At 37.7% G+C, this 143,295-nt stretch overlaps 2 protein-coding genes across 13 annotated transcripts; one reads left to right on the top strand and one right to left on the bottom strand.

Annotated features, from left to right (window-relative positions):
• Nucleotides 1-37,449: 37,449 nt before the first annotated feature.
• Nucleotides 37,450-41,873, top strand: SFR1 (SWI5 dependent homologous recombination repair protein 1). Of its 3 annotated transcripts, none has more exons than XM_010970954.3 (4): nucleotides 37,450-38,316; nucleotides 39,044-39,159; nucleotides 39,756-40,166; nucleotides 41,196-41,873. In XM_010970954.3, exons 1-4 carry the CDS (start codon nucleotides 38,304-38,306, stop codon nucleotides 41,385-41,387), a joined length of 732 nt encoding a protein of 243 aa, XP_010969256.1. In that variant the 5' UTR covers nucleotides 37,450-38,303; the 3' UTR covers nucleotides 41,388-41,873. The 3 variants fall into 3 exon arrangements, with proteins under 3 accessions (XP_010969256.1, XP_045363414.1, XP_045363416.1); XM_045507458.1 differs by lacking the exon at nucleotides 37,450-38,316 and adding an exon at nucleotides 38,323-38,686; XM_045507460.1 differs by lacking the exon at nucleotides 37,450-38,316 and adding an exon at nucleotides 38,323-38,884.
• A 5,273-nt stretch (nucleotides 41,874-47,146) lies between these two features.
• On the bottom strand, nucleotides 47,147-137,247 carry CFAP43 (cilia and flagella associated protein 43). 10 transcript variants are annotated; one of them, XM_074373676.1, is made up of 39 exons: nucleotides 137,034-137,151; nucleotides 136,492-136,523; nucleotides 135,275-135,528; nucleotides 129,011-129,107; nucleotides 123,559-123,726; nucleotides 120,111-120,261; nucleotides 114,482-114,641; nucleotides 111,262-111,329; nucleotides 109,306-109,437; nucleotides 105,325-105,441; nucleotides 101,804-101,884; nucleotides 100,034-100,182; nucleotides 98,210-98,313; nucleotides 94,833-94,973; nucleotides 93,773-93,945; nucleotides 92,655-92,804; nucleotides 90,479-90,609; nucleotides 88,410-88,557; nucleotides 86,601-86,687; nucleotides 85,635-85,712; nucleotides 77,563-77,688; nucleotides 73,973-74,077; nucleotides 72,794-72,910; nucleotides 71,693-71,917; nucleotides 69,963-70,169; nucleotides 68,942-69,031; nucleotides 68,568-68,648; nucleotides 67,813-67,938; nucleotides 64,373-64,492; nucleotides 61,440-61,547; nucleotides 60,089-60,175; nucleotides 59,251-59,339; nucleotides 57,404-57,617; nucleotides 56,268-56,380; nucleotides 54,886-55,045; nucleotides 50,221-50,385; nucleotides 48,503-48,583; nucleotides 47,702-47,855; nucleotides 47,147-47,522 (listed from the first exon to the last, which is right to left on the bottom strand). In XM_074373676.1, exons 3-39 carry the CDS (start codon nucleotides 135,402-135,404, stop codon nucleotides 47,356-47,358), a joined length of 4,800 nt encoding a protein of 1,599 aa, XP_074229777.1. In that variant the 5' UTR covers nucleotides 135,405-135,528; nucleotides 136,492-136,523; nucleotides 137,034-137,151; the 3' UTR covers nucleotides 47,147-47,355. The 10 variants fall into 10 exon arrangements, 6 of the variants coding, with proteins under 6 accessions (XP_074229777.1, XP_010969253.1, XP_045363393.1 ...); XM_010970951.3 differs by lacking the exon at nucleotides 136,492-136,523 and having other exon boundaries at nucleotides 137,034-137,241; XM_045507437.2 differs by lacking the exons at nucleotides 72,794-72,910; nucleotides 136,492-136,523 and having other exon boundaries at nucleotides 137,034-137,241.
• Between the last annotated feature and the right edge of the window lie 6,048 nt (nucleotides 137,248-143,295).

Raw genomic sequence — 143,295 nt, 5'->3', positions numbered from 1 at the left:
CTGGAAAGCATCTGGCTTTCTAGGACCCATAAAGACTAACTTAAGATTCTTGGTGTTGGTAATGTGGGAAGTCTGACCCTGGAACTCACTCAGGTGGTTCTCTGGAGCCATAGCATCTTCTCGGGACCCAATGCCAGGTTTGGATTCCCAGTTCTGAGGCACCATTCCAAGATCCCTGGAAGGGAGCTGTGGGATTCCTGTAGCATAGTGCCCAGGCTTGTCTGTACCTTGCTATTGTGGGCACTCACTGCACAGAAGGGTAGCAGACCACTAAGCACCTCCTGTGGGGTTCTCACTCCTAAGCTCCCAATATTTCTGCATTGAAGTCACAATTGCAGAACCCTTTCAATAGTCTAGAAGGTGACACTCTTGAGTTCTTGTTTTCAGGGATGTTCTTACACTCAACATGTCTGCTGTCAACCTCACAGAAGAGCACTGAAGAATCTGGAAGATAGAGAGCTTTCAGCATGAAACTGACATGACCCTGCCCCATTCACTCACTTATTCATTAATTCATGGATTAAACAAAGAAGTATTGGCTCTTGCTTGAAACCAGACACTCAACTGAGAATTCAGTAGTGAAATACAGACATATTCTCAGTCCTTAAGGAGTTCAGAGTAGAATGGAGAAAGATAGGCTTTAAATGATGTATTTGTCTACTAGGGCTGCCATAACAAAAATAACAAAATACTGCTGGCTTTGTTAAAACAAAACAAGCCCAAAATGGAGTCATTTGCCCCCAGCAACAGCAAACTGAGACTGAATTGCAGTTTCAACCTCTTCCAGGAATGGAAACTTGAAACAGACAATCTGAATTTCCTGATCAGTACTTAGTGAGGTATATACTACATAAGACCCCTGCCGATCCCTTCTCCCGAGAAATGATGACCTTGCTTGAAACAATTCTTTCTTCCCTTTTGCTAATAACATTCTTGCCCCATCCTCCTCCTGCCTGTAAAAAATCTTCCATTCTGTACAGCCCCCAGGAGAGCCCTTCTATCTATTGGATGGTATGCTGCCTGATTCATGAATCATTGAATAAAGCCAATTAGGCCTTCAAATTTACTTCATCAAACTTTATTCTTTTTAACAGATTTGTGGCAGCAGTGGGATCCAAAGTAAACTTCTGATGACTTTGAGGGACAACAAGAGGCACAGGCATGGAAACCTGTGAACGATTTTGAGTTCACTGTCTTGTCATTTTTGAGGGTTGTTGGTGAGTTCCTCTCTGTTGGGCTCTGGGTTTTTTTTTGCATTCATGCTCCTGATCTAACAGGCTTTCCTCTATAGGACAGGTCAGCTTGAGCTTGTAGATGATTCTACCCAGAGTGCAACTGAACTGGCAGATGGTTCTTCCTGGAGCCCAGCCCCTAACCTTTCAGACCACAGTTTTGTGGGTGGAAAGCCCAGCCCTTACCTCTGTCCCCGGATTCCACATTGGACACTGCTGACAGTTTGGTCTGCAGGTCTCTATTTGTTTGGAATCCTTCCCCAGGTTCCATGTTGGGACTTGCTGCTGGCAGCCAGAGCTCTTCATTTGTGGAACCATACCACAGTCCTCATTCCTTGGGATTTGCTGGTCCAATCCTTCCCCCACTCCAAGGTTCTGTGGGAACTGGTGGTGGAGCACACAGGGCCTTCTTGTGGCCAGGACACGGTAACATCCTTTAGTTACTGCCAGTACATCAAGGTGTACATGTTTGTCTTGTTTTGTACAGATAAAGACTGTTGCTAAGTGAGTACCTGGGAAACCCAAAAGAATCCCCAGCCCTTTGGGGTTTTGTCCCCAGATCCCATATTGGGACCTGCTGGGTACAGCTGTAGTTCTCCATTTATTTGGAATCATTCTGCAGCCCTTTCTCTACTCCCCAGATTACTGCTGTGGCTCAAGACACCCAAAGGCTTAGCTTAAAGTCATGGGATCCTTTCTATCCAAACAGTTGAGTGTGGAAGGTGGCACATTTGCTTATTTTTTGTTTAACAACTGTAGTCTCAGAAGTTGAAGATCTCTCACAAGGTGGCAAGATTTTACTAAAAACAATCCAGAATTATAATGGCCATTATGAGGAACATTCCAAATAGATAAGATCATTTAAAAAGTGCACTGAAAAGCAAGCACTCCCAAATCAAACAGAAAGGAGTACCTATTTTAATTAGCACGCTGAAGGCTCAGAAAGGTTTTGAAATTCCAAAATAGTTTTATTGAAAATTTTCTTGTAAAAGGCTAATGAAAAATAAAAGACACTAAAGGTGTTTAAAACAACACCTAGGCCTCCCCATTACACCCTCCTAGGAGTTAGTCAAAAACACTGGCCCAGGAATTGATGTCTCATTTGTAATCAACTGAAAGAAATCCTGGAAAAAAGGCTGTCCTCAAAGGCCCTGTGCAAATTCTTCAACGTCGACTTAAATGCTGTATATAGGCCCCTCCCAGAGTTGACAAAAATGAAGAGTTTTTGGGTAAACTGCTACATTATTACCTTAAACAGCCATGGAGAAACTATTAAGTTAAAATTTATGGGGTTGTTCAATACTGCCAGAAATATTCACTCTTCATCCCAGCTGAAACTTGACAAAATATTTGAAAGGATTTAATAAATTTATGATCAGAAATAAGACCAAATTGGAAGCTGATATTCAGGGCCTTTTAGGATTTTTTCTTTTTTTTTTTTTTTTTTAGGGCTTCACTCCTAAGCTAACTGTACCCAGAGGAAAAGGGACATTTCAACAATGGGTGGATGGTGCTTCAGTCCATTTTGTCAATTCCCAAAACTCTTCTATTCATCTAAAAATACTTGTAGATATTGGGATATTAGAAACAGAATTGTCTTGCAAATATTCCCCCCAAACTCCATCTGGGAGAAAACTTGTAGACCTCTCTGTCTCTGTGATGTAGATTTTCTGCCCTCATCTTCTCTAGGACCTAAGAACCATTCTTTGATATGCAAATATTTCTCATCAGATAAAAAAAAGGGGGGTGGTGGAGAAGAAATATTTGCAAATTGGACAGATAAAAAAAAAGGTTGTGTCTTTTCCACAAATATTAGTAGTAAAAGTTCTCTGTTTTCATCTGTCTTTGTGTGTCTATATATGCATGTTGTAGATGTATGATATTTTCTGCCGCTGGATGGTATTGTTAAAATTAATTTGTATAAGAGCTGCATTTAATTGGGTTAAAGATCAAGTGCTTACATAAATTAAGGGTTGAAATTCAGAGCAACTTTTATTTCAGGCTAAGAGAAAATCTCACAACCCTTGGCTTGAACAGACACATGCAACAGTTCTTACGAATGAATCTATTTAACAGTGCCACCTTAGTGGAAGTAGTCTGTGACCCAGCAGGATTTATCTTTGTCTGTGGTGGTTATCATTCTCCTTGGGCCTATGAATGCCTAGATGGCTGGTGCATGGCTGAGCAATGCCTCCTAGTTATCTAACTGTACCCCTAGCTATTCTAGAAAGAACTACTGGGAGTTTTTCATGAATCAGGGTTCAGTGCCTTTGGCAGGGCCCTAATTCCCTGATCAGGAGTAGATGTAAATGAGACTATGACCAGAAACCTCTCCCTAACTCTTTTTCCTTTCTTCCAGAGTTACTGAGATACAGTTGACATACAGCACTAAGTTCAAGATGCACAGCATAATGATTTGACTTACATGCATCATGCAATGATCACCGCAATAACTTTAGTGAACACCCATCATCTCATATAGATACAAAATTAAAGAAACAAAAAAATATTTTTTCCTTGTAATGAGAACTCCTAGGATTTACTCTCTTCACTTTCATATACGACATACAGCAATGTTAATTATATTTATCTTGTACATTTTATCACTAGTCCTTATGTATCTGGAAATTTGTGCCTTTGACTACCTTCATTCATTTCCCCCTCCCCTCACCCCTCACCTCTGGTAACCACAAATCTGATCTCTTTTTCTACAAGTTTGTTTTTGGAGTATAATTGACTGACAACACTATGTTAGTTCTTGGTACACAACATAGTGATTCAATATTTCTATACATTTCAAAATAATCACCACTATAAGTCTAGTTACAATATGTCACCAACAAAGATATTATATAGTTATTGGCTATATTCCCCACACTGTACATTCCATACTTGTGATTTGTTTATTTTGTAACTAGAAGTTCGTACAGCTTAATCTCCCTCACCTATTTCACTCCTCCTTCCACCGTCCTGAAACCTCTCCTTAACTCTTGATGATACTGCAGATTCTGATGCTAAACCATTAGTTGCCCAGCAAAAATCTTTGGACTCTCTGGCCAAGGTTCTTCTTGATAATAGGATAGTCCTTGATCATCTTTTAGCTGAACAAGGGGGTCTGTGCTATGGCCAACACTACCTGTTGTACCTGAGTTAACACTTTAAGGGAAGTTGAAACTCAGTTACATAATAAGATCACTGAGCAAGCCACTTGGCTTAAGAAGATGACTCCTTCGATGGGCTCTTTTTGGACTTATTTGATTTTGATTGGTTTGGGTCTTGGGGAATCATGGCTCCAAACATTGGGAACTGACCTTCTTATAGTTATCATAAAAAATCCCCGGGTGTCATATCCTCTCAAAAGTTCTAAATACATGTTCACAGCCACTAACTGCCAAGCAAATGATCTCCCTAAGACTGGAATGTCAGAAAAGGAACGAGAGAATGACAGTTTAAGGACTATGAATGCGCCTGAGACTGTGATCTGTGACTGTCACAGGCATTAACCAATACCTGACCTCTGGTCATGACCTTTGGGTGCCACATCAAGTTTCCACAGAGCTGCAAGAACTACAGAGTGGTAGCCAAGTGTGGAGCTAGTACCTTAAATTTTGATCACGATTTTCAGTTAGGCTGGGAGTTTATCACAAGGGGAATTGTTTAAAAGAAATAACAAACCCCCAATAGAGTCATTTGCCCCAACACCACCAAACTAAGACTTAATTACAGTTTGAACCTCTCCCAGGAATGTGACCTTTAAACAGATAATCTGAAATTTCCTGATCAGCGCTAGTGAGGTAATCTGCACACTCAGACCCCTGCCGTTCCTTTCCCCCCAAAACATGACCTGGCCTGAAACAATTCTTTTTTTTCAAGCTAATAACATCCTTGTCCCACCCTCTTCCTGCCTATAAAAATCCTCCCTTTTGTACAACTCCTAGGGAGAGCCCTGTTTACTGGATGGGATGCTGCCCAATTCATCGTTGAATAAAGCCAGTTAGATCTTCAAATTTACTCGGTGGAATTTTGTCTTTTAACAGCCTAACAACACAAATTCATTGCCTCACAATTCTGGAGTGCAAGATCAAGGTGTTGGCAGGTGTGGTTTATCCTGCAGCCTCTTTCCTTGGCTTGCAGATGGTTTTCTTCTTGCTGTCTTTGCATGGCCTCTCTGTGCATATGCATCCCTGGTGTCTCTGCATTCTAATCTCTTCCTACAGTTGGATTGGATTCGGGCTTACCTTACAGCCTCATTTTAACTTAATGACTTCTTCTAAGGCCGTATCTCCAAATACTATCACATTCTAATGTACTGGGGTTAGCCTTCAACATCTGAATTTTGAGGACATTTATGTACGTAACAAATTATGTACATAACAAACAAATGAACATGTACCAATGTACAATTAAAAATGTGATTATAAAGAAGCTCTTATAAAGAAAGATTTTGGATACCATGGGAGAGCAGAAGAGGAGACCGAGTCTTGAGGAAGGATTAAGAGAAAGTGCTGCTAAGAAAGTGGCATTTAAACTGATGAAGATAGAATAGAGATTACACAGGTGAAGGGAGTGATCGAGAGTGTTCTAGAATCCAGACGATGGAAAGAGAAGGCACTGAAGTGGAAGAAGCATGGTGATGAAGGGGGATGAGGCCAATATAGTTCAGTGCATCAGTCGAAGGGAGGGTGGCAGTGGAAGAGAAGCTGGAGAGATAGGCAGGGGCTAGATCACACAAGGCCTCAGAAGCCATGGTAGGGAGGTGTTTTTTGGTGCTTGGCAAGTTTCCTTATGCTGACATTAGAGAGCGACTCTATGCAGGCTGTATGAGTGTTTGGATTATTAAGAAAGAAGAGAGTGGTACTGAAATTTTCTAAGATCTATTATGTGTCAGACATTTTACATATTTTATCTTATCTAATTCCTACAGTAACTCTGAGAAGTGTGTACTACTAGCTTCATTTTATATCTGAGAAAAGTGAAATTCAGAAAGGTTGAGTAACTGGCCAAAGATCTTACACATTTTAAGTGGCTCCAGAGAGGGGTGAGGAGCTAGAAACGGAGTTAATGACTGATTATGCCTACATGATGAAGCCAACATAAAAATCCCCATAGTATGGGATTCAGAGAGCTTCCAGGTTGGTGAACACATCCATATACTGGGAGGGTGACACACCCCAACTCCTTAGGGACAGAAGTTCCTGTTCTCAGGACCCTCCCAGACCTTGTCCTATGCATCTCTTTATATAGCTGTTCATCTGTAACCTTTATTATATTTTTAAATAAATTGGTAAGTGTAAGTAAGTATTTCCCCAAGTTCTGTGATCTCTTCTAGCAAATAATCAAATCCAAGGAGGAGAGGTTAATGGGAGCCTCCAATTTGTAGCCAAGTTGGACAAAAGTTGTGGGTAACCTGGGGACCTACTACTTGCAGTTGGCATCTGAAGTGGGGTGATGGGCAGTCTTGTGGGACTGAGCCCTTCACCTGTGGGATCTGATGCTATCCCCAGGTGGAAAGAGTCAGAACTGATTAAACTGTAGGACACCTGGCTGGTTTATCAGAATTGGTTGGTTTGGGAACCCCCCCCCCAAGTCTGGCATCAGAAGTGTTGGTGTAGTAGTGGTGTGAGAGTATCGAAAAACAGGAGGAGGACGGCGAGGTTTCTATACGATGGTAGAGCCTATACTCCACTCGACTTTTGAACCCTTGTTTCCCACTGCCTTGTGTATTATTAAAATGTTTAAGTATGCCCATAGCTTTGAATTGAAAGAAAATAGGCGATATTAGAAAGATCAGGCTGTGGGCAAATGACAACTTAAATAAGAACTAAAACCACTGGAACAGTGAGGATATTTTCAGTCAACAGCATTACGGTGCTGATATATTTCATTGATGACTTTAGATAAAAATTGGCCTGATAGGACTTGGCATCCATAGAATCAATTATTCAACTATAACTACTATATAAAACCAAACATGCTAACCAGCCACTGGAATCAGCATGACTGGTTTTTCCTTCCCTTGGGTTCCTGTACTAATATTGGTATCCTCCAGGGACAATGGAAAAGTCAGATCCAAAATAGATAAACCTCAAAGTAATTCATCCAGGAACTCAATAGCTAATAAGCCTATGTGTGTGTGTGCGTGCGCATGTGTGTGCGCGGGTGTGTGTGTGTGTGTATGCACTCCCATGTGTTCATATATGCATGTGTGCATACAGTTTACAGAGTCCTGTATGAAGTACTTTGGGGGAGAAGAAAATTAAAAGAATTCAAGTGCTTATATTCTAGTTACTCATGTCACATAGTTTATCATGCTTGGCAAAATCATTTAATAAGATTTAGTATCTTGGTACATGGAGTGAAAGAAACCTTATGTTCATTCAACATTCATATATGAAACTCCTACCATATGTTTGGTACTAAAACAGTTGTCTTTTAAATGTTTTGAGTTAACCAGAAAGCTAAAATGAAGGAACAAGATTTAGGAGATAGCAGTGACTAAGACACCGGAAAGGTGTTTCTTGTTCCCTGCTCCATTTGGAGCTGTCTTAATGAGTCATATTTAATCAATTCTTGATGAATCAGAAAAGAAAACTTCCTTAAGAGGCAACTGGAAAAAATATTCTCCCTCCCCAAATTACCTACTGACTTTTAAATAGGCTGGGGAGAAAAAATATCTGTTCACATGTAGCCCAGATTGGCAACTGGTGACCAGACTATCCCTGGCTAGGCACCAGGAATACAGGTAGTCTCCTTTTAAATGGCTGATGAGTTCCTGAAAAGCGATGTGTAAATCCAGTTTTTGGTGATCAGGGTGAGTATTTTTGTCAAATGGCTAGTCACGACCTCATCAATCTTTGTGAACATAGATTGCTCTTTATTTGTTTGATATAAGGGAGTGCACCCTACAGATGGATTTCTACCTATTCTTGGACCTTCCTCCCATGAAACAGCATCACATGACAGTGATATGGTGTTCTTAGGACACTTTCATCTAGGGACCCCAAAGCTTTGGGACACATTTGCCTTGTTCCTGAGAAACAATATGAAGGGAAGTTCACTGAGGAGGTGAGAGAAGAAAATTTTCTATGTAGTAAGATAATACTAGTATCTGTAAGCATTAATTCAGCTCTCTTGTGGACAGTAAATCCACTGATATTTTAAAAAAATGAATTCCTATATATTAAAATAAAAATGATACAATAATAATTTGTTGCAGTTTGCTGCTGCCTTTCTAAGGCTAGAAGATGATCTTTCCTCCCAGCTTTCTTTGGTTAGCAGGTGCTCCCGGATAATAAGTCTTCCTTGTAAACAATTATGACAACAGCATATGTCACAGTTTGTGGAGAGGTTTGGCTTTTGGAAGGATGCAGCTGAAAAACAGTACTAACTCTTGCCCTTCACATGTGGGCTTAATGTCTCCATCTGCTTTTCTTGTCTATAATGGTTCATCTATAATGGTTCTTGAATTGTCCCCAAACTGTGTTCCTTGCTGCGTTTATTACAACAAAGGACCCTGGTTTCCTTCCTTCCATTTCCAATTTCAGATCTATTCATTCATTTATCCATTCAAAACTCACACGCTTGCTAAATGACTTAACAAGTACCTACTGCGAATCTACCATGAGCAAGGCATTGGGTGTATGGAGACAATTGAGGATGACATGCCTTCGAGGAACTGACAGTGTAAAAAAAAGGATATATGGTTATATTCACCACATATACAAACAATTACAATACAAGGAAGAACTGGTAAACCATAAGAAAATTAAGAACTATGAAAATTCACTTCCAGCTGTGAGCATCAGCCAGTGCTTCATGAAAGAGGTATCATTTGAGCTGGACTTTAAAGGATTAGGCATTAAGAAGCTGAGAGTGGAGCTGGAATTTCAAGCACAGAGTCCAGCATAAGCGGTGAAGACATAGGTAAGAGCAATGCTTGAGTGAAAAAAGAGGAGATGGGAAGAGGCTGGAAGTACAGGGTGTGCCAGTTGAATCATGGGGACTCTGAAATGCCATGAAATGTCTGAGGAAGGTCTATATTGTTCCGTGGGTAAAGGGGAGTTGTGGGAAGTCAAAAAAGGAAATGATGAGAACTGCACCAAACAAGAATTAGTTTGGTGACAATGTAGAGTGGACCAGAAAAGCAGAGAGGAGACATTGGGACTTATCAGAACACCATGGTGGCAATAGCTTAGGTGAAAGATAATAAGGGCCTGAAGATTAGCAAGGCAAAAGGAAAGGAACCTGGGACAAGACAAGGCATTTAGCAATTGCTGGGGAGGGAGAGAGGAAGGGAGGGAGAGAGAGCACGCGAAAGAGCGCGCGAGAGCGAGCCAGCAGGGTTTAGGATGATGCCAGGATTTTTCCAAGCCAACCCCTGGCCACAGCACCTTCTGCCGTCCTCCCTGCCAAGTTACCTTCCTCAGAAATCCACCTGGTAGAGCTTACATTTCAATGGAGGATATGGGGGAAAAAAGGTTATTCTCCGTGGTTTGGATTCTTCCCTGCCCCCATTTTGTCCTGTGTTCATGATCTAACACATTATGAATAGGAGGTTTAAAAATGATTTACTTTTCTGGCTTGAAGTATTTAGATATTAAGACAATAGGATAATATTAGAATTGATCACCTATAAGTAATACATTTAAGACCACCGTGTGTTATTTCTAACACGTGCCCTACTAAATTATCTGTAACTTGTTTCTAATAATTCAACATTTATAGATTAGTTTTATCAAAAGAAAGCAATAAGCCAAAGAAAAATATGTGAAGTGTTGGGTTAGCAGATGCCACCCTTTCATAATCAGAGAAAAAAAAAAACATGCTTGTATTCCAAAAGTTTCCCTCATTCATGAAAGAAATGAAAATCCTCCTGTCTGAGCAGGAAGTCATTTCTAGTTTTATGTTTGGCAGTGTTGACCTACCCACCCCAGTGGTGTTAAGCCTCTCTAAGAACTGGGGCAACCCAAGTTATTTGCACTTTATTTGCTCAGAAATGACATGGGATGTATGTCAGAAGCATAAAGGAGATGAAAAGTTCAATACTGCTCATGGACAAAGGTGTGCTCTCAAAAGTGATTTAATATAAATAGGCTAGTTGTTTCAAATTTGTATTAGACTTGACCCCTATTGGGAAGCAAGGAAAAACAATTTAACAAAACAGCAGGAAGCCACCTGTCTGAGAGATTTATCACTGGGTTTTACTGGCTTTTAGCTGAAAGATCTGCAAAGTCTGTCAGGTGATGAGCGTTCTTTTGTACTGTAGGCCATGATTCAGAAACAGGTGTGGTTCTCACAAAACAAGTCCACGCAAGGACTATCTTCATTAAGATGAAGACCGCACCCTACTATCTGGTTTGCAGTTACCAGCATTTTCCTAGTACTTAGTCTCACACTGAAAATCAGGTCTCCTTGCCTGACATACTCATTGACTCATTGACTTATTCCACTGATTATAACACACATCTAAAAGTTTCTGAATTATTGTTACACCAGTGGTTCCCAACCTGTGTTTTGGAGGACCTGGTGTTTTAGCCATTTGCCAGAATCAGATGTAAATCAGATTAAGTTCAGTAAAATTTGCCTTTCATAGTGTCCTGTGAGTTTTGACAAATGCATATAGTTGTGTAACCAACATCACATTCAAGACATAGAACAATTCCATCATACCCTCAAAATCCCTTGTGCCCACTGTAATCTATCCCCATTTCCATCTCCTGGCACCTATAGTTTTGCCTTTTCCAGAATGTCATATAACGGAATCATACAGAAGATAGCCTTTGAGCCTGATTTTGACTTAGCACCTGAGATGCATCCATGTCATTATGTGCATGATTACTCTTTTTATTACTGAGTAATAGTCCATTGTTAGGATATACAATTTTTATACATTCATATGTTGATGGATATTTGGATTGTGTCCAATTTTTGTCATTATGCTATTATTTTAATAAATAATATAAAATATTGCTACTATAATAAATATGCTATTATAATAAAAAGCATAACATTGCAATTATGCTTAATGCCATTGCTATTTACATCATGTACAGATTTTGTATGGATGTAAGTTTCCATTCATTTTGAGTAAATGTCTAGTAGTGGAATGCTGGCCTAGATAAATATATATTATTAAGAAACTGGAAAAATTATTTTTAAAAAATGTTTGTACCATTTTGCATTCCCATCAGCAATGGATGAGAATTCTTATTGTTCTGCATCCTTGTCAGCATTTAGTATTGTCCATTTGTTTCATTTTAGCCATTCTAATAAGTGTGGAGTGGCACCTCTTTATGGTTTTAATTTGCCTTTCTCTGGTGACTGATGATGTGGATTGTTTTTTCATGTGTTTATTTGCCATTCATGTATCTTCTTTGGTGAAGTGTCTGTTCCAATCTTTGCCCATTTTAAAATTGTGTTGGTTTTTTATTATGGAAGTTTGATAATTTTTTATATATTCTGAATTCAAGTTCTTCATTGGATAGGTCTATTTCCAAGTATTTTATCCCAGTCTGTGGCTAGACATTTTCTTAACAGGGTTTTCTGAAGAGGAAGTCTTAATTTTTTCTATGGTGAATCGTATTATTGGGACCATGTGTAAGAATCTTTACCTAATCCAAGTTCACAAGGATTTTCCCATATATTTTCTAGAAGCTTTATTATTTTCAGTTTTACATTTACACCTATGAATCATTTCAAGCTAATTTTGTATCAGATGAAAGGTATGGATTAAGGATCATTTTTTAAAAAATAAGAATGTCCAGTATTTCTAACACTACTTGTTGAAAATTATCCTTTCTCCATTGAATTACCTTTGCAAATTTGTCAAAAATCAATTACTCATGTAAATATGGGTCTATTTTTCTAAGCTCTCTATTCTGAGCTCTCTAGTATATTCCATTGTTCTATGAGTCTGCATCTACTGATATAGTCAGGCAATCTTTTTGTTTTTTAGCTTGCTGAAGTGATGGATTACTTTAATTGATTTTTGAATGTTGAACTAAGCTTCCATATCTGGGATAAATCCGACTTACGATCCTTTTTATACATTGTTGAATTAGGTAATATTTTGTTGAGGATTTTTCATCTACTTTTATGAGAAATGTTGGTCTGTAGTTTTCTTGCAATGTCTTATCTGGGTTTTGTATTAGGGTAATGCTGCCCTCATAAAATGAATTAGGGGAGAAAATTTGAATACTTTCTTCCATAAATGTTTGGTAAAATTCACCAGTGAACCCATCTGGGCCTGATGGGTTTTTTTGAAAGATTACTAATTATTGATTCAATTTCTTTAATAGATATACATGTATTCAGACTGTCTTTTTCTTCTTGTATAAGTTTTGGCAATCATTTATTTCAAGATATTAGTCTATTTTCATCTAAGTTATCAAATTTGTGGTCATAGAATTTTTAATAGTATTTATTATCCTTTTAATGTCAATAGGACTGTAGTAATGCCCCCTCTTTTCATTTCTGATACTAGTAATTTGTGTCCTCTCTCTTTCTTAGTTAGCCTGACTAGAGGCTGATCAATTTTACTGATCTTTTCAAGGAACCAACTTCTGGTTTCTTGATTTTCTCTATTGATTTCCTATTTTCAATTACATTGATTTCTGCTATAATTCTTATTCTTTTCTGCTTATTTTGGATTTGATTTGCTCTTCTTTTTCTAGTTCCTAAGATGGAAACTTAGCTGATTGATTTTAGCTCTTTCTTCTTTTCTAATTATGCATTCAATTCTATAAATTTCTCTCAAATACTGCTTTTGGTGTATATCACAAATTTTGATAAGTTGTGTTTTCATTTTCATCTAGTTTAAATATTTAAAAATGTACTTGAGATTTCTCCTTTGACTCATGTGTTATTTAGAAGAATGTCATTTAATTTCCATGTATTTTGGAATTTTTCAGTTCTTTATTATTAATTTATAGTTTAAATAGTTATCATTGAGAGCAGACATTGTATGATTTCTCTGTTAAACTTGTTAAGGTGTGTCTATGTCCCACAATGTATTCTACCTTGGTGAGTGTTCCTCATGAGCTTCAGGAAAATGTGTATTTTGTTGTTTTTAGATGAAGTAATCTATAGATGTCAATTATATCCAGCTGATTGATGGTATTGTTGAGTTCAGTTTTGTCCTTTCTGATTTTCTACCTGCTGGATCTGTCCATTTCTGATAGAGGAGTGTTGAAGTCACCAGCTATGATAGTTGATTCATCTATTTCTCTTTGCAGTTCTGTTGTTTGCTTCATGTAGTTTGGTGCTCAAAATTATGGTCATTTTTTTTCTAGAATTGATGTCTTCATCATTATGTAATGTTCTTCTTTATCCCTGATAATTTTCCTTGCTTTGAAGTCTGCTCTGTCTGAAATGAATATAGCTATCCCAGCTTTCTTTACTGTTAGCATGGTATATTTTCTTCATCATTTTATTTTTCATCTACACTTTTAATCTATATGCACCTTTATATTGAAAGTAGGTTGCTTGTAGACAACATACAATTGGTCTTGTGTTTTGATCCATTCTGACAACCTCTGTCTTTTAATTGGTGCATTTAGACCATTGACATTCAAAATGATTATTGATGTAGTTGAATTAATATCTATCATATTTGTTACTACTTTCTATTTGTTACCCTTATTCTTTGTTTCTTTTTTGTCTTCCACTCTTTTTCTGCTCTTTGTATTTTAACTGAGTATTTTATGATTCCAGTTTCTCTCCTTTCTTAGCATTATTGTTTATATATATATATTTTTTTACTTTATTTATTGGTTGCTCTAGCATTTGCCGTATACATATACAATTGAAGTCCACTTTCAGATAACACTATACCACTTCATGGGAAGTTTGAATACCTTATATAGCAAAATAACCCTAACTCCTCCTTCCTGTCCCTTGTATCATTGCTGTCTTTCATGTCTTTCAGTTCACTTATATAAGCATACATAAGTATATGTGTGTGTGTGTATATATATACATAATATATACAATACATAAGCATACATAATTGAATACATGGTTGGTATTATTTTGAACAAACTTATTAAATCAGTTAAGAATAAGAAAGACAGTTTTTTGGTAAGAAAACTTTTGCATTTTTTAATATCTCAAAGTATACTTCAAGACCATGAGAAATACTAGATATAAAGGAGGCCACTTCAAGGAAACCTTCTTACACTGGTGGGAATGTAAACTGGTGCAGCAACTATGGAAAACAGTATGGAGTTTCCTTAAAAAAACTAAAAATAGAGCTACCATGTGATCCAGCAATCCCACTCCTGGGCATATATCTGGAGAAAACTCTAACTCGAAAAGATACATGCACCCCAATATTCATAGCAGCACTATTTAAAATAGCCAAGACATGGAAACAACCTAAATATCCATCAACAGATGAATGGATAAAGAAGATGTGGTGTATATATATACAATGGAATATTACTTGGTGATTAAAAAAGAATGAAATAATGCCATTTGCAGCAACATGGATGGACCTAGAGCTCAGCATACTAAGTGAAGCAAGTCAGACAGAGAAAGACAAATGTCGTGTGATATCACTTATATGTGGAATCTAAAAAAATGATACAAATGAATTTGCTGACAAAACAAAAACAGACTCACATACATAGAAAATAAACTTACGGTTACCAAAGGGGAAAGGTGGGGGGAGGAATAATTTAGGAGTTTGGGATTAGCAGATACAAACTACTATATATAAAATAAATAACAAGGTCCTACTGTATAGCACAGGGAGCTATATTCAGTATCTTGTTATAAACTATAATGAAAAAGAATCTGAAAAATTTTATAGATCTGAATCACTTTGCTGTACACCAGAAACTAATACAACATTGTAAGTCAACTATGCTTCAATAAGAAAGAAAAAGGCTGGGAAAAAAAATAAGGAGGTCACTTCAGAATGAAAAAACTGGTCAACTACTTAAGAAGTTAGGAAAAACAAAATATGTATGCAATTAATAGAGTTTCAAAATAAATTTAAAAATCAGGTTAAGGAGATGTAAACCCATAACCATAGTTATTTTAATAATTCTCTTTCAATAATTGATAGAACAAGAAACAAATAGTCTATAGGGATATGGAATATTTGAAAAACACTATTAACCAACTTGACTTAATTAACATTTATAGAACACTACAGCTAACAGTAACAGAAAACACACTTCATTTAAGTATACAAAGAACTTTCATCAAAAGAAACCATCTGCTAAGCCATAAATTTCAAATTTCAAACCACACTGAAATAAGAACTGAAATCATACAGAAGATGTTCTCTGACCACAGCAGTGTTAAATTAATCAGTATCTAATAGAGAACAAGCTAGTGGTTACCAGTAGGGAGAGGGAAGCGAGTAGGGGCAAGATAGGGGTAGGAGATTAAGAGGTACCAACTACTATGTATAAAATAAGCTACAAGGATATATTGTACAACACAAGAAATATAGCCAATATTTTATCATAATTTAAAGTGGAGTATAACCTTTAAAAATTGTGAATCACTATGTTGCACTCTGTAACCTAACATTGTTATCAACTATACCTCAAAAAATGATATTAAAAACAGAAAAAAAAAGAATCAGCATCTAAAAGGTGAAAATCTCCAAGTGTTTGGAAATTATACTACACAACTTTAAATAATATAAAAATAAGTAAAACTTCACAAAGTAAGTTAAGAAAATTTGGAACTAAATGAAAATAAAAACATAATAAATGAAAATTTGAGTTTACGCTGTATTATTCTAAAGAGGGAAACTGAGAGCTTTATAGGCTTATATGAGATGGGTGCATTCGTTTCTTAGGGCTACTTTAACAAAGTACCTCAAACTTGGTGACTTAAAACAACACACATTTATTCTCTTACAGTTCTGGAGATCAGAAGCTCAAAATCTGTTTCACTGGCCAGAAATCACAATGTCAGCTGGGCTGCTCTTCCTCTGAAGGCTTGAGGGCAGAATTCATTTCCTTGCTTTTTCCAGTTACTAGCGGTTTATTACTTGCACCACTTGGTTCCTGGTTGTTCTTCCATCTTTAAAGCCAGAAGCAAAACATTTCACCTCAGTCACCATGTTGCCTTCCATCTCTGTAGTAGTAGCAGTAATACCACCCCCTGCCTCCCTCTTATAAGGATGCTTGTGATCAAATCATTGGACCCACCTGGATAATCTAGGATCCTCTTCCCATCTTAAAAATCCTTAACTCCATTACATCTATAGAGCCTTTTTTTGCCATGTAAGATAACATATTCACAGGGTCCAGGAGGTAGTACCCAGATGTCTTAGGGGGCCATTATTCAACCTGTAGTTTAAAAAGTTGTAAAAGGTTATTCACACACCACGGTGGACTATGAGTCATTTCAATAGAAGGGCATCAGGTGAGGCATTCTATAGGGTTTGGGTTTGTGCTCAGTGGTTTTGGATAAGACTCAAAGAAGTAAGGGTTCCTCTGGATTGAGGTGTCAGAAAGTTCCAGGAGTTTTTATTCTATCTTCTGTATTCCTTTTTGATGCTCTTTCTTACTTTATGTAGACCTGAGTTTTTTTTTAACCTGTATCACTTTCCATTTCTCTAAAAGAACTACTTCTAACATTCCTTGGAAGGCAGGTCTATTGGCAACTCAGTCCCTCAATTTTTATTTGTCTGAGAAAGTCTTTATTTATCCTTCACTTTTGAAGGATAATTTCACAAGGCACAAAAACTGGCAGTTTTCTTCCCTCTCAACACTTTAAATATTCTGTCCTGTGGTTCCTGAGAAGTCAGATACAATTCTTATCTTTGTTCCTCTACAGGTCAGGTGTTTTTTTTTTGTTTGTTTTGTTTTTTTTTTTTACCTCAGACTTCTTTCTGGATTTTTTTCTTTATTTTTACTTTCTGTAGTTAAAAAATGATATGCCTGTGTGTAGTTTTTTGGCATTTATCCTGCTTGGTGATCTCTGAGCCTCCTGGATCTGTGGTTTGTTTGGTGTTTAATATGAATTTGGGGAAATTTTCAGCCACTATTGCTTTATATATTTTTTCTGCTTCTTTCCCTCTTTACTTTCTTTGGGTATCCCCCAGATGTATGTTACACCTTTTGTAATTGTCTTACAGACCTGTATTTTTCAGTCTTTGTTCTCTTTGCTTTTCTGTTTTTGAGAAGTCTATTGATATGTCCTCTAGCTCAAGAGATCCTTTCCTCAGCTGTGTCTAGACTACTAATAAGCCCATCAAGGCATTCTTTATTTCCCTTACGGTCTATGTGGGTTTTGGGGTTTTTTTTAATCTCTAGGATTTCTTTTTGGTTCTTTCTTAGGATTTCCATCTCTCTGCCTCCATTGCCCATCTGTTCTTGTATACTGTCTACTTTGTGAATTCAAGTCCGTAGCATGTTAATCCTAGTATTTTAAATTCCCCATTTAATAATTCCAATATCCCTGCCATGTCTGGTTCTAATGCTTGTCTGATTCATCAGATTGTGTTTTGGCCTTTTGGTATGCCTTGTAATTTTTTCTTGATAGCTGGACATGATGTACCAGGTAAGAGGAACTCCTGTATATAGGCCTTTTGCAACGTGGTGGTGAGGTGTCGGGGAGGGGGAGCATGCTACAGTCCTATGATTAGGTCTCAATCTTAGTAAGCTTATGTCTCTGGACTGTAAACTTTATAAATGTTTCTGTTTTTTTTTTTCCCTCCCCATTTAGGTGGGACAGAACAGCTAGAGTTAACTGGAGTTGGGTATTTCCCTTCCCCAGGTCATTAGGCTTGTAATAATTCTCCAGTAGGTTAGACTCCAGTTAACTAGTTTTCCCTGAGGATAAGCCTTGGTAAGAGTGCCCCTGTGTATTTCAACATGGTTCGTTTTCTCCTCCTGCCAGAAGAAAGAGGAGATTTTTCTCCAATGTTTACTGTGGGAATGTCATCAAGCCCCTGGAGCTTAATCTCACAATATTGTGGGGACTCTATGACTGGGTCCCCCTGGAGTTTTTGACTCTCAGAGTTGCCCACACCAAGTCTCTAGCAGTTTGTTGGTTACAGTTCAAGTTTTCCTACCCCCGCACTGGTTCCTGGGATGGATTCTGCTCAGGAGTCTCTGCCCTAGTAAGCCCTGACTCCCTGGGTTCACCTGTCTCTCTCTCAGTCTTGGGGATAGTGGTTTCCCTTGTGTCCTCTGCTCTCTTAGGAATCCAAGAAGCATTGATTTTTTTTTCAGTTTGTTCAGATTTTTACTTGTTAGACAGAATGGTGACTCCTTACATGCAGAACTGGAAACCAGAAGCCTCTATTTTTTTATGTTCTCAATTTCATTGATTTCTGCTCTTAGTTTGATTATTTCCTCCCATCTGCCTGATTCTACTTTTGTTTATTGTTTCTTAAGATGGAAGCTGAGATAATTGATTTGAGCTCTTTTTTCTCATCTAATATAAACCTTACTGCTAAATATTCTAAGGATGTGCTGCATCCCACAAATTTTGAAATGCTGTTTGCATTTCATTTGATTTAAGATATCTTTTAATTTCCCCTGTGACTTCCTTTTTGACATATGAGGATGCCATTTAATTTCAAAATATTTGGGGAAATTTTCCAAATATTTTCTGTTATTAATTTTGAGTTTATGTTGTGTTCAGAGAACATACTTGGTATGATTGCAATTCCTTTAAATTTGTTGAGATTTGTTTTATGTCCTGGAAAGAGTCTTACTTCAGGATTGTTTCATATATACTTGAAAGAAGACTTGCAAAATTGGTTAAAGCTTTTATCTGAATTTTTCTTACCTCCCTGTAAGGTGACTAGGGTCTTTCCTTTGTGTCCTGCTCCAGGTGACCAGTACTTGTGTTCTGTCTCCTGGGAAAAAGGCCTGCTTTTCCTTAATTTCAGGCTGCTTAATTGCCCTGCAGACTCAGCACTCTGATGGGTTCAAGGGAATTTATGATTTTATATTCCTTCTGGATTTTTGTTGTTGCTAGTGTGGGAGCAATGCTCATTTCAACTCTGTACATTCCAAGTATATGTGGAAATCCTAAAATTAAAAAAAAATAGAATGGGAATTTTAGGACACCAAGAGACTTAGGCAATGAAAGGATTATTCCATTGTTCCTTTATTATCTTCCCAATACAATATTTCAAATTGTTCAAATTTTTCCTCATATGTGTTTCAGCCCTTGGCTAGTGAGAATTCTTCTTTTTAAATTTTTTGGGGAAGGGAGGTAATTAGGTTTATTTATTTGTTCTTTTCAGTGGAGGTACTGGGGATTGAACCCAGGACCAGCATGCATTCTACTACTGAGCTATCCCTTCCCCCAAGATTTCTTCTTCTTTGACCCAGCTGTTCTGGAATCCCCACCACTTGACTGGGAGCAGATACATTGGGTTTTGCCTGCCATCAGGTGACTGGTTCAAAAAAACATATGTTCTGACCTCTTGTATTACTACTCTTGTGGCAGAAATGATTCCCAGTGATGACATCTAACCATAACCTCTGTGATCTCATTTGAGACTTGGTTCAGTGGGCAGATTTCTGGGGGTTTTTTTTCAGTAGCAACATTAAATAGTAAGAAAGCAGTACGTGTTCTATTTGTTGCAATATCTGAGATTTGTCCCTTAGGAAAGATGCACACACAAGTTAGGGTAATTTTCTGCAGAACTATTCATTTCATTTTTTTCCCCCATAGAAGAATACAAATCATCAGTAGTGTGGTGAGTGTTGATGGACTTTGGTCTTACAGAGAGGAATTGACCGAGGATTTCCAGAAGTGTGCAGTACATGTAGAGTTATTACCACAGGTCTGTGCACAGCACACCGTGTAGCCTGGGAATGCATTCATTTATCTGTTATGGTGGTCGTGGTGGTTGCCTCCTTATTTCTCTCCCAAACTGTTATTCTTAATCCATTGCCTTTGTTAGTGATGGATTTATTAAAGGAAATATGACCCATTCCTGGCCATTGGTACGTGAAGAAAACCTGTCCAGGGACTTTTAAGAAAGGTTTATGGCTTCTAAGGAGACAAAAAAGAGACAGCCCTTTTCTTTTTTAGGACATTGTTATCCGGCTTTGATGTGGAACTGCTAAAGCACTACAGCCACCGGGCAAAACCCCACAGTGAGGTGATGGGAATTGGAAACATCCTTGCTCCTCAATGCAACACTGAGCATCTGAATAAACAGTCACAGAGTCACTCTACTTTGGGTCCCTTGTATGTGAGAACAAAAACTTACTTATCATTTAAGCCAATTTGAGTTGGTTATTGAAGTTGAAAGCATCCTCACTCACACCTAATAATAAATAATAGTTTTCTCCAAATACAGATATATAATAATAAGTAATAGTATTCATTAAATATATGTAGATGCTGCTGTGAATAATAAAATACAAATTCATTTTTACTGTTAATAGAGTCAAAGTAGCCCTCTGGCATTGCCCACTTTTTCAATTGATTCCAAAAGTACAAGCATCATCATTTGGAACTCTACAGAATATTTTGGCCTTAAGAAGAAATATTTACATTTACAAAGGTTGAGAGTGATTCACTCAAATGTAAAGACTCAAATGTCGCTCCCTCATTGTGAAGACCACATAGACACCCACTTTTGACAAGTACCATGAAGAGATTAAATATTCTCAGAAGATGCTAGACTCTTTGAGACTAATTTTAGTTAAAAATGGGCATTAATTCTAATATTAACATAAAATCTTGGAGCTCAAAGAGGCCTTAGAGATCAACTAATGATGATGCAAGTGAGAAAATTGAGACCCAAATAAACTAAATAAGTTGGTGAAAGTAGTTAATGGTAGAGTCAGGACTAGGATATAGGTTTTTTGTTTGCATCTTATTGCTATGGCATTTGGGAAAATTGTTCAAGATCCTCTTAAGTATTCTAAATGCCAAGGAACTTTAAAAATTACCAAAAATTTGTGGCTCAAATCTATGCCATTAAAATTCTGTGCAAGTTTTAACAATTCTTAATTATGAACTTACACAGAATAACCCTGAAAATTGATGATTTTTACTACCACTCTTTTCTCTTGGAAAAAGAACACTCAGCTATCTGACATACTAACAGGATATTTGAAAGGGCAGGATAGTTAGTGTGGCATTAAGTCAGTTATGTTTTAAAGGTAGTTTTTTGTCACCTACCTTATGTTTATCAGATTGTGTTCATTTCATTCATATTAAATAGAACTTCCACAGCAGGGAGAGCACCTGAAATGGAGTACTAAAATTTAATCATTTCAATCATTTCTGATTATCTCTAATACTTCACCTCTTTGGCCTGTAGTTTGAGAATTTAATTAAAATTTTAAATGGCCCCCCAAAAAGATAAAGATCCAATAAGAGGTCCTCCTTTTCCCCTCTGAACTAACAAGAAGCAACTTTTAAGTATTTCATAATAATCCTATGTAGCTTGCAAGAGTATCTTAAGGTTCAAGAAGTGATTAATTAATAATGTATTACTATAGTTTAAATAACATTTTATTAGGTAGTTTTGGAAGGAAGTTGACAATCTAAATTGAAAACCTGGGAAAACAAACCCAGACTGAGAATAAATACCCAAGTTGACGGCAGCCATATTGATTTCCTATATATAGAAGCTCTGCCAATATTCAAGGCTGCCTGTTTTCTTAGGGATTAACTTGTGGGTAGAGAGCAAATTTCTTGGCACAGGAAAAGCACTAAAGGGTACTTTCCCTTTAAAGGGATAAAAATGCTGCAGGTATGTGGCCTTTGGATTTCCGTTTTTGGTTTGTCTGGGTTAACTCAGGCATCTGAGAAAGGACTTGGCGACTTAAGTTATTTATGTAAACCTTAACTTATTTAATCAGCCACTGACGATTTTTTTAGGTTAGGAGAGAAATACACAAATGGGAGACTGATGAAAGATGGGAGAGTTTCCTCTGATGCTCAGACAAATGGGGCTGGGGTAGGGTGCGAGGGGATCTCCATTAGTTCCATGATCTGATAAGTTAATAGTCAAAGGAGATTTCATCACAAAAGCTGGAAAATGTTTCTGAAATAGACAGTTAATTTCATCTGATCTCACACAACAGAAAATCCCCACAGTTATGACCTACTTGTGCTCGCAAGAAGTTCTTGCAGCCCATTAGACTGCCAGCTTTATCACTCCAGAACACCCTCAGGCTTGTTTTAGGGCCCAGGAAATTCACGGGAAGAAGTGTAAGAAATCATTGGATCGGCTATCTTGCAAAATCAGCATGGTGTTAAGTCTGGCGATGAAGCTAAAAAGTTCAGGATTCTTGCGAAAATTTGGGAAGGAAGCCTTACAGGTAGCCATGGACTTCCCCTCCCCACGTAAAGATGGAGACCGTTCTACTACTGTGAGATCAGTACCCAGTTAGAGAACAATGAACGCAAGCAGAAAAGCTAACACCCCATGGGTGAGACAGGCTGGAATGATTCGGTATCAATAGAGCTTCAAAGGCCAAGCCCAAATTCAATGTCTATGGACACCATCCTGGCTGGTCTGCTTAATGAAATTGAGGGTCTGACATTTCCCCATTCCCCAACCTGGGGTACATCCTCTAACCACTTGAGCTCTGTATGTCCTCAGCACATGCTCATACTTTTCTCTCTGCACCTCTAACATTTGAATTTTCTTGAAACACTTTAACCAGTTTTTTTTTTTTCTTCTTTTTAAAGTCCCTGGAGAAACGGGCTGGGTTTTATCTTTTCAGTGTACTCCCAACACCAAACACAGTGCCTATGGTGTAACAGGCATTCAATAAAACTTCTCTCTTCCAAGGTCCTGACTAGTATTCTCAACTACTACTGTCTACCTCCATGAACGTCCCGCTGGCTCGTCAAACTCAACGTGATAAAAGCCAGACCTGTTACTCCCCCTACCTCCACCCTCAGTCATGGCCCTGGTGTGGTAGTCATCTTAGTGTCTGCAGGGCGGGTCTGAATACTGTATCAGCCTGTATCATGCTCTCTGTAAGAATCCAGAATGTATTCAAAGTGGAATGAGGAGAGAAGTGGGGAAAAAGAGAACCGAAAAGAAGTATGAGGGAAAAATAGTAAAATAAGGGAATCATGAAGGTAACAAAGAGGAAAGAGGGAAGAGGAGAGGAGGACGGTGGATGGGATGGTGAGAAGGAATTTTGGACTGGATCCCTCCCAGTTAGGAGGGATAGAATACATATCGAGCCCTCTACGGAAGAGCTAGAATGCTTTTCCAATGTATTCCTTTTCCCTTCCAGCTTGTATTAGCTGCTTCCAATTTGGGTTTGACTCTCCTTGTTTTGTGAGCATAATGAGAGAAGGGGCTAATGGGCATGTTTCCACCTTTCCAGCCATTCCCACACATGCAGATAATAGGAGTAGCTGGGCTATTTTCCACTACGGAGCATGATTCTGTGTACCAGCTGGCAAAAATACAGATGTGATGAGACGCTTGTTCCCAGCCTCATAATTCTCAACACGAGGCTCTGAAACAGAGATCTGGGGTTGAGATGCATTTGTTTTTCCCGTGGGGAATGTTTCCCTCTTTTGCCTGAGGTAGCTGAAAGGACAAGATCTTACTTGCTCTTCTGGTCCTAGAGTTTTTACAGTCTTGTAACTTTTTGTATGTTTTCTTTTTGGGTTCTGTTGCCAGCTTATTTTAAATCTGATGCGCTAATCTCTTTAAGTGATGATATGTCATAACTGTACCCCCAAGACATTTTCAGGTAAAGGCAAGATGCAGACACTCCTTGATTTTATTTGTGGGAGGTATGTTCTAGCCTACAGGGAAATGTGTTAGAATTACTCCGTCATTGTAAGGGGCTTGGTAAAAATCATGCTGACATCTGGTAATTTTGAAGGGTGTTTAGATCAATGAAAAGAGCATTTTCCAGAGAATTATTTTTTTCAACACTTGTTCCAAAAAAAGGCTTAAAGGACTCCAGTGAAAGCACCTGCTATTCCCAAGGCACCTGCCCTCTGTGCTGAATATTAGTCTATATACCCCAGATTCCTGGCACGCCTGGGAGAGGTTTTTCTATTGAAATGTAGAATTTTACTGAAATATAAATGAGCAAGCATTTGTGAACTAACCCCCTCAGTCTGCATGTGAGGCAGGATGTGAAAACCAGCAACAGAAGATTCCCTTCCAGCTGAAATCTCTGAAGCAGAGACTTGAAATATTCTTCTGTGCAATCTTTTAAACAAAACAGTACAAGCACTGATACATGCTTATTCACCCAGTGCAAACTGCACTGAGAGTCTTCTGTAGGTTTCTAGTATCAGTGAATATTGAAAACACAATTCAGGTTGTTGCCTTCAGGCATGGTGCTCACAAGGCAATTAGGCAACAGTACATATTAGGGCTCAGAACAACCCCATACAACTCCGAAGACTGTCCTAAAAAATTGGAGTTCAGAGACAAGAATCATTTTCACATGAGAAGAACAACACATTCATTCTTAATAAAGCAAATGAAATGAGCAGACAGCTAATTTTTAGATGAATCCTGATATTCCACAAATCACTGCCTCCACGGATGCACCCTGCATTCTGTTACCAGTGTTTATATCTGTGCAGCTCTATTTACCTAAACACATCTGAGAACCTTGCACTTCAGGAAGCAGCTATTGGCGTTCATCAGAGGACAGATTTGGCCTCAGAGTGGAGAAGCTTGTCAGTATCTCAGAGACCTTCTCAGCCACATCTGAACCAACAGGTCATGATGTATTCTTATCAGGGAAGAATGTTTTCAGAAAAGAAGTCTATATATTTGCTGTTTCTAAACAAGATTTATGATCTGGTGGATGGAGACAACAAAGATGGGTGATAGAGGGAAAAAATATAATTCAGGATACTTTGAGAACTCCCTGGATCGTGTTTATATGACAGGGCTTTTGGTCATTCTGAACACCTTTGAGTGTATCTGCTTTCTCTTCTTCTAACATATAATTGACACTCCGAGTATGTTGTTCAATGACTAGAAAGTGGATTTTTCTCTAATCCAGTGTTTATAATTACACATCCAACAAAGTTCACTCTAAGACCAAAATGCAGTCATTAGATTTTCCCCGTTAGTCCCATATACTTACTAGAAGTCACCACTGCCTGCTGCTTCTTTGTAAACAAAGGCAGGTGAGAACAGTTATCTTCCTTTCCTGTCATAACGTTAGTCATTTCTGAGGTGCTGCCCCGAGAAATGCAGAGGGAGAAGCGGAGAAGAAATCTGTTGTCCAGACCCTCTCCAGGTGGAGTATGATTGATATTCGTGTGGTAGGGTGTACTAAGCCTTTTGAGATGACTGTTCCAGGAGTAAGAACTTGCACATCCTGTCCTGAACCTTGTGTTGATTCAGAGTGACTCAGTGCTCCTCACTGTGGGGGCTGAGGGTAGAATGGCCCACAGCAGTCTTCCCTGAAACATAATAGAATCTTTCACCAGAATGTTGATGCATCTTCTAGCTGCCAAAGATAAGTGGACAGTAGGCAATCCTTAAAATTTTAGGCTGGGGAAGCAACTTCTTTTGCCCAAATACTTGGCCCTAAATCCTTAACTTGATGTTATTTGATTCAAAACGTTGGCTAATGGCATTAAAGGAAATTTACATCATAACTGGGAAGTAGCTGTAATTGTAAAGAAGACAAAATCAATCAGTAATGGGAAAGAAATATCATGGAAACTGCATGAAGCTAAGAAACCAAATAACAAATTAAACTAAAAATAAATTTAAAAATCCATTCAAATGTAGTGGTGGATATATGTCATTATATATTTGTCAAAATCCATAGAATGTACATGGACTTTAGTTAATAATAATGTACCAATACTGATTCATCAACTGTAACAAATGTACCACACTAATGACACAAATGCTAATAATGGAGGAGACTGTGTGGTTGGTGGGAAGAGGAAATGAGGAGGTGTATGGGAGCTCTTTGTAATTCCTGTTCAATATTTCTGTAAACCTAAAAGTGCTCTAAGAATAGCTCTATTCCTACAAGGATTTTTAAAAAAATTATATATACATATACATATACATGTATGTATGGCTAATACGTAGAAATGCTTATTGTTACCTTAAAACTAGGGCTAACCATCAAGCTTTTCTTATAAATCAAACTGTGGTCTGGGTTACAGAAGCCTTTAGAAGAGAGATTGCTCCTCCTAATTGTTTTTAGCATTTCAGATTCCGCTTCACAGCAGTGAAACAAGCACTTGGGATAAGCAACTAGTACAAATACAAATAATTAAAATTATGACTATGACAGGTGCTTGAATGTGAAGCGTGACTTGCAACAATGAAACTTGAACTGAAGTGTTCATCCAGGCCTTCAACACTAGGAGACTACCTGGAGAAACCTAGACTTGGGTTCCAAAATTCATGCCATATTCTTTGAGCTATTTTGTGTCTGGATAATGAAATTTCCAAATCCTTTTCTTCCATGCCTCTAAATAAACATGGAAAACTTAGTAGGATAAACATGGAAGAAGTAACACGGCAGCCACACCATGAGGTGAGGGCTGCCCAAGGCTACTCAGCGGATTGGTTTCCTGTAGTCCTCAGAGATCAGTCATGACAGTCAATACCTAGAAATGTGCTAACTCACCTACTTGTCAAGAACAAGCAATAGACAAGTTACTCTGAGCCTCAGAGGAGTTCTGAGACAGAGATGAGTCAAGATCTAATCATCTGTGTTTTCCAAAATTTGAATAGCTACCTTGTTCATTGCTGAAGCTATGAGCTTCACCAATGTGTCTCCTTGAGGATGACTGGTGACGAGCACAGGATAAAGCAGGACATGTTTCCTCCACATTTCCCATTTCTTACTCCCACTCTTTGGGCTATCCTCATATACAGTGACTCCAGGAGGTACAGATGCACTCATTCATAGTATATATCATAAATAACAGAAATGTATAGCAACTGAGATTTTTAAAGATACATTCTGTATTTGTAAGGCACTGCTCCTCTAATATAAGAGGAGTTAGGAGATGAAGAGTTGGGCTCTGTATGGATACTTCAGTAAAATCTTAAGGGTGCCCTAAAAACCAGGACTCTCAAGCTTCAGAAGATGGGGTTCTAGCACTAACAGACCATGTGCTTCTGCAAGTGCTGGAGCATGGAGATGATATGGTGCTCTTTGCAGAACAGCATGAAACAAAGCCACATTTAATTTTGTCACTGGGAGCAAGAATGTTAGCAAGAAAAGTGACCAACCTACATGTTTACAAGTCTATACACATACACAAAAAAGAAAACCTTTCATAAAACAAATATTTGTTGAAAGTTGAATAAACATTTCAAATATATCAGTTTATCAATGTTTCCTCTTAATATTTATTTCTACCTTTTCATTCTGTTATCTGTCATCCATTAGCAGACACTAAAGTTTTCAGAAGAGTATATAGAAAAAAATTATAATTGGAAGCATTCTACTTCTTATTTACATTTTCCTACACATTTAGAAAATATCACCCTAATCTGATTTTTATCTGTGGCTCACAGAATACCATTGTAATATTAAAGCACAATTTGAGAAATTTTGGCTAAATGAAAGAGAGGAGAAGAGTTCTTTCATCAAGTAGCTCTCTTGTCCTGTGCCTGCCACGTGCCTCTATCCTCAGCTTAAGGTAATCACCACCTTCACCACCATTATGTTGAGTGTTGCTACCTGCTGAGTTCCATATGGAGCACATTATCTGCTTCATTACATTTAATGGAGTAGATATTATTACCCCATTTTAGATAGTATAAGGAAACAATTTAAGTGATGCCACCACTGATACGGCTTATAAAGACAGGGCTGAGATTTAAACCCAGGTATGTCTGACTCCACTGTCCATTCTCTTAACTGCTACCTATACTTCCTTCTTTATGACCTAATGTACAGCAACAAGAGTGGAAAATAACAACTCATTGTATTTTGCAAACCTGTCCCTAGGTCCTTTAATCAGGTGTTTAAAAACTTCTCAGTCGTAAATCTATCATTGTATTACCCAAGGAGTATCTCTGTCCTGTAATTAGGTCTATATACTTACAGAATATATTTTTTTTTTACAGAATTAGTTGTTAAAAAAAAAAAGATGTTGATCAAAAAGGAAGAAGGAAGAGTCTATTTGGATTGTTGTGAAGGCAATAAAATATAGCTCTAATATAGCTTTTTTCCCCATGAAGCTTTCCTAGGCTTCTGGGGACTCTGTAAGCACTTTCCCTGTACTGTTGGCACTTTATCTCCCAACTGAATCCCCCAAATCTGCTAAGCCTTTTGTGCAGATGCTGGGGACACAGAGATCAAAGACACAGTCCTTGCTCTCAAACAGCCCATGGCAAAGTATGTATTATGATACTCACAAGGTGCTTTAGAAAAGGAAAATCATTTAACTGTAGCTAGAAGACGCAAAGGAGGGAAATAAAAGCGTTCTTTAAATGTAGCCCAACATATACTCACTTCTTGTTTAACTACTTGATTTGTTTCCCTGAAGCTGAAGTTATGGTTGGATTTCCATGGACCTGATTTAACCTTTACTCTCTTCCCTGGCCACATAGACTGAAAATTATGCTGTCTTTCACACGAGGATTGGGTAAAGGACAAAAAAGACAAACCTGTTAAAACCTAACCCATCGTGAACAAAGCAACTCAAAAGTACCACTTCCAGAGGGCTGGTGGCATCAACCAGAATGGCAGACCATCTTAGTGCTTGTTTCCACCACGGTGAAAGTAGCCTTTTTCGGTCCAATGACAGAAGCAACCATAAGAAATCATACGACATGCAGTTGAAAGCTTTAGATTTGAGTTTTCCCGAAAGAGACACTGTTCAATATGGATATTAGTTATGCCAGAGAATATTCTTCTCTGGAGATTTTTTTTGAGATTGTGGTAAAATATACATAAAATAAAATTTACCATCTTCACCATTTTTAAGTGTATTTTCTGTAACATTAAGTACATTCACATTGTTGTGCAACTATCACCACACCCATCCATCTCCAGAACTTTTTTTATCATCCCAAACCGAAACTCTGTCCCCATTGAACAAAAACTCTCTATTCTCCTCTCCCCCCAGCACCTGGTAACCACTATTCCACCTTCTGTCTCTATGAATTTGACTCTCCTAGGTATCTCATATAAATAGATTTATATAAGTTGCCCTTTTGTGTCTGCCTTATTTCACTTAGCATAATGTTTTCAAGGTTCATCATGTTGCTAAATATATTGGAATTTCATTCCTTTATAAAGTTGAGTAATACATGTATGTATATACCACATTTTGTTTAATACATTCATCTGCTGACGGGCATTTGGGTTGTTTCCACCTTTTGTTTATTTGTGAATAATGTTGCTATGAACATTGGTGTACAAATATGTTCAAGTCCTTCTTTCAGTTCTTTTGGGTTTATACCAAGAAATGGAATTGCTGGATCATATGTGTTTTAGGAAAAAAAATCCAACCTTTCTGCCTGTGTCTCTCCTTACTCTCACACGTTACCGTGCACACAATACTTTCAGTCACTAAACAGTGGGTTTTTTCCCCCACACCAAGTAGTTCTCAGTGACAGCAGCTGGGTGTCCTATGATTTAACTCTATTCTGACACTGTCTACCTGGACATAACATCAGATTCCACAGTTTAAGGGCTCAGTCCCACCAGACTGTTCCCCCACCTCAGATGCCAATTGCTATTAGTAGGCCCCCAGGTTACCTACAACTTCTGACACATTTGGCTACAAATTGGAGGTTCTCATGTCCTCTTTCCTCTTGGATTTGATTATTTGCTGGAGTAGCTCACAGAACTTAGGGAAACACTTAAGTTTACCAGCTTATTAAAGGATATGATAAAGGACACAGATGAACAGCCAGATGAAGAGATGCATAGGGTGAGATCTGGGAGGGTCCTGAGCACAGGAGCTTCTGTCCCTGTGGAGTTGGGGTGTGTCACCCTCCTGGTATGTGGATGTGTTCATAAACCTGAAAGCTTTATGAACCCCCTATTAATTGGGATTTTATGGAGCTTTCTTATGTAGGCTTGATCAGTTACTAACACCATTTCCAGTTCCTCTCCTCTCTAGAGAAATGAGGGTCTGGGGGTGCGCAGAGACCAACATACATTTTTTTCTATTGTCTCACAATATGGTAATTCCATGCTTAGTGTTTTGAAGAACTACCACACTGTTTTCCACAGTGGCTGTACCATTTTACATTCCCACCACCAATGCAAGATCTTTTTAAAAATACAGGATTTTGCCTGGGGGGTTTACAACTGCTTTTCCCAAAACTCAGTCTTCATTCACCATGTCATTAAAGTCACTAGGCATTTCACTTGTATTGACCGTATTTAGTTTATCATCATTTATCTTTTTAAAGAGGGATACATTGAATAATTTGTCAGTAATTTGAAGGGCACAATAAAAGGTCTGACACCTGTTAATACTCCTTCTGTCCCTCCCTGTATTAGACTGCTACATTGTCACTCTTCTTATCTTGTTTGGAATTCTCACCTTTTGGGTTACTAATTAAATAATTAACCCATTCACCCTTACATTTATCCATTAAAAACACATTTGTTGAGTATCTACAGGTAAGCATCAAATGTTAATAAAGGCAAGGGCTTGAGTTCCAGAAGATGACAGTAAAAGCAAGCAGAGTAAAGCAGGAGTGTGTCCTGCAATGGCAAGTGGTGGGTCAGGGGAGTGAGCCTACCCTGGGCTTGGGAGAGTGAGACTCAGCTGATGTGGGAGGGCTGCTAAGAGGAAGGAAAGGTCATTGAAGAAAAAAGTCCTCCATGTAACAATTTTCCCCAGGGTTGGCACTGATTGAATTTACGTGTCCTTGGATTTTGTAAACTCCTAAAAATATATATTTACTTTTCCATCTTCAGCACCAGTACATCTTCCACAGTATCATCATAACGGTAGTTTTGATAAGGTCATAAATGAGAAAAATGAGGCCATAGAATTTAACTGAACCTGCCAGTCACATAGCTCGATAATTGTCAGTGGTAGGGTCAATAAAGAACTCGCTGCTCTGATTCAGTCTGAACCCCTGCTGCAGCCATAATTTCCATTGAAATGGGTGAATCAGAGAAAAAGAGTTGTAAACATCAATGTGGGTCATTTGTATTCACCAAACTTGTATTCAAATAAAAATCCCAAATGGCTTCCCCATTTTCCCCAATTTAAACTAACCCGTGATTATGTCATGTTTAGTACAGATTTAAGCAACCTCACCTTCACAATTTGTGACCACAGCCCATTTCATTCTCAACTCACTGCATACGGCAACAAAAATCAGCAAAGAAAAGGTTTGGAAGGCCAAAGAAAGATCAAGTGAGTGAGGTCTGTGGCTTTACAGCCTTACTCATTTAAAACTTCACCAACTGTAAAATGTGGCTTATCTCACTTACAAAATATAATCAAATTTAACCTGATTATTACAATACTCTATCAGTCCTAAGAAAGTATACCTATGTCTATCATGCATGTTTACATCTTCATTAATCATAAAATCTCGAACTTCCATAATCCTTTGTAGTCGATTCTATCAAAGGGTCTTAAGAATATGAAGAATGCATTTCTTGTTAAGAAATCATGATATGCTCAGAATTCAACCCCAGTTAAATGGGCTCAGTTTTTGTGGTGTTTGATCTGCTATTTAGACCTCAAAACCCAGGTTAAACCTGTAGGATAATTTGTGGTATGGAGTAAACAAGCCTATAATCAGAAATCTCATTATAAAAAATAGTGCTTTAAAATACAAGTTTTGTTTTGCTTTTTTAAGGGAAAGACACATACAGTAAAGATGTCTCCCTCCCTTCCCTTACTCTCCTACATAATTCTTGGCTGTGAATTTTGAGCTCTTGAGGACAGCTTCAGCTACAAATGCAGTGGTCCAGGAAAGCTTCCTGTAATCTTAGCTTCAGCTACAAACGCAGTGGTCCAGGAAAGCTTCCTGTAATCTTAGCTTCAGCAGTTATTGATTGAAAGGTGATGGGCTTGGAAGGCTTGCCTTGAGAGCTGCTAATTAGTGTGTAAATGTCCAATTTCAGCCTCATAGGTATTCTCAATAGTCTACATAATTCTCACCTGCAGTCTTTCAAATCTGTGATAACATGCTATTTTTCACTCTTTAAAATCAAGTCACTTCAGGTACTGGCTCACTGCATCTACTGTTTGATATCTATGGATTTCTTTTTCTGAAATGAATTCTCTTTCTAGAGTTTAATTTGGGGACTTAATCCCATTCTGAGTACAGAAGAATTCTATCCAGATTGAGGGGAGCAGTAAGCCTGATTCTTTCAAACTATAAAAATGGAAAATATTCATAGCAGACAGGGTTGTAGTGCTGGGTGAAACTGGTTGATTGATTTATCCTAAAAACAAATTGCTTGGGGGAGGGGGCTGTAGCTCAGTGGTAGAGTGTTAGCCTAGTATGCATGAGGTCCTGGGTCAATACCCAGTACCTTCACGATTATTGGAATGAAACAAGGTCAGCTTTACATACTTTCAAAACCTGAATAAAACAGCTCTAAGTGAAAATAGTATGTACTGGGAAACTGCTTTTTTAAAAAGAGGAACATCTTGCCAAAGATTCAAACTCATTCCTTTTGGGGCAGCTTAATTGCACAAGCTTTATGCTAATTATTGTTATATTAAAGATTTGGCAGCTTTACAAAAATCTTAAACTTGTACATGCAGGTTCAAAATACCCTATTTCAATGGCCTAGTGTTAGGCTAGGAAAGCATTTCAGATATTGCCAACCTGTAGTAATGCTTGTTTTTTTTTTCAAATGTATGGGTGGTTTATAATTTATAGTTTCATAGAAATTTGCTTAACAAATGTGGATGTGATTAGTTGCCTGCCACCAAAACCCAAATCTGTGTTCTTTGCTATCTGCCAAGTGACAGGCTTTCAAAATTCAAGACCATCTTTGCTGCTAAATGTTATCCCTGCACTTGGTATGAACTGCACTTACAGCAGATCTTCAGCAACACAAAGGTTGAGTTTTCAATATCCAGCATTTATAAAAGGGCATCGATTCACAGGTTACAAAAGAGTGTAAAGAAGAGAGTTAACAGTACAATGGGGATAGAGTAAGCCATCATTCCCATGTACTATGGAGTACTGGAAAACAATTAAGTAACTCTCTCTTGATTAAAAAAAATAAAAGTCTGAAAGCAGCTGTAAGAAATGGATAATTTGACTCAGAGCTAGTCACTTACATCAAGTGAAAAATAATTGAGATGATTAGGTACTTGAGAGCTGCTATAATAATAACCAGAGTGGCACAAAGGGGAAATTTTGGGAGGTGGAAGGGTTGGGAAGAGTTTGAGCTAAAGGTGTACACTGTTAAAGGAAAAGTATTATCTGTCTTAATTTTAAAGTCTAAATAGCTGGGTGAAATCTTGGAGAACCACGTCAGGGTGAATGTAGGCTGTATTGTATGTTTCATTTCCGGGATCCTATCCATGGGAAAGATATTTTTCACTATAAAAAATAGTGATATCATTTGCTGATTGTGGGCCACCAGAATCATTATTAAACTTCTCACATTGTTTTTTAGCAGCTATAGAGGTGTGGCAGAGATGGAGAGCTGAGTAATGTTGACGTTATTGACAAGCAGTATAACTTAGACGACACAGTGCAGGAGACATGGGCGCTAGGCATGACCTTGGAGGTGGAATGGAGAGGATCAAGGAAGAAATGACTTTGCTCAAGCTGCCTCCCCCACCTTTGATCATGCCTCGCCAAGGGATCCTCCCTGGGGATTCAGACCTCTCTGTCAGGGTTTCTGCATTCAGTGGGTATGGTACTGTTCATAAAGGTCCATGATGAAAATCTAAGACATTTTACGTTGTCTTTGACAGTGGTGGGAAAGGGATTAAGTGTCAGTCTAGCTCTCAGATCCTGAACTGGGCCAGAAAATTCCTGGTTATAGGCTGATTCACAGATTTTCTCTACTTACTATACTTAGCATCAAAGTTTGCCAAGGGGAGGAAGAGCAGAAGCCAAAGCTCAACAGAACATGGCAGAATGGTCTTTTAACTCCTTATTTTCCTCGTACTCATAGACACTCTTACCCCCCCATCTTAAAAAAGCATCACCAAAAAGAAACCTTTTATATTCTCAAAACTAAAACAGTAATGAGAGGCAAGAGTAGAAAACTGAGTTGACTTCACCGGCACTTCAAACAGATTTCAATACTGTGAAATTATCTTGGCAGTTGTTATCTCTCAAACTTCAGGTGGTTAAAGATGATTATAAGACATGTTCTGTTGCTTAAGGATTTGCTGACATCTATTGCCTTTTTTTTCTCCAAATGAATGCAGGGGTGACATTTCTGAGTTAATAAAGGATCTAAGAAAGATGTGGCCTGGAGCAATACTTTTATTACCATTACTTTTCCACAATCTAACTCCTCTGCCATGACCCTCCCACTCACCCACACCCTACCCTCTTCCTCACCATTATTAATTTCATGTGAATCACTCTATTCTTCTTCAAGAGAACACACCCCACTAACAGCAGTGAATCACAGCCACTCTTGCTTCCCTAGTCTCTAATGGACCTGACAAAATGCCAGAGCTAATAGAATAAAAGGACAGGAACTTCAGGTGAAAGGAGCTCTTTCGATTCTTGTTCAGCATATTACCCTCAATATTAATTACCAGATAAATTTTCTGGTTGCCTCGTGGTGAACAGTTTTTTTTTTTTTTAAATCACATTAATACTACTGACCTTCCCCATATCTCCATGCTTGAAGTAGTCATCCTACTCAGTAAGGCAACCTCTCAGGCATGCCTAAGAGCTAAGTAAAGGGCTCCTTCATCTTGAAGTTCAAAATAAAATCCTAAAGATGATTATACAGTTTACCCTCAAAGGTCACCCTTTGATATCAAAGTCTTCAATAGTCTCTACAGATGAATCAATCACACATTACAGAATTCCATATGAGATATTTAGGTAACAGAAAAAAGAAACAGAAATATTTTGTCAATTACTCAAAGGAAAATTTATGAGATGATGGAGCACTAAAACACATCTTCTTCACCATGGCTAGGTCTATGAGATTGAGACTTGAATTCATGACAAGAGAAACCCAGAGGAGAGATTTTGAAGGTGATTTTCAACTTATATACAAATGTCATAAGAAATACTGAAAGCCAGTTGAGAGAATTTACTAGACTTTCTTTTAAGTGTTATACACTTAGTTTAACTTGTCCTAATGGACTTATCAACTTTATCATGTGGATTTTATAAAGTTCTTCACTCAAGTGGATTTTAATTCTGGTTTTAAGTGTGTATTTATATTTTGTTTAAAGAATACCTGTGGATACTATGTCTACATGATACGAACATTTTTGTTAATACCGAAAAGTCAATGGAAAGAAATTTAGGTCACCCTGAGATTACTGTTAAGATTTTTAAAGTAATGCAAAAGCCAAGAATTTTTTTAAAAAAATCTACAGCAATAAAATTTTAAATTGTGGCTTAAAAGTGTGTGTGCCCTTGGTTGTATGGAGACAGAGACAGAAAGGGACTATTCACTATTCTCTTCTTGCTATTAAACAAGGAAAAAAAAACCTCATAAAGGTTTTTAGGTTTATGTCATCATCCCACCAACAATAATCATAGACAAGAACAAACGGAGGAAGCACTTTACCACTCCCTGATGAATAATAAAGCGTCTAACAGTAGCCTTGGGTATTGAATAAATTTAAAAACACAGAGAAAGCCTGCCTTAGATTAGTATTAATTACTATTATCATTGAATTCTATTGCTCAAATTGTTCTCTATGGTGGAGTAGAGTCCTTGCCTTCTGGTTCTCTGGGGCAGTATTTTTCCCAGACTGAAAAGTTTCATATGAAACACACAATGTCCTGCATCGAAAACAACAAACTCCTTATAGGCCAGTAGACTTCAGTTCTTAAAGACATGGAAATGGTTGCTAGGCTTTATCTAAAGGTACAACGAAAAGTATAGGAACTATATTCCAGATCCCTTACCTAAATTGAGAGTGAAATGTATGTTTCCATTTTAGCATGTGACGGGAATAAGTAAAATGCAAACTTGTATATGGGAAAATCATTCAATTCTAACAACACATGGAAGTCAGAAATGTAGGTCACCAAATGCACATTTCTGAAATACTGGTTCTTCTGAGTACTTGTTCTGAAGTTCTTTGAAAATCTGGCCAAAACAATCCCATTTAGTATACCAGTTCATGTAAGCAAGTCAGAACAATTGCAAGGCAAGATGTTTTCCTTTATGCAGCCAGTAAAAACACAGCTCTAAGCTTAGGTTGTAATGATAAAAGGCTTTTGGAGCAGCTGATTTTCGGGAATCATAAAAACAACCCAACTTTACGCCCCAAGGTGTAAAGAATATGCAGAGTGTGCACTGTGCTTCTAGTTCAGGACAAATCACCGCTTTTTTCAGTATGAAAAACTGGTGCTAATGGATAAGTAAATGGAGAAACAAATGTACAGACTGAGACCTGTGGCTTGCTGAGGTGAGTAACACCTGTATCACAAAATTGTAAGTTCTCACTTTCATTCTGTAAATTCTTTGAGCTTAATTTATATACTTTTTGAAAAATTTAGGAGAATATATTATTAATTGTATGTGGAGGCTCCAAGTTTTCTGCTATTTATAGCTTAAATTGTGAGGGATCCTACAGATAACAGCATCTTTAAAAAATCTGTGGCTTTTTTGCGGGGGGAGATAAGTGAAGGCATGAAAGAATTATATAATGCATTCCTTTAAATCAAATGAGTGGTGAATATAGCTGCACATATAACGTGAAAACTATTGAGTGCTTCCTAGATACCTACAGCCATTCTCACTGCCTGTCACGAATTTTCATTTTTCAATCCCTAGGAGGTTGATACTATTATGCCCACTTAACAGATGAGGAAACTGGGGCACAGAGACACTACATTACAAAGCACATAAAATAATGATGCTGAGATTTGAACCCAGGCACTTTGACTCCAACATTTACGTCTTTAATCACCGCATTAGGCTGTCTTCAGGTTCTGTAACTACTTTCCACTGTTTAGGGCTCAGTTCATTTCTTTTGGGTCCTGGCTACTTCTAAGCCATAATTACCAGATGTTAGTAAAAAGCGTCAACGTTTAAAATGGCCATTCCCCGGGATTCAAAACACGGGCCCCTTAAAACTCCCAACTTCCATGTGACTCAGAAATTACTCAACTGTCTTTTCCTAAACCCAGTGCTCCACCCAACTGAGTTAACTTTGTTTTGCACAGCAACGGAACCTCACCACACAGGAAACCAGGATTATTTTAGACGAAGGATGCTGCTGCCCACTACTCAGCAAGGGCCCTCTCTGCCTCAGACACCCCAGTTCTGGACCAACCCAATCGTATTTAGAGATTGATCTGATTCCTATTGTGGCACCACTACAAGTTTCCTTGGGCTACATTTTCTCTCAGATTTGACGAAAAGATTCGAAGCCAACCTAAGGAATCTAACTTTTCAGGTAGATTCAGCAGAAAAGCCGCGGCGGGACCGTGGAGTTTGCGGCAGCAAAGACTAGAAATGAGCTCAACTGCATCCGCCGGGACTCTTGGAGGGATTTCTAACCTGTTTGATTCTCAACAGGCCATTTAGCCCGGCGCTGCTCTTTTGCGGTCTCTGCCCTTGGAGTTTACAAGCAGTAAATTTAACACACAGGCGGCCTCGCGGCCCTCGGTCCCGTAGCGGCAGAAGAAGGGTCTCTGCTGTGGGGAGCACGAAGGCGAGACTGACGGGAGCTACCAGACCGGGAGGGGCGTTCTCAGGAGTCCTTCCCACACAAAAACCAGGAAACAGGGAGGGAAGGCGCAGCACGCAAAGGGGAGGGAGGGGGAAGCCGCGAAGAGAAGAGCGCCCTTCTCAGGATCTGTTCGTCGTTTGGAAGCTCAGTCCAGCGCGCGCTCGACACCCGCGAAAGCCCGCGGCCGCGCGCGCGCGGTCCCGCCGCTCACTGGCGCTGGGCGGAGCCCAGCTGCGCGCGTCAGTCAACCTGGCCAATCGCGCGCCTCTTCCGCCTCCCGCGCGCGGGCCCGCCTCTGAGACGCCCGGCTCCCGGCTCCGGCAGCGCGCTCGCTCGGCAGCGTTGGGCATGGCGGAGGGAGGTAGCGTGTGGGCGCGTGGGTGGCTGAGCTCTGGACTCCGAGGATATGATGGGGAGGGGAGTAGCGCTCTCTTTCCGCGGTCAGGGCACCGCTCCACTCCATCTCAGGGCTGGGGTCTCTCGAGGGCTCGTGCGGGTTTTCTGCAGTGGCGGGAGGGGAGAGAGGACTCCTGCCTCTTGTTTTTTCCTTTTCCCCTCTGGTAAAGTCGATGGCCTTTGTTTGAGGAACAAGCTTCAGTTGACTCTCCTTTTCACCACAGAAACGATGCGGACTGGAGTAAATTTATCTGTGCCTGAGCGCCTTACTCCTCAGGCCTGGAGGGTCATTCGTTCTAGTGACGCAGCTTTTAGGATTTGGAGAAGTGTGAGAGGTCTGATTAGGTTTTTCTGAGTCACGGTTTCAGTTACATTTCCTTTCACTGTTATCCTTGAGTAATGACCCCTCCACATCGCAGTTTTTGAGGATATTTTGATTGATAAAAACAAATAGGGGAGTTGTTTATATGAGGTGCTAGCTAGTTATGAAAAAATTAGTAGTCACCATGTGGACCAACACAATGATTTAAAAGGTAAACGGAAAACTGCAAAAAGTGCAAGAATGAATCATAACTAAGTGAAAGAGGAAGTCTCCGGATTACTTGTGGATGTTATGTACAATAAAAAATTATTTGATAAAAATTGAGGCATATATCGAAGTGTGGGTTAATTTGATTTTTTTTTCCCCGTAGAATTAAGCCAAGATATCAAGATGGGAAGCCCATCAGACTCAGCTGTGATTTTACCTAGCACTCCACAGGCCGGTGCCAATCCACTACCTCCCCAAACAAGTAGTTCAAAAAAACAAGTATGAAATTTTTAATTCTTTCTATTCTGTATTTCTAAGTATTGTGGCAGTGGTGGTTTTAAGCCCACTGATGATTGTTAATTAACATAATGTGTAGATTAATAAGTAATTTTATTAACAAAGAATTTAGGTCTTTCCCCTAAGATAATGAATGTATTAGACCTCCCCTCCCCTTAATTTTCTCTTGACTCAATTATTTTCATTTAATTTCAAGTTATTACAACATTCCAACAGGAAGTTTGAATCTGTGATATCATGAAGGTCTATTGTGGAAAGATCTAGGACTTTTCCTTAATTCGTAACTCCGAAACACCTAGAACAGTGTCAGGTATGGGCTAATTTCTGAACAAATATTTGTGATTACTGGGATGAGTGTCTCAACACTGTTTTAGAAGGGTGCTGACTAATTGAAATAAAAAGAATAAAACTTAGTGGAGTTTCCAGGAATTAAAGGCATTTTGTGATGATTACTTGAGATATATGGAGACAGAAAGCCATCTAGTGGTGTCTGCCATAGAAATGTAACGTCTTGATTTCTAGTATATTTAAGAATGTTTTTCCTGATTAAGAGTATTAACTTTTGGTGCCTTTTTCAGCCTATGAGTGCAACCCTTAGAGAACGATTAAGGAAAGCTAGATCTTCATTTAATTCCTGTTACAGTGTGGTGAAACGACTTAAAGTAGAGAGTGAAGAAAATGATCAGACCTTTTCAGAGAGACCAGCATCTTCAACAGAAGAAAACTGTTTGGAATTTCAAGAAAATTTTAAACACATAGACAGTGAATCTGAAGCAAGTCCATATTTGAAAAATACCTTCAAGAATATCAATGTGTGTGAATCTAAATCACCAGATACTGAGTCATGCACTGATCTCCAAAATGACTTTATGAATGAGAATCTTCCTAAACAAGAATTAAACAAAGAAAGAGCAAAATTGGTGAAGCAGATTCAGGAGAAAGAAGACCTTCTTCGGAGGCTAAAACTAGTCAAAATGTATAGGTCAAAGGTAGGAAGAATTTCAGAATCATTGCCTGATTTTTTTTTTTTTTTCAGTTTTAGACAAATGGTAGGGAAGTAATTTCAAAAAGAAAAAAAATGAGTTTATTTTAGCACAGTAAGAGATAAGTATCCAGAAACCTGGCTTCCAGCAACTTTAACTCAAATATAAGTCATAGTTTAGAAGAGGCCTCTAAACACCAGATACAACTTTTTAAAAGTCCTAGCCCTCATTTAATATACAGTTGAAGTTTTTCTCTCTAGTTTCCAGTCCACAGCAGTATTAGAAATTTCAAATATTAGTTGCAAGTGCAATGAGAACAGAAGCGACAGCTGACAGTGAATGAGTAAAAAAGCTAAAAATGGGCCACAGAGTACAATAAAAAGTATTTTTAGGAATGATCTTTTGTTCCTCCAAGTTACTGAAATGTTCCAAGCATTTTCTTTAAGAAAACAACAAATATATATTAGATTTCAATCCAGATAGGTTGAAATAAATAGAACTTGGGCACTTGGAAGAAGGTAACCCTTACTTATCTGGATCATTCACATATATTATAATTGCTTCTTCTTTCCCAGCAATGTGGAATAAATTATGGAAACTATGTTTTATTTACTTTCTTGAATTTTTAGGATTTTTCTAAATATAACGACTTGGGTTTTATGAAATAGTGAATGTTGAAAAATATTAAGTTGAATATCATCATTTTTTAAAGTTTTTTTTTCCCCTATATTGTTGCTTCTTTACATTGTTTTACCCTATTTAATGATTTGATTTTTCCTGGAGATTAAGGGTGGCCCAGAGATTGGACCAAACAAAATAGCTATGGAATTTTGGCTTAAAATTTTAGTGACACTGTAACCATTCTACTTAAAACCATCCTACTTTTTTCTTGGGTAGAAGTCCCATTCATGTCCAAGTGTGTTACCCTTTAAAATCTACTACTCATCGACTGATTTAACAACTTGTATTAAGTAAGTTAAATTAGGATGACTATCTAGTTGACATACATATATGTTTTTCTTTTTCCTATTTCAGAACGACCTGTCTCAGTTACAGTTGTTAATAAAGAAGTGGAGAAGCTGTAGCCAGCTGTTGCTTTGTGAGTTGCAGTCAGCTATGTCTGAGGAGAACAAGAAACTAAGCCTTACTCAGCTGATAGACCACTATGGGTTAGACGACAAATTGCTACACTATAACAGAAATGAGGAAGAGTTTATAGGGGTTTAATTCATAATTTTTTCTCCAGAATATCTTTGTGAATGACAACTTAATTAAAAGACATTTATACATTTTAAAGGGAAGATATAAACCATTAGGGCTTAGAGAAAAGTATCCTGGTGAACCTGGATCAGTTTAGGCCCTGTGTTATGTAAACTTGGTTCTAAAATGAAAATTTAATATTTTGAATAAATTTGTCAAAGAAAACTTAAAAGTTAAACAAATGTGAAAAAATTAAATTATGTTTAAAAAAATAATTTGGACATTTCTGGAAATGAGTTTTAATACATTGGTTTATTGTGGTAAAAAGTTTTAAATGTTAAAAAAAAAACCAGTCCATCTAGTGAATGTCTAAACCTGAACTTGCCTAAAAATCCCTGCCTCTCCTAAGTTTATGATCCTTGTTTCCATCCATTTACCATATATTTCCATCTGGATGGCCTAGCAGGTAATTAAATTCAGGTAAATAAAATTATATTGGTTTATGTCTCTTAATATTTGTTACTTGTATTCCTCATCTCATCTAATGAAACAACCATCTATTTCTTATAAAACCACATATCCTCATCTCCAACTTCAAGGCATCATGGCACACAAGCCCTTTTACATTGTTCTGTGAAATAGGTTCAGATTAGCATCTGCTCCATTAACAGTGACCCCTCAGCCAGAAATCCATCTTCACTGGGTTGGGGTTCTGGCTGCCATGTTGTACGTTATCTGTCATCCTGGTCATAGATAGACATATATGACCCAAGCTGCCCCTGAGAATTTGGAATTAAGCTCAGGAAAAGAAAGCCCATCTCTTTTTGTGGCTGGAGCTGTTGTATGTAAACTTGGAAGCAGAAAAGCTGGTGTGCTTAAGAAGGGCAGTGTGTGCCCTTACAGAGAAAGGCAGAGATCATAGATGGAGAGAGAACTTTGTGGATCAGTGACTTCCTGGTTCCAGTTTCCAATCTTCCTGAGTGAGGGCTTTCTGGATTTCTGTTCTTGGGTCCTTTAAAGGGTTAAGACAGCTTTCCTTAGCTTTTGTTTTTGTGTTTTTCAATCTTTAAAAAAAGATACTTCCCTACTACTTGGTAAACAGCCACTACTCTAAGCTCCGCGCCTCCCCCAGGTGCTCCTCACTTTCAGCCCAGTCCCCTCCCACGGTCTAACAAACTTTTAATGTTCAGCATATCAGGACCCTGCACTTGCATACATTCTAGTTATTAGTGCTCATGCCAGTAACTTACCCCTCCTTACCCCCTAGTCTTGCCTTCCAGACACTGCCACTGTCATTGGCTTCTATGAACCCAAGAGGACTGGCCCAGCTCTCACGTGGGCCTTCCCTGGCTCTGGGATTCCTCAGTGGGCATCCCTGGGGAGCTGTGCCGTTTTGTGCTGACCAGCCTCCACTGCTTCTTGCTACTCAGCCAGAGGCCCTAAATGTGGAGGGGAAGCAATCTCCCTGGTGATGGTACTGAAATTGACTGCAGCTACTCAAGACTAACTAGCACATCGCCTGGTGTCCCTCTTACATACCCACTTGGGGGAACGAAAGCATCATTAGGAGTCTGATTCTGGGAGAGTTGGGGAGCAGTTGGGGTTACAGTAATGGAGATTTCCAAGGCATTAGCTTGATGCTTAGGGCTCCAGCAGCTCAGTGGGCACTTCCACAAGAGAAGGTAGGTCATGGAATGTAGATGGGGCTATGGGAAAGTTTGGGACCTAGGGATGCCCATGAGGCAGTCCCCTTTTTAATAATTTCTGTTGAATTTCACCTCCATTTAATAGTATACATTTATTAAGAACTACTGAATACCATATTTTAAATTCATAAAAATGAAATCTAACACTTAACATAGCATTTGCTTTGTGCCAGTTTTAAAAGTATGTTATCTTTATATAAAATAGATAAACAACAGGGTCCTACTGTATAATACAGGGAACTATATATTCAGTATTTTGTAATAACCTACAATGAAAAAGTACAGATATGTGTGTGTAACTGAATCACTATGCTGCACACCAGAAAATAACTTTGTAAATCAACTATACTTCAATACAAATAAAGACAAATTATGTGAAAAAAAAGTATGTTAACTTGTTTGAATACTGAAATTATCCACACCCCAATTTTAAAGATGAGGAAATTTAAGATTTAGTTATTTAAAAACTGAGTGGTCATGTAAAACTTAAGTGGGCAAAGCTATAATTTGAGCCCAGGCAACCCAGCAACAGAGCCCATACTCTTAAGTCCTATCCTTAAAGCCATGTTATGTTTGACCCAATTAATTATGTTACTCCTTGATAATATAGATAATATTTTAAATTATATTTATATAATTGCTGTTAGCTCAGCAGAAGCTGAGAGGAATCAGTACCATGGACATATCAAGAGAGGATTGGGGTGCATGACCCATGTGCCCTTCCAAAGCACCTGCTAACATCCCCAAACTCTCCTGTTGAAAATCCTGTTACCAGAATACAGTTTGGGGGAAAGAAGCTCCTATTAACCTCCACTCTACCTATGCCTCAAAGCTGAGGCATTCAAGCAAGGAGCATTGCCAGAATCATCTAGGGTGGACACTAGGAAGCAGAAACCACTGGTTTGTTAAGACCTGGGAATCCACAGAGCATTGTCCAGTAGAATTTGTGGCTTTGGCTAGTAGCACATGGATCCTTTAGCAGCTAATTTAGGTGACATGGAATTTGTATCACCAGGAAAAAAAAAGAAAAAAGCCTAGTATAACCATGGTTGACTCAAGCCAGCAGGACGGACAACTTCTGATGTTCCATCTAAGTATACAGTATTTGCACCCCTCAGTGTACACTTCCCCACCCTTGGGTCCATCCTCGCACCTCCTACAAGCCAATGTCAGAGATAATTTTGAAGGACCTTGGATGTAGGAAATGTTACCAGTGGGTACCCCTTGCTTAATCAACCAAATTGACTACTTCAGGAATCATTCTAGTACTAAGGAGAGTTATCAAAAATGACATCGGTTCTTTTATTTTCCTTACCATTCCCATCCAGCACTGATCACTATATGGGTGATCAGTTACGGCAATTTCTAAATAGAAGATTTTAAATCTTCTAAAAATTTCTTTCTAAATGGAATATTTTATATAGCTGTCTTCCTTTACCTACACCAGTGGTAGGTACATTGGATATGGTGCTGTGGATTAAACTTAACAATTTCGCAAATTGCAGAACAATGAGACATTGACATCACTTGGAGATTGTGGTCAATGATTCCAATGGCATCACCTTGGAATCTACCAGTCCATAGGCTGTGGAAAGGCAAAGCAGTTTTCTGACCAGTTAATCTTCTCATTACTACTTAATTATCATCATCTACATGAATAAAGTGATAAAACTGTTTCATGGAAATGTAAGGGTTCTGATTGCCAAGTTCGTGTATATGTCTGTTTCTCCACACCAAACAGTTGTTGAACACCATCTGGTTGTCCTACAATTCAATTCAATTCTGACACTATCGGGAGACAGTGTCAGATTCCTCAAATTAAGTCCCACATGACCACCCTCCACTTCAGATGCCAATCAAAAGCCCAGGTTGTTATCTGTGCTTCTGACCAGCAGGCTATAGATCAGAAGTTCCCATGACCCCCTCCTTCCTTGGGTTCAATTAATTTGTTAGAGCAGCTCACAGAACTCAGAAACATTTTACTTGCTAGAAAACCAGTTCATTAGAAAAGGGTATAACTCAGAGCTGCCACATGGAAAAGCTGCACAGGGCAAGGTATGAAGAAAGGCTCAGAATATGCATGCTCTCTCCAAACCTCATCCTTGTGGGTTTTTATGAAAGCTTCATTACATAGGCATTGTTGATTAAATCATTGGCCACTGGTGATCACTTCAACTTTCAGCCCCTCCTGGAGGGTGGGTGGTGTGGCCAAAAGTTCCAGCCCTCTAATCATGTGGTTTGTTCTTCTGGCAACCAGACTCCATCCTTAGGAGCAATCAAATAGTCATCTCATTAACATAACAAGACAACACTATCATCACTTAGGAAATTCCAAGGGTTTTAGGATCTCTGTGCCAAGAATGGGGCTGAAGATCAAATATGTATTTCTTATTATAAATCATAATATCACAAAATGAGAAAACACTTCTTTTCTGCTTGCTAAACTCTATTAAGCAGGGCACAAAATTAAGTTCTGTTGCAATACATATGAAATAGAGAAGACTGTGTTATGTTTATGCAGAAGAAAATATGTTGTAACTTACAAATGATTTCGATAAAACAATTCACCTTGTTCTCATCGGTAGGACAGAGAATAATCTTAAATATTGAATTAATTTTTTTCTGGTTGTAAAGAAATGCTTACAAAAGAAAAAGGGAAATACAGAAAAGTATAAATGATAAAAATCATACATAACCTCATAACTTTTCTGGTTATTTTTTAAAATTAGAAATACCAGTAATGGCTAAGGATATTTTTGTTTTGTCCTTAAGACTTTCTATACTATTATCATGAAAATAAATTTTGATTGAGTTAAGTCTTAATAAAATAGATGTTGAATACATTCTGAGTTAAAATCTTGTTTCATTCTTGAAAATATAGGCAAAACGCTATCTGACATACATCTCAAAAATGTTCTCCTAGAACAGTCTACCCAAGCAATAGAAATAAAAGAAAGAATAAACAAATGGAACCTAATGAAAATTACAAGCTTCTGCACAGCAAAGGAAACCATAAGTAAAACAAAACAACAACCTACAGAATGAGAAGAAATTTTTGCAAATGAAACCCACAAAGGCTTGATCTCCAGAATATATAAGCAGCTCACATGATTTAATAAGAAAAAAACAAACAACCCAATCCAAAATGGGCAGAAGACCTAAACAAGCAATTCTCTAAGGAAGAAATACAAATGACCAATAGGCACATGAAAAAATGCTCAATATCACTAATTATCAGAGAAATGCAAATCAAAACTACAATGAGATATCACCTCACACCAGTCAGAATGGCCATCATTCAAAAGTCCACAAATGACAAATGCTGGAGAGGCTGTGGAGGAAAGGGAACCCTCCTACACGGCTGGTGGGAATGCAGTCTGGAGCAGCCACTGTGGAAAACAGTATGGCGATTCCTCAAAAGACTAGAAATAAACCTACCATATGACTCAGGAATCCCGCTCCTGGGCATATATCCAGAAGGAACCCTACTTCAAAATGACACCTGCACCCCAATGTTCATAGCAGCACTATTTACAATAGCCAAGACATGGAAACAGCCTAAATGTCCATCAACAGATGACTGGATAAAGAAGAAGTGGTATGTTTATACAATGGAATACAACTCAGTCATAAAAACCTACAATATAACGCCATTTGCGGCAACATGGATGCTCCTGGAGAATGTCATTCTAAGTGAAGTAAGCCAGAAAGAGAAAGAAAAATACCATATGAGATTGCTCATATGTGGAATCTGAAAACAAAACAAAACAAAACATAAATACCAAACAGGAACAGACCCATAGACATAGAATACAAACTTACGGTTGCTGGGGGATGGGGGATGGGAAGGGACAGACTGGGATTTCAAAATGTAGATTAGATAAACAAGATTGTACTGTGTAGCACAGGGAAATATATACAGGATCTTGTGGTGGCTCACAGTGAAAGAGAATGTGACAATGAATGTATGTATGTTCATGTATAACTGAAAAATTGTGCTCTACACTGGAATTTGACACAACATTGTAAAATGACTATAACTCAAAAAAAAAGCAAAAAAAAATCTTGTTCATTCTTGGATAAAAATAACTCATAATATTTTAGACATTTATTCATGCAGGATAAACATTTTTATAATGATTAAGGCTAAAATCAATTTGTCATCAAAAGTATGCAACTAAAAGGAGACTCTACTTAAATTTCCTGATATTAAAGAAAAAGAAATCATTAAACCAAATGAAATTATTTTTAAAGTGATTGATTTGGCTTTGTGTTTCCCGCCAGCATTTTTACATTTGAACAAGAGCAGGAAATGTTTTCATCCTTAATCTTTCAACTTCAGCCTGTAGTATTGAAATTTGCTCAGCTTGTTCTCTTGAAATTTTTGTTAACTTTTGGTATTGCATCATGTTTTCATAGCGTTCTTTGGCAATCTTTTCACAAGTCAGTTTAGACCCTATCCCAAAAATGAAGAAGAAAGGAATTAGTTGTATTATTATCTATACAGAAATAGCACTCAGAATCAATTAAACATTTGGAAAAAATACTGGTAGCTTTATAACCACTGTATAGATTTTAGGCATTCTGATTACTTTTAAAGAAATTGAGAATTGATTTAAGAAAAAAAAATCTTACCCATTGCATTACAGATGTCTTTTCTCTCTGAGACAGCCACCAACTCTTCTCGTAAATTGCAGCTTAGAGTATAATTTGCTATATCTTTTTGATTGCTGCACCTTCCCAACTTTTTAAGTAGTTTTTTGCAGTTTTCCACATTCTTTTTGTGGGTCTGAAATTTTTGTTCCCATGACATCCCACAAAAATAATTTTGAAAAAAATATTTTATAAAGACATTATTCTTAAAATTTATGTACATTGCTATCATTAAGATATCTTACCACCATATCCCTAGTGCCTAGCATAATGCCTGCACATAGCAGGTACTTAAATTATTTGTTAAAAGATAGAATGGTATGTTAATATCACATTTTAGAAGAAATTTTGTATATTCTTAAAAATGAGAGAAAAATTTAAAAACAGCCCTGAGATTACTTTGTTTTCATCTTATACATGCTACACACTAAAAACTGAGCATTTGTTAAGTAGTTAGGGTAAAACAAAGCCTTTACAATGCCAAGGAAAGACTTTATCAACACTTCTACTACATAAATCATAACCTAATGTAAATAGGAAATTTACCTACACTCAGGTATCTCCCAAGGGGTTAATTCAAACGTTAAAAGAATTGTTTCAGTTTACCACATTAGTTATGGTTGCAAAGACACTATTCAGGGACTTCTAATTACATCCTGAGTATCAGTATAAAAGACCAAGACTTTGGTAGGTTCTACTTGAATTGATGATTTGAAAACTATTACTTTGTTCAAATGATTCACAACTATTGGGATTATAATGATCAATATCTTTGAGACCTACCTTATCTATAACAGCAATGGTTTGCTCCATTATTCCAATCTGAACGGCAATCAGAGTGTCATAGTTTGGTTCATTTAGGTACTTCGAGAGAAAAAAAAAACCACAATATATGTAGGGATATTTTTCTCTATTTCTTTCAACAGATAATTTTGTAAAGATTATCTTAGTTTTGAAAGTTGCTGTTTTTCATAAAGAAAATCTATCCATCCAAGTTAGGATTGATTTGACTTTTGTGTCATAATATTTACTTTTATTTAACTATTGATACACTCACCTATATATTAATAATTGCAAATGCCTTGAGTTTATTTTCTCATTCATTCATTTATTCAACTCACCAAATATTTATTGTGTCTCTTTTGAGAGTATCTCACATAAGTCTCATATTAACAGTGTCCCAGTTAAAGACACTGAAGTAGATAACAAAGATAGATAACATGACTAGCCTTCAATAAAAAGAGGACATGTAGTATGATTAGTTGCCAGAAGATATGTATAGTGATATGCAAATAAAAGTGGTCTGGGATGGGATGTGGTTTCTCTGGACTGGATAGATTGGGAAGTGGGAAAAAAAATGAGGAAAGATATTCCAGGCAGAAGAACCAGTACGAGCAAAGGCACAGAGGTAGAATCCTAGAAAATAAAATCAATTTGGTTTGCGAATACTGCTGTGCAAGAGGAACACGAGGAATGAATTTGAGAAGATAGGTTGAAGGACACTGAAAGCCACCTAAGGATTTCATAATTCATTTGCCAGGTAAGAAGAGGCAGTTTAAAATGTTTGAGCAGTGCAGTAATGTTACAGTATTGGAGCTAAATCGGAATGTTAATCTGATAGCTGTATATGGTATCAAGTAGATAAAAGAAAGACCCAATGACAAGAGACCACTTAGAAGATTATTATAAAATACTCTAAACCATTGAAAAGGAAGGACTGAAGCATGGTAAAGACTGTAGGCAGGGAGAATAAGGGAATAAATGGATAAACTAGGCAAGACTTAGAAGACAAGAGAAAGAGAGAAATCAAGAAGCACAACAGCTGTAAGCCTAAATGAGTGACTGAAAGAACAGAAATAAGCAAAATAAGAGGAGCTATTGGGAGGTGGGGGATACAGAAATAGAGCTTAAGAGAGGTCAGGGTCAGAGAGCTTAAACTGAAAGTGGAATTGAACTGGAATCCAGAGACCTTGGATGAGTCTTTTAGCAGTGATCATGAAAGTCAGAAAAAGATCATCAAAGGAGAGGCATGGAAAGAAACCTAGAGCTGAGAGCAGAATCTTAAAAGAAGAGCTGTATTTAACATTTTGAAGCAAAAGAGAAATGGGTAAAAGAAGCAGAGTAGTCTGACATGTTGGAAGAAAAACAGGAGAAAACAGGGGTGATTAAAGCCAAAAGAATGGGCAATTAAGAATTAAGATGGTCAAATGCTACAGAGGTATAGTGATGACTGGGAAAGGGAACACTAGATTTGACAATTAGGAAACCCTTGAGAATTGCAAGACAGAACTATACTACTGAATGTGCTAAATAGGAATGTGTCACGAAGAACCAGAGACAGCAAATGTAAACTACCAGAAGAAAAAGAATTCATAGTCACATTATGAAATACTACTGGCTTAGAATATGCTTGATATCACAGAGGCTTCTTATTAAATATTGGCTGAATGAATGAATACATTAATAAAACTACATTGGGGGGGCAGACAGAGAGCATTTACCTTTTGATGATCTCTTGAAAAAAACAGCATCTGAATATCCCAAGCCTTCTGATTTAGATCTTCCATTTCCATCTCCATTTTCTTATGTTCCCACTCAATCTGAAATATTCCTTTGTGGACCTCTTTACTTTCCATCATGCTAGCAACCTTCTTTTGTCCTTGAGTCTAAAAAAAAGTACATTCTGATATTCATATAATATGACTCTTTGTATAGAATACAGAATATTTAAAGCTGAAAGCTTTTCTTAGAAAACACTTGGAACACAGAGATAATTCTATCTTCTTAAAAATGTAGCAAATATTTAAAAAATTACTTCATGGGCAAAATCTGATCACTATAAAGCACAATAGTTACTAAACAGAAGGGATTATAAAATACATTTGAATGGCATAACCAATTTACTTTTGTCAATGATTTAGGCAGGAACTCCTTTTGCCATCACCAATCTACCAATCTGATTGCATCTGTACCCCTACTCTGCCCTGCTTCTTAACACTACAGATAAAGGATTGTGGTTTAATGCAGATAAGCACAACAGTATTTGGTTGATAGCTAGCAGAAAAGCCAAAAAACTGAATGGGTTAAATATGATATTCAAACACCCAATGTTTTGTACTTCATTTCAAATTGCCTGCATGAAGTTCAGGAATATTTTCATGAAGTTGTTCCCGCAGATTGCTAGCAGTGAAACTACTATATCTCTAAAATAAATCTGTACATAAGTTCTATCAGCTAATGTTTTATATTTTTCCCCTGTCCTCCTTAAAAAACTTAGCTTTTTCAAGTTCATGCCATTAGACTATAACAACTGTTACTCTTTTTAAAAATTATTTTCATCTTCTGATCCCTGCTTGGCCTCAGCTCCTTGAATTTCCCACTTTTGATGATCTTTTCTCTATCTCGCTCAGCCACCTAACTCTCATGATCATACCCTTGATCTTGTTATCACCAGCCTTGAAATCTTAAGGTCAAGCATTTCTCTGAGGCAGTATCTCTCACATGGGGCAAATATTGCCCCACCAGGGAACATTCAGCTATGCTTGCAGACATTTTTGGCTGATACAATTGAAGGAGGGCATTGCTACTGGTATCCAGTGGGTAGAAACCAGGGATGCCGATTAACTTCACACAGTACACATGACATCTCCTCCCAACGAATAACTATCAGGCCCAAAATGTCACTAGTGCCAAGGCTGAGAAACACTGCTATAGAAGTACCATATCTCCTCTCTGCTTTCCTTTCAGTCAACATTTTTGTAAGATTTATTTATAGTCCCAGACTCTACTTCCCCACTTCATATTATCTCTTCAGCCATCACCTATTAAGCTCCTGCCCCAACCATCCACTGAGACTGCTCTTGTTAAGTAATTAACATAGTGCATGGTTCCCTCCTCCTTGGAACTATTTCTTTCATAGTTTCTAGGTTTCCTACTACCTCACTGGCAGCTCTTTCTCAGTCTCCTTAACTCCTTACTTAACTTCAGATCTTCCAGAGTTGGACTTTGGGTTTTTGCCCAAACTCCCTCTTCTTCTATCTACCCACTTTCTAGGTGGTCTCAAGCAATCTCATGGCATAAATTATCTATATGTAGATATCTAGATGTAATAATACATATGTAGTTAAATATATGTGATCTGTATATATCCCAACCCTGAGTTCTGGCTGCCTACTTGATATTTCCATTGGGGTGTTCTATAGGCATCTCAGATTTAACGAAGGCCAAAACTCTTCATCTGATGCCCTCAGCCAAGGCTACACCTCTGTACTCTTTATCACGTCAGTAACACTGTCATCTTCTCAGTTGCTCAAAAGCCAAAATTTTAAGATTTATTCTTGATCCCTCTCTTTACCTTACTCTTAACATTCAATCCATCAGAAAATCTGATGATTTTTGCTCTTACCCTAACAGCAAATATTGAAGGAGAATTTAAAACATCCTGAGATAAACGAAAACTGAGGGAGTCCATCATTAATAGGGTTGCTCTATAAGAACTGCTAAAGAGATTCCTTCAAACTCAAATGAAAAGGTGACACTAACTCAAAGCCAGAAGAAGAAATAAATTAAAAATAAATAAATAAATAAATAATGTAACTATATAGGTAAGTATAAAAGCCAATATTTATTGCATTTTCGTTTGTAAGTATTCTTTTGAAAAACTAAAAATTTTTAAATTTTGATATTTTTCTAAGTACTCTTTTTTCCCTGTGTGGTTTAAAAGAAAAATGCACAAAATAATAATTATAAATCTATGTTAATGCACACATAGTATATAAAGATGTAATTCATGATAATAATAACATACCAGGGGAGGAACAAAGCTCCATAGGAGTAGCGTTTTGTATACTACTGAAACTAAGTTGATGTTAATTTGAATTAGTCTGTTATAAAATTAAGATGTCACTTGTAATTCCCAGGAGTAACCACTAAGAAAACATATGGAAAAGGAAAAAAGAAGGGGCTCAAAATAGTACTCTGCAAGGGAAAAAATATCAAACTATATACAAAAGAAAGCAATAGGGAATGAACAACCAAAAAATACGATACGCAGAAAACAAATACCAAAATGGCAACAGAAAGTTCTTCTTTACCAGTAATTACTTTAAATGTAAATGCATTAAAGTCTACAATTAAAAGGCAAAGATAGACACAATGGATTAAAAAAAGGTCCAATAATTATTGTCTAGAAGAGACTCACGTTAGATCCAATGATACATGTAGCTTGAAAGTGAAAGAATAGAAATACATCTTCCATGTAAATTGTAACCAAAGACAGCTGGGGTGACTATACTAATACGAGACAAAATAAAATTTAACACAAAAGTTGATGATAGAAAGCCAATCCTTCAAGAAGATATAACAATTACAAATATATATGTATCTAAAAACAGAGCTTCAAAATATCCAAAGCAAAAATTGTCAGAATTGTAGCAGAAATAGACATTTTAATAATAATAATTGGAGACTTTAGTATTTCACTTTCAATAATGGATAGAACAAGTATCCAGAAGATCAAAAAGGAAATAGAGGATTTGAACAAAACTATAACCTAACTTGAGTTAAGAGACATATACAGAATGCACTACTCAATAATAGCAAAACACACATTCTTTGCAAGTGCAAATGGAACATTCTCAAATATAGACAACATGTTAGGCCATTAAACAAATCCTAATACATTTTAAAAGATGAAAATCATACAAAGTATCTGCTCTGATCACAAGGGAATGAAACTAGAAATCAATAACAGAAAGAAAACTGGAATATTTACAAATATGTGGAGATTAAACATCACATTATTAAATAATCAGGGGTCAAAGAAGAAATCACAAGGGATATTAAAAAATACCTTCAAATGAATGTAAGTGAAAACATAACATACCACAACTTATACCAATCCTTCTGAAACACTTAACAAAAAATTGAAAAGGAGGGAACACTTCCAAACTCATTTTATGAGGCCAACTTACTCTGTATCAAAGTCAGACAAAGATACCAGAAGAAAAGAAAATTACAGGTCAATACTGATGAACATAGATGCAAAAATCCTCAACAAAGTATTAGCAAACCAAAGTCAATAGTATATTAAAAGGATCATATATATACACACACACACAAACTCAGACAAATGTTGAAACTGCTGAAAAATCAAGATAAAGAGAAAATCTCCAAGACAGACACACTTCATTAAGAGAAACAAAGATTTAAAAAATACAGTAGGCATCTTGTCAGAAGTTCTGTAAGCCAGAAGAAGATGAACACCTTTAAAGTGAAAAGAATGAGAGAGAGAAAGAACCTGTCAATCCAGGGAATCTAACAAAGTATCTTTCAACAATAAAGGTAGATCAAAGATAATTTCAGACAGAGAAAAACAGAATTCTTTACCAGCAGACTTGCAATTCGGTTAAATTAAAAGAAGTTCTTTAAGTAGAGGTATATAGTACAAGACAGAAACTTCAACCCACAAAAAGAAAGATCTCTTGAAATGCTGAAATTGAAGAGAAATAGAAAATGCTTTTTTCTTATTTTTATCACTCTCAAAGATAACTATCTAAAGCAAAAATAATAACATATTGAGGTTTCAGAGCATTTATAAAAGTAAAACATATATCAACATTAGCACATAATTCCCAAATAGCACAAAATCCCAAATATTTTGAAATTAAATAATACACTTCTAAACAACCCATAGTAACTTCTAGTAGGAAGTCACAAAGGAAATTAGATAATATTTTAAATGGAAAGAAAATAAAAATACAAAGTATAAATTTGCAGAATGCAGTTAAAATAGTGCTTAGAAGGCAATTTCTAACATTAAGTGTTTATATTAGAAAACAAGCAAGGTCTGAAATAAATTATCTAAGCTTATGAGTAGATTGAGCCTAATAAAATGGTGGTATGTATATTCGAATGAACGTTTAACTCCGTGGTCTAAACTTCTTTACCTTAGAATATCTGGGAAGCTTTGAAAAAATACCCATGCCTAGGGGCGGGGTCTAGACACATTTGTAAACTTCTCCAGGTGGTTCTAATGTACAGCCAGAGTTAGGAACCACTGATTTAACTGAGTGAAAGTGATTTATCATAGAAATGGGAGATTATGAAAAATACTTGGTACAGCAGGTGGTATGTTGTTTTTTTTCTCCTTAAAACATGATAATTACCCGAATCACAGAATTTAAGTCTTCAATTATGTTCCTGTTGATGAGGACTGCATCAGAATAATCCAGTAGTAACTGGAAATTCTCCAGTTCTACTTGTCCTTGTTTAAGGAGGATTTGAATTGTCAAATTCAGCTGGAATTTCACTTTGTCTTCTTGTAATCTAAATTGAAAAAGACTTCAAAAAGTAAGCAGTTGTAATATATTTATATTCCACATTTCACCTATCATCTGATATATAAATTCAATAAAATTTAATATATCTGATATAAAAATTAAATATGAAATTCAGACTTTATTTTCCTTACGATAAAGGAAAACATGCTGGAGATTAAAGTGGAAAATATTCTCCCACTTACAAGCTTTCCTAGAGGTCTCTATGATACCTCCTGTTACTGATATGGAATTATACTTGGGCTGCTCAAAGAACAGTATGGACAGAAACACACTCAAAAAGTTTTACTTTATTATTAAGAAAAGATTAATATGGTTTTGAATGTAAGTGGGAGAAAACAGAGATGCTACCAAATAACAAATCTACTAAAGCTCTGACCTTATGTATTGACCTCTGATATTATATTAACAGTGTTTAATCTGCAAGCTACTTATCAAATATATTTTTGAGCAGTTCCCATTCCTACTTTAGCCTAGATCTGAAAATGATGTTTAATGATGAATTTGGGAACATCAGAGAAGAATATTTATCAACATGGCTGTAAATATGGCCAAAAGTGAAGCAAGGACTTAAAACTGTGTCCCAATCACTCAGGAAAATTCAAAAAGCTCCCCTAAAGAAAAACATCTTAGCTGCTTAGGAGTCTACATGGAAATTCTTGGATATCTGCTTAATTTTCCACGCAGTTTGCTTGTGTGGCTTGAGTCCAAAAGTACTTACTTGCAGATACATGTTCTTTGTATTTCATGTGAAAGGAGATTCCCCCAAAGTTGCCTATTTGTTAAAGAAGTCACAGGGATGTAACATGCAGCATAGTGAATAGAGTCAATAATATTGTAATAACTGTGTATGATGCTAGCTGACAACCAGACTTACTGTGGAGGTCACTGTATAATGTACAGAAATATCAAATCACTATGTTGTGTGTCTGAAACTAATAGAATACTGTAAGTCAATTATACCTCAATTTAAAAAAAGGGAAAAAAAGAAATTCAATAGTGAAAAAAAAATTTGACCATGTGCAATAAGAACAATGGAACATGTAGATAAATTCCTTTCTGAAATAAGGTCTTCTATAACAAAATGCACTTTTTCAAAGAGAAGTTATAAAGTCTGAATAGGTAAGTCTGTGCCAGCTGCAATAACACAACCTAACTTAGCCCTAGCTTAGACTTTGAATAAATGAACACGAATGAAAGGTTCAAATTACAGGATGAGCTCATGGAACACTTTTTCTATTTCATGTTGCACCTTCTCATCATCGTCAGTTCTCCTCCGGAGGAAAGCCGCCATTTCCATTAAACCAGCTGCTTTCTGCTTTACCTGAAGAAACCAAACTACAAACATCTCAGAACATACCAAGCTTTAAAAATAAAAAACTAATTTTAAAGAGCTTTAGAAAATATACATCTTTTAACTTTGTACAAAGCCTTAACAAGTCCGTCTTTCTAAAACATTAATAAAAATTTAAATCCCTGCCATTATGTAATATAAGAAACATAAAATTTACATGGTACATTTGCTTCTCGCTGAAAGTCAATATGCAAACAACTAGAATTTTTCTTAAATCTTGTCATCCTAGATAAAATTTTAAAATCATAGACACTTTAGTGAATATGCCAGCTTGATGCACGTGGCACTGAATTTAGGGAATCTAGGGGACAGGAAGCAGCATATGATCAAGAAGCAACAAGAGGAAGGATTCTCTTCTCAATTAAGCACATTTTCAAATTGTTACCCTTTGTTACATTAAAAAAATATTCTTGGTTCTGGTGAAATACAATTGTAATCTATGCAAAAAGAAATGAGGACTACTCAAGATCAGGGCAGAGAGGAGAAGGGTTGTGTCTAAAAACAGTGCTGTCCAAGAGAAATGTCATGTGAGCCATCAATGCTAGCCATATATATAATTCTAAATTTGGTAGGAGCCACATTATAAAAGTTAATTTGACTTATTTTACTTAACACAGTGTATCCAAAACATTGTCATTTCAACCTGTAAAGAATATAAAAAATATTGAGACATTTTCCATTCATTTTTTCATACTATGTCTTCTAGTAACAGTACATCTTAATTAGGACTGTCCACATTTATTTCAAGTAAAAACTAATTACATGTGTAGACAATGTGGGTCTACAAGTACAGGCCTGTACCTAGCCCTCAGTAGCACTAAGGTTAATATTTTATTTCTTCATCATCGTTATTAACACTACTAATACTATTCCTATCAGGAAAATCTAATTAGCTTTTCTGGAAGCATTGACCCCCATAAAATATGTATTTTATACTAGTACACTGAAAGAAATGAAATGAATAAAACAGAATAATAAAATATGATTATATACTTCCTGTTCATTTTCCACTTTCGTTCGTCTGGTCATGCAGAAATGATCCCAGACCGAGGGGTCCAAACCTTCTGGCATGTTATTAATATTGTCCAAGTCATCCATGGCTTTCATTAACTGGGCGAAGGCATCCTTATTCAATTTCCCAGATCCTGGTCGTTCTCCAAAAGGCACAAGACTGTTTGTATCTGAGTGCACTTTCTGTTTGTGAATCCTGGTATTACCAATAAAAGCCCGTCAAACTTTCACATTTTCACAAGCACACAAAATTACTGTTAAATAATACGACCCTTGGCATATATGTGCCACTGCATAACATTTTCCTGTAGCACTTAGGGGCTGGTGGGTGGATTACCCCAAAGAGAAAAGCACCCACTTGGACCTTACATCTTCTCTGGATCCCCAGACATGCCCTTGGCTGGACTATCAATGTCCCCAACAGCTGTCAGCACTGGCAGCTTTACCTGCACTAGAAGACATCTCCCTTCTGGGTGTTTTAAGCAGGCAAGTAAATGCCTGAGAGAAGCGTGGATGTTCCCTGGTTCTGTCCTATATATTCTCTGCTGGCATCCTTGTTGCAGGTGAGTAGCCTAGAATATGTTCAGATATATATGCAAATGGGGGAAGCACCTCTTTTTATCTGCATTAATAGATTAGTTTTGTCTCCCTGGCCTGCAACTGGGAGAAGAAGGGCACAGAGATTTTGTACCGGGCCCTCACTCTCAAGGTGCTTTACGTTATGCTATGAAGTTACTACTGTTACCATCTTCCTTTAGGTGAAGGAAGTGAGGCTCTGAGGGGAGGGACTGACCAAGCCACAAGTCTGATAGATGTGGAGTTGGGATTTAAAGCTAATTCTGTTGGACAGAAAGCTTATGCTTTTTCCACTGCTGCCTCCCAATATAAGGGAGGTCTCACTTCTTTCTTCACAGGCTTATATAACTCATTCCTTTAAAAATAGGGAAGCCAAGACATGAGGCATGTTCTAGGTTGAATTCCTCAAGTTGCACGTAACCTGTCAAAGGTGAGAGAATGAGTTTGTATCTCAGACACAAAGAAGTCTATACATATTTGTGACAAATTCCATGATTTCTACATTATGGCTGAGTAAAAATTATAGAAATCTAAATTGATAAAAATTTGGAAATCTGTGAAATGTAATTCTGATGCTACTGTCCGTATAAAAATCAGATACTTTAGAACTCTTTTGATAATGGCTATTTTCAATCATTTACACTGGCATTTTTCAAACTGTCTTTTGAACACAATTACATGAGATGCTCTGAGGAAAGGGATTTGTGGTCAAATGAGTTTGGAAAACACTGCTTACTCTATTTCTTATACTTGGAGATGCAAAGGCTAAAAACAATTTCCGAAAAGTTCTTCAGTAAAGAAAATTATTTGACTTTTTCTTTTTCAATCCAATATTTTTTTAAACTTGTTTTGTCCAGGAACCCTTTTATGTGTAATTCCAATTCATGCCACAAGGGACACATACATGCTGGAACACATCTTGGGAAAAACGGTTTATAAATCTGTATGCTATCTATGACTTACAAGGAACTACTTTCATTTATAAAATAGAACCTATAATAGCACTATACCTACCTAGATACTTAACTATTTTTAAATAATGAAAAGAAATATTTAGTCTGCATTGCTTACTGTAAGATGTAAGAATAATCTTTAAAAAATAGAGTTATGATCAAGACATTTGAACATTTTCATGTAAAAAAGATGTTACATTGAATATTACTAACTAATTGGGAGAAAAACCAAAATCTAATAACACTCCTTTTCATTTACAAACTTTTTCTCAGAAACATGATAGCAAAGGAGAAACAAACCTTGGTCGACGTTTAAAAAGTTTGTAGAGTATGTCCACTTGATAACTGGGAATTTCAGAAAATTCCTTTTTAAAACTGCGATCCAAAACCTAAGGACAAACATATCATTGTCAGGGTTGAAACTCTGTTCAGAAACCTTTTATTTGTTGACAGTACTCTTCAAAATATAGGGTTGTATCACTTTGATTTAAAAAAGTCCTTACACCAGAAATTGACACAGCATTGTAAACTGACTGTATTTCAATAAAAAATATAAAAAATCCATGAAAACTTGGTTTATAACATAGACTTGTTAGAGGGTGATCACTCACTGTGCAAGGACTTCACAAAGACTTACTTTGAATAAGAAGCACCTCAGTAAATTAAAAATGTTATTTCATATAAGCGGTCTTAGAAATCATTTAGAACTGAAGTTTCACAGAATATTTACCTGTAAAACATGCAAGGTACCTCTATTTTATTCCATTCTGTTCTATTCTTCTGTTTGCTTTTCTACCCTATTCTTTTCCATTATAAGTTAGCTGGTCATAGCCTAGTAAATTGATTTCATGACCAACTAATGGTGCCTGCAAACTGAAGTTTGAAAAGCCTTAAAGTCTAGATGAGCTCTCTCTTTTTCTGTATAAGAGGAAGCTTAAACCAGAGAAGTTTACAAAAACTTATTTCACACAGTGATTTTTAAAAATATACAGTGACATAGAGTGAAGTTCACACATAACTGAGAATTATTGCAAGAGAAAAATCTATGAGGAAATTAAATTCTATCCTCTTTATCTCCCCAAATTCTGGCAGTAGCAACTCTCTTGCATTGATGAGTGAGTGAGACAATGGAACTCACTTTGTCTTCTGCCACTAAGTTGTCATAGTGCTCCTTGTACACATCGAGGTCTTCTCTAGCTTTCCGGATGGCCTCTGCAGTCTGGCTCTATAACAACAACAGGAATAGAAGACTGGAACTGGAGATTTTTCAGGATAAAGAAAACTATTGGGATACTAAAAAGAACAAAGAATTCCCTAGTACAAGATAAATGTGAAGTATGGATAACACTTATAGAAGAAAGTAAACTGACTGGAGACTTCGAAAGAACAAATATCCAATACCTGTTTTGAATACAGCCAGCTCTGTATGAGTGTGTAAGTGACTAGGGAGCACGCTACATTCTTGGCAGGGCAGTATGGATGATGAAATTGCACGGGATTGGGCATCGCATGGACCTGGGTTCTGAATATATAAATGGACGACGGCCAGACCATGTATAGATAAAATAAAACTCTGACCCACAACCTGCAGCAACCAGCCAGGAAGTGAAACCACATCCTCTGCAGGAATCAACCATAAACTGTCAGCACTTGGTCAATAACTTTCAGCTTTCCTAAATTCTGCCATCGTTTCCAACTTAGGACCAACCAGAGAAAGCCAAATATGTTCCTCAAACAAATCACACAGGTTGCCCAAGATGGCCTCCTCATCTGTGAAAGAAGTCCCACACCCTGAGGGCTGTTATGAGTAGGACTGTATTTAGAAGGTGCTTTGTATATGCTCTTTAACAGACTCGTAGCAAAAGTAAGTACATATGTCACATAATACTTCAAATCATTCATTCATAAATATCCATTATTAATACTAATAAAAGCTGACATTTTTTGAAAATTATTACGTGACAAGCATTTTGTATTCATTGTCTCTTTAATGAAACATACCCATTTGTGCTTCTATTTATTAGATGGTGTTTTTCAGAATATGACAGCTTTCATTCTATAAGCTAACCCATTACTTACATGTTTAGTGAAACACGGTGCTGAATGGTCCAGAGAGAACAACATTCCCTAGAGAAGAGCTTGCAACTAGCTTTAAAGGTTATATGTCTTGCCCGAGGTCCCCCAGCCAGTCAGTGCTTAAAAGCAGGCCCCTTCAACCATGAAGCCACATGACCTCGTTTTATAAAACATATGTCATAGGAAAGTTACGGTTTGTTTGACTGAATGATTGCAGACGCAGAGTCACATAACTTTATGAACAGATTGGAGTGGGCAATTTCACTGGAGCAAGGTCCCAGACAGGGAGCCAAGAATGCACACTGTTGAGTAATAATAGAGAAGGAAGGAAGAGTCTAGGCGTGTGGGCTCTTGTTAGCTGAGAGCACCTTTGTCAGAAATGCTTGTGCTCACTTATCAGACACTATACTTACTTTCTCCTCCTGCTTCCTTGTAAGGTAGTTGTTCAGGAATGCTTCTCTGGAGCTTATTTCTTCATCCAACAGTAAAGAAAAAACAAGGTTATTTATTTTCAATTCCTCCTGTAGAAATAGTTAAAAAAAAAGGGGGGGAAGATCAATACTCCTACCTAAGAAAGGATTTTTTATTCAGGGTCATGCACTTGGTACTTATCAAGCAAGTGTATGCCATACAAGTAAGAGAAATTCTTTTTAAGAAAAAGGGAATATAAAATGTTGCAATAATTACTCCATTATTTTTATCTTTTTCAATTTTTCATTGTAAGATAAAATATATACATAGGAAAATATGTAAAACAAATGTATAGTTTAATGAGTTATTATAAAGGCAAACCATTCTTGTAATCATCACTCAGTTCAAGAACTAGAACTTTACCACTGCCAGAAACCCATTACATTTGTCCCCATTGTAATCTCAACCCCAAAAATAACCACTGTCCTGACTTCTACAGTAACCACTTCCTTTTGTTTCTTTGTAGTATTATTACTCAAATATATATCTTTAGGTACTATTGTATAACTTGTCCATTGAAAATTATCACATTTTAAAAGTCTCTTATGATCCACGGTTCTCTTCTATCTCTTTCTTTTCCTTACATGTATTTGCAGTTATTTCTAGTTTCATCTAGTCTGGGTTGTACTAACTGCATACTTATGGTGAGTTCATCATAGTCCTTTATCCCATATATTTCCTGAAAATTAGCAGCTGGGTCTGAGGACTGATCACATCCATGTTGGATCCTTTTGGCAAGATCATATGTGATACTGTGTTTTTTGATCAGGAAATATAATATAGTATCAAGTTGACTTTCTTTTTGAGATGTTAGCAGCTGTAGATTTTCAATGCCCAGCTCCATTAAATCGACTGAAAGCTGCGAAATGGTGATATTCTATTTATATCATCCCTTTCTCACTTCTTATAAGTTGAAATCCTTTAATAAAGGAATGCTTCTCCCTGTCTGCTGTTTGGTTACCTATTGGTATATTTCATACAGGAAAGCAGAGTAAATACTTGAGGCTTTCATTTTATTAGTTTTTGGATAATTGGTTGTTATCCTCTGAAGGCATTTTTTCTTTTAAAAATATCACAAATTCATTATTCTAAACAAATTTGATGGGTTTCAGTTAATTGTAATTGTTATCATTGTTGAATCTTAAGTTGTCCCATTTACAGAAGCTTTTAAAATTGTCCTTTAAGTCCTTTTGATATTACTTAGTGGTCTTTGATAGTTTCCTCATTGTCTTATATGAAAAGATGCTCTAAGCATCTTTTTAAAATAACAGCTTTAAGATGTATTTCACAATACATACACTTCTCTCCTTTAAAGTCTGTAATTCAATGGTTTTTAAAATTATATTCACAGTTGTGCAGCCATTATCACAATTTTAGAATATTTCATCACTTCTAAAAGAAATCTGTTAGCAGTAATTTCCCACTTCTCACATCTCCTAGAGGCCTTCCTGCCTCTGCCCCAAGGCAACCACTAATTAACTTCCTGTTTCTCTGGATTTGCCTTTTCTGAACATTTCACATACATGGAATCATTCAATATGTGGCCTAGGGTGTCTGACTTCTTTCACTTAATATGTTTTCAAGGTTCTCCATGCTGTAGAATGCATTAGTACTTTTTATTGCTGAATAGTATTTCATTATATGGATAAACCATGTTTTATTTATCCATTCATAGTCATTGGACTTTTGGACTGTTCCCACTTTTTGGTAACTAATGTGCTCATATGACTAATGCTGGAGCTTTCATTCCCAGTCTCTCCCTACCCAACTACCATATACACGTTTCCTCCCTGCTGGGCTGGTGATTATGTTCACCTATTTGTGGCCATGACTCCTGAGGAACAGCCCCTCTCCCATGTCTACAGGTCTTGCTGGGTCCTGGTAGTAGTGTCCATCCTTGCCTCTTTGGTTTCTAGTTCCTGTGTGTTTCACTGTTCTTTGCTATTTCCCTTAACTCTGCCAATATCTTAGTAAAGAGTCCCTGCATTAACCTCTCTTACATTTAACTCTTTTAGGATACCATTCCTGTTGGGACCCTGACGATATAAACATCCTCCTGGAGGTTCTTTAACTTCTCTCATCTTTTTTGGTTGACCTCCCCATCCTTGCTTTGGTGAGACACATCTTTCAACAGCTTCCAGAGAATGGGTGCATATAAACTTTTGAGACCTTCTGTTTCTCAAAATATCATTATTCACCTCTTACACTCAATTGATCATTTGACCAGGTACAGAATCTAATGTTAGGAATAATTTTCCCTCAGAATTTACAGGCTTCACTCTTGGTCTACTTGCTTCTAAGTTATTGCACACTTCATTTATATTCTTACTGCTGAATCAAATTAGGCCAGATTTTTCATCTGATCTTTTGGGGCCTGTGGATTAATCACTCATTTAACATATAGTATGAGCCCAGCTCTTTGCTGGTTGCTGGAAACACAAGGATGAACAAGATAGGCTCAGTTCCTACCCTCATGGAGCTTACAGTATTGGGAGTATTAAAAAGCAATTTCACATAAATTAAAATTCAGTTGTAATAGGTGATAGAAGTAAAAGAACAGAGTATGTAACAAGAAGATCTAACCCAGTCTGGGGCCTGACAGATGAGTGGATATAGCCTAGGAAGCAAAGAAGTCAGCAGAGAGTGTTACTGGCAGAGTTGGGAGGAGGAAGGACACTGGTGTGAACCAGGTGCCAGAGAAGTAAGTATGGCTAGTGTGGGGGAGGGGGGCCCAGATGTGGGTGGAGCAGGAGTCAGGGCCAGCGAGTGAAGGACCTTGGCGCAAGACAGGGTGTTGGTTTTTATCCTGAGAACAATGAGAAGCCCTGAAGGTCCCTTAAAAGCATAAGTCATATTACGTAAAGCTTTTATTTACCTGGTTGACAACCATCTCTGCCTTCACTCTCTTTTCAAAGAGTCTTTTCAGATGTTCATCAAAACTCTGTGTGCTTTCTTGAATAGCATTTTGAAGCTTCTTCATTTCTGCTTCTAACGACTGAAAGGAAATCAACAGCAAAGTTAATGTTTCAGAATATCAAATGTTCCTAGAAGTGGTGTTCACATTTTGCCAAAAGGAACAGGTAGAGGGCAGGTCTTGTGAGATGTTCGGGGTGCCCTCTTCAACCAGAGATGTTACTCTTGGGTCTGTTATATTGTAAATCTGAGATTTTTGCTTGAAAAAGGTTACACTGGAAAAAAATTAAAATCACTGATCAGGGCCAATGGTGCAAGCAGACATAGGCCTAGTAAAACAAACTGCAGCAAATCCTTCCAGAAAATTCTGACCCTCTATATAGGATGGAAATTTACAGGCACACAATCTGGCCTAGGGAAATCTTGATTTTTGTTTTTAAGTCATAAGTACAGTTGATTCTTGAATAACATGGGTTTGAACTGTGCATGTCCATTTATATGTAGATTTTTTTCCAACAAATTCGTACTACAGTACTATACCACCCACGGATGGTTGAATCCATGGATGTGGGGGGCTGATGGTAAAGTTATACAGACTTTGAGGAGGTCAGTGCCCTGAACCCTCAAGTTGTTCTAGGGTGAACTCTGTCTCCCTCTCCCTCCCTCTCCCTCTCCCTCTCTCTATATATATACTCTCTCCTGTTTTCCTTATGTTTTGTCCCTCCAAATAGTTCTACATCAGGGGGAAAAAAGTCCTATCTCCTTTTTCAAAATTCTACCAAGACTTAGAGCTAAGCACACAGTAGGTAAGTGGAAAGCTATAAATTTACATTTTTAAGGAGAACAACATCTGCAGATAAATCCTAGACACAGTGTTACAAACTATTTTTACCTTAAAATTTTTTGGTAACTCAAAAGTTTTCATAAGCTTCAAAATTTACCAAAAAGTTCCAGGAACAGGACAAAGAATTCCCATAAACTTTTCACCAAATTAATCAATTCTTAATATTCTTCCCCATTTGCTTTATTGCTTGCTCATTCTCCTTCCCTCCTTCTCCCTCACCCCATCTTTGGTCTCAACCATTTGAGAATAAGCTGCAGACACTGGAAGACAGGTCAGTTATTTTGTGAACTGCTGCTCAGTTTAGGTCTGTTTGGTGTTTTCTCATGCTAGACCGGCGTATACATCTCTAGCAGGAACACTGCATAAATCATACTGCATCCTTCTCAATGCACCACACCAGGACATGATGTTGCTTTATTTCACCCTGGCTGATGTGCTCTATGATCACTGGCTTAAGTAGTGTCTGCCAGTTTCTTTATTGTACAGTTACATTTTTTTCATTTGTAATTAATTTGTGGGAAAATATGTTGATACTATGTAAAAATCTTGTTCCTCATCAAACTTTTATCTGCCAGTTTTAGCATCCACTGATAATTCTTACCTGAATCAATTATTACTATGATAGTATAATGCTGTTATTTTAAATTTATTTAAAAACCAAGTTCTCTCTATGCTGGTTAATAAAGGAAGAGACTAATCCTGGGAAGATTATGGAAAGACAAGTTGAGCGAAATGTATAGAAACATGATGCAAGGAGAAACAGCATCTAAATTAGGCTAATTAAGCAATGAGGAAGTATTAAAAATAAAACAAACAAGTACACACCTCTGGGCCAATTTGCTTCTAATAATGACACTATCTCACAGGAATGGAAAAATCCCATGGATTGTGGCCTCCTAGTAGTTGTTTATCAAGCTCAGTTGTTCCTGGGTTATGGGAGCACCATCATACGGCAAATGGTCAAAGACTCAGCCTGCTGAGGCCAGATTGTCCAAGGGTCCCCAACCCACCCATCTTTAAAACACTGAGATTTCAGGCTTTTGAAGCTCTCTGGTCTGAAAGGAATTTTTTATAATATCAAAACTGCCTTTTGCTCTGTTATTCAAATGCCCCACACTCTTCACATGGCAGGCCCTTCTCCATGCTTTTCCATCTGTCTAGGCTTGGGCGGATGTGATTTCACCCACCACAAACAGAAAGGCAGGGAGGATCTATGGGTGCAGTGTGGGTGAGCAGCAGATGCAGTGGTAGAAGAGTGAGGAAAATCTCTTCCAGCTGCTTCTCTTCTCCCAGTGAAATAGAAAATAAGGTGACAGTGAGCTGAGGGTCAGCTGTTAGAAGAAAACACACGAAGTGGTCCTCTAGGATTTGCTGCTTAAGGTGCAGTCCACTGACCAGCAGCAGTTGCACGGTGTGGTTACTTGTTAGAAATGCACAATCTCAGAGTTCTCCCATTTCCTCAGAATGACAGAAGCTGAATTTGCATTTTTAAAAAGATCCCCCAGGGGCTGTGGATTAAGGTAGGGGAAACTGAAAGCTAGGGGGAATAGCATCATTGAGCAGCTCTAAGGACCCAATAGAGATAAAGGTCATCAGAGTGAAACCAGTCAGTATTTTTTCTTTACCCACTGTGTGGTGCAGGCGCAGAGAAGACAGAGTCCTGGTTTAAGGCTGAGGGTCAAGGCTGGGGTTTTACCAGGTGAGCCTGGCCAAGGAGCGAGGAGGTGAAGGTGTCGGCAGCAGGCTATTTTACAATGCAAGATCATGGGTAAATGCCGCCACGTTAGGCATCTATATTCCATAACTCCTTGAAATCTTTACTGCATTCAGGACTACTCATTTTGGTGTTTAGGTAAGTACTATCTTAGGATAAAATGCAGGGGCACTGTTAGATGGCTGCAGCGAATTAAACAGGGCCAGGTTAACAATAGGTTCGAAGAGATAAAGCCACTACAAAGCTGACAAACTGTCCTGCCTCAAATGATAGTATGATTTTACTTTCTTCACAAAAGAATAAATATTATTTACTTGGTTGTATACCATCACGTTTTACATTTCTATTATAATTGTAAGCAATTTTAATGTGAGAATACTTCTTTGCAATGGAAAGAAAAGTAGGAGAACTGCACTGCAAAAATTTCAAATTAGAACTGTATTGATTGTGTCATTCTTCTCTCAAGTCTTTTCCTTCAAATTGAGAGCAAACCAAGCAAGACTATACTGCTCAAACTGACTAGATTATATAGAGCAGTACCTTGCAATGCCTTGAACATACCATCTAGGAGTTCATTAAACATTTGAAAAATGAATGAAGGACCAAATGAATTTTAATGATGTGAAATGTTGAAATCAATAAGAACTTTAAAAATTGCTATATGTTCTTTCTGTTTTAAATGTTGTAAGTCTTTAAATTTATCTCTACTCATTTCCTCAAATTTCTGTGAAAACTTAAGCTGAAACACTATCCTGACACACTGAGAAAATAAAGAACACTTCATTTGAAAAGATACTGAAACAAAACCCTTGATAAGGTATGTTATATTCTTTGCTCTTCTGACCTTTCTGCACTTATCTCTTTCTTCATTTAACTCCTTGACTTTTTTCTCATATTCTTTGAACTTTTTCCTTTCTTCTTCAGACCACAAAGTCTCAGGTTTTGCCATGAAAGCAGGTTGAGGAATCACCTGAAGATATAAAGGAAAGCATGTAGTCTAGGTCAAACATAAATGCAGAAGTACAGTAAAACTCAAGAGTTATTGTCATAGTTCAAAAAAAAAGAGTCCTTTAAAGGGCTTTAAAAAGGACAGTTCTTCACATGACCTAACACTTAGACCAAAGGATATCAAAAAAAAAAAAAAAAAAAAGTTACAACTTTTTTCTGTGAGTTGAGCAAGGTGAGCATTTTGGGATGTGCCCTGACTGTTAGGTGACAGGTCAGAAGTGTAAGTTGATATCTTCATAGCTAGAACCATGCCTGAGCTTCAGGGATGCCTATGTCAGGTATTAAAGGGAATGTTTCTTGGTGTAGCTGCAGAATTACAGGTGCAGTTCTATCCTTGCTTTCTGTAGAGACCAAAGCCACTGTGGTTGCTTGTTTTTGTTCATTTGTTTTCTTTTTGTCAGACTGGAAGGCAAGCCTGAGGTTTCAAACTTCTTATTTGCTTGATGTGGTATGTTTATTAGGTACTGGGAGGTTGTATATTTGTTGCTGTAGAATTTCTAAAATTCAGGTTCACATGCGAAAAAAATGGTCATATTTAAGTAGCTCTCCCCACCCAATTCCACCTTCTATAAGGATGGCCAGAAATCTTACCATTCTCAAAATGTCTTCCTTCTTAACTTCCAGAACTCCTCCCATCATGTCCATGAGGGCTTGGCGTCTTAAGTTGGAGCCCTTGGGAAAGAGCCAGGGTCAGAAACGGTCACTGAGCTAGAGATCTGACATGACAGTGGCACTAGGGGCAGCCCCCACCCAATGTTAGAATGACTGCATTTAGGATTAGGGAGGGTAGGCAGTGGCATGGAGGGGAGAAGAGGAGGCTGCTGAGATTCCAGTGACCTCTGACCATTACAAATGCTTTGATGTATTTCTGTAGTGCAGTATTAGTACAAGATTATTCAACCAAGTTAGGAACAAGTATCCCTAAAGGGAAAAGGGTCTTAGGTAGTTTGGGCAAAACTGCATACCTGTGACACAAGCCATTGCTCCATTTCATGGGTCACAAGCAATTCTGTTTTGGCTTTTTGCCATGCAGTAACATGTTTCAGAGTTCTAATCTGAAAGAGAAAACATAGTTTCCTGCTATTATTCTTACAAAACTCAAACCAAACTTTCCTTTCACACACTGGCAGGACGCTAGAAGGGACTAAGGGCATGGAGGGACTATCCGGATTTTGCAACCAATTTCCTATCTTGGAATGAAGATGAGTTCTAAAATGAGAGAGTTGGAAAAATAGATGGTTACTTTCAACACTTTCAACAGCAAGTGTTTGCTATTACTTCTTTTGCCCCAAAGGAATCAAGATGGCTTCATATGAGCAAGGTTATTTTCTTTGAGTATTCTCTAGCATTTCTTACTTTTTATAAATGAAATATGGTTATATTTGAATTGTTTAAGCATTTACTGTAACTGCCTCTGTGCCAAACGCCTTTTAAGAAGGCTGTCCAGTGAGCCCCATTCTCTGAGACTCACACTGCTCTAATGACCTAATTACTGGAGCTCAATCAGCCCTGCTCCCATGATGTGACCCAATCTCCCTGGGTACAGGTGCTGGACCCAAGCAGGCCAAGGAGCCCCTTCCCAGGAAAATCCAGAACTAGGGTCAAGAGAATATGGCTTGGACCAATTGCTCTCTTGAATGTAGGAGATATAACATAGAAACTGCTAGAGGCAGGTGAAATGCAGAGAGAAGAGAGTCAAGAGATGAAGAAAAAGCACTTCCAGACTCCCAACAAGCCCTACAAGGCTCCAGCATGTGGTTCCTGATTCTTTCTAGGCTTAGTGTCCACATAGTCCCCGGACTCCATGGGATTCATAAAAGAAATTATCATTATTTTCTCAGGTTATGTTAACAGTTCTACTACTTGTAGCCAAGAATGCTACCTCATACAGTTGCTTCTAGTAGAGGAAACAAGATGATGACTACATAAGAGCCTGGAAAAATGTCATGGGAAATTAGGGAAGGGATGATGTATGGATGATCATACCTCAGCATTTTCCACAACAAGGGTTCTCTCTGGCTTCTCACAGTCCTCAAATTCTGGTTGCCAGACTGATTCTTGCAAGTCCAGATCTAAAATAATTTCGTGAATTCTTACATTTCTTTCCTTTATACGGGCAATTTCAATCTCTTTTTGTTTATACGCAGCATCAAACTCATTATTGAAAGCAGTTTTTACCTTATAAATAATATCCTGAAATATCAATACATTATTATAAATGCATCACATATCTTATCTTTACTGGCATGGTCCCACAGTTTTACTTTCCCCCCAAACTCATTTTACAAATTGTAGGCAAATTAATCTTTCTAAAAATACTGTTTGTATTAAGTCCTTTCTTAGTTCGGATTAAGGCAACAGCATAACTGTTCTATCACAAATTACTTCCAGAAATGTAAGTTGTAACTCAGTGTGCAGGTGTGTTGATAAATGCTCAAGTGGGAAATGGATACTTGGAAGCTCTTTGGCCAATTCTCTTTACTTTTGTGTATGTTCTTTAAAAATGTCCATCATGAAATAGTTAAAAAGCAACATTCAGTATTTAAGTTAGGAAATGTCTTTTCTTTAGATCCTTGTTTGGGGGGATGAGGTGAGGAAAAGACGGCCTAGTGAGGTTGAAGAATCTTCCAAAGAATCACAACCATGTACAATATTCTTCCTCTTATGGACAGGTCATTTTCAAGTAGAAAGAGAACCCAGGCTGGCCAGCTGGATCAGCCAGTTACTAAGGTGGCTGTGGGTCCAACTGGATCGCCCCGAGCTCTGCTGAGGAGCAGAATGGTGAGTCAGCTAAAAGTAGCCTTTATATTACCATCAGCATTCAGTCTATATATCTAGCCTACTGAACATAAAACCATTAAAGCAGGGTAGAGAAATGATCTTAACAGCCGGCAGCAGAATTCCTCTTAGGCTGAAATTATCTTGTTGGAAAATGCCTTAATAAAGCAGCAGGAAGGTGAGACACTGAGGGCATGGGTCATCAGAAGCTGAGCAACAAAAGAGATAACAGTTCTCAATACAAATGTACAGGAATTTCAGGGATTGGAAGACATGAAGAAGAGAAAAAGATAGCAAGAGAGAGCAGTGTGATTTGGCAGGAGGCTAGAACTCAAATTGCAGACATGACTGAAGGATTTTCAGGGATAGGAATGGCCAAACATTAAATTTCAAACCATCAGCACTGGCGTAATCTCAGTTACTGAACTTTCAAAAACCTTCAGTAGGCATGTACAGATGTGTTCTGAAACTGACTTGTTTGGTTGAAAGCCTGAAGGACCCCATATTTTAACCCTGGGCCCCTGTACAGAAATCTTAGAGAGGAAATTACATTTCCCCAGGTTCAGGGGATAGATAAGCAATCATCGTTATCTGACAAGGAGGTCCTTAGTGACGTCTGGGTTATCTAGCAGGTGTCATTCAAGGATAACTTTTTATCTTTGAGTTTCCTGAAGATCTAAGTAGGAAAATGGTTTGTGGTGTTAGCCAGTGGAGGGTGCTTTTTAGAAAACCTGGTATCACAGAACTAACTCCAAATGGATGAAAGCAACTCTTGTCTACAAACTCTGTTTAAAGAACATGGATGCTAGCCATCTGGATATATCTCTGTGTACTTCAAAGACATCATTTGATTGGCATTAGATTTCAGTTTAAGCCTTTGCAAGACACTTCATGGAAAATTTTAGACATTTTCAAGGATAAAGAAAAAATTCACTCACTTTCAGTAATATAATTTGGTTGATTTTCTCCTCTCTGGAATGAAGCTCCAACTGGCTGGACAGCAAAGAAGTATGTACCCTAAAATCAGTACTCAGACTGCCAAGCAGGTAATTGGGCAAGTTGCTGTCTTTTACTGTCTTATCTTCCTCTTCTTCATCCTCCTCCTCATTATGCTTTTTAACCAAGGTAATTCCAGACTGAGCCTCTACAATTTCCTTCTGCAGCTAAATATAGAAAAAGATGAAAGTTATACAATAATAAGAATTCTCTAAAGGACAGTTTTGGGGCAACTTACTTATTTCAACAATTATTTTAAGATGTTAATTGTGTCGCCAACAGCTGAATTTAAAGTGATAGATAGTTCCTGAACCTGTTGAAGAGAAAGCTTCAGAAACTGATAAACTGTGACTAAATCAAAAGAGTAAAAATTGTTCTGGATAGTATGTAATATTCATCTTTTTCTGTCAGAATGACAGCTGCTTGTAAATATTTTGAGTATTTCTTGGTACTTAAGCATTAAAAAATATACCTTCTCTTCATATTGTACAAAGGCACTTATTCACATAGGACTGGTGGGTATAGGTAAGAAGAATCAAGCATGCTTTCATTTTATGTTTCAGAAAAAGAATGGATGCAGAGTTCTAGCCAAAATGAAACTACACCCGTTGGGCAGTGTTTTGGTTACGGTTTGACAGAGATTGCTGGGGGCAGAGAGGGGGAAGCTGGGATTGCTTTAGGAAAACCATAAATCGCATCAAGACAGATTCTACTTTATCCTTGGCCAGTTATCTCAAAATACAATTGCTAGTGATAATAACATGATAAAAAGGCGTATGTGTGGATGAAGAATGTCTGACCACGACAAGAACAAAGTCCTAAATCTAATTTTTTAAAGTATAGCATCGTATTTGACAGCTAGCCAGTGTGTTAGGATATAGGCTCCCATATTCATTAGAATATATTCTACACATAAACATGGACTAAAAACATAAATACAAATAATATCTAAACTTAAGCAGTATTTCAACTCAAACATGTATTAGGAAACCTGGAAACAAAACACATCACTTAGATAAACATATATAGATTCAAGATTGTACTCTAAGACACTCTGCTTCAATATTCTTTTGCTGCACAACTCTCTTCAATTCTTTCAACTCTTCATCTGTGCGTTCTTTCATTGGGAAGTTCTCGACCACATAGGGGATGTGAAAGCACTTGGAGAAAAAAAGAAAAGCAAGATGAAATAAATTCATTTTTAGTTAATTGTTTGGAGCCGGAGCATAGTGGAGGATGTTTTCCCTGATTAAAATTAATTTATAGGTTATCATCATGCATGAGTGAAATGGCAGATGGAAGTTTTCTTTAAATTAAAACAATGTATTCCATCAGTATTGGTGTAAAATTTGTATAAAAATACCGTGCTTTTGCAGAAGATTTATTTCTAGAGCAGCGCATCTCAACTAGATGTGATTTTTGCTTGCCCCTGTCCCTGTCCTCTCCAGCCACCCAGGGACATTTGACAATGTCTAGAAATATTTTTGATTGTCACTAACCAGCATGGTAGATACTACTGGGGCCTAGAGGCCAGGGATGTTGAAAAACATCCTCCAATCCATAGGACAGCCCCCACAACTAAGAATTATCCAGCCCCAAATGTGCTGCTCTTGAGAAACCCTGTTTTAGAGCAATACTTAATCACATAAATATAGGGTGACCAATACTTCATTATCTAAACAGGGGAGCATACTTGAAAGTGAAAAATGCTGTTAATAGTTATTCTAGGACCACAGGCATAAAATGTGACTTTTGGTCACCCTACACAAAGAGGGAAATTGTGTTGGGAGGAATCTCAATAAAAAGGCATGAAAAACAGCCTTTTAAAAAATGTGGAGGCAGGCACCGGGTTGAAATGTGAACAATATTATGTCTTGTTTTCAATCTTTGTGGAATGTGAGTGAGGTGGCCTTTTGGAATAAACAGATATTGAGACCCGGATATGGGTGGCATCATAGAGGAAAGAGGAAAAGAGGTGCTGAGACAAATCATAAGAGATGCTGGCTTAGAAGCACATGGGGACTGAGCAGGGAGGGAAGAATGAGACAAGAGAAAGTGACATATCGAGGTGGAATTCAGTACAGGAAGGCACAAAGCATGCTTCAAATGCTTTCCTATGTATAGATTTTCTTAAACTTTTTCTTTTTAAAATTTTCTGCCATGAGACTTTCCATGAAAATTCTAATTGGCTAAGGTGTCATACCTGGAGTTTTATCTGTTACCTTAAGAGCTCGGCCTTTCACAGCCATCGAATTCCAGCATTCTTCTTTGATAAGTTCAGCCAAATATCTCTTGGCTAGGTTTTGCATCTCAACATCCTTTCTTATCTTGAAGAGTGCAAATGAAAGAAAAAAAAAATGAAAATATGGCCTCTTAAAAAAAAATCTCAATTGTAAATTCATTAACCAAATGCACTTGGAGGAGGACTTCTCTGTCTTTGAGAAGCTAAAGTTTAGTCTGAAGGTTTAGGGTTTCCTTCCTTGAGAACCATGGTGCCAATACAGACTCCATGAAGGGCAGGCAGGTTCTACACAGGAGCCAGGCAGGTGTGTAGGCAGTTGTGTGGCTGCAGTGGTTGGATAGCTAACACACACATCATCACAGACCTGGCTGGTTGGTGGAGGGCAGTGAGGCAAACCCACTGTGCCAAGTCTTCCTGTTTTATTAGAAAAGTTTGAAATTTTTAATTTTATGAAACTGCCAGATATCTAAATGTTGTCTTAAGTCTTGTCAGTGTATATTTGAGGTGCCAGTTTGTGACCTCTGTCTTGGGGTCTTTATTACACTTAATTCTTCTATTATTTATGTCCACCAGGAAATGAATGTTCCGCTGTTGTTGGGGATCAGATGATGTACCTTCTCCCATTTAGAAGCATATGTGTTACCTCAATCAGTTTTATCTCCTTAAGTGATTCTATTGCTTAATATTTAATTGATTAAGTATTCCTTTTTTTTAACTTTTTTTATTGAGTTAGTCATTTTACAATGTTGTGTCAAATTCCAGTGTAGAGCACAATTTTTCAGTTATACATGAACATATATATATTCATTGTCACATTTTTTTTCACTGTGACCTACCATAAGATCTTGTATATACATCCCTGTGCTATACAGTATAATCTTGTTTATCTAGTCTACATTTTGAAATCCCAGTCTGTCCCTTAAGTATTCCTATTTTAATAAAGTTTGCACAAAGAGCTGGTTTGAAAGCGACACTCAACAATCTTCAGTCTTTAGGGTCCTCTTCAGAAGTATTTTTGCATTTCACTTTGTTGGCAGAATTATTAGCAAATCAGCTAAAAATAATATCTCCCATATTAGAAAATCTTTTATTCATTCATTCATTCATTCATTCATTTATTCATTTATTTATGTTTCCTTTATCCATTGTCTGAACAAATACTTTGTTGATTTACATTTATTTTTTATTTTATCCATTGACTTAATGGCTAATACAATTTTTTTTAACTAAACAGCTATTTTGGCATATCAATTGTCAGAACCTGCTTGATTCCCAGCCTCCCCTAGACCTCCCCTTGCCATTCCTGAGGCTATTTGATCAATCCCTCCAGACAAATACCAGTACTGTGTCCAGGTGGTCATTACTGGGTTTGGTTTTGTCCCTATTGTTGAGATTCTGGACAGGCTGGCTAGTAACCTGGTCCATTTAGGACTGGGATCCCTAACTCTTCCCAGGGAACAGTATTCTGCTCCCAGCTGGGTTTGTGGTGCCATCTGCTAACACTGTTCTGTTCTGGACTGTCTGATTCCACTATCATGTCCAATCTAGCACTTGAGCATGGAGAGAAAAGCAATGACAGGGTAAGGATGGGGCAGGTACCTACCCCAAACTCATTTTGGAATAATCAAGATGAACGGGCTGGGAGAAGCTGATGCCAGAATAGGAGGGGCATTCCAGGCCTGAGTGAGGCCAGGGCCAAGGAGGATGAGCCAGAAGCCTGGTAGGCAGACAGGGAGAGCTTCTTGGCTCAGACTCAAGTTGTCAATTCTTAGCTAAGTGACTCTAGTGCCGAAAGTTTAGTTTCTTTAAGTGGGGAAAACAATAACCTACCTTTTTGGATTGTTGTAACAATCAAGTAACATTCAAAAAGCCCCTAGATTGGTGCCTACCTTTTATAATAAGAAAAAGGGATAATTTCTAATAATTTCCTATTGTATATTTAATAAAAAAAGCCAAATTCTTTACCACGATACGTAAAATCTTCAGTGCCCCCCCTCTGCCTACCTCCCCCATCTCATTCCATGAGGCTCTCTCCTGTTCACTGTGCTACAGCCTTCCTGGCCTTTCTGTTCCTGGAATGCTTTGAGCCATTTCTGTCCTAGGGCCCTTGCTCTTGCTGCTCCCTTTGCCTGACACTCTTTCCTCAGATCTTTGCATAGCCAGCTCCCTCTCTTCTCTTAGTTCTCAACTGAAATGTCAGCTCTTTAGTTGTCTTCTTTGATCACAGAAGTAGAGCCCTCACATCTATCATAATATCCAGTTTGTTTCCATCATACCATATATAGAGATTTGTTTATGGTCTGTGTTCTCCGCTAGATTAGCCCCATGTGGGTGGGACCTGTCTGTCTTAGTCATTGTATTCCTAGCACCTAAAATAGTGCCTAGCACGTAACAGGTGTTCAGTAAGTGTTGCAGAATGAATGAATGGATGGATGAATGATCATCCAGGTAAGTTTTACCTTCTTGAGTTAGTCCCTTGATGTATTTTTGGTCTTGATTCTGTTATCCAATATACTTCCTCTCATTCGCAGCCTCATGTCATTTGCCAATTTGATAGATCTCCCTCATTTTTATATCTTCAGTCATTAATAAACATGTTTAACAGGACAGAGTCTTGGGGCACATGATTGGAAATCTCTTTACTAGAAACATCTGTCAAATAATCAGCCTCTTTTTGGTGTAGTTGTTTAATCAACTATAATCCACTTAAATGTCCTTGAATCCAGCTGTATTTCATCCTCTTGTTAAGAGGGAAAAATATTTCTATACTTGCATGCTCAAAAAATCAAATGTGCAGACTGAGAAAGAGGTTACTTAAGAACATCCTGTGTAAAACACAGTTAGAGCTTTTACCTAAAATAAAATCCATACGAGTAAGCAATGTGATGTGACTGCCACAAAAAGATGTAAAGGATAAATTAACAGAATTATGGTATCTAGAAAAATGGAGGTTTCAGTTTATGCTTTTCTCTAAACTGGAAAGATAATAATTGGAATTCTTTTGTGGGTGCCATAAAGAAATAAAATGAAATTAGAGGAAAACTACATGGTGACGATGAAGCTATTTTAAGTACAGTATACGACAGTCACAGGAGCTGGGACAGCTAGCTTAGATAAGAGAAGATACACAGGTAATGTGGTAATTGCTAATCTCTAACCATTTTCAGAGTGGCTATGGAGTAGATGGTGCTCAAAGAGTACAACAATCAGTGAGTACAGGCATAAAGATTCCAACTCTAATTAAGAAAGAGCTTACCGAACAAAAAACGCTCAAAGTTGGCACGAGGTGGCTGAGGAGATTTCTAAAAAATGTTCAAGTATACGGTAGAAGATGGTTGGCACGAATGTCATGGGGGAGAGACAAACACAGATGCCTGGCTGGTCTAGATACTCTTCTTTCCCCTATTCCCCCAAATTCAGAAATTCTCTGACTCATTCCATTTATATGCACTAAGTTTGCTTTATTCGCACCATGCTGGGAAAGTTTCGTTTTATTTGCATTATCCTGGGAAAATTCTGCTTCCTATTTTCTTTTTACTTTATTAAATGTTTACAGTGCTTGACTCATACCTTTGCCACTTCTTCCTCACTTTCATCATGGAGCCTTTCCAGTTCCTCAAGATCCAGGCCAAATTCTTGTTGCTCTAATTTTGCGATATTATCTACTGCTTTGTTTTCTTTCATCATGTCCAGAACCTGAATTTTCCAATAGGAAAGGATGGTGACAAGTATAAGAATTAAACTTTAAAGAGATGGTTTTCTGAGTCTCTTCAGATAGTAATCAATAAAAAAAGACATATTCTGTTTATCTAAATGTAACTATCAAGTAAAGAATTAGGTTATAGGCTTATTTAAGTTTTAAGGTTTAATCCATAAAAGCTCATGGATTATGTTTTAAAATGACATAAAATATGTAAAACAACAAAAATATGTAAACAACAAAAAGTAAATTCATCACTTCATTGAATGATATTAAAGAATTACTGATATTTAGATGTGCTAATGGTGTTACCATTATGTGTTTTCAGAGTTCTTATCCTTTAGAGATTTACATAATTAAAGATGAAATGATCTAACATCTGGGATTTATTTTAAAACAATCAAGGGAGAGGATAATGGATGAGGTATAGGGAAACAAAACTGGTTATTAGATTTATATGTTATTATTCCCTCTACTTTTATATATATTTGAACATTTCTATAACAAAAATATCTTTAAAAATTTATAGCTTCAAAAATTTCAGGGTTAAAGGATACACATTGCAATATATATGAAAAAGTATTAATAACTTCACAATATAAAGAGCCCTTACAAATTAAAAAAAATAAGGAAGACACTGTGATAGAAAAAAGATGAGGACTTCAGTTTCAGAATGGACTGAGAATGGGCTTTACAATCTTCCTTTCCTACCCCAATCCATAAAACTAAAAGAAAGAAATGTATAATAAATAGATAAATCCAATACTGCCATTAAGAAGGGGAAAAAAGGATCCTTCAGTAGCATGTAAACTGTAACATCTGAAAGATGAAAATCAGGTGGATCTGAATAATGGGTCATAGCCCCTGGTGTCCCCCAAACTGTACTCAGCAAAAAATTGGAATACCTGCTGAAATCACATCTCCTACACAACTTCCTCCCAAGCTGCTTAACAGGTGTAATGGAATTATTTTTGGGGGGAGGGGGTAGAATTAAACATTTTTATTTTAATGTTTTTGTTTCATTCCTTTTCAGGAGAAGTTATTCCACTTATACTGGGGGGGGGGGGAGTCAAGTGCAATTTTACTCACTTACTTTTTTTTTTAAATTTTATTTTTTATTGAAGTGTAATTGATTCACAGTGTTAGTTTCCAGCATACAGCAAAGAGATTCAGTTATACATATACATACACATAGATTTTTTCCAGACTCTTTTCCATTATATGTTATTATAAGAAATTGAATATAGTTCCCTGTGCTATACAGTAGGTCCTTGCTGTTTATCTATTTTATATATACTAATGTGTATCTGTTAATCCCAAACTCCTAATTTATCCCTCCCCTGCCTTTTCCCCTTTGGTAACTATAGTTTGTTTTCTATGTTGGTGAGTCTGTTTTGGTTTGTAAATAGAATTTGTATCATTGTTGTTTTAGATTCCACATATAAATGATATCATATGATACTGTTCTTTCTCTGTCTGATTTACTTCACTTAATATGATAATCTCTAGGTCCATCCATGTTGCTGAAAATGGCATTATTTCATTCTTTTTTATGGCCAAGTAATATTCCATTATATATATCACATCTTCTTTATCCAGTCATCTGTCAATGGACATTTAGGTTTTTTCCATGTCTTGGCTATTGTAAATAGTGCTGCTTTAAACATTGGGGTGCATGTATCTTTTCGAATTATAGTTCTCTCCAGATACCTGCCCAGAAGTGGGATTGCTGAATCATATGGTAAGTCTATTTTTAGTTTTTTAAGGAAATTCTATACTGTTTTCCATAGTGGCTGCACCAATTTACATTCCCACCAACAATGTAGGAAGGTTCCTTTTCCTCCATACCCTCTCCAGCATTTATTATGTGTAGACTTTTTAATGATGGCCTCATTGTAGTTTTGATCTGCATTTCTCTAATAATTAGCGATACTGAACATGTTTTCATGTGTCTGTTGGCCATCTGGATGTCTTCTTTGGAGAAATGTCTATTTAGGTCTTCTGTCCTTTTTTTTGATATTAAGATGTATGAGCTGTTTGTATATGTGTAGTGGAATTATAATAGGGAATTTCAATTATAAAGATGAGATTACAATAATAAAAATAAAAATCAATCACTAAATATTTAGAGAACAAGACCATTGAAGAGAGGCAATAAATTCAACAAATAGAAAACTAGTTATCAAAAAAAAAAGTTAAGATGAGCAGAATTTTACAGTAACTAGAGATGCCAAATATTATATCACAAAAATAATCAAGAGATCATGGAACTTAAAAGTTTAATCTTTGAAACAAAAAATTCAATAGATGGTCTAAATAGCAAAATGGACACAGCTGAAGATAATTAATGATCTGTAAGAGTCAATTAAGTATTCTACCTAGGTATAACAAAGGATAAGGAGATGAAAAATGTAAAAGAAAAATTAATACACATGTATGATATATCTAGAAGTACCTATTTCTAATATGACTTTTAGAAAGAGCTAATAAAGAGAACAGGGGCCACGATCTTTGAAGAAACAATAAGGGAGAATTTTTTTAAAACACAATAAAGCATGAATATTCAAGATTCAAAGAGTATAACAAGTGTTGAGCCAGCTCAGGTCTAGACACAGAAATGTAGTGAAACTTAAAAACCAAATCCTAAAACATTTCCAAAGAGGAAGACAGTACCACAAAAATAGAAGAATCAGAGTAATAGAAGAATTCACATCAGCAACACTGAGTGCAAGAATACAATGGATCAATAGCTTTGGATCAAAGTTTTAAATGGAAGAAAAACCTTGAATCTCTAATTCTATAGTCAAACCATCATTCAAGTATGAGGTCAAAGAGAATTAAGTCATTTGTAAAAATTCAGGGGCTCAGAAATTTCACTAATACCTACCCCTCTGAAAGGAGTATTAAGGATGTACTGAAGCCAAAGGAATGGCAGGAATGGCAGGTAGGAAGACTAAGTCTAAATAAGATTTACACAAAGGGTTTCTTAAAATAGCAATTTAGAACTATAATCCTAAATGAGTATCAATAAGAGAAGGTGGGGGAAGCAGAAGGAGAAATGAAAAAGTAAAAAGTAAGAACAACATAAGCACTCTGGGGCTCTTGTCTTATTTGGAGGGTAGATAAGGTATGAGTCACACTAAACCAGAGTTTCTCTAACTTTAATGTGTCTATTAATCACCTGGGGATCTTGTCAAAAATGCAGATTCTGATTCATTACATCTGGGATGGGGTCAAGATCCAGATGATTGTTAATGCTTCTCTGTGCTGTACCACTGAGTAGGAAGGCACCAGGTGATGTTAAAAAAAAAAAAGGTCAAGCATGTGGGCTAGAATTTTTAAAAAGAAATAAAATTATGACTCCCAAAATGGTGAACAAGTGATAAATAATAATAATAACAAAAAGTGCAAAAGAAATCCAAATAGATGGGAAGGGGGAAAAGAAAAAACTCGAAAATAGGTTAAATAGAAAACCTAAAACAAAATGATTGAAATTAAGCTTAAACATATCAATAATTATAATAAATGTAGCTAAACTCATCTATTAAAACTCTTAGATAGGATTTACAGAAAACAATCTAGCTGTATCCTGACTAGAGGACAGAAGAAAGTTGGAAATTAAGCAACGGAAGAAGACATATAAACAAGTGCTAACAAAAAGAAATATAGCAAAAAAATCATTATAAACCTCCCTCAAATGACATTGTGCTGTACACCAGACACTGACACATTGTAACTGACTGTACTTCAATTAAAAAAAAAACCCAAAATGTAGAGTTAAGAACATTTAAAGAGACAAAGATAAATATTTCATAAAGATAAAAGGAATAACCTATTGAGGTGATCTGTCATGTACATTTTTGTACCTAACATGATAGGAATACAAGAATAAACTGGCAAACCACCAATCATAGTCTAGAAAACAGTTTAAAGAGCAAAAACATAAACTTTACTAAGAGACTGCTTTGTAGGAATTTAAAAACATTTTACCCGCCCCCCAAAAAACCAAAAAAACCCAGAGAATAAAATATTCTTTCCAAACACATGGAACATTTATAAAAAGTGACCAGATATAAGGCCACAAAGATAATCTCAATAAGCTTTATTTACTGAGCATAGTGAAATAAAGTTCATAGTTAGCAACAGAAAGGTAAACAAAACAATCTATAAATAATAGACAAAACAATCTGGAAATTAAAAACAGAAAAATACATTCACTCTTGTAGAAAACCTTTTGGTAGATATGTTCAAAATGGAATTAGAAATACTTACAACTAAGCAATAATGAGAAAATTGCATATCAAAATCAGTGCAACATAATCAAAGTGGTACTCAAAGGAATATTCATGGCCACATGCATAATAGAAAAAAATAGGAAATAAATCACATTTTCAACTAAAAAGAGTAACAAAATGAGGAAAAATAAACCTGAACAAAGCAAGGAAGAATGAACAGAATTCTAAGTTGATCAAATCCTAAATTTATCCAATGCATAGGTATAAAACTATGTATAATGTTCTTTTATAATAACAGAGTCAAATCAAATCATACCTGATTCTTTGAAAATATTAATAAAATAGAAATTCTGTTGGAAAATGTGATCAAAAAAAAGATAAAAGGCATAAACATACAACATTAGGAATAAAGATAGAACTATAACTGAAAAATCAGAAGAGACTTAAAAATTAGAATATTATATAATTTTATATAATACATTTAGTTGGACAATTTTCTGAGAAAATATAATTTATTAAATCTATACCTGAAAAGAAATAGAAGACCTGATTAGACTAATAACCATAGAAGAACTTGAAACAATAGGAAAGAATCAACTCCTGCAACAGACATCAGCCCGAGGCAGTTTTATTTGTGTGTGTGTGTGTGTGGCAGGGAGGTAGGTGGGGGGGTTGTTTATCAAATCTTAAAGAAAAGGAGAATTCCCATTCTACACGAACTGTTCCAGAGTATAATGGTAGTATAATTCTGATACCATAATTAGACAAAGTATGAGAAAATTAGACCAGCATTACTTGTGACTAGATACACAAAAATCCTAAATAAAATATTAGCAAATTGAATCTGCTGTACCCCTTAAAATAACCAATGTCTCTCTAAGTAATACAAAGAATACAAGTCATTTGATAAATATCACAATAAAATTTACAACAAAATTTCATGGGAAACAAGGGCTAGAAAGATATTTCTTTAACTTTTTAAAGGATATCTAATGAAAACTATAGCAAGCATCACACTTAAACGTTAGAAGCACTTCTATTAAAGTTAGTAGATAAGCATGTCCACTGTCATGGCCACTATTATGTTAGAAGCTCTTGCCATAAGATAAGGAAAAGAAATAAAGTACATATAAAGATTGATAAGTAAGAAGTGTGACTTTCAAGAGATATGTAGTCTATTTAGACAATCCAAGAGAATCAACTGACAAAGCAATAGAACTAAAAAGAGAATTCAGCAAGGTGATCAGATATAAAATCAGTAACATTCATATCCAGTAGTAACCAACTAGAAAATGTAATAGAAAAATATTCCATTCACAAAAGCAAAACAAACTATAAAATATCTAAAATAAACCCAAGAAGAAATTTATACAAAGTCACTTTTGGACTATAAAACTTCACTAAACAACTTATTAAAAATCTGAATAAAGATATATATTTATTTATATATAATATATAACATATAAGATTTACATTATAAATATATATAAAATTTCAAAGATGGCAAATAAATTCTTCACCAAATCAAACTGTAAATATTCTCAATCAAAATCAAATCAATTTTTTACAGAGCTTGCCAAGCTGATTTTAAAATTCTAATGAAAAAGTAAGCATAAAAAGGCCAACGCTATTTTGAAAATGAAGAGCAAAGGAAGAATTACTTTCAAGATATGAAAACATTTTATAAAGCTATAGCAATCAAAGTAGTTTAGAATTGGCTAAGGAAAAGATCAACACTCAATTTCAGAATATAGAATGTCTAGAAATAATTCATATTCATGAGAATCCGAGGACTGACAGAGGAGGCACTGTAAATCAGTGGAGAAAGGATGGTATAGTCAATAAAAAGCATTGGTAAATGGGCTATTCATCAGGAAAAATAAAGTTAAATCTATACCTCACACCATTCATGAAAATAAATTACTGGTGAAATAAAGGAGTATTAGAAAATAATACATTAGATTTGGAAAGCCTTTAAAATACAGATAAGCAAAAGCTAAATAAAATGATCAATACACTTGGATAATAGTTTTAAATTTTCTCATTTAAAAAGGCACATTATAAAAGAGACAAAACAAAATATTTGTAGTATATTGGGCTGAACCATATAAAACAACAGTTTCATGTGGTTCAACCTAATAATAAAGGCCACCTCTAGATTTGCCCCATGTGTGCTTCCATGTTCTTTTCCTCTGCCAGCTCAGTGGGATGAGATCAAGCAAGGCAACCTCAGAAGCCATGTGCAAGAGACAGTAGTTTCCGTCAGCCCGGGAACCTGAATATATGCATGGAACAGAGCACCTGCTGACCCGGACACCCACGCACAACTGCTGTATAGTAAAGAAACAAAACTCTCATTCCTATGCCATTATGTTTTTGGAGTTTATTTGTTATCACAGCTTAGCTAACCCTAATTATTATAAGTAAATATAGGTTAAAAACAAAAATAAAGAACTTCTGTAATCAACAAGAAAAAGACCAGCAACCCAATAGAAAAATGGGCAAAGGATGTGAACAGGGCATTTACAGAAGAGGAAATTCAGTCTTTAGAATTATGAAAAGATGTTCAACCGATTTAGTAATCAGAAAAATAAAAAGTAAGGGAAGGAAATAATTTAATAACATTTCTCAGACCTGAGAGAGAGAAGGATTTCTTGTTAAAAGTACTCCAACCCCTAGCACATCAAAGAGAAAAGAAAGCCCAAACAAACTAGCATCCTGGTATATAACATATGACTCGCTCAAATTGGGTAAGTGGGGAGAGGAACCTTTAAAAAAGATTTGGCATGGTAGGCAAAATCAGCATGGCATGATAAAGCATCTTGGGCTAGCAGCCATGGGAAGCTATCACCACTCCCGGGTCTGAAAGGCAAGTGTGGGGAGTGGTTACTGGAACCTGGGGAGATCAGTGGCTGTAGGAGAGGGCTGGCAGTCACTGCCAACTCACACAACCACAGAGAGGAAGCTGGAGGAATAAGAATCCTGGCCTTATCTTCTCCTGCCCCCGATTTCTGCTGATGCCACTTATTGTCTAAACCCAAATGGAAGCCAGAGGCAAGAGAGCCCACAAATGCCATCTATTTTGTAAAAATAGAAATGTAATCATAATATATACCATGTGGCTCAGCTTTGAAAAATATCTATATAATAGTATGGATTTATGCATATACAGTATTGGTGGAGGGTATCAAAGAACGTAAATACCTATCTTCCATACCTGGAAGCCCATAGTTAGTGTCAAAATAGAAATATCAAGAAATAACAGTATTAAGAAGACCATTACAAAGGTGGAGGTAGATATCCAAACAAAAAAGCTGAAAGAACTGAAAACATTTACCTCAGGATTGTAGGAATCATAGTTAAGAAAAGCAGGGCAAGTGCTGCTTTAAAAACATTATTTTTAATTATGCAACTCTGTCTTATTTAATTTGTAAAAATGTAGATGTATAACTTTGACAAAAATATGTATTAAACAAGACAGTACTGGGGAAGACAGGGAAGAAAACCACTGTTTCTATATCGTGTGATATGATAAAATTATATCCTGTTAAAGTGTCCCAGAAAACTGAGCTTACAGGTAAAGAAAACAAACAAACAAACAAACAAAAATGGGGTATAGTTCCTTATGCTGTTGAACAAAAAAAAGTTCAAAAAGAAATTTTAGACTGAGGACCAAATGTATTAGTATATGAAATCACAACACTTACTGTTTTAACAAGTGCTTTGATTCCTCTTTTTATCTCTGTCCTTTTGTTGGAAAACAATTTAACCTCCTTTTTGATGGCCTGGAATAGAACAAGTATATCATTTAAACAACAATGATAGAGAGAGATAGATGATAGAGAGATACATACATATATATATAGCACTTTTCTAGAAACAGAAATAAAGGAAAAATTTAAAGACTAATAATATAAAGTATACATGAAATAATACCACTGCAGTAGTTTGCTTATGTCTAAGCTGCTAGCATGTAAGTGACCACTGAAGCAGCTTGAAACTGATGTCAATTATAAGGCCAGCAGAAAGAAAATAATCAAGCAAAAAATTAAATAAAGAATAATTGACAAAGAAAAACCAGTCTGCTATTTTATTGGGAACTTGAGTGAGACTAGGTAAGAAGGCTAAATCCAGACACAAGCTGCCACCTACGTCACCTTCTGACATACCTGAAACCACTATGTCTCTTCTGTTCCTGGCCCACCTGTTTTACTTACGCCAACCTTGCAGCATCCCCCAAATGTACTTCAACATGAGGTATCACAGTTCATTGTTTCCTTGGCTTATCTGGACACTTTTCTTGGGTTTCATATTAGCCTAAGTATAGCACTTAAAGCTCATATAAATTAATCTAAAAGACTGAGCTGTGTTTAGCGTGTTTGCTTGCTTTCAGGAAAGTTACACTTACACAATGTAATGCTCTGCTTAGTATTTCGTTCCACTTTCTAACTTTCCAATGGGTTTTCATAGGAAACTAATCTATTTGGCACACCTACAGAGCATTATTTCAAACCTCTCTCATGTTTTATAAATACCTCTTGAGGGGTACATTATAGCTCAGTGGTAGAGTGCATGCCCAGCATGCAAGAGGTCCTGGCTTCAATCCCCAGTACCTCCATTAAAAAATGAAGTAAATAAACCTAATTACCTCCCCCCAGAGGAAAAAAAATTACCTCTTGGCTTTTTTGTTCTATCCAGGGAATTTCTTCCATATTATCAACGTGGACTAATTCCTCTTGCGATGAGCTTGACTTCATATTCTCATTTAAAGAAGACAGACAGACATTGCTTAAATTAAAAATTCATCGAATTCTCCTACCATTTAATTGCTTTGAATCCCTTTTGCATGTGTTGCATTTTTAAAAATAATATCAAGCATTTTGCCTGCTCAAGATGTAATGTCTTATTAATTTAATTCCTTCCAGTCTGTCCTTATTATTAGCCACATTTTTCCCTGAGAAAGCAGCAATGATCAGACAGGCCACATGTTCACCAAATCAATCTCTGCCTTCTTCCTGTTACTGTAGACCAAATACTTTGTCTTAGTCCCCTTCTGTTTCTTACCATCCATTCTTCCATGAATACCTTACCCAGTTTTATGGTTTTAAATTCCATGCATATTCCCTTGACTCTCAAATCAACATCTCAAGTCCTGGCCTCTCTCTAGAACATCTATCCAACCACCTACTTGGTTTCTTGCTTGGATGTTCAATGGGATTCTCATGCTCAACCCCGGTAACTGATTTCAGATTCCCTCCTTTTTTCCCACAGTGGCTCCCCTCCCCACAGTCTTCCCCATCTCTGTAAATGGTACCTTCTTCTACGTAGTTCTTCAAGTGAAAAATCTAAGAGTCATCCTCCAGTCCTTTCTTTCCCTTTCTGTCTATGTCCAATCCATCAACGAGTCCTACCAGCTGTATCTCTGCAACCTGCTGGAACCTGCCACTTCTCTTCTCCACTACGTTCATCCACCTCCATCACTGTTACCTGAGCCTCCTAACTCCTCTCTCTGCCTCCATTCTTGTCCCCTACAGGAACCATTCTCCACATAGCAGAAGTAATTATTTTGAAAAAGTAAATAAGATCTTGTAAATCCTCTGCTCAGAACACTTTAATAGGTTCTCATTACATGTAAAATTAAATCCAAACTCTACCTGGTTTACAAAGCCCTTCATTACCTGGTCTTTTCCGACCTCAAGGACCTCATCTCCTATCATTCTCTCCCTTGCTGACTTCAACTGCACAGGCCTTTTTTTAGTTCTTCACCAAGCTCTTTCTCTCTCTGCCCTAGTACTGGCCCTTCCCCTGCAAATTAGCAAGCTCTTTTAAATCAGATCACAACTTAAATGTCTTCTCATTGGAGAGGCTTGTTCATCCAAACACTGTCGCATCAACTCATTTTTATTTGGTAAACAGATCTGGTTACTATCTAACTTTTTCTTATTTATTTGATTATTTATCTCTGTCTCTCTGCTTACCCCGAACCCCCAATTAGAATGTAAGCTCCATGAAAACAGAAACTTTTTCTATCTTATTCATGCCTGTATCCCCCAAAGCCTAGCACTTTGTAGGCAATCGATAAATATCTGTTAAATGATTGAGTGAATAAATGTTCTCTAGCTAAACATATCCTAAATAATGTATGTGATGGAAAAGTATAAAGAGACTAGTTTGAACAAGCACCAGAACTGTAGTAAGGTTTTTTTTTCTAAGCAAGCCCAGACCTTGTACTATGGTTTAAATAGGATCTGAGATGTAATATTTGTGATTGCTTTGAGAAAGGCTGAATATTTTCTCTTAGATGCAGTGCATGCTCTTTTTGAAAATCATGACATAACTGGATAAAGAGAAATGTTACCAAAATATCTGCTAAAAGAAAACCACAAACTGAAAACCAATATCTGATTTGGAAAGAAAGAGGAAGGAAGGAAGGGAAGAAAGGAGGAAGGGATGAAGGAGAAAGAAAACTATTGAAACTCAACTGCATATTCAGCTTCTGACCCTGAATCCAAGGAATCTCTTCGTGTTATACTTAAATAATCGTTCTCTTCATCCATGGTGTTCCTCAAAGAAATTAAAAGTTGCTGGCTATGCTCAAGAATTTCGTTAGTTAAGTTTCCTCCAACCTGCCTATATTAATAAAAGAAGAAAACACATAGGCTACAAAATCACAATTTAAAAAAGACATATTTAGCAGTATCATTTCCAGATACCTAACCATTTCTACACAGAGAAATATGTGGACATTTCTCTGCAGTGCCCTGTACTTGTTAGGACTCTGCTTCTTGGGGCACAGCCCTTTCATGGGCTCTAGGACATGACAAGAATCCTGACCTCTCTGGGGTGATGTCTCCTCATGCTCTCCTCATCCTTACCTGACATGTCCTCGGGTGATGACCCACCTTGGCCATTGCACAGAAGAGCCACAGCTCTGGCTGAACCCTCAGAGTGTACTAGGTGCTGTGCTGCTACACATACATTGTCACGTGACCACATTCAGTCCTCACAGTCCTCACTCCCCCATTGATGGAAGTATCATTACTTGCACTCAATACACAGGGCATGTCAAACCCAAGGCACATCAACATGGCCTGGGGGGTTTGTTAAAACAGATTCCTGGGCCCCACCCACAGAGATTCTGATTTGGAAAGTCTGACTGAGGCCCAAGAATATGCATTTCTAACAAACTCATAGGTGCTACAGACTCGACCTTGAATAACACGGTTAAGGATGATTTAGAGAGGTTGTCAGGAGCCTAAGTCTTGGACCAAGGTTTCAAACTCAACTTTGTTTTCAGTCAGAGGGCCACAAGATTAGCTGCCAATGGATGGAAATATGCTTACTTCCATAAATAGGGTTCCAGCATATGTTTGCTATTGCCTGAGATGCACTTACTATAAAGGATGCATTAGGACTTATATAGTGAGATACAAGTTAATATTTTATTCAGGATTCCACGTATAAAGTGGGCATGATGATACAGTCTTCAAACGAGTCTTTGAAATAGGTGGCTAACAAAATTTCTATGATATAGAATCTCCATAATATGTAGCATTTTCACAACATCACTGAGAAGAGCCATCCTTTATTATTGTTTTACTCAAAGAAGGCACCATGAAACAGTATTTTTGTGAAAATGAATTGCATATTGACTAGCGACATCACTGACAGATCAAACAAGGCAATATTTCAAGTCCAGGGCTCCCTACACCCTGGCCATCATCTGTATGTTTGGCTAATATTTGTTCATTTAGAATTTTAATTTTAGTCTAAGCAAAGTCTAAATAATTTAATATTGTCTAATATTGTCTAATTAGGAAAGTAAATCTGTATGAGTGTATACATATATACACACCTACGTCAGATTTTTTAGGGATAAATAGGAGTTTTTAAAGTTATCTACTGTTCATAATTGTCCTCATTCCTTGTGCTCCTCCAACAGATGTTATGAAAGAGAGTACTGATCACTTCATAGGTCTTAACTGTGTCTTTTTATTTTTTGTATTTTGATGCTTTGACATCTGGGGTCTTGCTAATAACCCTGGAGGAACTGCCCCCCCAAGGACTAGCAATTTCTAGAGATTGTAAACAACTTGCCTGGAGCTCTCCTTTCAAATGCAAATCACCAACCCAGAGACCACACCCCCAACCAGCTCCTCTACTGGGCTTTCATACTGGGGCCACTGTTTCCCTGTCCTAATCATCCCTGGGTCAAGTACCAGAGAAGCAGAGGCAGCCCCTGTGGTCCAGAACCCACTGGAATTACCCAAACTAGCCAATCCTAAACCTGCCTGCTCCTTCCCATGGAAAACATAATAAAGACTCTTGCCTATGTTTTCCCTGCTCCCTCTGCCTCCTTACCCTCCCTGGTGCTTCCCCATGTGGCCCCACATAGCATAGCATATCTCTTCCTCTTGGGATCATCAGTATAATAATCTTTTCAATGGTAGTTGTCTCCTGTTATGTTAGACTTGCTGTACCTAAATAATATCAAAATCTTTATTTTAAAACACCGTATCATGTGAGGTCACTTACTGTATACTGCACATACCTCCATCTTAGGTTAACAAGGGTGCCGTCATCTCTCCCATTCACTAGAATGTTTTGTCCATCCATGGAAATTCTCACCAGCTGAATCCCATGCCCCTGGGGAGAATGACTCCGACACCGAGCAAATGTTTCCTTAATAGTTTTAGAAACAAAGTGCAGAAATTACAAATGCAGTTCTACTACACAGTTTTTCTAAGGGGGCTATGTGCACTTTTGCTTGTGGATAAATGTTTTTCTATTTTTTAACAGCATTTTAGTTGGCATGGAAGTAGCCTCTTAGTAATATGTAGCACTGAAAATTCCTAGTACAAAATACGTTCACCAGTACTGATTTGTTCTCCCATTTGTATAACATGGATGAAGGGATTATTATCACCAATTTATAATATTAAAATCAGACACAGAGAAGTGAATGGACTTGCTGAAGGCTATGAGAAGTTAGGGGAGGGGTCTTGAACAAGCAGTGCAGGCAAATTCAGGTGACTTCCAGGATTAGGCAAGTTCCTTTTATGTGCGAAGAGGCTGAGTGTGCTGAGAGAAAGTGATTGGGCACTGTGAAGAATGAAGGCGGATGCCAATTAAACCAGTTTCATTAGAATCCGGACACAACACTAACTGGTACACAGGACAAAAGTTTAAATTCTTTGACTAAAAACTGGGATTTCTGTGTCACACTAGTTATCAACTGTGATGCTTTAAAAAAATTTACATTTTTGAATAGGCAATACATTCAAATATTTCAGTATTAAAAAACTATAAAAGAGTTTGCAGTGACATCTTCCTGCCCCCATTCCCCAACACCTCCCAAAGGCAATCAGTATAATTAATACCTTCAGTATCCTTTCAGAGTTTTTTTTAATGTATATAAACAAATTTTTATACAATTTTTAACATAAATTATAACATAATACTTGCATTACACACCTTGACTTTCCCCCTTAACAACATATCTTGGGATTCCATATTGTTGCATAAAGATTTCCTCATTCTGTATTATAGCATAATATTCCCTATTTTATTTATGTTCTGTACCATTATTTATCCAGTCCTCTGTTGATGGACATTGGGTTGCTTTTACAAGCAATACTGCCATGAATAACCTCTTCTGTGAGGTACTTTGCATAGAATCACCCAGAAAAACTCTGACGCATTGCCATGTCATGCTACTATTAATTGTAATGGACATTACAAATCATTTGAATAAGAGACAATGTAGCAGAGTTTGCACCTTGTTTACTTAAAAATAACTTCTGAGGGATTTAAGATTTTTCAGGTATAATAATAATAATATCACTTTTGCCCAACTGTATTCCAAGTACACTTTCTTGCACAGTGAGCAAGGAGAGCTGGATGTGCACAACAAGGGCCCAGTTTATCCATGCCCTGTGGAAGAGTGTCATGTGGGTGATTGTGATGCTTCAGGTGTGTGGGGTAGAAACTTGGGAAAAAATAAATGACCACATTAAATTACACTGATAACCAGAACAACTTGGTCTCAAAACGTAGAAAAGGATCTTCCATTTTTTGGAGAGAAGAAACTATGTTCATTTTCTCAGAGATCTGAGAGCAGTGGAAATCAGAGACGGTAGTGGTACTGTTAAGACTGAGGTCTGCAAGTGATGGGGGAGGCCACATCCATCTCCATTATGCTCTTCCAGCATCACGTGAAGAGGGGGTGGGAAGCAGCAGCAATCAGCCAAGAGGTCCCCCAGGCTGAGGAGCTAGCAGCAATTATTCCTAGGTTTGCATAGCAATTCACTATTTTCAAAGAAGTTTTGAATATACTTTCTCACTGGCTCTTAACAGAATCCCACAGAGTGACAGCAAGCAAGTCTTCCCTAACATAACAAGGGAGCAACTGAAGCTCGGTGAAGCTCAGTGAATTTCCAAGACACACAGCTAAGGGGTGACTGAGCTGGGTTGGAGCTCCCCTACTGCATCCCTGCACAGTGCTCCTTCTTTGCAGATTTCAAGTCTATGGATTGGTGTTTCCTCCCTTAGAGACTCAAACCATGGCACATCAATACACCCAATGTTGAAGTCAATAACACCATCACTGGTAAGTAAGTTATGAGTTAATTCACTTAAGAAAGAGTTCCAAATCTTTCCCTAAGGGCTTTTGTTCCTCAAATGAGATCAAGACAGACATTCCATGATAGGAAAAAAAGGGAGTTTACCAAAGTTTGAATATCTCGGATACATAGAAATCCACATTTAGCTATTGTTATGAGCCACAATCCATGTGGAGACAGAGAGAGCATTCCAGGTCCATATTGTTTGCTTTGCACTTTTTGATATGGCTTAAGAATGCAAATACCGCTATGATCCTGCCAATCAAAGAAAATGACCACATTAGAGAAGAGATCAGGGGAGCAGTAACTTGGAGTTTGCAGTTGTGCACATATAGTCAGATTAAAATATGAAAACACTGTCATTGGAAATACATTGATACGTGACAAAATGGGTACCTGTATTTGCACCGCATTTTTCATCTTTGATTGCAAATAAAAGTTCCTTTTGGCCAATTGAGAAAAGTTAGATGCCATTAAAAATCCCAGCCTACAACTGACAATCTTTATTTCTCATTAATCCTTTTCATCCTTGGCAAACTCACTCCTCTGCCCAGATTGTACACAATATTTCTCCATGTCTAAATCTGACCTATTCTTCATAGTCCAGTTCAACTATTACTTCCTCCAGGAAGTTTTTCTTGACTACTCCTTACCATAAATCATTTCTTCCGTGTTTGAATGTCTGTCTCATACTTTGCTGACAATGAGAGAGAAAGCCTTTGATTAAAAGGTTTAGAAAGGAAGGGTGGTAGATAATTGGGTCAGTGTATGTAGGAAATGACACACTATGGGAAAAATTTGAAGAGAGTGTGATGAAAGGATGCCAGAAACATTGTTCAAGTATTTTGTGCAATTTTCTCTAGGGCTTAGGTACAGAAGTCTACTGAAATTCAATAATCCTGTGGCTCCTAACACTTGTGGAATAGATTTTCTAATGATAGATTTTTAAAAAATATTTTTTAAAGGCACTAAACTAATACGGTCATCTGCATGTTTATTTGACAAGTATGATATATGTGGCACAAGTGTGAGGTTGCTCAAATGTATTTTATGATGAATTAATGAATCATGCTAATATACATCCAATTCAAAGAATTTTATTACTATAATAAAGACATTTGTTGACTGGACTAGAATGTTAAAGCATGGATCATGTCTAGGTAATACAATGTGTAAATCTTGATTAATAAGATAAATAATAGCATGCTTAAGTTTTAGCATACTTTTTCAGGAAGAAGATAGCTGCAGATGTATGGCACTTGATTACAGAAGCCATATATCTGGTTGCTTCGAAAGCTTAAGACAGCAGAGGACAGAGTGTGCTCTATCTCATACACGGACTTAGGAACGAATTCATCTCTCAGCCTCCCTCGTTGATCGGCAAAGCTTGCAGAAACTATAAGATTTGAGGAAGAAGAGAGATTACTTGCACCATATAATGATTTTATTTTTTAAATTGTTATGAAAAGCAAAATAAAAAACTTAAATGCTCAGTTAATACAGAGGCTATTAGGGGATAAAAATGATTTGAAAACAACTTGGCTCCATTAGAAATACTTGAGTATTAAATGACGAATAGTAAAAATATCTTTATAAGGCCTTGGTTAATTTTATCAATTAAGTAGAGACAGCATTAAAAGAGAAACTCATAAGAGTCTAGAGAGTCTTAAGACACAAAACCAGGGGAGGGTAGAGCTCAGTGGTAAAGAGCATGATTAGCATGCAGGAAGTCCTGGGCTCAATCCCCAGTACCTCCATGAAACAAAAAAAGACACAAAAGTACTTTGAGGTTTTGACTCGCTTATATGCTATAATTATATATTTGCAAAATAGCTACCTAGATATATTTGTTATCTAAAACAAAGGAAGTGTCTATTTTATCAGACCTTTTTATCTGGAAAGTTTTCTTTATAATTTTATCAGTGAAAGTGACTACACAGTAACCTATCTGTATTTGACTACATATATTTAAAGGTACGAAAAAGAGATCATAAAACGACAAATCAATTTGACAAAAGTGACAGTCAATTCTGGTTTTTTCTGTGGCAATAAGACAGATTCACATGAATGACAGGGCCTAGGGGAAAGTCCACATTTCACATTATTTAGCAGCCATTTCACTTTGTAAGATACACAAAGGTGGTGGCCATTTTAACCTCTTCACATGTTAAAAGAAAAACAATGCTATCACCAGAAAAAGAAAAGAAAAAAATTAAAAAGGAAGCTATAGCAACCACTCAACTGGGCACTCAGGACAGAATTGGTTGCTTATTTTTTCTTTACCTTGCGGAAGTCTTTTAGGCAAAGTAAGTATTTCCAGCCTGCTTCTTCCCGTTCCTGGAAGTGGGGAAAGCACCATCACTTTCACCATGTCTATTTCCAGAAGAGAAACTGTGGATATTTGTAAAATGTCTTTGCCCACCTCTGAAAGCAAACGAAAACCAACACCACAAGTGGTCATTGATACATTTATAGAATATTTTCTTTTCCCAGGTAAGATATCAAATTATAGAACTGCCTTCACCAAATCTTTAGATCCAAATTTATTTACTGGGTATTTAAGTGATCTTTAAACATAAGTGATGGAAACATTTCTGATGAATAGACAGGGGATTTTCCCCATTAAATGTCTGGGTTGGCGGATTCCAACCAGCTTCTTTCTCAGCCAGGGAGTCCTCCAGAGTCTGCCCTGTCCACCCCACTCAGTAGCACCTGCTCTGGCCACTTGAACGTCCACCCCAGCCATTTGCCCACTTGCCAAACTGGATAAACCCAGGTATCGATGTTTTTTTGCATCTATAGTCAAAGTATTTTAAGTGTGGTGGGAATACACATGCCTCTATGAGTTTGTCCTCCAGAAACCCAGGTAATCTGACCTCGGCAAGGCACCTTGCCTGGGGCACACCTTGGACTCTTTCCAGATTCACTACTGCCACTCTCCACAGGGGCTGTTCTGTGCATGCCCACTTTCTCAGGCCCATTTCAGCCCCTCCCCTCAGTGGATGACATTTCCTATGACTTAACAAGGAAGACAGAGAACATCTGACACAAACTTGACCTCAACTTTCTTGTCCCGAATCTCATATTTTCTCTCTGTTTGTTCTATCCTCCCCCTTCATTTCCTGACATTATTGTAGGAACAAAATATAACCCTTTCCACCTGTGCTTCTGAACCCACACCTCCAATGTCCTATTACACCAAGTGCTATCAATTACTTCTTTTTATTTTCTTGTGACTCCCCTATCTTCAAATTAGGACCTTCCTTCAACCTCACTTCCCCACCAGTTACTACCTAGTTCTCTTTCCTCCACTGCAAACTTCTCAGAACAGACGTCGCTGCTTACTGCCTTCCTTTTCTGACCACCACTCCCTCCTTAAACCCTTATCTCTTTTCCAGGGAAGTAGCTTTCCCAGGGCTCACACGCTGATGCCTCCTCACCCTACTCACACTTCTGCCACAGTCCCTGCCTTCTCCAGCCTTCCTTCTTCATGCTCTTCCTGGAGTGGGTGACTCCCATTTCTCTCATTACCCCGGCCCATCCTCAGTTTTCTTCACTGCCTCATCTTCCTCCATCCACAACATCAAAGTAAGTAGCTTTTCCCATTCCACACTCTGACCAATCAGGTACATTAAAAAATGAAATATTTAGGCTGGGCTTGTACCCATTCTGAGGTCAGCAATAGGTCCTACCACACTCCATGCCATCTAATTTACATATTACCTGTTTGACCACACTAAGCAATTGGGTTTGCTTCTACTCTGTCTTCTTAAGCCATCTCATCAGCTTCTGTGATTTCAAGATCAGAATTCTGTCATTAAACTTTGAATTACAAATCTCCAATTCCAAACTTATACTAAAGATCACCAAGGGAAGAGCTTATTGGCTTCAAATCTATGGAGCTTGTCAGCTCACCCTATCTCTCAATCTCCACAACTGTCTTTTTCTTGAGTTTTTACTTCAATTAGTGACAGCATAAACTTCCACCATCCAGGCTAGAAACTTTGGAGTCATTGCTGATCCCTCCCTTTCACATATAATCAAATATCAAGTCCTCCCAGTTCCATCACTAACAGCTGTCCCCACCTTTCTCTTTCTATGACTGCTGCAAGGCCTTGTACAGTGTAGATAAGAGCACAAGCCCCACAGCCAGTCTTCCTGAGTTTGAGTCCTGGCTCCACCACTACCTACCTGCATGGCTTTGAACAAGTACTAAATCTCATTGTGCCTCAGTTGGGCATAACAGTAGTTTCTATCTAAAACTTTGTAAGAATTAAATGAATTAACGCATGCCACATACTTAGAACACTGGCTATCCCATGGTAAGGAATCCCTTAATAAATGTTGGCTATTGTTACAATTAGTATCATTTCTTGCTTAAGTTACTATAATAGTTTCCTAACTCATCTTTTTTACTGCATTCTTTTGCCTCTCTACTCTAGCCTTCACAGCAGTGCCAGAGTCTTCCTCTAAAAACCAAGTCAAATCACACCAGTCCCAGCTGACAATATGTCATTAAACACAGAACAAAGTCCAGACTCCTTGGAATGATGTTCAAGACCCTCCATCTTCTTTCAGACTTTGTCACCATGATCCTTATCTAGTAAACTCTTCTATTTACCTGTTATGCCAAACTTCTGACCATTCCAAGCACCTTTTGCTCAGACTTTTGTCCTGAGCTAGAATCCTAACAAGCCCCATCCTCCACTACTTTAAATCCTTGGAAAATTCTCCCCCAGTCCTCTGTGCCCTCCCTGCCACTTCACCTCACTCCTTTCCTCACATCTGGCAGAATTAATTGCTTCTTCCCCTGAGCCTACACAGCACTCTGCTATTCCTCCTCCACTAATTGTCTGCTTGACCTTTCCATGCTCCACAGGGCCTAGGGTCAGCATTTTACACCTAGTAGGCACTCAATTTTTAAAAATCAATAAATGGATTTTACAATCTATTTTGCGGGAAAATACACATACATATTTGGTATGTAAAGCTAGAGAGAAAAGTATTAGTTCTTACTATGCATCACTTAAGTGTCACCTTACCTACCAGATCGGTGGCTTACCTAGGCATTTGGATGCACATTACTGAAAAAGCTGTGTATCATTTTGTTTAAAGAGGAAACTTTAAAGATACATGTAATAAAACTTTCTTTAGGTTTTATAATTAAACAAAAATAAAATATTGTTTAAAAATACTTCAGGGATAAACCAACCCAACTTTTCTTTGTTGTAACATCAGAAACACTTGCAATTTCATTATTCATTAATTAATTCAAGAAGATTTATTTAGGGGGAGGGTATAGCTCAGTGGAAGAGCATGTGCTTGGCATGCATGAGGTCCTGGGTTCAATCCCCAGGACCTCCATTTAAAAATAAATAAATAAATAAAATAAATAAACCTAACTACCTCCTCCCCAAAACAAATAACATAAAATCTTAAAAACAGATTTATTTAACATCAACTATGTACCAAGAAGATAATAATAAAACCTCTAAATACCATGTGGGAATCCTCCTAAGTAACTTTTAATAGCTATTTAAATGTTTATCTTTTAGAAAACATGCTTCAATAACTGTTTCACCATAGCCCCATTTTTACAACCTTAAATTCTTTGGAATAAAGTGACCAATATTTAAGTTAATAAGCATTCTATGTAGTACCTATGAATCCAAGAATCTGAAATAAGCTTGAGGGTTTGGCATTGATAACAAAAATGTATCCTTCTGATGTTCCAACTAATAGATATAAGCCTCTCTGGTCATACCTAGAAAAGAAGAAATCTGATTATCAGAGTCTACTTGTTCCACTAATAAGATGGTAAACAAATGTATTGAATGACAGCATGGAGATACATTCAAAACCAGTTATTATAGTTTATGATTTTTAATATTATCTGACCTTATAAAAGGCAAATGATTAACATATAAAGGTAATCATTACATTCTAGGCTAATGCTGTTTCCAAATTGCAACTTACAAGTATACAGTCAAGAAGATTCAATAAAGATGGGCAACTATTTCATCATAAGTGAATGAAATATGACAGCAGATCTTTCTTGCTATTTCAAGTGGAAATAAGCAATTCTTAAATTAGTGATGAGTGGGACATTCCAATGCCCTTCAGTACCAGTCCTGGCAGGAAGAGGAAGAATGTAGTGAAATGTTTCTACGTTTTTATCAAATTAGAAAAAATGGGAAATGCAAATTAGGGTAAGAGAGAAGGATCTGAGAAAAGAGAGGCACCAAAAAATATGGTACAGAGGGGCAGAATTTAAATGGAGGGAAATTACAGAGCCTTCCCAACTGGGCTGGAAGCAGTATAGCACAAATGGTGGAAACCCAACTCCTTCAGGTGCTAGCTGAGTGATCTTGGGCAAATGCTTCTCTTAACCTCTCTGAACCTAGATTTTCTCACTTGTGGAATACGGACAAGCATAATTCTTTTCCAAATGTGTGGCAAGTATCAAATTCAATAAGCTATAATATATAATGGTACCTCAAGCTGTAAAGCAGGGCATAAAAGTCTTTTTTTGTTAAACTTACTATTATGATAAATTAACAAAAGAAAGAAAAAAAAACCACATGCATCCAAATCCAATGTCTCTACGTTGTCTTCTTAAAAGTATAGCTTCAAAAAATTTGAAATCATTTAAATGCCCATCAATATACTGTCTTTTAAAATTATGGTATATCCATATGATGGAATATTATGTAGCTGTAAAAAAGAGGGAGGTCTTCATGTGTGGATAGAAGACTTTTTCTAAGATATACCATTAAGCGAAAAAAATTGAGGTGCCGAACGTTGTATATGGCTTGCTGCCCTTTAAGAGCAAAGGCAATGACTCTGGAGCCCAACTGCCAAGGTTCAAATCCTGACATTTGCCATTTACTACATGTGTAATATTAATTATTTAAATTCTTTGTGCCTCATCTTCCTTGTCTGTAAAATGGAGACAATAAGACTATCTATCTCATGAAGTTAATACAACAGAAGTGCCTGGCACACTCTTAAGTACTTGGTAATTATTTGTGTAATTAAAAGGATGTACTTATCAGGAGAGGGTATAGCTCAAGTGGTAGAGTGCATGCTTAGCATGCAGAAGGTCCTGGGTTCAATCCCCAGTACCTCCTCTAAAAATAAATAAACCTAATTATCTCTCCCCTACAACATAAAATAATTAAATAATACAATAATAAAAGGAAGTACTTATCTCTTTGCCTGTTTGTGTATAAAATATCTCCAGAAAGAAGACATGAGAAACTGCTAATAGGCTGCCTCCAGGGAGGAGAACTAGGTATTTGGGGACAAAGGTGGGAAACTTTGCACTATACACCCCTCTGTACTTCTTGAATGTTGAACCAAGTCAATACATTAATTTTCAAAACAACACATGTAAAACTTAAAATTAAAAGAAATTAGGGCTTCACTGGAATTCTCAGCAGACAGGCCTGACAAAGTTGCTGCCAGAAGCAGGCAATACTTACAGGAGGTGCTGCACTGGTGATTTGGAGAGAAAGGCCTTGTGAATTGCCTGAGGGGATTCGACATCCCGGACATCGAGGAAGTGGACAAAGCCACCCTGGGTGCCCACGGCCGCAGAGAGGGATGAGGGAGAGCAAGCCAGAACTGTTCCCTGTTTAAAATAAATGCAAAACAGAAACAGACTCACAGATGTAGAAAATAAACTTCACCAAATAAAGTCACCAAAAAGGAGAGAGGAGTAGAGAGGGACAAATTAGGGGTATGGGACACAAAATACTATATTTAAAACAGATAAGCAACAAGGGTATACTGTGTAGCACAGGGAATTATACCCCTGATTCTTGTAATAACCTATAATGGAGTATAATCTGCAAAAATACTGAATTCCACATGCTGTACACCAGAAGATAACACAACATTGTAAATCAACTACACAACAATAAAAAATAAACCCTCAGATGCTCAACTTCACTCTCCCAGAAGATGAAGCCTGCTCTCCTACACATAAGAATTCCACAGTGTATTTGAAAAGACTGCAGAATGAGGAGAGTGGCACGTGTCGGGTGGTATTACAAGCTATACACCATCATCTTGTTTTATAATTGATATTTTAATTTTTAATGGGGCAGAATTGTAACTTCCCTAACTACTACCAAGATCTATATTACATCTAGAACTTTGTAATATAGAAAATGATGAAAATTTAAGAAGAAATAGCATTTTCATTGTTTCTTGGTCTTTCCATGTTTTTTAAATATTATTTTATGTAAAATGCACTATGAACATCGTGGAAAGAATGCCAACACCTTGTGGTAGGTGTTGTGAGTAATTGTGGTTTGCTCTCAGCATCCATACACCTTCTTTCTCAAAAATTTCTTGAATATCCATTGAGAAACCATCTATCTCCTATTTTCAGGGTTGAGTGGAATAGACCTGACTCCCATTTCCAGGGCTGAGTTTAAGCCAATTAGTATTTCTCATTCCCCTGTCCACTGTGATAGCTCAGGGTATTATTAAGACATTAGGAGAAATTTACAAAGCCTTCTGAAAAGGAGAAACTTCTTTTCTCTTCCTCCTCCCACTGTAGGAGGCTTTCTGCCCTGATGATCTGATATGAGGCTGGCACCTGTGGCATTTGGGTACCACTGAATGAAGCCTAAGATGAAACTAAAGACATAGTATACAGTCAGAGAGAAAAACAAGATCCTTGGTAGTATCATTTGAGTTGCTGGATCAAGCCACAGATGAGCCCAGGCAAACTCTATAATTTATAGTCAATTGAGTCAATAACCCCCACTTTTTATTTTTTGACTCAAGTTGGTTATAGTGGCAATTTTCTTTCATTTCTAACTGAACTTCTTGAGGTTAGATGGGGTCATTTAACTAGTTATGGCCAAGAAGATGTTTCATTTTTGAGTAAAAGCACTCAATTGCTAATTCAAGACTCTCCAGGACAGTTGGTGGAGCCCCTATCAGCCTCCTTCCCTGAGAGACCATGTAGAGAGAGACCCTGTCAGTCCACAAAGCATGCGTGAGATACAAACCACTAAGATCTCAGAAACAACTGCCACCACAGAAAAACTTGTTCTTTCCTATACACTAATATAGTACCTTATTTTCCACCCTCTGGGCTATGGAATGTACTCTAAGTATGTAAGGTAAAAATGCAATAAGTCATCTTCATTGAGTATCTCCACAAACATGAATATGAGAAAGTAAGTTGGAGTAGAATTCAATGTTCTTAAAAATATCCATTTATAAGGCACACTTACTGGCATATTCAGACAAATCCTGCTGACACAAACACCATCATCTATACCCCAAACACAAACTTCCCCTGACTGTGTGAGTGTCTGTAAAAGAAAGAAAAATAAAACTCAAATGGAAAACAAGACTATGCTATGGAAGCATGTTCTAAATTCCTGTCTAGCATGTCAATCACTCTGATGATTTAGCATAAAATTTTATTTTATTTATGTGGGTTATAATTACTTTCCAATCTCAGCGTCAATACTTCTGACTTGAACAAATATTAACTATTATCTTTAATACAATTTGAGTAACATGTAATAACTAATGAGAATTAGAAAAGTGAAATGAATATTTTGTGTGTGTAACATAATTGAAATAAAAGTTACTAGGAAATTCAGTAAGGTTATTGCCTAGCAAATAAGTCTAGAAATAGAAAATTATAATTGTTATTTTTTTAAAGTTAATCAATCTTGCTTTAAGAGCAGTTTCAGGATTACAAGAGAATTTGATCAGAAAGTACAGAATTGTTCATTCCCTCCCTGCCTCTCCCAACGTACACACAATTTCCCCTATTATTGACATTTTGCATTATTGTGGTATATTTGTTAGAACTGATGAGCCAATACTGATACAATATTATTGACTAAAGCCCATAGTTTACATTAGGGTTTGCTCTTTGTGTTATACATTCTATGGGTTTTGACGAACATACAGTCACATATACCAACTGTCACAGTATCAAACAGAATAGTTTCACTGCCCTAAAGATCTTCTGTGCTCCACCTCTTCTTTCCTCTCTCTCTCCTCACTGAACCTCTGGCAACCACTGATTTTTTTCTTTTCACTGTCTCCACAATTTTGTCTTGTCCAGAATGTCTTATAGAGGGAATTGTACGGCCTTCTCAGATTGTCTTCCTTCACTTAGCAACATGCATTTAAGGTTCCTCTATGTATTTTGAGGGTTTTATAGCTCATTTCTTTTCAGTGCTGACTAATATTCCATTGTATTATGTACCACAGTTTATCCATTCTCCTATTGAAAGACATCTTGGTTGCTTCCAAGTTTTGGCAATTTTGAATAAAGATGCTATAAAAATTCACATGCAGATTTTAGTGCGCAGATTAGTGCAGATTCAACTAATTTGGGCAAATGCCAAGAAGCTCAATTGCTGAATCATATGGTAAAGGATGTTTAGTTTTAAAAGAACCTGCCAAGTTGTCTTCCAAAGTGGCTGTACCACTTTGCCTCAGCAGTGAATGAGAGTTTCTGTTGCTCCATATCCTTGCTAGCAATTGGCATTGTCAGGGTTTTGGATTTTAGACATTCTAATAGGTGTGTGGCATCTCATTCTTTTAAATTGCAATTATCTAATGATGAATAATGTTGAGCATCTTTTAATTATACTCATGTGCCATCTGTATATCTTCTGTGTTAAGGTGTTTATTCAGATTTTTTGCCCATTTTCAATGGGGTTGTTTGTTTTTGTATTGTTGAATTTTAATAGTTCTTTGTATATTTTGGATACCAGTCCTTTATCAGATATATATTTTGCAAAGGTTTTTCTCCTATGTCTTTTCTTTCTATTTAAAGAGTGGAAATCTTTTCTTTCATGGATTGCATTTTTGGTGTTGTCACAAATTTTGAAAAATTCTCAGCCATTATTATTTCAAACATTTCCTCTATTCCTTCCTCTCTTTCTTCTTCTTCTGGTATTCCCATTACGTGTATGTTATACCTTTTGTAATTGCCCAATGTTCTTGGATAGTCTGTTCTTTCTTTTTCATTCTTTTTTCTCTTTACGTTTCAGTGTTGGAAGTTTCTACTGACATTTCTTCAAGCTTATTGATTCTTTTCTTTGCCATATTCAGTCTATTGATAAGCCCACCAAAGGCATTCTTCATTTCTGTTACAGTGGTTTTTATTTCTAATATTTCTTTTTTTTTTCTTTCTTAGAGTTTCCATATCTCTGTTCATACTACCCAGTCATTCTTGTATGTTTTCCACTGTCTCCATAAGAGCTCTTAGTATACTAATCATAGTTGTTTTAAGTTTCTGGCCTGAAGCAGGGGATGGAGGGATAAATTCAAGTTTGGGATTTGCAGATACTACTACTACATAAAATAGATAAACAACAAAGTCCTACTGTATAGCACAAGGAACTATATTCAATACCTTTTAATAGGTATTATAAATTAATTAATTAGTTAATTAATTTCTGGCCTGATAATTACAACATCTCTGCCATATCTGAGTCTAGTTCTGATGCTTGCTTGTCTCTTCTGTTGTTTTAGTCTTTTAGTGTGTCTTATAATTTTTGTTAAAACCTGGACATGATGTACTGGGCAAAAAGATCTAAATTAAATAAGCTGTAGTGTAAGGTTTTATATTTATCTGGCTAGGAGTTAGACTATGTTTACTGTTTACTGTAGCTCAATGTGTCAGAAACTAAAATTTCCTCTGGTGTTCTTGTTTTTGGTCTTAGATGTGCAGATTATTCAGTTGTATTCTTTGCATCTGTCTGTCTGTCTCCATAATTTTTGGGGCAGTGGTTTTCCCTATGACCTAAATTCTCTGCTGAGTCTAAAAATTTTTTCTTTTAAATTTATTCAGCTTTTTTCTTGTTATAAGGCTCTTTACATGCTAGAGTAGAAACCCAAAGTTCATATTGTTTGTTTTTACAGATAATTTTTACTTTTTCACAGGATCAAGACTAAAAGCACGTTAAAGTAACTGCAACATAATACAATTTAAATTCTGTTTCTTTAATACTAGGGAGTGGGTAATGTGAAAATGTGGATGAAGTATCTAAATCCTAAACAGGAAAATCTTGTATGAAATTTTTTTATTGAGTTGAAACAATGCTAAGAATAGGCATAATTCTTATTAGAGAACATCTGGAAGAAAAATCACATAATCAGAATCTTAAGATTGGAAGAAAACATTAAGTTACCTATTCTATACTCTATGTATTTTTTAATTTGCTAGAACTTCCAAAACCTTAATGGATTTGTTGATGAATCATAAGAAAAGTGAAATATGTTTCTTGAGACCAAGAAAAGGTAAAAAGTTAAAATACTAGGAAAAAACGTTTCTTTTCTAAATGTAGAGGGTGGATTTGTTTTTTTTTTTTTTTCCTAAGGAGACTGAATACATGTTCTGTGTATGGCAACTCTTTCATTTTCATCCTCAGATAGGGCTGCATCATTCAGAAAGAAGGGAAACACTAATAGTTTAATGGGTGTTGACAACTCATTAGCAATGAATGTGTTTAAAGATCTGGCTTGGGAAGCTTGGATGGCGAATACAAATAGGATGGCTCCTAAGATTTTAATTGCTTTGGTCATGTTCAGAGATTTAATATCATGAAGTCACAATATGATGATGACATTCTAACTAGGGATTAGAGTTGATGATGGAAGTCGTTGGCATTTCTACCACATCTTGAAGACTAATCTGTGCCTCTTATTTGCAACAGGTTGCACATGAACTTTCAAAATCTCATATTTAAATCCTATTGTGAAACAATAAAATATTCCTTACCATGAAGTATTCATTTCCAGGTGTGATAAAGTCTGTTGCCTGAAACTTCCCATCACAAGCTTCGAGGACTTTTTCAAAGGTTGGCTCCTCACCAAAAGTGTAAATATAAATAGATCCCTGTTAAATATATCAAAAAATAAAAAAATTATGCAACTGTTGTGTGTGCAGTCCAACAAATAAATATTTATTAAAAGCTTTTTAAGAACAAGGCGCTGTGTGTGTGGGAATAGGTGATGGGAAATTAGAGATAACCACAGGAAGGCCCTGACCTTGAAGGAGCTTAAAATCTAGATGCTTAATTTGTTTTTTTATTGATTCATTCATTCACACATCAGTTAAAATGATCAATAAATAGGATTTTCTTCTTTCCTCCATTTTCCAGGCATTTTGTTTTTTTAGGTTACAAAACATAACAAAGCACTTCTTTCCTGACTTCAAAAAATAATGTCTACTTATGCAGAAAATTTAGAAAATGTAGAAAACCAGAAAAGTTGTTAAGATGAACTAAATCCTATCATATACTAGACCATGGCAGGCACTAATGAAAACTTTTAAATAACCATTTGTGAAAATTGTAGAGTTGTGGCTGAAGCTGTGATTTGCTTATCATTCCCAGCTCCCAAATTCACCTCTCCAAAAAATCTATTCCATATGTTATGCATCTCTGCCAAGTAACTGTAATATGGTATGGTTACTTAATTAGCAGTTAGAAGTCTGCTTTCAATTGACCACAAGTTCTTCAAGTTTACTTGAGTTAAACATGAATATTTTTATTTATCTAAAAAATACAATTCTGTAAAGTCTAAAATTTGATAGGTATTTACTGATTTTACCTTTCACTCATTCCTTCAACAAATATTGAGTGGATACTCTGTGCCAAGAACAGCTCTGGATGCTGGGGCTACACCAGAGGACAAGACAAACAAAAGTTCCCTGCCCTCATGAAGCTTACATTCTACTGTGGACTCAGTCAATAAATAAGATATCTAAATAATATGTATTGTAAGTTAAAAAGTAGTAAGTGTGAGAAGAAAATAATTAAGCAGGGAAAGAGGACATGGCATAGCAAAACAAGAGGATGAAACTCTAAACTGAGTGTCCAAGAAAAACTTTACAGAGAAGATGACCTTAGAGAAAAGATTTGAAGGAAATGAAGAAGGGATTCATGTGGATTCTGTGGGAAACACATTCTAGACAGAAGGAACAGCCAGTGTAGACCCTCTGAGGGAGGAGCATGCCTGGTGAGTACAAGAAAACCGCATGATGAACAGCATGATGGAATCAGGGTGAACAAGAAGAAGACTAGGGGAATGAGACCAGGGTAGGGAGTGGAGGCCACATCATGAACGGCCATCATGAAGATTTTGACTTTTACTCAGAATAACATGGGAAATCACTGGAGGGCTCTGCATAGTAGAGAAAAATGCTTTGCTCACTTTGGCTGTTGTGTTTTAATTTACTTTCAATGTTACTATATTTTTTTAAATTTACTTTCATTATTATGCTTTAGATATGTCACTTGTAAACAGTGCATAGTTGGGTTTTGCTTTTTCTAAATTCAATATGGTAATTTTACTTTTAACTAGACCAATTATTCTGTTTTGCTTTAACTGTAATTTCTTTACAATTAAAAAAATATATTTGAGTTTAAACATTACATTTTAATTTATGCTTTCTATTTTCTCACTTGCTTTGTGTTTCTTTTTCTCTCTTCTCTTACCTTGTTTTGGGCTGCTTTTTTTTTTAAAAAACATTTCACTTTCCCCCTCTATAATGTGGAAATTTCATCTGCTGTTTCAATTCTTTTACAGTTACCTTAGAGGTCAGAACATGCACACTTAATTTGTAAACGTCAGAAGTTACTTAAAACATTTATTTTCCTCCTGGGAAATACAATAAATTTGAAATACTTTATTCTATTTACTCCTTCTCCTCCAACTTGTATTTTTGTTGTCTAGGATTTTAACTCAGTGTTATTTTAAAACCCACCATCACATTATTTTTGCTGTTTTATATAGTCAGTGTCCACTTACACTTCTCCACACATTTACTACTGATTGTCATTCTTTTTGCATCACAGTCCTTCCATCTGGTATCATCTTCCTTCTGCCTGATGTACATACATTCTTTAGAATTTTCTCTAATGATGATGTGCTGCTAACAAACTCTCATTTTTGGAGCGTCTAAAAAAATGTCTTTTTTCACCCCTATACTGAAACGTATGTTCACTGGATATACAATTTCAGGTGACAGCAACCTCATTTCACTAAATCAGGGGTCAGCAAACTTTTACTATAAATGGACAGACAGTAAATATGTTAGACACTGTAGGCCATGTGGTCTCTCACAACTACTTAATTTTACCATTGTAGTGTGAAAGCAGCCATAGACAGTACATAAGTGAGTGAGTCTGACTGTGTTCCAATAAAACCTTATGTACAAAAACAAGCAGCAGGCTGGTTTTGGTCCATGGGTCCACAGTTTGCTGACCCCTCCACTACATGGAAGATACCACTCCACTCTTTCTTACTTACATTATTGCTAGAGAACTCAGCTGTTAGTCTAATTGAAAGTCTTTTGAAATAATCTGTTTTTTTTTTCTTTTTTGTTGTTGTTTTTTTGTTTTGGGGGGAGGTAATTAGGTTTTGCTTATTTATTTATCTTTAGAGGAGGTACTGGGGGTTGAATCCAGGACCTTGTGTATGCTAAGCATGTGCTCTACCACTTTAGCCATAGCCTCCCCACTAAAATAATCTGTTTTTCTCTCTAACTCCTTTCAAGATTTTCTCTTTGTCTTTGGTTTTTCAAAAATTTTAGTTTACGTCTAAGTGTGAATATCTTTTCATGTATTCTGCTTGGGATTCACTAAGCTTCTTGAAGCTATAAAATCTTATCTTTAATCAGTTCTGGAAAATATCTCTTTAAATATTGCCTCTGTTCCGCTCTCTCTCCTCTTTGGGATTCCAACCGAATATATGTTAGATCTTTTCACTATATTATTCATTTCTCTTACCTCACTTCTCCATACTTCCTATACTTTTGTCTCTTGGGTACATTCTGGGTAATTCCCCTGATCTATCTTTCAGTTCATTAGTTCTCTCTCTGGCTGTAGCCAGTCTTCTGTCAGACATATTCATTTAATTTTTACTTTATTAGTATAGTTTTCTCTTATACAACTTCTATTTATGACTTTCTCCCCTCTGCTATGCTGCATTTTTCATTTCTTCCTGTTCTGCATAGACATTTTAAGTATGTCATTTATTAAAATGTAGTTAGCACAGTTGTTTTAACTTTTGGTAATTACCAGAAACTTAAGTCTTTCCATATTTAAATTTAAATTTCTTTTAGGCAGAAAATGATTTTATTCTTTATTTCTCTCTCTTCTTTTACAGAACCCCTATTTTCCTTAGGGAACCATCCATGACACCAATCTCAGTTCATGTTTGGGTGGATTGACTCTACCCAGGGTCTAAGGGTAGGTATGCGACTTAGGCCTGGTCAGTAAGAGTTTAGAATCCCTCCGGACAAAGTAACTGACCCGGGGTAGAGAGGTGACCCAAGTTAGTACAATGCGTCTAGATTCCAGGACTTTTTTTCCCAGCTGTTTATCTTTCCACCAGGGTCACCAAGAGGATAAAAACACAAAACTAGAGCTGCAGGAGGCTCTTCTGACATCATAGCGGAGAGTCTATATAGAAAGGGAGGAAACAGAGCCAAGATATGGCAGAAGAACAAGGCCAGTAGCATCATGGAGGCTCCTGGATTCATATCAATTCCTTGCACTTTTAGTTAAACACACAAAAACAAACATCCTTGTGCTATTTAGGTCTTTTAAATTGGGTATTTTTTCGTTTACAAACTAAAGAGTCCTGACTAGTAGTGTATCATTATGCAGCACACTCTGCCCTTCATTTCTGTCATGCAATGATGATAATAACAATATCTGAAAATTGCATATCAAGAAATCACTATCTAGCATACCTTGTCTGTCTGAATCAGCAACATTCTGTAACTGGGAGAAAACATCAAATGTTCCACGGGCCCTTCAACCTCAAGAAAATCCTCCACTTTGTAATTTGTATCTTTAATAAGAAAAGAATACACAAAGCCATCCTAGAGACCAAAAACAATGAGATAAATGCAGAAAATCAATCTCAGTCAATGCACAGTACACTTTCCTCATCAGATAAGCTAAGAATTATTATCATCCACTGTTCATTTTGGAATCATCATCTATGTTTACGTTATTTAGAATGCCCTGTCTTCTTACCTTTATTTTGCCAACCTTTAACTATGTTTCCTGGTAAATATTCAGTTTTATCTATTTTTGTGATTTATTTTTCAATTACCTAAAATTTTACTGATCTCTCCTTTCTTTGAACTTCTTTAGCATTTGTCCTCTTCCCACATTCTTCACTATATAGTGGTGGGGCAGATGAGGCAGTTTATCATGTGGCTGGCATATAGCAGTCTTTTGACTTCAAAGGACCCTAGCCTTAATGTATGTTCTTTAATCATTATTATGTGCATTTCCTATCTCCATAAATGACTCAAAGGTAGGGAGTATGCGGTGTATTTCTTTTGTATCCTCCTTTCCAGTTTTTCACACAGTGCTAGAAACATGGCCAAGTATCAAGCAAAAATGGGCTGGTTGGTTGGTTAATCAGTTAGTTGTAAACAGATTCAGGGTAATTAAACTACTCTCAGGGGGAACTTAAGTTATTCTTACACTAGTGAAAAGGCTTTGGGAAAATTCACCCATCATTTCTTAGACCCCATTACAACTAAGAGTAGGCATTTGTGGGATGGCTGGGGGGACCTGAGGAAAAACGTGCAAGGTGCTTCCTCCAAGCTCATCATCGTTCTCCACCTCTCACCAGGGTGGATGCTCCAATCTCTCCTTTAAACTAGGTTAAAAAAAAACACCAAGGGTGGCCTCGAGAATGGTGATAGTCAAAAGGCCACAAATGTAGGAGGTGGGAGGTAGAGGTTGCAAGGTTCAGGAGAGGAGATTACGAGCTGAGTGTAGGTTTATGAGCTCCAGCTTGCTTGCTTCTCGTTGGTGGAACTACATCTCCCACCCTGACATCATTGGCTAGCTGCCCTCAGATTCCCAGAGATGTGATCTGTGGCAACAGAAAAGATAAAACTAGTAGTGTTTCGGGACAGCTACAGTGGATCTGAGATTTTAGTGTAGGTCCTCTCCAAACCTTAGCATCAACTACAACAGCATGGGAAAGTAACATGGTCTGGCCCCTTTTCATACTTCCTGAAGCTGTGTGCCCTGATAAGTGAGAGCGAGGACTTTGGAGTTTGACACTCCTCAGTTCAAGCCCCAGGTTCTCCACTTACTGGCTGGAGAACGCTGTAAGACTTGACTCCGTCTGTCTAAGAGGATGTTCCTACTTGAGAGGGTTATTGTGATAAGATAACGCAAGCAAAACACTTAGCACAGTGCTTGGCACAAAGTAAGCGCCAAGAAAATGAAGGCTATTAACACTGCTTCTAAAATGAACAATAGCCATATCGTACACGTAAGATAAATGGGCGCACACACAAGAGGCTAAGCTGAGGCTTAGACAGAAGGTTCCATTTGGGTCTGAGAACCTGATACATTAAGTGCTCAAACAGGCATGGAATTCGGTGATAGATATTAGGTGTGGTTTTCTGGCGGGGCATGGGTTTTTTAATTGTTTTTGCTTATTTGCAATAAGATAGACATATGGTAGTTCATTATACTGTTCTCTCTACTTTTGTATATATTTAAAATTCTTCATAATGAAAAGTTTTAAAATGGTATCCCCAAAGCAAAGAATTTTCATTAATAATCTGACATAGTCTGACATACCAAATTATGGCTCATCATAGTAAACTGCAGCAAATGGAAATTGTATATTTTCTTGAAAACAATTAATTTTGAAGGAAAAAATACATTACAATTCCAGAAGCAAGCACGCCTCCCTTCTGATATGCCATCGTGACTGGACTGATAAGATTTCTTCCAACTTTGGAAAAGAAAAACAAGGTGAAACAAGTGACACATAATTAAAAGTGCCATACAGAGTAGTTAATCTCATTTGCTTTTCTAGGACTATTCGTTTCTTTGTAATTCTTTCCACAAATCAACTTCACATCCGAATATATGCTACGATGCCTCTCAATGAGGCACTGATCACTGATAAGAATCACACTAGTTTTTTTATGTTCTGTAGCATCAGATCTATGGAACTAACACTGTAGAATTGTATACTAAATATATTTTCTTTTTTAGGAAAGCATTGTCAGAGATTTTAAGGGGCCAGAAAAAAAAAAGACCAAAACTGTATTATCATCAAGCTGTAGACTTAAGTTTGTACATTTTATAGCATGTAATTTATACATCAATAAATAAAACACAGTGAATTAAGAAAAGTAAAAAGAAAAAATATTCTATAAAAATACTTATTAATAAAATATTGTCCTGGGGGAAAATAACAAAAAGCATATTACCTTTTATGTAGAAAAACCACAAGAACTACAAGATCAAAGGCTCAGAAACATCCATCAAACTTTTATTTATTGCATACAACATGCTTGGCATTTTGCCAGGTGCTAAGAAGCTTACTGTCCTTTCCTCCAAAGACTATTCACATCCCAGCAGTCCCTTGTTTTCCAATCCAACTGCCAACAGAGTCCAGGTTGCTATGACTTCTGGCCTAGTCTAGGTACCTACTGCTTATAGCCACCTGCTTCCAGGATTGTCCTTTCCTGAACTATGGCTGAACTAATCTCCTTAAGCACATTCCCATTCAGGAGTTGATGTCAGTCAACTGACAGCTGAATTGAGTATAAATGCCTTAGTAGGACATTCAAGGTCAGATATGGTATAGATATCCCTTTGTTTCCCACTACTCCTGCATGACCCTCGATGCTCCAGACAAACTGGACCACTTCTTGTTTCTCAACCTTCCCCATGTTTTCTTGCTTATGCAGATACCACTGCCCAAAATTCCGCCTACCCTCATCTCTGCCTGTGACCCATCTTTCAAGGGTCATTTCAAATGCCACCTACAAAATGGCTTAACTTGGCCTGTTTCCCTCATCTGAATTCCCATAGAACTTTATGAAGTTCTACTCACATCTTAATTTTCCTGGCTGTAATTATTTGCCAACTTGTCTTATTCTCTTTAATAAAATATAAATCCCTTGAGGGTGTTGATTATGAGATTATACATTTGCCACCTATGTCAACTCTGAGGCACTTTGCTTAGTGTCTTCCACACTATATAAGATTCCATATTGTAGATAAATACTTATTTAAAAGTATTTATAATACATTGTGAAAATGATACAAAGTAGTATACAGGAGGAAAATAGTGAACAATATAAGATTACATACCACTAAGTCCTAAATTATGTAAAACATATTGCAAGTGTGATAGGAGTTTGGAAATGAGAAACATTGTTTTATAATCCATTTTACAAACACATAGAGGTGCCAGTTTACTCTCTAGCAATCCCTGAATTGCTATTAAAACTCTGGAGCCAAAGGATGAGTAAGACACAGTTTCTAACTTCAAAGAGTTGATGACTAGTGGGAAAGACAGACATGCATGTGGGGCATTGTAATGGCCCAGGATGAGGCTGTAACAGAGAAGTGAGTCTGATGGAACCCCAAAAGGGGTTCCTGATCTTGCTGGAAAGTTGGGGTGAAGATAGGGAAGGCTCCACAAAGGATAATTCCTTCAGGTAGACTAGGAAGACAAGGGCATCCTAGACTAAGGTAAATACAAATAAATGCCAGTGGGCAGAATTTGGAGGGAGCACAGGAATGATGAGAACTTCTAAGTCTCAAGTGGGAGAGCCAGAAAAGAGGCTTATTTTTTAGAGAGTTAGGGATGGCATTGTGGATGTGAGATCAGAGGGTGGACCAGGCCTGAAGGTACAGGTGAGAGTAAAGGGAAGAGAGGGAGGGCTGGGGCAGGAATGCTAAACCTAATGGCTTTAGTTTTATCAGTGGAATGTGAGTCAGGGAACAGGAGAGGGTGTAGATGAAGGACAGTGCAGTTGGGGAAAACCTGCTGTAGGAGGTTTTGAGCTGGGAATTGGAAGATTCAGAGAGCAGGGTGGCAAGGGAAAGAGCTGGGAAGCATGTCTGTGAAATGATGGGAAGAAATGATTGGTTAGATCAGAAAACTCATACTGGGTAGTAGTAGGAAATAACATTAATGGCACAGGTAACATCAGATTAGAGGGCTTGAAATCAAAGCAGAGTAGTGTTTGAGTTATGTGTTGGAAATGGTCTTCAAGAAGGGCATTTTGGCAGGAATGAGATGCCTGATTTGGGTCAGCTGTAGATTAAGGTCAATGAAGTCAGTCCTAAAGTTGCTGAAGAAATCAAATTGTGAAATAACAAGGGGAATTGGAATGGAGAGTGCATTAGTCAGGTTGGAGAACTTGTCCTGGCAAGACTCCCTTCACAAAATGTCTCCAGGGAGCCCTCACAGGGTGTACACTGGCTTCTCTGACCCAGGCTTAACCTTGATCACAGATGATGAGACCAGGAATGGACACCAGATCTAAGAAGAATAGACCAGATTCTCGCAGCAATTCTAACCAAGCAACAGAAAAGTAATTTTCAAGATGGAAATTAGTCTTAAAGGAAGGTCATCATGGAGCAAGCAGTTGAGAGGGGTGGAGAGAAGGAAGGGGCACAATTAGGTAATTTAACAGAACAGGTATATGTACAGGGAAGGATACGGTATAGTAGCTAAGGACTTGGACTCTGAAGTCTTATCGCCTGAGTTCAGGTGTCAGCTTCACAGTTTACTAGTTATGTGAATTTAGGCATGTTTCTTAACCTCTCAATGCCTCCATTTCCTCATCTATATCATGAAAATTAAAAATGTATTTCCTTACAAAGTTGTTTTGAGGATTATGTGAAATATGCATATAGGGTGATAGCAGAATGCTTAGAGCACAGAACACTCCATAAACGTTAGCTGGCTATGAGGAGCATCCACAGGACTTGGTAACTAACTAGAGGATAAAGAAGAAGGAGGAATCAAAGATATCTCTAGAAAGAGACAGAAAAATAGGGAACAAAACATCAATTTTTCAAGTGCAAAACCATCACCAGTGGCTACACTTGTGGGAGAACGAAGCAAAGCACTCTCACCCCTTGGTGGCTCGTCCTCCATCTTGTTAAGCACAGTCGCCTTGAAGTTTTCTCCGCTAATCATTAAAAGATGACCCTCTTCACAGCCAACGTACAGGTCGCTTGTTGGAGTCCAGCAGTGCATAGTCGGGTGAAGCAAAGTATATAGATCATCTTTAGGCTTCAGGGAAAGATTTAAAACCTTATGTTAAGACAATAGTCATAGCTGAAGAGCCAGAGAAATACCCAGCAAAAAAAATTTCCAAGAAGAAACAAATGAGTATGAGCCTACACACATTAACTGGCCCCGCCCTCTGCCAAGAACTAAGTGAACTCCTTCCTGATCTATTTCTCTCTCTACATTTTTAATTCACTAGGGAAAAAATTAGGTGTTTTTGCCAACATGTTCAGAATTCTAGGGTTGCGGGTTTTGGGGAAAGTCTTGAGTAATAACTTCTACATAGTATTTTTGTGGACTTTTTGGTATCCTGGATCTAAGAAAGCCATTGTCTAGCTAAAATCACCCCTTTTGAGGTAGATTTTTGTCAACAATTTCCCTCCTGATACTACAGGGCGCATGAATATTATTTTCCTAGAGCAGCTATGGAGAGGTTGGTCTCCATCTTCTGCTTAGTTAGCTGTCATGGGGAATGAGAAGAGGACCTGATTCTGGCAGCCTCTCTAGTTTGGTTCATGAAACATCCTACCTGACTTTGATTCCATGGAAAACTCATAGAGAAATGCAGAAAATGTAGGGAATGTATACCTACAAGAAAAGCAGTCTTTCGGGACTAAAAATAATGAACCAGGGGTCTAAGGCAAATTTTTCCTGCAAAGGACTAGGTAGAGAATATGTTAGGCTCTGTGGACCATATAGGCCTCTGTCACATATTCTTTTTTTTTTTTCCTTTTTTTTTTAAAAATTGAAGTGCAGTCAGTTACAATGTGTCAATTTCTGGTATACAGCATAATGTCCCAGTCATGCATTTACATACATATATTCGTTTTCATATTCTTTTTCATTAAAGGTTATTACAAGATATTGAATATAGTTCCCTGTGCTATACAGAAGAAATTTGTTTTTTCTTTCTTTTTATAAAAACAATTTTTAAAATGTAAAAAAATCCTTAGCTTGAAGCTATATAAAAGAAGGTGAGAGTTTGTTGATCTGTACCTTGGATAATAATATCTTGGTGTTATGCTCCCTGCAGCCTTAAACACTCTGTCCAGCTGGGGAGAGGCTGCTTCCCCTTTCTGTTGGCACAGAGCTGATCTTTAAGTCCAGGACTACCTGCTCCCCTTCCTGGACATCAAAATGACTGTGGCAGCTACTCTAGGCATATGCCCCCCACAGGACTAAGATTCTAAATTCAAGATACTGTAACACAGCATTCTTTCCTTTCCACTTAAACAAGTCAAACATACTACCTTACTTTTATTTATCTATTTATGTATTTATTTCTTTATAACATAACATTTAGTACTATTTGAGTTTTTTATGCTCTATTATTTAGAATTGCATTAGCTACAACATAATGTCTTTGTTTTCTTTAGGCATCCTTACAGCCATAGGAACAGAAAACATTTTTAATAAGCTAATGGCCAAATTAATAGAATTCTTAAATTCCTTGAGAGTTCAATATTTCACTGTTTCATTCATTCCTTTATTAATTCATCTAACAAATATTTATTAGACCAATTACATTAAGAGGCATGTTCTAAACACAGAGATATAGCAGTGAACAAAACAGACAAGAAAAAATCCTTGCCCTCATGGGGTTTACATCCTGGTAAGGGGAAACAGAGTAAAAATAAGTTAAGAAGTTAAATATATAGATAGATAAACAAGTTTATACTGTCAAGCACAGGGAACTATATTCAAAATCTTGTAGTAACTTAAGGTGAAAAAGAATATGAAAACTAATATATATATGTTCCTATGTGACTGAAGTATTGTGCTGTACACCAGAAATTGACACATTGTAAACTGACTATACTTCAATGAAAATATTTTAAAAATGTATAGAATGTTATGTGTTGAAAGCGCTGTGGGAGAAAAATAAAGCAGGGGAAGTTGGAATAGGTTTCACAGTTGGGAAATACAGTACATCTAAATAAATAGCCATTTTTTTCCATTCAAAACTCTTTAATAAATGCAAGCTACCATTCTATTAAATACTCAGTTGTTTGAATAATATGTTATATACTGCTCTTTTAATTTAGGAAAGGTTTGTAGATTCAAGGTAAAGCAGGTGTGGTACTGCCAAAGTAACTACTCTACTGGATTCCCAATTGGTACAAATTTGTTGCATAATTGACATTTCCACAAACATTTATTGGGTGTTGGTTATATACCAGGCATCGTGCCAACTCCTAAGAGATCCCTCTTCTCAATAGGATAATCACCCACTAAGGGAAAAAGTAGTATCAACAAATATCAGAATCAGAAAACACAGTAGGTTATAGGAGAGGGGTACTTAAATGTTATGAGAGCATTTACAAGAAAGCAACTGGTTCTTCTTGGTGGAGTGAAGGAAGTGGAGAGAGAATTATCATTTGGGATGGACCTTGAAATATGATTAAGGTAGAAATCATACATAGGAGTACTCATCATGATAATTTTTTTTAAGGATAGATTGTTTTTAATTGTACAATTGGTCTATTTCATGCCCTCAAAGCCTTAGATTGTTAGAAAATAAATACTTGAGTAACAATCTGGCCATCCAGCGGGCCAAAACAAAGGGGCAAAACCACTCAAAAGGATTAAACCGCTGCTGATAAATGACATTTTTGGGGTGTTTAACTGAGATTTAACTCATAGGAAAGAGTTACTCATTATATAATCACCATTATTTAGAAGTTCCCTGGATTGTCTTGATGACATCTAACCTGAGACCATAAATCACAAAAGACAGACTCTTACCTAGTACGACTATGGGCTCAAAAATCGTAAAAAAAACAAACAAAAAAACCCCACCACGCATATCTGGTTCTCGTAAGACAAGTGAATTTGTATGTATATCACAGAAGGAGAGGATTAAAAGTTGGATTTTTTTTGCATTAGTATATTAAACTAGCATTGTGCGTGGCTTTACTTAAAGATAGGCTTGTCTTCCTATTACTTTCTCTCATCAATAAATATGTTTTATACCATTTAATGTGATATTATGTGGTGCAAGCAGAACACTAATTTTCAATTCTGGAAATTGAGAATTTTAAAAGAAAATATGCCAGTAGTGATTAAAAGTATTTGTTGATAACACCACTTCCTTGTTCAGTTCTCTGGAATCAAACATGAAAAAATTCAAGTCTAACTTAATATTGTTTAGAAAATGTAAGCATCTGAATATGTTTCATAATACTTGAGTTTATAAAAGGAATTTCTATTTAGCAACTTCATTTAAATTTAAAAAAAAGGCAGATGGAAAAAGAAAACTTGACACTTGAGATTAAATTCATTATCTTGGATCCAGTTTCTGCCTAGATAACATCTGCCTTTGATTTCCCCCATGCTACTACTGGGTACTTTTTCTAATGCCCTAAATAAGTTGTGTAATGTGACACAGGCCTGTTTAAAGGTCTACTGTGTGCCTTTCTAGTGTTAGCCATAAGAAAGATAATGGAAGTATTTAATATTTGTAATTTTATAAAAGCCCACAGCTTGTCAATTTTTAAGACTCTTAAATAGGTCCAGTCATTACTGATTTCTTTGCCATTGGTACCTGGGCCACAAGAAATGTCATTCAAAGGAAGGAACAGAATCAAGACATTCGAGATCTATTTTTGGTTATGCTTTCACTTATTGTACACAAATTAATCAATGTTTCAGCAATTTTTCTCACTGTATTTATCTATAAGATGAAAAAGTAAATACTGGGAAATTTAATTTCTAATTAAATTTAAAGTATGTGCTTTACTAATACTCAGTGTATAATTTAGAGATGTCCAACTTCAACATTAAATTTGTTTTCAGAAAAAGGTTAAAATGCTCTGAGTTACAAAAGTCCTAGGAAATAAAGATGTCTGTTTAAGGACATTTTAAAAAATGGTAACTCCACATGTAAGTATTTAAAGAAAGCATTTCATAGCATATTTCAAATGACAAGAACAATAGCCTGAATTCTAAATGTCTTATGTAGGACCCATCAAGTTGGTGCAAAGGGTTAATGATGAAGGCTCCCACAGAAATTTATTGCACACGGGCACGCGTGCGCGCGCACACACACACACAGATTTGATACAGTTGAATATATGGGTTCCTTGGCATCAAATATTAAGCATAGAAACATTCTTTCAAGTTGCAAACCTCTATGGCTGATCTGTTTGTTTTTACTTTGCTGCCCCACTGTGACTGAGTGTGGCTTCCAAGGAATTAATCATTTTCTGTAATTTAAAGAAGTGAATTAACTGCCATCCTTTAGAAGAAATACTAAGAGTATACAACCTTTACTTTTCCTTGCCAGAGATTTTTAAATTAATTATCACATGGAATTATTTTAAATATCTATAGCGTAATTCTCTGCAGTGGTCAAAAACATTTGGGAACCTGTACTTTCTTTCTCCTTGGCTTGGAGCTTTCACACAAGTATTAGCATAATGCGGGCTCAGAGGCTTAGCAGAATCAAGCCCCTTACTGTCATTCCAAAGGCCCTGCATGTGCTGCCCTCTGCTCCCTGCCTCCCTCTTGACCATCACTGCACCTCATTCCCTCTCATTCACTGAGCCCAGGCCACCCGAGTCTTTTCTCAGCTCCTCAAACACTCTGAGCTCTTGTCTTCCCTCAGGGCCTTTGCACATGCAGTTCCCTCTGCCTGAACACTCTTAACCCTGCTCCCTGTCCTTTAGAATCATCCTCCCAGAGGCCGTCCTTGACCAGCAGGTGTTAATCCCTTCCTCACCTCTACCCCCCACCTCCCACTTATCCTGTTACAATCACTGTCACATTTTGCGATGATTTACTGTATCTCTTTACTTTTGGTGTTGGTGTTATTGCTGTCTCCCTGATAGAATGTAAGCTCCAAGATGTAGGATTATGCCTGGTTGGTTACCATGTGACCCTGTTGCCTAAAACAGTGCCTACTGCATACGGGGAGCTTGATAAGTGCCTGTTGAATGAAAAAAAAAATGAGTGTATAACTGTTGGCAAACTCCCTTTTGAAACTGTTTTCCATGGCATATTCTCTCCTGGATTTGCTCCTCCTTCTGTGACTGTTCCTCTTCAGGCTCCTGTTCCTCCTCCTGTCTCTTGGCAGACACTTTCCTCTCTGGCTCTCTTCTCTAACACTCTTTCTCTCCTTTTCCTCACCACCCCGCCCCTGCTCTGCACCCAGTGCTCCCACGAACCTCTCTGTGTGAACAACTCTGACTTCCGTGTCTCCAGCCCTGTCTTCTCCCCCCTGACACTAGGTCCATGTGGCCACCTTGCATCTGCACTTGGATGCCGTCCCAGCACTCCACAGTCAGTATGTCCAAAACTGAAATCACATTTGGGCCCCTGATTCAGTTAGCACTGCCACCATCTAGTCACTTGAACCCCAAACTCCAGAGTCTTCATCTCTTGTGGCCTCCAGGGTGAGACTCCCTATCCTGCATGTCTCATGGGATGGTCATGAAAGCAAACAGGCAAACAAGGCGAAGGGCAGGTCATTACCCTGAAAGTTTCTGCCTCTTCACCTACTAGCCCGGCGATGGCCGACACTGGGAGCACAGGTCCGTAGATAGGATCCTTGGGCAATGACTGGGGAAAAATTACATCCGTTTCATTAAAGAATGACCCATCTTCCATAGGCAGTTTTACTGACCTGTGGAAAAAAAGAGACATGAGAATAATTAGATTAACAGAAACTAGTCACAGATGTAACTGCAGCATATCAGTGGTAAGCAAAGTGGGAGGTGTCATAATTCATTAAAAAAACTAACAAAAAACAGATAAAAGCCAAATAGTAGATTTAAACATATATATCATAAAAGGATAAGTAACACACAGTTACAAATTAAGTACATAGGGATTTTTCACATTTTTTGAAGTTAATATCTAAAGCAGGAATTGTAGATTTGAAGGCTGACAGGGGTCAGGCAGGTGATGTGTGGCCAGGTGGGATTGTGGCAAATGGGAAAGTGTTTTCCCTCCTGTGAGACAACAGAAAAAATATAAAAAGTAAACATTGGTCTCTGTTCTGAAACAGAGCTCCTGAAACCCTTGTAAATTCCTAAGTGACAAGAGCATTAGGAGCCTCTTTTGTTCTACCGAGGCGACTCTGGGTGGGCTCCTGGATGACTCCTGAATGGGTGCTCGTCACCAGAAAGATCAAGGCACGACTAGGAGCTTGGAAGTTTCAGCCACAACTCCCAACCTCCAGAGAGCGCAGTGGGGCTAGAAATGGAGCCAATAATTGATCATGCGACATGAGGAAGTCTCCATAAAATCCCAATGGTAGGGATTTTGTACAGCTTCCAGGTTGGTGAACATATACATTGGGATAGTGATGCACCCCAACTCCATGGGACAGAAGTTCCCTCATTTGAGAACCTCTAAGACCTTGCCCTAAGTATCTCTTCATCTGGCTGCTCATATGTATCTTTTATCACATTCTTTAATAAACTGGTAAATTTAAGTGTTTCCCTGAGTTCTGTGAGTTGCTCTTGCAAATTAATGGAACCCACGGAGGGGATTTGAAACCTCCCATCTACAGCCGGTTGGTCAGATGTACAGGTGAAGAGGAGGGGGGAAGACAGTCTTGTAGGACTGAACCCTTAGTCTGTGGAATCTAATTCTATCTCTGGGTAGATAGTGTCAGAATTGAGTTAAAAGGTATGACATCTAGCTGTTATTGTGGAGAATTGCTTGGTGTGAGGAAAAAGATCTACCACAAATCTCAGAAGAAAAGAAGACTCACTGCAGGGTAGGGGAGAAAGGGGTATAGCTCAAGTGGTAGAGTGAGTGCTTAGCATGCAGGAGGTCCTGGGTTCAATCCCTGGTACTGCCTCTAAAAATAAATAAACCTAATTACCTCCCTGCCCCTACCCCTCTGCCAAAATAAAAACAAATAAGTAATACAATAATAAAACATTAAAAAATAGAAGACTCACTGGGAAGAAAAATACAGGAGAGGAGAATTAGTTTTTTCCCTATATAGAAAAAAAGTCTGAGTTTTCTCCCTGTACATGCCTCCTAAGGCTGGCAGGCATCACTTAGTTCCAGCCAAGAGGGTTTGTTAGCTTGTGAGAATTTTGGTTCCAAAATTTCACAAGAATATCATAATCTGGATATTTATAAGAAATTTCTCAAATTTTAAATATTGGCAAGTGGTTCAAATTTTAAAATACATGGACCAAAATAAGCACATATGTAGGTTGTTTTCAGCTACCTTTACAACCTCTAGTATTAAGAATTCATTTTCAGTTGTGATATATTTATACAATGGAATATTACTCAGCCATAAAAAATAATAAAATAATGCCATTTGCCGTAACATGGATGGACCTGGAGATTGTCATTCTAAGTGAAGTAAGCAAGAAAGAGAAAGAAAAGTGTCATATGATATCACTTACATGTGGAATCTAAAAAAAAAAAAAGACAAATGAACTTATTTACAAAACAGAAACAGACTCACAGACATAGGAAACAAACTTATGCTTACCAGGGGGGAAGAGGGTGGGAAGGGATAAATTGGGAGTTCAAGATTTACAGATACTAAGTAATATATATAAAATAAATAAATAACAAGTTCATATTATATAGCACAGGGAACTATATTTAATATCTTACAGTAACTTATGGCGAAAAACAATATGAAAATGAATGTATGTATGTATGTATGAATGTATATATGTATGACTGAGGCATTATGCTGTACACCAGAAATTGACACAACATTGTAAACTGACTATACTCCAATAAAAAGATATATACCAAAAAAAAAAAAAAAAGAATTCACTTTCAAATTTACCATATATTTACTTTTAAACCATAAAATGGCTACAAAAATTAGTTTGGAGAATTCATGGCTTTATGCATTAAATCCAAAACATCTTTGGTTATGTTTTATGAATGATGAATAATTTTGAAAAATGATCATGTAAAAACAGTACTTACTACTCAAATATAAGGCTTAATTAAGTGTTTTCAAATCCTGCTTGTTTTCTGAACCAGAACAATCCACTCACTTTGCTTCCCACTTCATTTGCTTACAGAAAAATCACAACTCAAAATTCAGAACTAGAGAAGAATATTCAAGGGAAGCAAAATGAGAGAAAGATGTGATAAATTACTTGCCTGTCCTGGGAATGATCTGATAGAGACATTACCCACTTTATGAAAAAGTACAGTATTGTCAATTCTGCCTAGAGACAGATCTGGCTATTCAATGGGTTCTTACAAAAATGCAATTGAGACATAAAGAATATTGAGAAGAAAAAAGTGCCTCTCTTACAGTTCTCTACTTCGATAACTTTATTTACTAGTGTTACATTTCTCTTAAGAAGGAAATTTTTCAAAAACTGCAATTTCAAGGATATGCATGTTCAACGTCTCCTTAGTCTTTGACTTTGGGGAGTATGGTGAGAATGGTCAGCTCAGGGGAACCTTGAGTCTTTGAATTCTTTACAACAAAGGTACCATTATCATCAACTATCACCAGGACACTGATCATAGAATTTCTCTTTGACTCAGTTCTATTTAAACAGGTAATTCTCATGACTTCAGTACGTGCAACTACCCTTTCGTTTCTAGATAATGTGGCTGAAAGTATAATCTACACACTTCTCCTATCTAAAAATGTCTTATTTTTGAGATTCCAGTTGGGCATCAAAAAATAGGAGCAAAAAAGTCATAACATGATGTTTTTTAAAATATACAATAGGCATGTTTAGAAATAGTCAGAGCAAATAAAATTTTGGAAAATTAAACTATGTTGGAAAAAGCTTGATATTTAAAAGAGACTCAGCGGGAAATCAAATTACAGAGAATCCTTTCAAAACACAACCACTCCAAGAAAGATCCATGTATAAAGCCACTTAATTCATCAAATTGATCCAATCACATTACATGAATGCAAACAAAGATGCCCACTTTATTGTGTTGTAATGATGTCTCTTACTTTGCTTTGAGATAATGCTCCTGGTTACTTCTTTCAATGGTCCACACAGTCAATGCACTTGGACTTGACAAGCACAGCTGGTGCCAGTTCATGGGGTTAAAAGTCATCTGGTTCACATCTGTCCCAGGTTGTGACTTTTTGCACAAAATGACACCCAATTCCCAGTTCCTTAAACGAAAATTGAGTTTGGTGAAAAATAATTAATTTGAATTTCATATCTTGAGACTATTTACCTCTAACTACTTGAAAATGATTTACATAAATTGATAATTTATATCATTAATTAATCTATGGTCTTAATACCAAATTTATAAATAATTATGCTTATCATTATGCTGTATCCTTCTAGGAAAGCAAAATAACTATTTTAAAATACTAGTCATATGCTACTAAGGTTGTTTTATCTTCCTTATTAAATTTGGATTTGACCCATTCAAATCTGGAAAATGGAATAAATCATCACATTTGCTGAAAAATAAGTGTAGGTATCTAAATGTCTAAGTACTACACATGAGTACTCCACATAGATCTAGGTATGCTGTACACATAGATGCCAACTGATCACTCACTGAGTTTTTAAAATCATGGTTCTAGTATGTTAAAAATGGAATAATTCATTTACCCATTTGAGAGAATATCCTGAATGCCTACAATGAAAAAGGTCTTTTGCTAGATGAAATGAACAGGAAAAAATTAATGTGAGCTGTCCCCTCACACAAGGAGCCAGTGCTCCATTCAGGGTTGTGATTAGGAAACTGGAACTAAGATGTCAAGCTTGCCTTGTCTATTGGCTCCCTCCTGCTCCCACCTCCATCCAACCCTATGACAAAGGTCCTGTCACTCAATCATTCTCTTGCTGGTATTGTCAGTTCCCTGGATATTTTGACTTTCTGCTTCAGGGGCCTGGGAAAACCCATCAACCCTGTGTGGATATGACTGAAAGCCTGGGCTGCTGAGACATAGGAATAAAGACCACAGGACTATGGTGTCAGTGATGCTATAAATTTGTGGTTACCACTCCCCTGGACCCTCAATACAACCTCCACTCCTGCTATGTCTTTCTGGTTGGTTCTCTCTCCTGTTCTATAAGGTGGTCATTTTTAATACTTTCCATTTTTCTGAAACCTCTAACCCTTCACCTCCTTCTTACTGTTAGTAAATGGCCTTGATTTCCATGAAGAAAATAGAGGCCATCAGCTGAGAATTTCTCCAAATTTCTGCTATCAGGTGAAACAAGCTGCTAGGATCTGTATCATTCTTTCCTTCTCTTTTGTTACAATGTTAGGCATATCCTTCCTCCTACCTAAGGCCAATTTCATCACCTGTGCTTTGGATCCTACAGGTCCTGATTTCTTAGGATTGTTAATTTACCCATTATTCCTTCTCTTCTGCGTCTTCAGACTCTCCCTTTCTCCTGACTCCTTCCTGTCAACACTCAAATTAAGTGCTTGTCTATATTATAAAAAAAAAAAAAAAGGCCTCCCTCAATCTCAGCCTTCCATGTCTCTCTCTCCTCCCCTTGGAGCCTAACTTCTTGAGTGAGTTGTTTTAAATCACTGTCTCCTCTTCCTCGATCCTGCCCTCTCCTCATTCTGGGATATCTGTATCCCGTCACCATCATTCAACTGACACTGTTCTCTCCAAGATCCACTGATATCCACCTGCATCCTAAATCCAACAGGCACTTCTCAGTCCTTGTCTAATTTTACTTCTGCAGGATTGGACCCTGCTCACCACAGTGACCCCTGGACTCTCTGAAACACGCCGTACCTCTGTCTCACACGGATTCTGGGAACTTGATCAGCTGTCCTAGCGGACCCGGTGGTGGTACAACTGTGTAGGCTTTGACTAACTTCATGAGCACACACTGCCTGTGCCTCACTTCATGCCTGTCCCACATGCCCAGGGCATCTTGTAGGCCCTGGGTTGCAATAAATCTGAAAGTGTGGCGGACTGAATACCCTGTGCAGGGAACCTCTGATGGACGGGGTAACAGGAGTTGGTAGGTAAGTTTCCATCTCTTCCTCTCGCCTTCCCACCCCACTGTCTGTCACTGCCCGAGGACTGTCCATGTTCACAGTCGTCATACAGCCTCTCAGAAGTCCACCTGCGAGACACAGCAGCCAAGTGGTGCCCGGCAAGTTAATGCGTGCTCACGTTGGTTCTCCTCCTTCCCCGCCTCCTTCCCCTTTTCCAGCTCACCTCCTTCCTGGGACTTCACTCCCTTCTAAAGAAGTGGCTCATGAGCTTTTGCCTCAGGCTCTGCTTTCTTTGGAAATCAGGCTGAGGCATATTCTGGAACCCTCCATGCCCAGTGTCCCATCTCGCTCCATGACTACTCCTTCTGAGTGTCCTATGAGGTTCCTCCTCCTCTTTCAGTCCCTTTTATTGGTGTTCCTCTAGGTTCTGCCTGAGGTTCCTGTATAGGTGCTTTTATCCACTTTTAGCACTTTGATTACCAATCTAATTTAACAACTTCCAGATGCCAGTCTCCACCCCTCTCTCCTGAGCTCTGGTCCTGATTATCTGGGGCATAGGCAAATTGTGTCTCTCAACATCAATTCTCCATTTCTCCCTCCAACTAACAGAACCCCTGGTTTTCAGCCAGGCACATGGTCACCCACAGTGAGGACCATATTTCCAGACTCCCTTGTAGCTTGATATGGCTTGTGATTAAGCTGGACAGTGGGAACTAAGTGGCAGTGATGTGTGCAACTCCCAGGCTATGCATTCCAACAAAGGTTTGTGCCCTTCCCATACTGGCTCCCCAAAAATGCACAGCTGGTGCTGCACTTTAGAATAGAGATGAGGGCATCTCCTAGGAGTCGTAGGACAACGAGATAGGAGAATTAGGCCCTGGACACTGGGGAACCACCAGACCAGCCGTGGGCTGCTCACACCCAGACTGCTGCACTTGAGAGAAAGAAACTTCTGTTTTGTTTAAGCCACTTCTAGGGTGATTTGGGTTTCTGTGACAGCAAATGAACCTAAATCCTAACATACATCAATTGCTGACTAAACATCTCCATCTATTTATTTCAGGCACCCTCAACTCAGCTTGTCCCAACTCATCTTCTCCCATTGCCTCGTCCAACCTCCCTCCAGCCATGACCTCCTATCTTCCTGAAGAGTACCATAATGTTCCCAAGTTGCCCAACTCATAACTCTGGGTTAACCCCCAACTGCCCCTCTCCCTCAGCACCACACCCAACATTTAGTCATTCACCAAGTCCCATGGTGCTGCTTCCCAAACACCTCCCAAATATCTCTACTTTTCTCCTTCCCATGCTAGTCCATGCCACAGTCGTCTCTCCTCTGGACCACCACACCCTCCAAAGCAATGTTCATGTCTTATTTCCCTCTAATATCCTTCTGTGATATGACTAGGAGTCTCTTTATGTGCAGATCTGATCAAGTCACATCCCTGCTTTAAACGCTTAATAGAATCCCATCCGTCAGCTTTAGGATAAAGGATGTGCTCACTAGCATGGCTTGTACATAGGGTGAGTATCCTTCTGTATTAATTATTAATAACATCTCCCTTTCACTCTCACAAGTATCCTGATTTGGATGATAAAATACACAGTAATTTATTTACAAGGCTTCTCATGAGCTTGCCTCAGACTGTCCCTCCAGGCTTGCCTCTCAGGGCTGACCTCTTGTTCTCATCATTATGATCTTTTAATTAAATCTTTAATCTGCCATGTTTTCTCTGACCTCATGGCCTTTGCACATGCCTTTCTTCTGCTTGAAATCCCCTTCCTTCTCCTCTTCACAAGGCTGATTCCTACTCATCCTTTAAGTATTGCTATGGGTTGGACGGTGTCCTCCAAAATTCACACGTTGATGTCTTCCCCCTCAGTATCTCAGAATATGACTATTTGGAAGGATGGTCTTTACTAAGTCAAATGATGTCATTTAGTGTGGCCCCACTCCAATGTGACTAGTATCCTTATTTTAAAAAGGGGAAATTAGGAACCAGACACACATACAAAGAGAACATCATGTGAACATGACGACAGTTATTCACAAGCCAAGGAGAGATCTGGAACAGATTCTCCCTCACAGCCCTCAGAAGGAACCAACCCTGCTGACACCTTGATTTCAGACTCCTGGCCCCCAGAACTGTGAGACAATAAATTTCTGTGTTTTAACCAGTCTGTTTGTGTTACTTTGTTAATGGAAGCCCTAGCAAACTAACAGAGCCATCAACAAGTGAGTGAGCAAATTATGGTATATTCATACCATGGAATAGAAAGGAATAAACTATTGAAATACAGAAGCATGAGAAAATTTTTCTTTCTTTCTTTCAGTGGAGGTACTGGGGATTGAAACTAGGACCTCCTGCATGCTAAGCATGCACTCTACCACTGAGCTATACCCACCACTCCACTGCCATGAGAGAATTTCAAACTAATTGTGCTGCATGGAAAAAGCCAGACCACAAGAGTATATAATGCACATGCAATTCTAGCAAACACAAACTAACCCAGAGTAAGGGAAAATACCTCAGTGGTTGCCTGTGGGTGAGGGGCAGGGCAGTGATGATGTAAGGGTACGTGTGGCAAGAGCCAATCAGGAAGGATCTGAAGGAGCACAAGGAAACTTTTGGGGATGATGGGTATATTCATTGTGCTGATTATGGTGATGGTTTCATGGTGTATAATACATAAATCAAAACATCGGAGTGTATGTGTGTGTGTGTGTGCATATATATATATATATATATGTGCAATTTATTATATGTCAATTATACCTCAATAAAACTATTTTTTTAAAGAGAAACTGAGTAAACTAAATGTGACTCTTTGAATCTAGATTACCTTTTTCTATGAGAAATGCTGGTATATAAAGAGTATCCTCAATCATTCCTGGAACATTCTGTATTTCCTTATAATAAGATATATTTCCCCCGAAGGAGTTTATATCATGGATGGAGTAGTTGAGTGCAGCTTTGAAGCTGGCCACATGAAGTGACCCAGCAAAGACCACAGATGTGTCTTTTTCACAAGTATTACATATACAGGTGTCAAATGGGGTATTAATGTTCTACCCTCTGAACATACAATTGTTCTAATGTCTCTAAAAATAATTAATTCAAACTGAGCTCTAATATAGAGACTATCTTAATTCCAACATTAGTGGAAAGTATGAAAATAACTCAAAGATATCAATTATTTTAAGAAAAGATGAAACTTTATGTATTTATCCGTGTATTCTTTACCTGACAAAGGAAATATTGAGACATACTAATAAAAAGAAAAAGGCAGTAATTAATCTTTTAGCTTTTCCCCTGCCAGTTTTCTGCCTAAAAGTAGCAATTATGTTAAACCTTATGATTAGGACTCTTATTCCTTCCATTTTTCTTTGTATATCACCTTTGATGAAATCCAGAAGGACACGATTAAAATGCGACTCAATGAAAGGAATTCTGCAGGAGCCTGCAACTTACCAGAGGGCCAGTTCAAATTCTGGGAGGGAGGAGTAACTAGCCAGGTAGGTGCCACAATAACTGAACGAAAGCAAAGTGTAGTCCAGAAGAACATTGCCTAAAATATAAAATCCATTACAAGGATTTCATCATCATGTTCAGATTAATGATAGTTTTATAGTTCAATTTCCCTTATCTAATAATTTTCTGTAATTCAAAAGCATTTAGCTCCTGGAATAAGAGATATGTTGGCTGATTTCTAAACTATGACCAGAAAACTAAAAGCAAGGTTAAGATCCATTTTTAAAATATTTTAGAGCCAATTAAGACCATGAGGTCACTGACTCAACACTTCAATGCAGAACTGAGCACACTGCATCATGTATGTTCCCAAATGGCTTGAAATGATCCAAGAACCATTAGATGTTCCATAAATATGAAACATGGTAATTAGAAAAGTTATTCAAACAACTTGAAACACTCTGAAAAGTTGTAATAATCCTAGCTTACTTCCATCTCTCTGTACCTTAGACATATCTCAGCTTAGTATCTTCCAGTTCTTGGAAAGACTATAAAAAGTTCTATTCTCATTTGCACCTACAGTTGAAGAAACGAAACATGACTTTAGATGTCTTAGCAACAGTATGTTTAGAATATGTATTGAGGATGCTAAAACAGGAACGTGTCTGCTTCTGCCTCCTTGTATGAGACTCTGGTTTTCCCTCTTTTATCTGCTGTTTTGCAGTGTGGTCCATAGATCCAAGTTTTGCCTTCTCCTTTGTCTGTCTTTTTATTTTCATGGTTTTGTATCAATTTTTACTCCCACCTTCAACAAAAAAGAATGCTATCAATTTCACTGTACTCTGCCTAGCAATTATGAGCTTTAAAAAATTTACCTTGATAAGCAGAAAAATCTCATCTTGGTTTAAATGACACTTTTTAAAAAGAATATTGACATGGAACATTTTTTGATGTTTTTGGTCATTGGTAGTTTTGTGCTTTGGGCAAGTTCCTTTTCCATTGTTCTAATGGGATGTCTACACTTTTTCTTACTGTCTCATAATCATTCTGAAAATATTTGACCATATTTGTTCCAAACTATTTTCCTGTTTATTATTTGCCTTTTAATTTTTCATAATGTTCATAAGGCTTAAATTTGTATGTAATCAAATATATTAATCTTACTATTTTTAATTTTTTCCTTTGAAAAGTTCTTCCTCATCCTCAAATCGTTTCAATTTTCTACCACATTTTTCTTCTACTTTTCAATGTGTTTTTTTATATTGGCTGTTTTTGTTGGATATATGTTTTGATGTACAGTATGACGTGAGTAGCCAACTTGATACTTTTGTCCAAATACTTTTCTTAACACCATTGGTGAATAATCCATATCATCTATTTGCTGTGTGGTGAGGGGAGTGCCTTTCATCATATACTTCACTCTATATATCTAGAGTCTGTCTTCAGCCTTCAGCTCTTCCACTGATCAGGTGATCCCTGCACCAATACCATAAATTACTAGAGCACCATAATGCTAAGAGGCCCTCTGCCTTGTCATCAATCTCTTTCAAATTATTTCCATCTCCACTTTTTGTTCTGAAAGAACATTCATTTCATTTAGGTTCTCCTGGCTCTCTAAAACATAAACCTGTGAATTATATTCTGTGAAGAATATCAGAAATGCATTTATAATAACCAGGCTTTCCATGCAAGAATATGCCTCTATATGTTTATATCAGTGATTTTTGTAGTTTTCTTCATCACAATCAAAGTTCTTCTTTGGAGTAGTCCTGAATATTTAAATCTTCTAATTGCGTGGACATTTATTTTGAAACCAGCATCTTACAGAGCATTCTTGTATCAGTCATAGTAGACTATTGTATTGCCCATTATCTCCTTTCCCACAGCTATAATTTTTCTGTTTCATATTTTGTTGCATTGGCTAGAACTTTCAGGTTGATATTTAACACTAGTGTAACATCAGGTATCCTTAATGACTTTGTCTTAGTTTTATTGTGAATGCCTTTAGAGTTTCATTATTCAATAATAATGTTGGCTATTGGTTTGAATTAACTATCAATTGCTTGGACAGGGCTACAGCCAAATAATCAAGTCGGGGAAATTTTAAAGATGTAGAGTGGTTTTAGTCCATATACAGGCATACCTTGGAGACACCATGGGTTTGGTTCCAGACCACCACAATAAAGCAAATATCACAATAAAGCAAATATCACAGTAAAGCAAGTGACTCAAAATTTTTTTGGTTTCCCAGTGCATATACAAGTTATATTTACACTATACTATAGTCTATTAAGTGTGCAATAGCATTATGTCTTTAAAATGTACATCTCTTAATTAAGCATATTTTATTACAAAAAAATGCTAAGCATCATCTGAGCCTTTAGAGAGTCATAATGTTTTTTGCTGGTGGAGGGTCTTGCCTCAGTGTTAATAGATGCTAACAGATTAGGGTAGTGTTGCTGAATGTTGGGGTGCCTGTGGCAATTTATTAAAATAAGACAAAAGGAAGTTTTCCACATCCTTTGATTCTCTTTCATGAATGATTTCTCTGTAACATGCGATGCTGTTTGATAGCATTTTACCTGTGGTAGAACTTCTTTAAAAATTGGAGTTAATCATCCTTTCACATCCTGCCACTGCTTTATCAACTAAGTTTACGTAATATTCTAAATCCTTTGTTGTCATTTCAACAAGGTCACAGCATCTTCACCAGGAATAGATTCGATTTCAAGAAACCTGTTTCTTTGCTCATCCACAAGACAATTCCATATGCATTCAAGTTTTATAGTGAGATCAGAGCAATTCAATCACACATTCAGGCGCCACTTCTAACTCTAGTTCTCTTGCTATTTCCACTACATCTGCAATTACTTCCTCTCCTGAAGTCCTGACCTCCTCAAAGCCATCCATCAGGGTTGGAATCAACTTCTTTCAAATGCCTGTTAATATTGATATTTTGACCTCTTTCATGTGAATCACGAATGTTCTTAATGGCATGTAGAATGGTGAATTTTTCCAGGTTTTCAATTTACTTTGCCCAGATCTATCAGAAAAATCAACATGTATTTCTTGAATGCAGAAATTACTCCTTGGTCTATGGGCTGCAGAAGGGATGTTGTGTTAGCAGGACATGAAAATAACATTAATCTTGTTCATCTCCATCAGAGCTTTTCGGTGACCAGGGACACTGTCAATGAGCAGTCATATATTGAAAGGAATCTTTTTTCCTGAGCAGTAGGCCTCAATAGTGGGCTTAAAATATTCAATAAACCATGTTGTCAACAGATGTGCTGTCATCCAGGATTTGTTGTTCCATTTATGGAGCACAGGTGGAGTATAGTATAATATATTTTTATGTATAATGCAGTAAAATTCTTCAGGGCCCTAGGATTTTTTGAATAGTAAATGAGCACTGGCTCCAATTTTGAACCACCAGCTGCATTATCCCCAAACTAGAGAGTCAGTCTGTCTTGTGCCTGTCCTTTGAAGTTCTGAAGCCAGGCATTGACTTTTCTTCTCTAGCTACAAAAATCCTATATGGCATCTTCCTCCAATACAAGGTTATTTCCTCTACATTGGAAATCTGTTGTTTAGTATAGTAACCTTCATTCATTATCTGAGCAGGACCTTCTGGATAACTTGCTGCACCTTCTACATCAGCACTTGCTGCTTCACCTTACATTTTTATGTTATGGAGATAATTTCTTGCCTTAAACCTCATGAAACAGCCTCTGCTAGCTTCCAACTTTTCTTCTGCAGTTTCCTCACCTCCCTCAGCCTTCATAGAATTGAAGAGTTAGGGTTAGGTTTTGGCTTAAGGGAATGATGTGGCTGGTTTGATCTTCTATCCAGACCACTCAAATTTCTTCCATATTAGCAATACGGCTGTTTTGCTTTCATATCATCTGTATGTTCACTAGAGTACCACTTCGAATTTCCTTCAAGAACTTTTCCTTTGCATTCACAACTTGGCTAACTGGTGCAAGAGGCCTAGCCTGTGGCCTGTCTTGGCCTTTGGCCTATCTCAGCTTTTGACATGCCTTCTTCACTAAGCTTAATCATTTCTAGCTTTTGATTTAAAGGGTGAGAGGTGCGACTTTTCCTTTGACTTGAACACTTAGAGGCCACTGTAGGGTTATTAATGGGCCTAATCTCAATACTGTTGTGTCTCAGGGGATAGGGAGGCCTGAAGAGAGGGAGAGAAGCAGGGGAATAGCTGTTTGGTATAATAATCAGAACATACACAACACTTAGAGATTAAGTTTGCCATCTTATATGAGTGTAGTTTGCGGCACCTCAAAACAAATACAACAATAACATCAAAGATCACTTATCACCACAACAAATATAATAGTAACGGGAAAAGTTTGAAAATTTGCAGGAATTACTAAATGTGACACAGAGACCTGAAGTGAGCAAATACTATTGTAAAAAAGGTGCCAATAGACTTGCTCAATGCAGGGTTCCACAAACCTTCAATTTGTAAAAATGTAGTGTCTATGAAGCACAGTAAAGCAAAGCACAATAAAAGGATATATGCCTGTAGACAGTTCCCAGTGATGAATGGGTTATGTTTTAAATGTTGTTTTAATCTGATGAGAACACAGGTAAATTTCCCCACAAATAAAATGTTAAATTACAGTGAAGTTCCCAGGCTTGACCCAAACACTTCTTTGATCCAAAGACCTAAGACCAACCTCAAGCCCTCCTGAGCTCTCTGTGATGTGTTAAATGAGGGAATGGGTATATGGAGGCTCCAACAGATGTGCAGCAGCCCAGTGTGGGTCAGCTGTATCTATGAATGAGTCACTAATAACGTAAATGGTAGGAAACACAGATTGACATATTGTGTATATGACAATGATTGACATTGTATATACAACATATGTCATATATGTTATATACTTAAATATCTTATATATTATAATTTAATTTATCATCACAGCTTAACAGTAGATACCATTATTCCCATTTCATGGATAAGAAATTTGAGGCTCAGAGACTTGTCCTTGGAAATTATACACCAGCAATCCCACTCCTGGGCATATATCCAGAAGGAACCCTAATTCAAAAAGACACCTGCACCCCAATGTTCACAGCAGCACTATTTACAATAGTCAAGATATGGAAACAACCTAAATGTCCACTGACAGATGACTGGATAAAGAAGTCGTGGTATATTTATACAATGGAATACTATTTAGCACAAAACAACAACATAATACCATTTGCAGCAACGTGGATGTCCCTGGAGAATGTCATTCTAAGTGAAGTAAGCCAGAAAGAGAAAGAAAAATACCATATGATGTCACTCATATGTGGAAACAAAGGAGGAGGAGGAGGAGGAGGGAGAGGAGGAGGAGGAGGAAGAGAGGAAGAGGAAGAGGAGGAAGAGGAAGAGGAGGAAGAAGAAGAGGAAGATGATGACGATGACAAATGAACTTAAATATAAAACAGAAACAGACTCACAGACATAGAATACAAACTTGTGGTTGCCAAGGAGGAGGAGGGTGGGAAGGGACAGACTGGGAGTTTGAGATTTGTAGATATTGACAGGTATATATAGAATAGATAAACAAGTTTATACTGTATAGCACAGGGAAATATATTCAAGATCTTGTAGTAGCTCACAGTGAAAAAGAATGTGAAAATGAATATATATATATATTCATATATGACTGAAGAATTGTGGTGTACACCAGAAATTGACACAACATTGTAAACTGACTATAACTCAATAAAAAATATTTTTAAGAAATAAATAAAAAAGAAATTATACAACATCCATTCAGCTAGATGTTCAATAAACCATCAGGAAAGAAAAAAAATTGTTCTGAAAAAGGATTTCAAACAGTATTTAGTGATCTAATGCAATGTTCTAGCCCAGTGCTTCTCAAGATTAATGTGCATACAAATCACTTGGACAATATCACTAAAATGAAAATTCTGATTCAGTAGGTCTGGGATGGGAGCAGAGTTTCTGCATTTATAACAAGCATCCTAGGTGATGCGGTGTTGAAGGTAAGCAGACCACAATTTAAGTATGAAGGCTCCAGCCTACTTAATTAAATTCTCTGTGATCAGTCTGATTCCTTTCTTATAAAAGCGTATTACCTCCCCACCAAAAAACCCAAAAAACAAAACAAAACAAAAAAACTCACCAACCCTCCCCCCCAAAAAACCCTTCCTTTATAAGAACTAGATCTGTTCACATCTTAAAACAAAATCCTTCAGTTATGGCAGAGGAAGGGTCTTGCAGGATACCTTTTAATTTGGTCCTTCTGGTCAATCCAGGAAAGTTGTATATGTAGATGAGGGGTCTTAGCCGCCGGTCAGAAAAAGCCACAACTTCATAAGGAACATTAGTTGCCACGATGCCCACAATTCCATTCATACACTGGAGTACAGTCTTTTTCTTGGTTTCAATATTGAGAAATATCACAAAATTCCCACAAGGGTAGCAAATGGTACTGTCGTTGACAAAATGAACATTCTGCTTAGGGAATCCTTGCACCCATCTTTGGGAAAAGATATGTCACCATCAGTATAATGAATTTCAAATACTTTTCTGTTCTTTTTTTTTTTTTTTAAAAAGCAAACAAAAAGATCATAAAAATCTTTGAAACACATCTATTCTTTTCAACCCTTTCCTGCCCAAAACAATCTCAAGATAAGAGAACACGCATACTTTCTGTGAGACCAGTTTGAGTCCAGGCACTATAGAGAAGCTTAAATATAGACCTAAAGTTCCCTAAGTCTAAGAGCCTTTTTCTGAGAACTTTTCTAGTGAAGCATAGCCTCTGTTCAAACCTGAGAAAATCTCAGAAGGAATTCTGGGATCTTGTATACGTGAAAAGAAAAAGTGAAAACAACATAGAGAGAAAAAGAGTTTGATCCTAATAGAACACAAGGTGCATTCTGGGCCTTTCCTTTATAACTCTTTTGATTTTAAAAATAAACTTAAAAAAACAACTTTGAACAGGGCAGCCTGCTTTGTGGTTATAAGTCCAGTAGGAAAATAGCTTTCTTTACAAAGATGGAGCCTGTGTAGTCATGTTTTAGATCTAAAACTAGAGATAAATGCAGAAAAAAAAAAGGAATAAGTCAACACGAATAAAAAGGTTAGAATACAAAAAGAAAAAACAAAACCCACTTTGAGGGGGAGGTATAGCTCAGTGGTAGAGTGTGTGCCTAGCATGGACAAGGTCCTGGGTTCAATCCCCAGTACCTCCATTAAAAATAAATAAAAGGAACACACTTTTAAGTAAAGAGTGTGTGGTGTATGCTAGATGGAAGGAGGGAGTCTGAGAAGAGAGGAGATTCTGCCTCAATTTAAAAATATGCTTAAAGACGGTGAAGAACTCAAGAGAAGGAAGAGAAACTCAAGAGACTGGAGAGTACATCCGGGACCCGCGGGGAAGGCTGTGTGGACAGAGTGCAGGTAACACTCTAGAATGTGGAAGGAATGAAATACCACTTACATCTGTGCAACGCTTTAGCTTTTCAAAGTCCACTATAAGTGCAAATAAATCCAAAGTCAGTGGACGGGAGTTACAAGGGAGGGACTGATGGCCTTAACTGTGGGGAAAATTACCAAGGATCACTAGCCTGGGGTGAGGGCCGTCGTTGGGATGGGGGTGGAGGGTGGGGAATACATATGAAAGGAAACGGATCACTAAAGGTAATACTGAGCCAGAAAGAAGAGGCAGAAATGAAGAATGGAGGAGAGCAATCTTGGGTAAGGGAGCGAGGGGTTGGGGATAATAAGGCGCCGAGGGGGGCCGGGAAAGAGCTGGAAATGTGGTCCTTGAATATGGGGACGGGGGAATGGAGAGAAGTCACACAGAAAGGACGTCAGAGGAAGGCACGGGGTGGGGTGGGGGTGGGGTGAAGGAGAAGAAGTCGAAGTTGGCGGGAGAGCACGTCTACGGGATGCAAGGAAGCTGAGGGTGGGGAGAGGATGTAGTTCTGAGGGAAGAATTTCCGCATGAGTAAGTTAGTCGCGGGCCCGTGGACGCCGCACCTCACGGACAGGGACGAGCCGATAGCGACGTTGTGGGCCTCGTCTCGCTCCCGGCCTTGCGCCATGGGCCGTGTGAGTCTCAGCCGGGCGGCGGGCAACAAACGCGGGACCGCGGGTGGGGTCTACGACGGTTACTCTGAGGCCCCTGGTTGCCCCGCGGACAAAGCCTGCACAGTTTACATCGTATCCGGGAGACTGTAACCACTGCTCCCATTGGCTTCGCCCTTTCGGCTGCTCCGGCTCGAGCCAAGCGGATTGGCGGAAGGACAGGGGAGTCTCGACCAATGGGAGAGCAGCGAGCAAAGCGAGGGGCGGGCTTCGGGGTGGGTGCTGGACTGGCCCAGACCCAGGCAAGTAATTGCGGTATCAATATATATCAACAACAGACTTTAATATTTAGTGGTGACCATGCCATACTTTGTTCCAAGCCTTGTCCATATATTATTTCATTTAATATTCAAATCCGCCATCAGACTTATTTTACAAAAAAGGAGAGCAGAGTAAGAGAAGTAATTTGTCCAAGGCTACAAATCTGAGTGGGACTTAAAGCCAGGTCTAATCTAAATCTAGAGCTCCAAGCCTTTAACTACTATATGACACTCTCTAATGACCCTCCGCTACTTCAAGGAAGCAGACAGCGTCTGGAAGTAACTGATCAAAAGGTCAACAGTTTGTCGTTGCTTCTTCCCTTCACTCTCATAGCCTTCTGCCCCTCCCCCACCCCCTTTCTTCCCTCTCCTCCAGTCCTCTCCCCTTCACTTCTTTAGGTCTCTCCTTCCCATCTTGCCACCTTCTCTCGTCATTTCATTCACAAATATTTACCAAGTGTCCCCTGTGCATTGTGCTAGCTAGTCGCTCGGAACAAAACAGCGAGCAAACGAGATACAATTCCTTCCTTCATGAAACTTAGAACTTCCTTCTTGGTGGGGCCCAGGGAATGGGCGATAGGCATCCACTCCATTACAAAAATGTAGAGTCACAGATTGAATTAAGAAAAAAAGGAACATGATATTCTGAGGGCTTATGTTGTGGTCTTCACCTAGTTGGATGTGCAGTTTAGGAGCTGGTTTCTGAGTGCATGCACTATTTTCATTAAGATTTGCAGGATGAGGAGTGATTGCTGGGGTAGAGGATGGGAAATGGGCAGAGGGAAGTTTTTATAAAGGTATTAAGGAAGGACAACAGGATGTATGAGCTGGGCAGGGCATTATGACTGGAGAAGACAGAGACCAGTAGAACATACTGAAGGCTAGAGAAAGAGCCAAGGGCCAGGTAACAGCCAAGGTGAGAATTCTGGTCTTTATCTGAAAACCCATGGAGAGACATTAAGTGGTTTTAAACAGGGAAATTTCATGAACAGATTTATGTTTATAAAAGAACATTCTGGCTTCAGGAAGATTATCAATTGGGGATGGAGAGTAAGGAGAATAGAAATAGGAAGATCTGTTAGTTGATTTCTGGATCCTAACAAGGGAAACAAAGCAGAGTTTTCAGGCTCAGCACTACTGACATTTGGGACTGGATGGAGGGTGGGGGAGAGTTTCATGCATTATAGGATGTTTATCAGCATTGCTGCCAATAAGCACCTCCACAGTTGTGACAATCAAAAATGTCTATGGACATTGACAAATGTCCCCTCAGGGGCTAAATCACCCCCATTTGAAAGCCACTGATGAGACAATGTATTAAACATTATTTTAATGGTAAAACTCTGCGGAATTTGTTGATAGATTGATAAAGAAGGGTGAGAAGGAAGAATCCAGGATGCTCACAGTCAGAGACGGTGGTGCCCTTGCTGAGACAGGGTGAGGAAGGAATGGAGCTATTTGAGTCCTTTCTTCCTGGAAGAGTTTCTTTGCTGAAATGTGAGTGCCAAACACAGGCAGTGATTAGTATTAAGGGACTGCACAAAACTGGCTGACAAACTCCCATATTTCTTTTTTCTTCCCCCAGCTTTATTGAGATATAATTGTTATATAATATTGTGTAAGTTTAAGGTGTACAATGTGATAATTTGATACACATATATATTGTGATATGTTTACCACATAATGTTAGTTAATGAATCCTTCACTTCTCATAATTACAATTTTTAGCTGTATGGTGAGAATATTTAAGATTTACTCTGTTAGCAATGTTCAGTATACAAAACAGTATTATTAACTATTGTCATTGTACTATATATTAGAATCCCAGAACTTAATTCATCTTTTAACTGGAAGTTTAGATTTAGATTACTTCCATATCTTGACTATTGGGAATAATGCTGCACTAAACATGAGAGTGCATGTATTTCTTGGTATCTTGTTTTCATAGCCCATATTGCTGAGTCACAGGGAGAAGTGGCTTGGACAACACTCAAGCTTTCTCCTCTAGTACTTTCGAAGCCCTGGGCAGTTTCTGTTGCCATTCCCTCCCTAGTTCGCTTATTTGTGTTACTGTCAAGCCCTCCCTGCCCTTCTTCTTCCCTTTAACTACAACCTGAGCATTTTAGAGACAAATGTGATAAGGCAAGTCTTGCCACTGCTCCCAGAGTAAACAGTAGGTAGAGGATGTCATCTGGGCAGGAAGTGTAAACATAGTAAGGAGATGCTGCCATAGGAAGGTGGAATCTGCCATGACTCAGGGAAGCTGAACTTGCCCTGTGCTTAAGCAAAAGAGAAACTGAACAAAATCAAATTGAAAAAGTAATCTTGGGACTGTCTTACTTCTTGAAACCCTGACTGAGTTGTAAATGAAAACCGAGGTCTCCACCTTGGTTTCTGGGGGTTATCTGTGACTGGTATTCAGGAGGAGATGCCCTGACCTCTGCACCATGCAGATCACAAGAAGATGAGTGGCCTTTATTAATCTAGAAGGGCAATGGGATGGGAGGGATAAATCAGGAAAATGAGTTCCAATTCTCACTGTGAAAGACTTACCAGTACTGGAAACAAAATCTAAGACCCACAAGTTCTTTCTCTAATCAGTGACCCAAAGGACAGCCCTGAGTTTTTTAAGGTGAAAAACCAGTGTGTTCCACCATTTTTGGAAGTGCCCAAGCCCCCTAAACCCAGTCTACCCCTCTCAGCTCCCTCTCTCCTTGCAAATCTCCCCCCCCCCATCACTAGACCAGTCCTGACAGAATGAGCCTAATCCTCAGCATGAGGTTTTATACCTTTGTAGGGGAATTCTGCTTGTCCTAAAGGCCAAAAGAGCAGTTGTCAATTCAAATTTATTGAGCCCCAAACCAAAACTTGTCCACAACCACCCACAGAACAGAAACATTTATTTTCCACTAAGAGTTCATCTCACTCCCAGCCTCTCTTGAGTTCCAGCCAAACTCCATATCTGAAAGATGAATTTTCGCTAAATTTTTCACCCTTTCAGTAGGTTTCCCAGGATCACTTAAACATGGGAAAAGATTTTACAGCATATTAGGATATAGTTCATTAGAAGATGAATAAATGTCCTCCTGTGTATTAGCCTGTTACGGAAACAACAGGCCAGCCAAGAAACAAGCACCACTCGGAGGGTTGGAGTACTCAGATTTATTACACTGGCAGGCTTAGAGGGGCTTCTGCTCCAAAGCTCTGAACACCTCTAAATTGTGTGCATGAAGTTTTATAGGGTTCATCACAAGCTTGGGGTATTTGGCCAATAGGCATGGAATAGCTTTAGCAGCATCATTATCACAAAGCAGACACAGGGAGGCAGCAAACCGACATTCCAAGGCCAGATATGTCTCTCTGAAAATCCAGCTGGCTAGCAAAAAAAAAAAAAAAAAAAAAAAAAAAAAAAAAAGCAGGGAATCAGCAAACCAACACTTACTAACTTAGATTTACGAGTTAGCCCAGCCTGGGCTTCACATTCCCCTCTCTTCATGCTTTCACAACCCTTGTTGGAGTAAGCATCATCACTGACCTGTTGCAGAGGCTCATAATTGGAGGCTAACATCTGGAGTTTTATAGCCTCTATCTGCTCACTGACAAAGCAGGTTAGGAAGTTTAGGATACAGGGCCCAAATAGCAGAGCTGCAAAAATTAGGAGCAAGGGACTTATGACTGGTGCCAGCCAGGAGGTCCAGCCCCAGGGGCCCATCCGTGGGCCCTTGTCTAAAATATGTTTTCTCTTTTCCACTCGGTCTTGTAACTCTTGGACCATCCCTCTGACAATTCCTGATTGATCAGCATAAAAACAGCACTCTTCGTTAAGGAAGAGGCATTGTCCCCCTTCTCTGGCCGTGAGCAGGTCCAGACCCCTTCTGTTTGTGAGACCACCTCGGCCAGAGAGTCAGTCTGATTTTGCAGAGCTCCCAGGGTTTCTGCTGTTCATTGGAGATCCTGGCTGAACTCACCTGTAAGCTGATAATAGTAATAAGAGGATGAGGCTATGCCACCGATTCCTGTACCCACCCCTGTTGCCACTCCGAGCCCCACTAGCAAGGGGAGTGAGGGCATTAGCATCAGTAACATCAGCCTTAGGATTATCTTAGACATGATGCTGCGGTGATGGCACCAGTTATAACAAGGTATAAAATAGGTATCAGAATCTTATGGCCTATATTTCAGTCAGGTGGGGCAGTGCTGGCCAGCCCCACTACCAATAAGCAGGCTAGTATTGCAAACAAGGAAAGAGGCAAGGGAGCACAAGAGGAATACATTTAACAGTTTTGTTGAGCTTTCTTCAAGCTTTGGCTGTGTGTTGACTAGCCAGCTTCAGGGTGTGGCTAGAGCAGGGCTTGTTGATCTTTCTCTGGTCGCTCTTGATCTTGATCTTGAGCAGGCCTCCCAGGAAGCTCTCAATTCTCCAGGGACCCTCTGTCTGAGGTGAAGTCGCTCTCTTAACCCTGGAGTGGTGGATCCATGGGATGATTCCTGCAACCTGAACAGCTGTAGGGGTAGTTAATACCACTAAATATGGTCCTCTCCATGTTGGTTTGAGAGGCTCCTTTTTTCAATCCTTCACCCATACTTGGTCGCCTGGCTTATGAGGATGCACCTGGACTCCTAACGAAATGGGGATTCTCTCCATTACCCAACCCCAAACTTCCTGTAGTACTTGTCCTAGTCCCAACAGTTGTTGGTGGAGCCCTAAATTTCCTGTCTCCAGGTTGGGATTTCCCATCTTGACTAAAGGTGGCGATTGCCCATAGAGGATTTCAAAGGAAGAGTACCCAATGTTAAATCTTGGGATGCATCTAATTTGCAACAGAGCCAGGGGTAAAATGTCCACCCAGGGGAGCTGAGTTTCTTGACTGATTTTAGCTATCATTTGTTTTAGAGTCCTATTCATTCGTTCTACCTTCCCTGGGCTTTGAGGCCGGTATACTGTGTATAGTTTCCAGTAGATTCTCAGTGTCTTTGCCACTTGCTGTACAATCTCTGTCACAAAGGCGGGTCCGTTGTTGGACCCAATGGAGGTAGGCATTCCAAACCGAGGGATGACATCCCTGAGGAGAGCCTTTGCTACCTCTCTTGCTTTCTCTGTCCCGGTGGGGTAGGCTTTTACCCACCCTATGAAGGTGTAGACGAAAACCAGCAGGTACTTATATCCCTTACTGGGCCCAAGTTCAGTAAAGTCCACTTTTAAATCTTCGAAGGGAGACAATCCGCATCGTCGTCCTCCCATTGGCCCAGTGGGCCCTTGTTTTGGATTGTTTTGAGCACAGAGCAAGCAGCATTGGGAGACTGATGCACACAGAGTAGGGAGACGAGAAATCAGGAAACATCACTTTAGGAGGGCCTCCAAAGCCGTTTTTCCCATGTGTGTGGCTTCATGTTGTTGTTGGACTATGTGATAAGCTAGTCGTTCCAGGACGAAAACCCTTCCATCCATCACGATCCACCATCTGTCCTTTTCTTTCTTCCCTTCTTCAGCCTGTGCCCACTTGTCTTCATTGTGGCTATATTCTGGGGTAGCGGGTAGCTCTGGCGCTGCCATAACTTTAATTACTGGGTGTTTCCAGGCAGCTGCCTCTTTTGCCTTTTGATCAGCCAGCCTGTTCCCTTGGCTCACAGGGTCATTTCCTTTTTGGTGTCTCTTATAATGAATAACAGCTACTTCCTTTGGATCCCATACTGCCTCTAGTAACTGTAGGATCTCCTCCTTGTTTTTAATTTCTTTTTTCCCAGCAGTTAAGAGTCCTCTCTCCTTACAGATGGCTTCATGTACATGTAACTTTGCAAATGTGTATTTGGAATCATTGTATATATTGACTCGTCTTCCTTTCCCTTCCCTTAGTGCCTGGACCAGTGCCTAAATCTGCTCACTGAGCAGACCA

The sequence above is a fragment of the Camelus bactrianus genome, chromosome 11 (genome assembly GCF_048773025.1).
Source record: "Camelus bactrianus isolate YW-2024 breed Bactrian camel chromosome 11, ASM4877302v1, whole genome shotgun sequence".
Taxonomy (NCBI): domain Eukaryota; kingdom Metazoa; phylum Chordata; class Mammalia; order Artiodactyla; family Camelidae; genus Camelus; species Camelus bactrianus.
This window is presented reverse-complemented; position numbering and strand designations above follow the sequence as displayed.

Coding starts and splice junctions, on each gene's coding strand:
- SFR1 (XM_045507458.1), top strand. CDS start 38,362: ATGATGGGGAGGGGAGTAGCGCTCTCTTTCCGCGGTCAGGGCACCGCT. Junction 39,160..39,755: donor CAAGTAGTTCAAAAAAACAA/GTATGAAATTTT, acceptor TGCCTTTTTCAG/CCTATGAGTGCAACCCTTAG. Junction 40,167..41,195: donor TCAAAATGTATAGGTCAAAG/GTAGGAAGAATT, acceptor TTCCTATTTCAG/AACGACCTGTCTCAGTTACA.
- CFAP43 (XM_010970951.3), bottom strand. CDS start 137,098: ATGGCGCAAGGCCGGGAGCGAGACGAGGCCCACAACGTCGCTATCGGC. Junction 98,314..100,033: donor TCACCAGTGCAGCACCTCCT/GTAAGTATTGCC, acceptor CTTCTTTTCTAG/GTATGACCAGAGAGGCTTAT. Junction 74,078..77,562: donor GTGAGGAAGAAGTGGCAAAG/GTATGAGTCAAG, acceptor GCACTCTTCAAG/ATAAGAAAGGATGTTGAGAT.